The sequence below is a fragment of the Dendrobates tinctorius genome, unplaced genomic scaffold (genome assembly GCF_039654945.1).
Source record: "Dendrobates tinctorius isolate UK_male_01 unplaced genomic scaffold, ASM3965494v1 ptg000028l, whole genome shotgun sequence".
In the NCBI taxonomy this organism is placed as follows: Eukaryota; Metazoa; Chordata; class Amphibia; order Anura; family Dendrobatidae; genus Dendrobates; species Dendrobates tinctorius.
Window position 1 is genome coordinate 29,804,034 of NW_027361696.1, and position 144,179 is coordinate 29,948,212.

Here is a 144,179-nt window from a genome sequence, read left to right on the forward strand (position 1 = left end):
CCCTGCCCAGCCAAGGACTCTGCCACTTCGCTCTGGGGTCAGCTACATGCAATTTTAGTTCCACCAGAGCCCCTTGTCTCTGCTCATGTCCCTTCCCTCTCCACAGACCAACTCCCACTGTCTCTAACTGTCTTGTCATGAGCTCCAACTGCTCTTGTTTCCATGACAACTCTCTTATTTACTCTCTCAGCTGTCTTCTTACTGACTTACTAACCCCCATCTGCTGGCCGGAATATATAATGAAGCCCTCCTTTCTGGCCTGCAGTAGGAATCGTCATGTACACTGTGTTACCTGGCATGAGGACCCCCCTCCTGCATCCAGACATGACATCACCCCTTAGATGGAGGCAATGTCACTATGGCAACCAGAATCTGGGGTGTCACATTCCCCCCCAGTGAAATTCAGTACTCCCGGACTTAGGTAACATAGCAAGAACTGTTAACAACAACAATAAATGAAAATCTACAAAGTCTTAAAAATGTAAAAATTATCAAAACCTAAAAAAAACAATAACACAGTTACTGCAGTGACCAGTCCTTACGCTGCCGTCCAGGAATTGTCTTTGTCCTTGTACCTGTGGTTTGGTTGGTGGGAATCACCTTAGCCCACTTTGTGTGTTGTCCCTGGACGTGGCTACAGGGCACTCTGTAGATAGACCTGGTTTTTCGGCCGCACCGGTGGCTTATTTTCAAGGCCAAGTTGGGGTAACTATTTATAATTAAAGTTCTGACCACACATAGTCCTGTGGCCCAATTGTCCTTCAACTGATTATTACGAATACTTAAAAAGTTCATACAGTAAGTCTCTGTAGGCAATCATGCTTAACAGCTACAACTATACATTCTTATTAACTCATTTACATTATGTATTCTCTATAACAGACAGGGATCTGACCTCTGGTACTATGAGTGGATCTACGCAGTACACATATCTCCGATGACCTGACCTGATCTCTCGTGTCTACAGCTGGTGCAGCGAGTGCACTAGTCACAACGCTATAAGTGGACCTGTTTAGTATTGGTATTCTGCACTGCCTTCTCCTGACTCTCAGGGTATGTGCACACATAGTTTTTTGTCTCTGCGGATTTTGTAGAGAAAACTGCAGGTAAATCCGCAGGACAAAGACCTGCGGTTTATCTGCGGTTTATCTGCGGTTTTTCTGCAGTTTTGCCCTGCGGTTTTACACCTCATAATGGATGAGGTATAAAACTGCAGCGTTTCTGCACCAAACAATTGACATGCTGTGTTTTGAAAACCGCAGCAAAACCGCGCGGAAAAAAACGCAGCATGTGCACAGCTTTTTTTTTATTTCCATAGGAAATAAAGGTACTGTACAACGCAGCAGAATCTGCTGCGTTTCTGCAGAGCCAAAAACGCTGCGGAAACGCAGCAGAAACCGCAAAGTGTGCACATACCCTTAGACTCACCATGAGACTGACAGATTCGCCGCTAGCAGGGGACAGATTTCCGAATTCCGCTGCGGATGTCGCATCTGATACTGGAGCTGTTTCATTAAGAGTCTCTGCTTCATCTGATGCAATAGACTGTTGAAAAGTTAGGACTTCTACTACGATAGCCTGATTCACTTGTCTCCATGTCTGAGGAAATTCTCCAAGGATAGTATGGATCTTCTCTTCCACCTCTACAGTGTGCCGTGGGGTGTCTGGGACTTCCTCTTTGTCTTTCAATTGATCAGGGCACACTTTCACACGATCTCTTGAGACTGCCTCTGAGGTTTCTCCTCCATCCTTTCTGATGAGGCATACCTTGGTGTTATTAAAGTCTGAAAGTTTAACGATCTATGGCTCTGCCTCCCACTCATCATCTAGTTTGTGAACTCGTCTCTTTCTTTTGAGTACTTGTTCTCCTGGTGTCAAGGGAACTGCAGGGGCATGTTGATTGTAATTCCTTTGCTGCCTCTGTCTTGCCTGGGACAAACTTTTCTCCACACATTCTTACACTTTGCAGTATTGTTGCTGCCGCTCCATATCCCAGTCTGCATCTGGTGATGTCGTCTCAGGTGTTAAGACTCCCATGTCCAAATCAATGGGTAACTTGCCAGGTCTTGCCATCATCAGGTAGGCCGAAGTGCAATTGGTGCCGTTTACTGGTATATGATTATATAGATCTACCAGATCTGGCAACTTCTCTGGCCACTGGTTTAGTTCTTCCAGAGGTAAGGTCTTCAATAAGTCAATTACCACCTGGTTCATCTTCTCACACATAAAATACACTAAAGGAACAAGAAAGAGCAATAGGGTCTTATCTGATGATAATAATATAAAAGAATGTAAAATCCACTCACCCGTTAGAGGAGAGATCAGGCATATGAAGATTGTCAGCTGCTGCACGCCCAAATGGTCAGACAAGTGACCACCAAATATATTGCTTCTTATGGAAATTTATTTTTTTGGACTTTTGTGTGCTGCTTGACACAATACACAATCTAGTTATATTAGGAGATCAATCATTTATTCACATTTAATCCCAACGCATTTCAAAGTGGAAAACACTTCTTCTTCAGGGGACGACAAATATTAACAAAATGCTGTTGTTCAGAGGTTAAATACATACCGCCTTTGAAAACTGGCGCCAAAACAGTCACATGTTCATGTCAAAGTTCATACTATGATGACTTAGCTCAAACATGTAGGATTATATGATCATTAAAATAACATCACTTTATAATATTATAGATAAAAACTGGAACAGAAAAAGAAAAGAAAAATAAGAATTAAAAAAAGGGAAAAGAAAAAAAGAAGAAAGAAGAAAAAAAAATGGGGGGAGGAGAACACGAACAACGTTGTAAAAGAAATCCAGCTAAACCCTCAATCCACTGGACCAAGACAGAAACAGATCCCAAAGGAAAAAAATATATGTATATAAACAAGAATAAATGTTGTCAACTAAATCAAAAATAAAGAATTGCATAAATTCACCAAAATTGTGTGTGTCAAATTATTCTCAACTTATAAAAATAAAATGAAAATAAGGTGATCAAATAAAAATATGCGTTAATTACTACCAGATTTTTATCAAATTGTAAGATCGACATATATATTAATTATTGGTACTAGACATTGACCAAATTATCACCACTCAGGTTGTCAGTTTCTCACTGTGGCGTCAGACATAAATCCGACTTGAAGGTAGATCAGCGCTGCAGAAAAAGAAATAGAGCGCTGCAGAAAGAGAAAACAGGTGTTTTCCACTTCGAAACGCGTTGGGATTAAATGTGAATAAATGATTGATCTCCTAATATAACTGGATTGTGTATTGTGTCAAGCAGCGCACAAAAGTCCAAAAAAATAAAGTTCCATAAGAAGCGATATCTTCTCACACATGCCATTTGTCTGTGGATGGTGCGGCGTCCTTCTGATTTTTTTGCAACCATACATGTTACAGAATTCCTGGAACACTTCTGCCTCAAAGCCTGGACCTTGGTCGGTGAGCACTTGTTCAGGGTATCCGTGTGGTCGACAAAAGTGTTGTTGAAATGCCTTGGCTGCTATCTTTGCTGTTTGTTCTTTGACAGGCAAGACTACCAAGAACCTTGAGTAATGGTCAACGATGGTAAGAGAGTAGGTGTAGCCCTTCCTACTCGGAGTTAACTTCACATGACCAAGGCTACCAGTTCAAGCAGCTGCTTCGTGATGATTGGCTGTAATGGGGCTCGCTGGCTGTTACGATCTTTCCTGTGCAGGTTGCATGGGCCACATTCTATATATGTGAAAACTCAGGAGGGCACTACTGAATAAGATATGCGGATCAACCAGCAGTCAGTATAAACACAAACTGAGAAAATGGAGAAAAAGCTACTGACCAAAATGCAGGGATCACTGCAAAATTACAAATTTTATTGGTAACAAAAAGACAACATCCATGTAAAAACATTTAAAAAGTCATACAATGACATGAAACTATCACAAAGGCTTATAATAAAGCCCAAAGAGCTCCCTCCAGTAAGTGGACATACATAAAAAAGCTCTAGAATATATCACATACAATAGCACACCTGCAATGAAGAAATGTTCAGAGATGTAATACTAAACATAATGATCCATTGAATAATCCATCCAAATAGACTATGGTACAATAATGAATGCAAGTAATAACAAATGTAAGCAACTGAGCCATGAGAATAAACACCATAGGGTACTGAGCATAGATGAAAAGTATAGCAATCATGGTGTAGCCAAGAGGCTAAAATGACCAAGATTAAATCCTGCCTGCATAATCCCTATATAATGCCACTTACAAAGGGGGAGCTTGTGGAGTGCCACATTCTCGGCACCACTTCTCAATGGTTCTCATGCCAACCCAGTAGAATCTTTAACGAAGTAGGACCTCCAACTTCTTCCACCAGAAGTATCCTGCTCCATCGTGGTATGCCTCCAAGACCATGGGCGCATCCCGCTTCGGGACTACCACCTGCCAGACCAGTTCGTGTGTGCGCGAGTTGATGTTCCTCTGACACAGCTTACCCTCATAGATGAACAGCTTGCCTCTCTCCTTCCATAACTGCTGTGCTTCCTGTGTGTCATCTGGACCAGGGTATGAATCAGCTTGTGTCAGCAACTCCTTTTCTAGGTGAACAGCTGGGTCACTATCGTGCATCTCTGCCCACTCATGATGGGGTAATGGGTTCAATGTTGCCTCTCATATGATATAGTACTTATTTCTCACCCCTTGGGAGCACTGGGCTGAAACTGGACAGTGGAAGGCTGATAACTCGATTTCTTCGAGTTCTGGATCTTCTCCCCCGCCTCGTGAATTGGGCATCCTGGACAGCGCATCAGCATTAGCGTTCTTATGTCCCACTCGGCACTTGATGGTAAACTCGTAGTTGGACAGCCGGGCCATCCATCGCTGCTCTAGTGCCCCTAGCTTTGCCATTTCAAGGTGGGTTAGCGGATTATTGTCCGTGTAGATGGTGAACTTTGCTGAAGCCAAGTAGTGCTTGAAGTGCTCAGTTACCGCCCAGACTATAGCGAGGAACTCTAGTTTAAAGGAACTGTAGTTGTCAGGGTTCCTCTCAGTGGGAGGAAGCATCCTGCTGGCATAGGTAATCACTCTCTCTCTGCCTTTCTGCACTTGTGACAGCACTGGTCCCAATCCCACGTTGCTGGTGTCAGTGTAAAGTACAAATGGTTGGTCATAGTCAGACTAGGCCAGGACCTCATCTCCCATGAGGGCCAGTTTCAACCTGATGAAGGACTCTTTTATCCTTTTGTTCCACTCGAATGGAAGACTCTTGTTCTTGGTCTTCTTGGATTGGCCCGCTAGAAGATCTTGCAGGGGTGCAGCCATTTTGGTGACGTCCTTGATAGATCTTCGGTAGTAGCCTACTAACCCAAGAAACTGCTTTACTTCATGAATGGTGTTGGGTCTTTGCCAGTCCCATATAACGGTGACTTTGTCAGGGTCTGGTGCCACACCTTCCGCGCTTACCATATTGCCTAGGTACTGCACCTTGGGCTTCAAAAGGTGACATTTGGACGGCTTTACTTTAAAGCCAAAGCTGGACAGGGCTTCGAATACCTCAGCTAGGTGCTTCAAATGGTCTTCGTAGGTTTTGGTGAAGATGATGATGATGATGTCATCCAGGTACAGAATGGTGCCCAAAGCCTAGAGGATGTTTGCTGAAGACCCGTTCAAATTCTCGAGCCACCCAGTAGGCCCCATGCTTTTGGTGCGAAGGGGTGGAGTCAGTGCCTACGTGTAGCTGCTGACACCAATCCTCCTGCTGCCCTTCAGAGCCATTGTCTTCCACCTTGTCGGATGGAAGCAAGGGTTCTGCTGCCTCTATTGAATTGTTACTAACAGTGAACAGCTTAGAAAGGGTGGTGTCATGATCCAGGATGGGGTTTCGCTTTGGCCCATCCTGGTCTGACTGGGGGTTAATTGTTCGGCCTCTCCCTGGCAGAGGGTGGCTATTTAATGCTCACTGGACCTAGGTCCAGTGTCAGTTATACTCCTGCCCTCGGCTGAGTTAGTTGACCTTGTGCGTACGTGTGCCTTGTGCCTGATATCTTGCTTATTTGGTTTTGATCCTGTTCTGTCCCTGTTACGAGTTCTGCCTGTCCCTCTTGTACTGCGCTACCTCTCGTGTATGACTTTCTCCTTGTGACCCGACTTCTCTCTGCTCGTCCCCTTGGTACCGCGTCGCCCTCTTGTGTATGACCTTTGGCTTTGTCTGACCTCCCGTCTGTTTACCCCTCCTGTACCTCGCTGTCCATACTGTGAATGACCTCCGTTTTGCCCGACTCTGAGTTTTCTGTCTTCTCTGAAAGCAGGACGCTAAGCCCCGCCCCCTTGCAGTCACATGACCGTAGGTCCCGTGCCGGCTTGCTAAACTTCATCACTCAGGTCCTGTGCACCTATACTTTCTGGCTATCCTGGTCCCCAGTGGTCCCTACAGTGCGGGTGAGGCGCTGCTCAGCGGAGGCTGTACGCCGGCGCTGTCTGGATCCTGATATTATAACTGACCAATACCATTTTTTTTTCTCTGCTCCCTTTCTCCTGTGTGTGTGATGGATCCTATGCACGCTCTTTCTGAGCAGGTTAAACACCTGACCCAGATGTCTCAGAAACTCCTTGGATAACAATGAGTCCTGGCTCAGTCTCAGAAGCTGATCGCTGACACTGTGCAGGGGGTTTTTTCATCGGGGGCTCGGGATATTACATTAATTTCCCCTGTGTCTCCAGTGAAGTTACCAGATACCTTTTCTGGAGATAAAAAAGATTTCAGCGTTTTCAAGGAGGGCTGTAAGCTTTTTTTTTCCTTAAGACCACACTCTTCTGGGGATGAAAGTCAGAGAGTGGGGGTCATTATGTCTCTGTTAAGCGGAGCCCCCCAAGCTTGGGCTTTCTCCCTTCCGACCACGGCCCCTGAGTGTATGACGGTATGCATTTTTTAAGGTCCTGGGGCATATTTATGATGAGCCTGATCGTATGCGTATGGTTGAGGACATGGTGATGAGTGTGTGCCAGGGGAAGCACTCAGCCGAGTGGTTTTGTACAGAATTCAGACGCTGGGCTGCTGAGGTCTGTTGGAATGATGCCGCCCTCCGGGGTTTGTTCCGTAGAGGCCTGTCTGAATATCTGAAAGATGCCTTGGCTCTCCACCCTCCGCCTGATTCCCTGGAGGAAGCTATGACACAGGCCATCCGAATGGATCGTAGGCTACGGGCAAGGGGAGTGACGCAAAGTGAAAGACCGTTTTTCTCCCAAGGAAGGGGAGCCAGTCCTATATTGGAGATCATGGAGATGGGAACCGTCTCCACATCCACTTCTGCCTTCGTGGATTGCGGATCAGCATTGAACTTTATTGACTCTGATTTGGTATCCAGGTGTAAGTTAGGGACAGTTAGGTTGGAGACTCCTATTCACATTGTGGCCATTGACAAAACACCACTGGTAAAGAATGACATTATGTTTCGTACTGAAGAGTTTCTCCTTAAAGTGAGTTCCTTGCACCAGGAACGTATTTCATGTTTTGTGATGGACAACCTGCCAGCCGGACTGGTGTTGGGGTTCCCCTGGTTACAATTGCATAATCCTGTAATTAATTGGGAATGTCGGGACATTGTTAAATGGGGTCCCTATTGTTATGAGAAATGTCTTGATACTGTGTTTGTGTCATCCGTGAGTCTGGAAGGTATTCCGGAGTGCCTGATAGACTATACAGACGTTTTCTCCGAAAAAGGGGCTGAGGTTTTACCACCACACCGCCCATTTGATTGTGCCATTGACCTGGTTCCAGGTGCTAAATTGCCCAAGGCCCGCTTGTATAACCTTTCGGGTCCAGAACGGGCAGCGATGAAGGAGTATATTTCCGATAGCCTCCGTAAGGGACACATTCGTCCTTCTGTTTCTCCTGTGGCGGCGAGGCTCTTTTTTGTAACTCGATTTTCGTGAGTTAAATAAGATAACTGTGAGGAATACGTATCCCCTGCCACTTATTCCTGATTTATACAACCAATTGTCTGGAGCTAAGTGGTTTTCAAAATTAGATCTAAGAGGAGCGTATAACCTTATCCGAGTATGAGACTCTCTGACTTGTGACCCGACTTCTCTCTGCTCGTCCCCTTGGTACCGCGTCGCCCTCTTGTGTATGACCTTTGGCTTTGTCTGACCTCCCGTCTGTTTACCCCTCCTGTACCTCGCTGTCCGTACTGTGAATGACCTCCGTTTTGCCCGACTCTGAGTTTTCTGTCTTCTCTGAAAGCAGGACGCTAAGCCCCGCCCCCTTGCAGTCACATGACCATAGGTCCCGTGCCAGCTTGCTAAACTTCATCACTCAGGTCCTGTGCACCTATACTTTCTGGCGATCCTGGTCCCCAGGGGTCCCTACAGTGCGGGTGAGTCCCTGCTCAGCGGAGGCTGTACGCCGGCGCTGTCATGATCCTGATAGGTGGCATATCGGGGTAAATGGACCTCTCTCTCCCCACAATTGAAGATGCATATTGGTACTGTCCCCTTGCGGACATCAACTACTCCTTTGGCTGTCAGGACAGTGGGCCTACTATCAGAGTACATGGGTTCTACCAGGGCTTGGCAATCTTGACCCCTGAGGCCTATTGCTGCCAGACACCAAATTAACATTTCACTTCAGTGAGGTACTGCAATGGGGAAAGGATCACATACTCTGACACTGCTGACTTCTCCACCAAACAGCTCTACCTGTTGTCTCTGCATCAGGGCTCTGATCTCCTTTTGCAGGACCCACTGCTGACTGGAGCTGGCGGTCTCAGCTACTTGTTGTAACAAAACAATTTCTCCAAGACAATTTTCAATTACATTAGTGCCTAAAATGATCATAAGATGGCATTCTTGTCTGCCAATATCAACTATAATCAAACCTTACAATTGCAATTCTTCTCGGCCAATCTTGTTGGTCACCTCTTTATATCCCATCTGAGGCAAGGGTTGACCATTTCTGACAAGGATGGCAAGGTCTTTATCTGGGCTGTGAGTAATGTCTGAATCAGCCCAGTACCGCTGAAAGAGGACATATGGCATTGTTGTCACCTGGGAGCCGGTGTCCAGTAAAGCGTTCATCGGGAAGCCATCAATCACAATGGGCAGGACTGGCCGACCTTCTACGTACTTGTCTCTCCACTTTGGTTGGCCTGGTCGTCTTACTCCTGAGGGTTGGCCCTTTGCCCCAGGGGTTAGTTGTTTAAACAACAGAATCTTGCTATGTTGTCCCACCTTGTTGCAGCGGCGACAGATTGGCTGTCCGTCCTCGTCGTGACAATAGCTATCTCTCTCTAGTCGGTGGGATTCTCCTCTTTTGTCGCCAGGGACATCATCTGAACTGGAGGCCAGCTGGATCCTCTTCTTTGGAGCCACTTGTATGGACTGCACAGTTTTTGGGAGTGCAGCCACACTTTTGGTTAGTTCCTTGACCTGGAGACATAGGTCTGCAGCAGAATCATCATCTTGAGCCGGCGTGTCGGTCTGGGAAAAGGATGCTGCCTCCTGCTGGTAATTGCTGGACACCTAGAGGGCTCTCTGCCGCTAAGATTTGGTTTACGCAGCACCCGGATGGCTCTATCCTTAACCCCTTTACCCCCAAGGGTGGTTTGCACATTCATGACCGGGCCAATTTTTACAATTCTGACCACTGTCCCTTTATGAGGTGATAACTTTGGAACGCTTGGATACATCCCGGGGATTTTGACATTGTTTTCTCGTGACATATTGTACTTCATGTTAGTGGTAAAATTTCATTCATATAACTTGCGTTTATCTGTGAAAAAAACGGAAATTTGGAGAAAATTTTGAAAATTTTGAAAATTTCGCAATTTTCCAAATTTAATTTTTATGCCCTTAAATCACAGAGATATGGCACACAAAAAGCTTAATAAGTAACATTTCCCACATGTTCACTTTACATCAGCACAATTTGGGAACCAAAATTTTTTTTTGTTAGGAAGTTATAAGGGTTAAAAGTTGACCAGCGATATCTCATTTTTACAACACCATTTTATTTTTAGGGACCACATAACATTTGTGTCATGGTTTGAACAGAGTTCTTGCCCCACACTCACAGGGTTAAGTGTTCGTGGCCTCTTTCTGGATCTAGGAGGGGTATTTATGCTCACTCTTTACCAGGGTTCTCTGTCAGCTATACTGTTGTTCTGGTGTGTCTGACCCCTAGTGTGCGTGTACTCTGCATTGCTTGTTTGCTTCCCGTGTATGACCCAGCCTGTTCCCTCACTCTGTACTCCGTCTCTCGCTTTGGTACTATTGTCTTCTCCGGTTCTGACCTCCTGGCTTGGCTATCGTTACTCCGTTACAGTCTGTCCCTATTGTACAGTCTATTGCCCATTCTGGTTTTATGACCTATTGCTACGTCCTGACTATCCATTCTGTCTAACCCTTTGGTACTGTATTGCTATCTTGTGCTTTGACCCTGGCTTCATCTGGTTTCTCTCTCTGTCTATGCCCCTTGGTAACATTGTCCTGTAGTTACCTTTCTAGGAGTTTCCCTGCAGCTCCTAGATCTGTGGAGCTTAGGCCACGCCCCCAGCAGTCATGTGCTTCAGGTCCTGATACTCTGAAGCACGCATCATCACCGCTGCTGCCCTGCTCCACAGGTATCTTTGAGCACTGTTTTTGTACTCAGGAGACCCGCACTGGCTCAGTGAGCAAGTGCAGTGCGGGGCTCCTGACATTATAGCTGACCATTTCAGTTTTTTTTCCTCTGAAGAAAAAAAAAAAATGTTATCCTCATTGATCCCATACAAGCTTTGGCTGATCAGGTCAAGCACCTGACCCAAATGTTCCACAAACGTAATGTGGAACAGCGCACGATGGCCCAGACACAGCAACAGTTGGTGGATACTGTGCAGAGGGCTGTCGCTGCAGTGGCTCCTAGTGCTGGGGGTACAGATGTGTCATTGGCATTCCCTGAATCTCTGGTCAAATTGCCAGACCTTTTCTCAGGGGATGAAAAGGAGTTCAGGTCTTTCAGAGAAGGATGCAAGCTTTTTTTTCTCTGAGGCCCCGCTCCTCCGGGGATGAGTTCCAGAGGGTGGGGGTCGTCATTTCCCTACTTCGGGGGGCTCCACAGGCATGGGCTTTCTCTCTCTCTCTTCCTCTGCTCCTGAACGTATGTCTGTGAATTTGTTCTTTGAGGCTCTGGGGCACATTTATGATGAGCCTGATAGAGTGTGTCTGGCAGAGGATATGGTGATGAGTGTGACACAGGGGAGGAACTCTGCTGAACGGTTCTGCTCTGATTTCAGACACTGGGCAGCGGAGGATTCCTGGGATGATGCTGCCCTCTGGATTTTGTTCTGTAGAGGCCTGTCCGAACATTTGAAAGATGCCCTAGCCCTTCATCCTCCACCGGATTCTTTGGAGGACGCTATGATCCAGGCTGTCCGCATGGACCGTAGGCTGCGGGCAAGAGGGGTCATGCTGCAGGAGACCCCTTTATTCTCCAATCTGAAAGACTCTGCATCTAGTCCTGAGCCCATGGAGGTTGGTGCCACGTCAATGGAGGAAAAAGAGAGGAGACACCGAAGAAACAACCAATTGTGCTTTTACTGTGGATCCCCTGGACATTGGAGAAGGAACTGTCCTTCTTGCCCTTCTTCATTGAAGCCGTCAGGAAAACGACTGAGTCTGGGTAACAATCGAGGAGGTTGCCCAGACTCCCAGGTACCCTTTTCCTCACTTACTAAAATTGTGCTTCAGGTGGAACTGGAACTTACAGGCGGTCCAGGTGGGACTACCGCCTTTGTTGACTGTGGTTCTTCTATTAGTCTGATCGATGCCAAAGTTGTGACTTTTCATGAGATAGGGACAGTCAGGTTAAAAGATTCTGTTAAAATCGTGGCAATTGATACTTCTCCTATCACCCAGGAGGGAATTTGTTTCATGACTGATACCTTTTCTCTGAAAGTGGGTTCCACTCACGTTGAAAAATGAAGGTGTTTTGTTATAAATAATCTGCCGGCTGGACTGGTACCGGGTATGCCTTGGCTTCAACGTCACAATCCTACTATTGACTGGGTCACGGGGGAGATCATTCAGTGGGGTTGTATGGCTAACGGTCTATGTTGTAACTTGACAACTCTTGCCACCCCAGTAAAATCTGTGTCAGTGTCGTCTGTCGATATGGAAGGTATTCCGGAGTACCAGAAAGATTTTGAAGATGTATTTTCTGAAAGTGAAGCTGAGGCGCTACCATCACATAAACCCTTTGATTGTGCCATTAATCTAGTCCCTGGAGCCAAGTTACTCAAGGCTCACCTGTTCAATTTGTCCGGGCCCGAACGTCTAGCCATGAAGGAGTACATTACCGAGAGTCTCCGCAAAGGGCATATTAGGCCTTCTGTTTCACCTGTGGCAGCGGGCTTCTTTTTTGTTAAGAAAAAAGATGGTGGTTTGCGGCCGTGCCTCGACTTTCGGGAATTAAACAAAATTACTGTGAAAAATACATACCCTCTCCCCCTAATTCCTGATCTATGTAACCAACTCACTGGGGCCAAGTGGTTCTCTAAACTGGATTTACGTGGGGCATATAACCTTATAAGAGTCCGGGAAGGGGACGAATGGAAAACAGCATTCCTGACGACTGAAGGGCTGTTCGAAAACTTGGTTATGCCCTTTGCTCTCACCATCGCTCCTGCTGTTTTTCAGAATTTTATCAATGCAATTTTCTCTGATTTAATTGGTCGCTTTGTGGTTATCTATTTGGATGACATTCTGGTGTACTCGGTGGACAGTCAATCTCACTTGCACCATTTGCGGATGGTTCTCATGAGACTGAGGGAGAATAATTTGTATGCCAAGTTGGAAAAATGCTCATTTTTCATGCAAGAAGTATCCTTTCTGGGGTTGATTGTGTCAGGGGAGGGGTTCCGCATGGATCCTAAGAAGGTCCAGGCTGTTACGGAGAGGGTGCAGCCTCATGACTTGAAAGGGTTGCAGCGATTTTTGGGCTTTGCCAACTTTTATAGGAAATTTATTAAGGGCTTCTTGCAGGTGGTAAAGCCTCTAACGGACCTCACTCTCAAGGGAGCTGATGTAAAAAATTGGTCTGTAGCTGCAAAAAATTCTTTCATGACATTAAAAAAGTGCTTTTCTTCAGCCCCTGTATTGGTACAACCCGACCCGTTAGGACCTTTTGTCGTGGAGATTGACGCCTCGGAAGTAGGGGTGGGGGCAGTTTTGTCTCAGGGCCCTCCTACCCTTACTAATCTGAAGCCTTGCGCCTTCTCTAAACAATTCTCCTCTGCCGAGAGAAATTACGATATCGGCAATAGAGAGTTGTTGGCGGTAAAGTTGGCTTTTGAAGAATGGAGGCATTTCCTGGAGGGGGCTGTTCTTCCCATTACAGTCACCCCTGATCACAAAAATTTGGCCTATATCGAGTCTGCCAAGAGATTGACCCCCAGACAGGCTCGGTGGGCGCTTTTTTTTTCTCGATTTCAGTTTACCATCACATTCCGCCCGGGATCTAAAAACATCAAGGCTGATGCCATATCCCAAAGCTTTGATTCGGTGTCCCCTCCAGAACCTCCCTCCTCCATTCTTCAGCCAGGAGTAGTCTTCAGCCAGGAGTAGTGGTGGCCGAAATCTCATCTGAGTTACAGAGAGGGATTTTGGAGGCCCAGGCTCGGGCTCCTGGTGGTAAACCCCCGGGCAAATTGTTTGTACAGGAACATTTCTGTCTCGGACTTATGCAGGAATTTCACGATTCTATGTTGAGTGCTCATCCAGGGATTGCAGCTACCCGGGGGGCAATTGGGAGGGATTTCTGGTGGCCCTCTATGGTAACAGATATTAAAAAGTTTGTGACTGCATGTGGGGTGTGCGCTCGTTCTAAAAGTTCTCAAGTCCGGCCAGCCGGGGAATTGGTGCCTTTGCCAATTCCGGATAGACCATGGACACATTTGTCCATGGCTTTTATCACAAATCTTCCTCCTTCCAGGGGCAACTCGGTGATATGGGTGGTGGTGGATAGGTTTTCAAAACAAGCTCACTTTGTACCTCTCCCTGCATTACCATCTGCTGAAACCCTGGCCCGCTTATCTATGCAGCATATAATTTGGTTGCTTGGAGTGCCTATGAATGTGGTGTCAGACAGAGGGGTACAGTTTGTAGCCAGGTTCTGGAGGGCTTTTTGCAAAAAGCTGGGGATTTCGTTGTCCTTCTCCTCTGCCTACCACCCAGAGTCTAATGGACAGATGGAGCGCACGAACCAATCGTTGGAGCAGATTCTGAGATACTTGGCCTCTTCCAGGCAGGAGGACTGGTGTGAGGTATTGCCCATGGCAGAGTTTGCATTCAACGGTCGTGTGAGTCAATCTACTGGGAAGTCTCCCTTTCAGGTCAACTATGGGTTTAACCCACATTTTGGAGAGTTTTCCCACATGGATTCAGGTTGTCCTGGAGCTGAGGGTGCGGCACAACGTCTTAGAATTCTTTGGGAGGTTCAGAGGAATATTACCAAGGCCCAGGAAAACTATAAGCAGTTTTCTGACAGGAGGAGGGGGCCAAGTCCAGCATTTGCAGTATCAAGCTTAAGATACCATCTATAAAGCTGGGCCCCAAGTTTATTGGCCCATACAAAGTTGTGGAGGTTGTTAACCCAGTAGCCTGCCGACTGCAGCTGCCCACCTCCTTTAAAATTTCTGATGTCTTCCACAGGTCCCTGTTAAAGCCTGTGGGGACGGTGAGAGAGGATCCCTCATCAAATGCTCCGCCAGTGCTGGTAGAGGGGCAGCTGGAGTATGAAGTAGGGCGCATTGTTGACTCCCGGTGGGTGCGCCGGAGACTCCAGTATCTGATACACTGGAAGGGGTACTCTCTGGAGGATTGGTCATGGGTTCCGGCCAGTTCAGTGCATGCCGATCGTCTGGTGCGGGCTTTCCACGCCAGATACCCAGACAAGCCTGGGAGTCCAGTGGTCCCCCGTTAAGAGGGGGGTACTGTCATGGTTTGAACAGAGTTCTTGCCCTGCACTCACAGGGTTAAGTGTTCGTGGCCTCTTTCTGGATCTGGGAGGGGTATTTATACTCACTCTTTACCAGGGTTCTCTGTCAGCTATACTGTTGTTCTGGTATGTCTGACCCCTGGTGTGTGTGTACTCTGCGTTGCTTGTTTGCTTCCCGTGTATGACCCGGCCTGTTCCCTCACTCTGTACTCCGTCTCTCGCTTTGGTACTATTGTCTTCTCTGGTTCTGACCTCCTGGCTTGGCTATCGTTACTCCGTTACAATCTGTCCCTATTGTACCATCTATTGCCCGTTCTGGTTTTCTGACCTATTGCTACGTCCTGACTATCCATTCTGTCTAACCCTTTGGTACTGTATTGCTATCTTGTGCTTTGACCCTGGCTTCATCTGGTTTCTGTCTCTGTCTATGCCCCTTGGTAACATTGTCCTGTAGTTACCTTTCTAGGAGTTTCCTAGCAGCTCCTAGATCTGTGGAGCTTAGGCCACGCCCCCAGCAGTCATGTGCTTCAGGTCCTGATACTCTGAAGCACGCATTGTCACCGCTGCTGCCCTACTCCACAGGTAACTTTGAGCCCTTTTTTTTCTACTCAGGAGACCAGCACTGGCTCAGTGAGCAAGTGCAGTGCGGGGCTCCTGACAATTTGAAGTCACTTTAAGGGATCTATATGATAGAAAATACCCAAAGTGACACCATTCTAAAAACTACACCCCGCAAGGTACTCAAAATCAGATTCAAGAAGTTTATTAACCCTTCAGGTGCTTCATAGGAATTTTTTGAATGTTTAAAAAAAATGAACATTTAACTTTTTTTCACATAAAAAAAATTAATTCAGGTCCAATTTTTTTATTTTACCAAGGGTAACAGGAGAAATTGGACTGCTAAAGTTATTGTGCAATTTGTCCTGAGTACGCTGATACCCCACATGTGGTAAACCATTATTTGGGTGCATGGCAGAGCTCAGAAGGGAAGCAGCGCCGCTTGACTTTTTCACTGCAAAATTGGCTGGAATTCAAATTGGACACCATGTCATGTTTGGAGAGCTCCTGATGTGCCTAAACAGTGGAAACCCCCCACACGTGACCCCATTTTGAAAACTAGACCCACCAATGAACTTATCTAGATATGTGGTGAGCACTTTGAACCCCCAAGGGCTTCACAGACATTTATAACGTACAGCCGTACAATTAAAAAATCATATTTTTTCCACAAAAATTATCTTTTCACCCCCAATTTTTATTTTCCCCAAAGGTAACAGGACCCCAAAAGTTATTGTGCAATTTTTCCTGAGTATGCTGATACCCCACATGTGGGGGTAAACCACTATTTGGGCGCATCGCAGAGCTCGGAAGGGAAGCAGCACCATTTGACTTTTTGGCTGGAATTGAGATCGGACGTCATGTCGCGTTTGGAAAGCCCCTGATGTGCCAAAAGAGTGGAAACCCCCCACAAATGACAACATTTTGGAAACTAGACTCCCCCAAGGAACTTATCTTGCTGTGTGGTGAGAACTTTGAGCCCTCAAGGTCTTCACAGAAGTTTATAATGCCCAGGCGTGAAAATAAAAAAATCGTATTTTTTTCACAAACATGATCTTTTAGTCCCCAATTATTTTATTTTCCCAAGGGTAAGAGGAGAAATTGGACCCCAAAAGTTGTTGTCCAATTTGTCCTGAGTATGCTGATGTCCCATATGTGGGAGAAAACTACTGTATAGGCAGATGTCAGGGCTTGGAAGGGAAGTAGTGACGTTTTGGAATGCAGACTTTGATGGAATGGTCTGCGGGTGTCATGTTGCCTTTGGAGAGCCCCTGATGTGCCAAAACTGTGGAAACCCCCCACAAGTGACCCCATGTTGGAAACTAGACACCCCAAGGAACTTATTTAGATGTTTGGTGAGCACTTTGAACCCCCAAGTGCTTCACAGAAGTTTATAGCGTAGAAACATAAAAATAAAAAAAATAATATTTTTTTCCACAAAAATGATATTTTTCCCCCATTTTTTTTATTTTCCCAAGGGTAGCAGGAGAAATTGCACCTCAAAAGTTGTTGTACAATTTGTCCTGAGTAGGCTGATACTCCAAATCTGGGGGTAAACCTCTGTTTGGGTGCATGGCAGAGCTTGGAATGGAAGGAGCACCGTTTGATTTTTTCAACGCAGAATTGGCTGGAATTGAGATCAGACACCATGTTGCGTTTGGAGAGCACGTGATATGCCTAAACAGTGGAAACCCCCCCAATTCTAACTCCAACCCAAACCCCAACACACCCCTAACCATAATCTCAGCCCTTACCCTAGCCCTAACCCTAGCCCTAACGTTAACCCTAGCCCTAACCCTAACCCTAGTGGGAAAATGGAAATACATTTTTTAAATTTTTTTTATTTTTCCCTAACTAAGGGGGTGATAAAGGGGGGTTTGATTTACTATTTATGTCGGGTTTTTATGTTTGGCAGCTGTCGCACGCTAAAAGACGCTTTTTATTGTAAAAATAGTTTTTGCATAACCACATTTTCAAAGCTATAATTTTTCTGTATTTTAGCCCACAGAGTCATGTGAGGTCTTATTTTTTGCGGATGAGTTGACATTTTTATTAGTACCATTTTGGGGCACATGACATTTTTTGATCACTTTTTATTCCGATTTTTGGGTCACAGAATCAACAAAAACCAGCATTTCATGAATTCCTTTTGGGGGTGCGTTTACACCGTTCCGCATCCCGTAAAATTGATAAGGCAGTTTTTTATTCTTCGGGTCGGTTGCAGTTACAGAGATACCTCATTTATGTCATTTTTTAATGTTTTGGCGCTTTTATACAATATAAACCATTTTATATAAAAAATAATTATTTTTGCATCGCTTTATTCTGCGAGCTATAACTTTTTTATTTTTTCGCTGATGATGCTGTGTCATGGCTCATTTTTGGCGGGACAAGATGATGTTTTCAGCGGTACCATGGTTATTTATATCAGTCTTTTTGATCGTGCGTTATTGCACTTTTTGTTCGGCGGTATGATGATAAAGCATTATTTTTTGCTTTGTTTTTTATTTTTATTTTTTAAGGGATTCACTAAAGGGGTTAACTAGTAGGACAGTTTTATAGAGCGGCAATACTAAATATGTGTACTTTTATTGTTTTGGGCTTTTTTATTTCCAAAAAATGAATTTATTAGTAAATTTTTTTTTTAAATTTATTTAGCGATTTTTTTATAAATTATTTTTACACTTTTTTTTTTTTTTTTTTTTACACTTTATTACTTTCTCCCGGGGGGGGGGGGACATCACTGTCTTATGTCAGATCGCTGATCTGACACGTCACACAGCGCTGTGACAGATCAGCGATCAGACAGGCAGTGAAGCAGGCTTCCTCATGGAAGGTGTGGTTGGGGACCTTCCTTCTGCGCTCTCTTTTCATGTCTCTGCTGCTTGTAGCTAAGCTGCGACCCTCTCCTGCGTGATGATTGCTAACCTGTATGGCTGACAGCGTGAGCCTATATCACAGGCACTGTCTTGTTCACTGTTAGCCCCAGGCTCTTGGTCTGCTGCCGTGCCTTCAAGTGTTCAGTGTGGCCAAAGAACTTGCAGTCCCCTGCACTCCAGATTTGGCTGTCAGGGCATAAATCTCTTGCCCAGCCAAGGACTTTGGTGTCCTTTTTTATCAGCGCTTCGCTTTGGGGTCAGCTATACGCAATTTTAGCTCCCCAGAGCCCTTGTCTCTGCTCCTGTACCTTCCCCCTCCACAGACCAACTCCCACCGTCTCTAACTGTCTTGTCATGAGCTCCAACTGCTCCCGTTTCCATAGCAACTCTCTTGTTTACTCTCTCAGCTGTCTTTTTACTGACTCACTATCCCCACCTGCTGGCCAGAATTTATAAGGAAGTTCCCCTTTCTCACCTGCAGTAGGAATCGTCATGTACACTGTGTTACCTGGCATGGGGACCCCCCTCTTGCCTCCAGGCATGACATCACCCCTTAGAGGGAGGCAATGTCACTATGGCAACCGGACTCTGGGGTGCCACAAATATTAGATGCTTCATGGAGTTCACCCAATTTTCATACATAAAAAAATGGTTTTATTTATCAATGCTTCAGTGCGATTTTTTTGGCCTGCAAAAAAAAAGTCGCATGCCTTTTTTTACAGAAAAAATCAACTTCCACTATAAAGTCCATCCATCGCTAGGAATATTGACTTAAAACTTTTTTTTGAGACTTGCCTGGACTCTGTTGCATTTATTTGCAGCATTTTTCTACTGGTGCGTTATATTATCTACATTAATATTTTTGCAATTCAAGAGACAGAAGAGAGATGATGTCTGATGTCATCCAGGTAAATGATACATATTACTAAAGTGATGACATAATAACTCACCAGTTATAAGCTTTGGTTTCAGTCAGTCCTTATTTACTCTTTATAGTCTCCAGATTGGTCTTCTTTTCCCGGACGGGAGCCTTCTTCCTCCCATCCAGGATATGTGCACTGATAGTGAAGAAATATTTGCCCTAACCTGAACTGGAGGACGATCTCAGTAAGGATCTTTTTTTTTTTCCAAGTTAATGATTAAGTTGATATAATTGTTGATCTGGATGATATACTGTATATTATAACTGATGACCACTAATGCCTGGATATTGGGCATGGAGCAAGGAGCAAGGCTGAGCTCCACCAATGTTTTTCAACAGATAAAAGAAGGACCTTGTCATGGTTTTGCTGCACACAATTTATGGATGTATATACTGGAAATAGATAGATTACTTATCCATAAATTGTGCAAACGTTTCCTACAAATGTCTTTTTAATTGTAGAAGTTTCACTTCGCCTTGAATAAAGTCAATCATCTCTATCAGTGGGATATGAACCAGAAGAATCTGGACATTTCCTTCTTTGTAAACCCAATAATATCCACATCTTCATCACACTTCATATTTACTGTTTTATTGTTGTTACATAGATTGGAATCAGAATAATTCTGGATTATAAGACGAGATCACAGAAATAAGTGACAGAATCATCCACATACTGAATATAACAGGGATTCTTCTTAGAGTTACAGGGTTGATGATAAACCAGAACTCGAGGATGTCGTAAAAACATTATCTTCTTTATTTATTCAACATCACACAAGATAAACAAGATAAACCGGAGTCTTTAAGTTTATATTGTCTATTATGTTTCATGTTGCATAAACAAAGAAGGTAATGATTTTACGACGTCATCAAGTGCTAGTTTATTATCAACTCTGCAAAAATTTACCATACCCTGGAACCACAGCCCACACCTTGCTGCAAGGCTGCTTAATGAATGGTGTGGGATTATGTACATAGGAGGATTGAACTGATTAAGTGGTTTCTTCCTATACTTCTTCTTAATTTCCTAAACTGAAAATGGGGAAGACTTGGTGTCAGTAGACCATTCAGAGTGATCAACGACGCTGTAGGCAATATTCATGCCAACTCCATCTAAACTTGCCCAAATATTCATTTCTGATCCACCCTGTCCTAGATGAGTGGCAGAAAGAGGGGTTTTTATAGAAAGTCATTAACATGGTATTGAATAGGTTTTCTAGGGTCTATTCTACTTGGTCTTCTAGGATCTATTCTACTTGGTCTTCTAAGGTCTATTCTACTTGACTTTCTAGGGTCTATTCTACTTGGTCTTCTAGGGCCTAATCTATATGGTGTTCTAGGGTCTATTCTACTTGGTCTACTAGGGTCCATTCTACTTGGTCTTCTAAGGCCTATTCTACTTGGTCTTCTAGGGTCTATTCTACTTCGTCTTTGAGGGTCTATTCTACTTCATGGCTCTTTTACAAATACCCTTATAATGCTCACACATATGATAATATACAGATACATGCTGAAGCTACTAACAAATTAATCTAACATTTCATGGCAATAATCAACAAGGGACTAAACGTTTATGTCCACCGTGTGGACCAGTACTGTAGAACTATAAAGGAGCTGTGGCTATTCTAAGGGAACGGGACAATCTTCTTTCTTCACACACTTAAAATTAGAAAATATATAGCCGTCATCACAGACACATGAAGGAGCAGTGTCACAGATATCAGGGCTATGTCCTTCTTCACAGTTTGGTTGGCAGGTGGATGCATTAGGCTCATAGTGCATGTTAGCTTCACATTTTCCTTCGCAATCTTCAGGCTTGACGCAGCCTGCAGGGGATGGGATAAGCCCGGAATCACATCTACAGCCATAATATTCATGGTAGGTACAGAGTTTCCCCTGGTAGAAAGGACTGCTACAGGTTGTATCACAGCCAGTAATGAGTCCATAATGAGTGTTTGGAGGGCAAACTAGAACCAAAGAAGATGAAAATCTCATGTTAAAGAATTGTTACCAACCACAAAGTCCACTTTAGTCAATTACAATTTTTTTCTGACATTTTTGGCACAAGCACTGCAGGGTGAATATTGGCAACCTCCCACGTTCATATGTAGTGACTAACAACAAATAACTAGAGCTTGTTGGGTCTCCCATGTGATTAGGGTTTACCTCACACGATCAGTATATTTACGGAATGTGTCAATCGGCTTCATCAGGAACTTATTTGGATGGTTGATAATTGGGAAACGCAAGTTCATAAGAAAACTCACTCCAGATTATTGGCCCAACTAAACAGGCTGGTAAAACCATAATTTGTCTAGTGCAACTATTTTGTAAGCCAGCTTTACAATTATTGTTATCCACAGCACATCGTCGTGTGTAAACAGCAGATGAGCTGCCAAGAACAATGACGGTTCATGTGCACAGAACTATTAATGATCATTCTGTGCATATAGAATTCTGGTCAATCGGCAGTCATTTAACAGCCATGATTGTGCCGTGTAAACCAGTCATTAATAAAGGATCCTGATCACAGCCACTTTTTTACAGTCGGCTCATGGCCTCAGAGGAAGTTCTCATGCCACAGTGGCCACTGGAGGAGTTTTGCAGCAGCCCTCCCCTCGCATCATTTCTAGCAGCTTCCTCATTTCTGTCACTTTGCAGCAGGTTTCTCCTTTCTCGTTCTCTATCTTTACAGCAGCTCGTCCCTATTTCTAAGTTTGGGCAGCAGCTCTCCCCTTTCTCTTGTCATTTCTAGCAGCGTTCTCTATATTCTTTATATAGCAGCTCTCTCTTTTCTTAGCTTTGCAGTAGCTTTTCCCTCTCTCTTCCTAATGTTGTGCAGCAGCTCTCCCCTTTCTCCTGCACTCTCCTTTTACAGCAACTCTCCACTTTCTCCTTCTCTACAATTGCAGCAGCTCTTCCAAGTCTCTGGTCATTTTTAGCAGCTCTCTCTCTATGCAGCAGTTTTCTCCTCTCTATTGTTCTCTTTTCCTTTTTCTGCAGAAGCTGTCCCCTGTCATGACTCTGGACAGGATGGTGCTGCCTCCATCCTGGTCAGGTCAGGGTTAATTTTAGTCCACCTCTTTGGTTCTGGGGTGGCCATTTAGCGTTGGCAGTTCCTGGATTGTGTGTCGGTGACACGTCTGTATACTCGGCTTGTGGTTGCTGACCCAGGTTTACGTTGTGCCTCTGTGCTTGTGTGTCTTGCTGTGTATGACTTGGTTCTGTTCCCTGACTGCTGCCTTTGCATTCTGCTTTGTACTGCTCTGTCTCTCCTGGTAATCAGAACTCATGGCTTGTCCCTGTTTACTCTGTGTCTTATCCTTCGGTACATTGCTCCCTCCTGGCTTTGACCCTCGGCTCTCCTTGACTACGTTTTCTGTTTGTGCTCTGCACCCTGTGTGAGTAGAGAACCGTGTGCACTAACTACTAAGGAAGGTGCCGTAGTAGGGTCCCACACCATGAAGTAATAAAAATAAACTAGGCACTCAACTTAAAGTCCCCTGGCTTATTTACCATTGGGGATTTTCCTCTTTTAACGCCCCATACTTTTGTGAAAGTGACAATACTGAGACGTGCCTCACTAAATATCCACAGGATTCCCACGAATCCCTGACACTCCTGTATCGTTTTTAATTATAAAGGCCAAATGCAGCCGAAACGCTTTGCCTTGACTGCACCCTGTGTGGTCAGTGTCCCTGCATTCACATGCGGTGGCTCCGCCCCCTGGTGAAGTGACTGCTCAGTGCCAGGTCCTGAACTGCATTAGTTTAAGGTCCTTGAGCTTGGCATGCCTTGTTTCTGCACTCCCTAGATTTATGCAAGTGCCCCCGATAGGCAGCACCAGTGACATCTTAGGTGTCATGACATCCCCTTTCTCCTTCACTCACATTTTATAGCAGCTCTCCCCTTTCTCTGTTCTCTTTCTGGAGCAGCTCTCCCCTTTTTCCTGTCCTTTTCTTTTGCACCAGCTCTCTCCTTTGTCCTTTATCTTTCAGCAGCTGCTCCTTTGTCCTTTTGCAGTAGCTGTCCCCTTTTTCCTGCCCTTTCCTTTTGCAGTGGCTCACCCTTCTCCTGTCCTTTCCTTTTTTAGCAGCTCTCGCCTTTCTCCTTTGTCCTTTTGCAGTAGCTCTCCCCTTTTTCCTGCCCTTTCCTTTTGCAGTGGCTCACCCTTCTCCTGTCCTTTCCTTTTTTAGCAGCTCTCGCCTTTCTCCTTTGTCCTTTTGCAGTAGCTCTCCCCTTTCTCCTGCCCTTTCCTTTTGCAGTGGCTCACCCCTTTCTCCTTTGTCCTTTTGCAGTAGCTCTCCCCTTTCTCTAGCCCTTTCCTTTTGCAGCAGCTCTCGCCTTTCTCCTTTTGCAGTAGCTCTCCCCTTTCTCCTGCCCTTTCCTTTTTTAGCAGCTCTTGCCTTTCTCCTTTGTCCTTTTGCAGTAGCTCTCCCCTTTCTCTAGCCCTTTCCTTTTGCAGCAGCTCTCTGTAGTGAAACCTCCACCAGGGGGAGCTGGTGAGGGAAGAGAGGTTATACACTAAGAGCAGCAACCCTGAGCAACAGCACAGGTGCCACAGGTAACGAGAGAGAATAGTCAGACGAACCGAGTCAGAAACTAGCAGGAGCAGACGTACCAGAAGGAGCAGCAAAACACGTAGTCAAAATACCAAAGCCGAGAGTCAGAAAGCCAGAACATGAGCACGGGGTCCAAAACGTGAGACGAAATACGTGGTCGGGGTACAAGCCAGGGAGTCAGATGCCAGAGAGGGAACGTAACAGCAGAGACGAATACCAAGAGACGGGGTCAGAAATCAGTCCGGGTCATACACGTGAATATCAGTCAAAGGCAGGAGGATCACCAGGGTACAAGGGTCAGCGGCTCTAAACTGCAAGCTTGAGCTATCACTAACACTGGTCAGCAGGCTTTGAGGGATTTAAATAGCCCAGCTAGCTCCAGAACGAGGCTGAGGAGATTAACCCCCGCATGACCAGTCCGGAGTGAAGACAGCAGAAGATAAACTCCGGACTGGACCATGACACTCTCCCTTTTCTCTTGCCCTTTCCTTTTGCAGAAGCTCTCCTCTTTCTCCTTTGTCCTTTCCTTTTGCACCAGCTCTCCCATTTTCCCTGCCCTTTACTTTTATAGCACCTCTCCCCTTTTCTTGACCTTTCCTTTTACAGCAGCACTCCCCTTTCTCATGCTCTTTCCTTTTGCAGCAGCTCTCCCCTTTTTCCTGCCCTTTTTTCACAGCAGGTCTCCCCTTTCTCTTGTCATTTTAGCAGCTTTCTCCTTTTTTCCTAAACAGCTGTTCTCTCCTCTTTCTTATTCTCTTACTTTGAAACAGCTTTCTGTTCTCTCCTTCATTCTCATGGCAGCAGCTTTCTGCTCTCTATTTATCTCTGATTGCATTTTGAATTTACAGCAGTTTTCTCTTTCCTTCTTTTGCAGTAACCCCTCATAACTTTCTCTCTTTTCAACCCCTCTGCCCTCTCCCATTCTTTTTTGCAGCATCTCTTTTTTCCCCTTTTTTCTCACTCTCTATTTACATACAGTGGGAAAAAAAAGTATTTAGTCAGCCACCAATTGTGCATGTTCTCCCACTTAAAAAGATGAGAGAGGCCTTTAATTGACATCATAGGTAGATCACAAGAGAGACAAAATAAGAAAGCAAATCCAGAAAATCACCTTGTCTCATTTGGCAAGATTTATTTTGCAAATTATGGTGGAAAATAAGTATTTGGTCACCTAAAACCATGCAAGAATTCAGGATCTCACAGAACTGTAACGCCTTCTTTAAGAGGCTCCTCTGTCCTCCACTCATTACCTGTAGTAATGACACCTGTTTGAACTTGTTATCTGTGTAAAAGACACCTGTGCACAACCTCAGTCACACTCCTAACTCCACTACAATGAAGACCAAAGAGCTGGATGATGTAATCACTCAGCGGCCGGCTGTGCCAGAGAGAGGAAGTTGTCAGTGACGGTGATGCTTCAGCTGCGGGGAAACCTGCAGAGAGGTGAGAGAAGTTGTGTGTGTGTTTTCTGTATGTACAGTATGTGTGTTGTATGTGTGTGGAGATGAGTGGTGGTGTGTGTGTGTGCATGCGCAGCACTGTAGGGGAATGTGCAGAGAGGTGAATGGTGTTGTGTATGTCTGTGTGTAGGTGGAGGAGATGGCAATGATGGGGTAATGGGGAAAAGAGAATGATGGGGTGATGGAGAGGGCAATGATGGGGATGGTGGGGGAGGAGGAAATGATGGAAGTGGTGGAATGGGCAAGGATGGGGATTGTGGGGGAGGAGAAGATGATGGACTTAGTGGAATGGGCAAGGATGGGGATAGTGGGGGAGAAGGCAATGATGGAGGTGGTGGGAAGGGCAATAATGGGGTGGAGGGGGACGAAATGATGGAGGTGGTGGAAAGAACAATGATGGGGTGGTGGGGTAGAATGCAATGATGGTGGTGGTGGAAAGGACAATGATGGGGTGGTGGGGGAGAATGCAATGATGGTGGTGGCGGAAAGGACAATGATGGTGGTAGTGGAAAGGGCAATAATGGGGGTGGTGGGAGAGGAGGAAATGATGGAGGTTGTGGAATGGGCAATGATGGGGTGGGGGAGAGGACAATAATGGGATGCGGGGGGAAGGAGGACAATGAGAGGTGTGGGGGATTGGGATGGGAAGAAAACACTTATAATGGACATAGGAACAGGGAGAGGTGGAGGAAGACATTATTATCATTATGTACTAGATGTGGGCCCAATGCTATCACATCGGGAGGGCAGTGACATCACGATGGGGGCAGCTTTGTGGCGCTGGGAGTTGCGCTGGGGGTGGCGGCCCACCCACCTCTGTGCAGTCACAGCCGGCAGGAAAGACGGTGTTTTGCGGCCTGTGCTGGAGATGGTGTGTGGCGCCACCAGAGGGTGGCCGCACCCCATCTCCAGCACAGGCCGCAAGCCGCGGTCTTTCCTGCCGGCTGTGACTGCATGGAGGCGGGTGGGCAGGCAGTGGTGGGTCCGGCAGCGGATCCAGCAGCGGCGGGGGGTCCGGCGGTCGGTCCAGCAGCGGCGGGGGGTCCTGGCGGTGGGTCCGGCGGCGGCGGGGTCCGGCGGCGGGTCCAGCGGTGTGGGGGTTCCGGAGGTGTCCCGCTGGTGGTACTGTGGAAGGGCCTGGTACCACCAGCGGGTGCCATATTGGAATACCTATCACTTGGGTATTCCAATATGGCAGTCGGCGTACTTCCGGGGCGGTGCGGTGGATAGTGGGATTCGAGGACATCCAGACGGAAGTGGATGACAGACAATTTAAGGCAATTATATAAATAGATAACACAGACCCTTAGCATATAGTGTACTCACTAATTCTGTATAACACCATCCTTAGTTACATTGTTTCATCTTTTATTATGTATAACACCGTCCCTTATTACGTACCGTCCTCTCTAGTTATATATGGTGCCGTCCCTTATTATATAGCTTCCTCTGCTGTTATGTACTGTGCTGTCTCTTACATAGTGTATTCTTGTTAATTTTGTTATTCACAGTGCCCTCTTTTATTACATAGTCCCCTCTCTTTTTAGATATAAAATGACTGCTGATGGAGGAGCGACCAGTCCATAAGCTCCTCCATTAAAAAAGAAGCTTTCCCATGCTCCATCAGCCATCATTGCATTATACAGCTAACAAGACAGGATGGTATGTTATAAAAACCAGGACTCTATACCGTATAATCCAATATGTAAGGGACTGTACATAACATGAGAGAGCGCTGTATAATAAGGGATGGTAATATACATAATATAGGAGACCATGTAATATATATACATCTATGTGTGTGTGTGCCTATATATATATATATATATATATATATATATATATACTGTGTATATATATATATATATATATATATATACTGTATATCTAAATATATAGATATATACATACTGCTAAAAAAAAAATAAAGGGAACACATCCTATATATCACTGAATGACAAATTCCAGTTGCCAAAATTTATTCATTACACATGTAATGCATTGAGAGCAATAAAACATAAAAATGATTATTGTAAATTAAAATTAATATGAGGTGTGATTGACTTGGAGTTAGATGGTGTTTAAGTGTTCCCTTTATTTTTTTGGAGCCGTTGAGCAGTGTATACAATATATATATATATATATATATATATATATATATATATATATATATTAGCTTTGCCGCCATGAAAGGAAGGGAGCCCAGACACATTTCTTGCACAGGGGCCCCAAGCTGTCAGTGTCCGCCCCTGACCAGGACTCTCCAGATCTCAACTCCATAGAAAACCTTTGGAGGGATTTGAAAGTCCGTGCTGCCCAGCGACAGGCCCAAAACATCACTGCTCTAGAGGAGATCTGTATGAAGGAATGGGACAACATACCACTAACAGTGTGTGCCAACCTTGTGAAGACTTACAGGAAACGTTTGACCTCTGTCATTGCCAACAAAGGATATATAACAAAATATTGAGATTAACTTTTGCTAATGACCAAATACTTATTTTCCACCATAATTAGAAAAATAAATCTTGCCAAATCAGACAAGGTGATTTTCTGGATTTGTTTTCTCATTTTGATTCTCATAGTTGTGGTCTACCTATGATGTCAATTACAGGCCTCTCTCATCTTTTTAAGTGGGAGAACTTGCACAATTGGTGGCTGACTAAATACTTTTTTCCCACTGTATCTTTTCCTTAACAATTGAAAATTCTGCTCACCTGTTTTCTTTATACTGTAACAGTCGGTCTGCCACTGTAACACTGTAATGAGATTAAAAAGCTTTTATTATTATGATGATTACTATTTTGCAACTATTATTTTTGTCTGTGTAATTATATATATATATATTATTCACGGATCAGATAAATAACAGCTAATGAAGTACAGATGTGAAATAAGACTCACCTGCCATCAAGAAGACTACAGAAAGTGTCAGGAAGCCCATGTCTTCTGTAGATTGGAGACTGCAAGTGACTTGATATAATATCACAATTCTGGGATGGTCGTCTATGTACTGTTGAACAGAGTTCTCCGTTGTGCCATTTATAGGACCAGATCCGTAATATTTGCATACATCATTACATATCTGTTCATTATTACATTGTGCAACATGTCCTTAAATGAAGCAATAATAAAATGTGATGAAACAAGGAAGGATGAGATGTCTCATAATTAATAAATACTAGCTTGGCCCGTGCAAAATTTTCACACATTGGTCATCGGGGGCGCAAGCAATTTCAGAAAAAGCAAGCTGGCCAAATGAAAATGTATTTCATGAGCTGATGAACACAGACAGGTATTTATATATATAAAAAAAAATAAAAAACAAAAAACAAATCTGAACTGAGACAAGTAAGTTAATGTGTATGCACAATGTAAGTGCATATTAACACATGACCATTAACCAGAGAAAACAAAAAACACAAATATCCTGAACTAAAAAGTAAAAAATGTATACTGCAAATAATGCATAAAGGTAATAATAATAATAAGGGTATTTAGTAAACATAATTTTGATCAAAATAATGTACAAGCCATCCCGCCACGTCACGGCAACCCTTGTGGGACAGTCCCTACTCTAGTATTTAAAACCTTTTCACTTGCCAAGTGGCGTGAATGTGAATAAGGGTCGAGCGGCTGAACCACTAGTAAAAGCTTAGGCCAGACTGGATGGCTTTCCCAGCTCAGAAAGAGGGCGGTCACACCCATATATGCACTGAATGCACAATGAAATGAATAAAAAACAAATCTGAACTGAGAAAAGTAAAGGTATTTATATATGTAGAATGGTAATACAATAAATTGTTTTTATAAGTAGAGCCCAGAAAATGTTTTCCGGTTGAGGTGCCACCTGCAGGTCATTGTGTCTTTCTGCAGGTTTATGAAAATTAATGTTTAAACTGTATTTAGTGATAAAATTGTGAATGTGTGGTTTTTTTTTAGCTGCTTTCTTGCTGAAGGGAGCAAGTTTACCTTTCAAATGGTGTATCGTGTGTGCTGGGGCGAAGTATTCAGCGAAAAAGCAGTGCATGTTTACAAATGTGTTGGTAGTGTGCTTTGGGGTACAGTGGTGCCACCTGCAGGTCATTTTTCCTTACTGTAGGTTTATGAAAATTAATGTTTAAACTGTATTTTGTGATCAAATCGTGGATGTGTGGTTTGTTTGGTTATTTTCTTGCTGAAGGGGGCAAGTTTACCTTTCAATTGGTGTATCATTTGTATGTGTGGGTGCAGTATGACCGGAGATACAAAGGAATCACCGAAAAACAGTGTTTAGAAATAATAGCATACATACCTTATTTTATACAAAAGGGCTCAGATTCTTCCAGCTACAAAATAGATGTCCAACTTTGGTCTTAAAGGTAATGTGTCATCAAAAATGTAGTTTTGTAAATCAGGTTTAACATTTTGTTTCCATATCACAGTCTTTAGAATCTTGCAATTTTCACACTGGACACTGGGGCGGGTTTAGACTCTCTCCTCCTGTTTCAGCAAATCCACATGTACATTTGCAGCAAGGAACAGACTCACACCCTTACTTTTGCATTGAAGCATCTATTGAGCATGTGCAAAGGTCATTGTGAAAATTGCAATACTACCTAATTTTGTTGTTAATGTAGATCAATTGTGGGGAAACAAACAAAAGGTTTCATACAATACGTGGAACACATAAACTTGAGTTAATCTCCACAAAGAAACCAAGTGAACTGCACTAGAGCGTTGCTTCAATCACTATTAAATGTGATGAATAATCCTTTTAAACTGATTAAAACAGCACACTTGTGTAAGAAGGTGAGACAAGACGGAGTCAGCGGTGTGCGGTGCCCTTTAAGGCCGGAGCTATCGGGGCTTTCACCACTGCTAGCGGGGGGAGATTTCCCCTGGGAGGGAGAAACCATCTGGTCAGACAGCAGGGGGTGCGGGGTACTTAAGGGGGCCTGAGCATGGGAACGGGTCAGATATGGCGGGAAGGTGACAGGAGACAGTTCACTCCCTCTCCGCAGCTCCTACTGACGACTCCCCTGTTTCCAGACCTCCGTGTGCTAACTTGAAGATTACCCCTGACGCTATTGAGTTACCGTCTGTATCCAAACCACTGAATACCTCTGCTACACCCAAATACTGTTACAACAGCCTAGAGACTACTCTGAGAGACCTCAGGTTGTTGTGGCTAGTGTACGTGCTCACTACCCGTGCCCAGCGCCATTTCTGAGACATTCATGCAACGGACTGTTTCCACGTTCCAGCATACCAGAGACAAAGAGGAATGAATCCTTTGGCACTGTTGGGCGGCAGTATTACTCATTTCTTCAGAGCAGAGCCAGAGACTTTGTGCATCGTTTGAGACACCGACAGGAGATATTACAGCCTTCCTCCTGTCAGAACTTCAACCGATAAGTGTCCCGTTTATCTTCTATATTCTCTTTGCCATTGTCTTTACCTCCTTGCAAGGAATATTACTGTTATCGATTGTTTAGTGAATACTTGTTAACCCCTTCTCAGTCTCTGGTTACTCACTGCATCAAACAAACTGCTTTCTCCTTTACACTTTTCCAATGCGGGGTGCTCAACAGTGAAAGTACATATTCATTCTCATTATCCCAAAGAAAAAAAAATGTGGCACTCGCCATTAGGATTCAATATTTCAAAGTCTTTTTTATTTCATCCATGCAACAAAAGACATTATACAGGATTTGCGGGCTGGGGAGGCATGCAGGGAGCGTGCGAGTTCTTCAATCGGTCATTTTCTGATTAAACGTTGACTTTAAAGACCCTGAATAGTTTGTCTGCTTTGTCGTATGCTATGATTTCTGATGCATTGTATGAGAGTCTATAATAGTCACAACTCCCCTATAATCAGTTGACGCTCTCTAGCATTTCCATACTTTACACTGCATCTATGGATTTCCAACAATTTGTGGTGAATCTAGATAGTGAGAAAACATCACAGGTCGAAGCTTACCCATAGAGATGTGGAGAGAACGTTATAAAATACTGATGACACTGTACAGATAGTGTGTGACAGCTCAGCAGTGAAAAAGATTAGTGTGTGTGGAAAAAAAAATAATATACAGGTTTCATTGATAGGAAAAAGGAGTAGAAGAGTCAGAGCATTTGTAAGGGCAAGGGGGTGCACATAGCTAGCAGCTCGCTTGGTCGATGTGGTGGTAGAGGTGCTGCTGTAATTTAATCACACATATGCACTTTTTCAAAGCAATCGGAGAATTTGAAGGACTATCAATTTGGGGATAATAAATTTGCCGAAATTTGAATTTCCTGCCAAAATTCTGAAAAAGCGAAGAATTCATATTTCACATCAGTATATCTGGGAACAAGCACCAACCCAGCAGAAAATCATTAAATGGAGAGATGTGAAATGATTAGAAACAACTAACTCATTAGCAGCTATACACAGAAATAGATACAGGGTGTATTGAAAGTATTCAGACCCCTTTACATTTTTAACTCTGTGTTTCAATGCAGCAATTTGGTAACTTCAAAATAGTTCATTTCTTTCTCATTAATGTACACTCTGCACCCCATCTTGAAAAACAGAAATGTAGACATTTTTGCAAAGTTATTAAAAAAGAAAAATTGAAATATCACATGGTCAATAAGTATTCATACCCTTTGCTCATACACTTATATATAAGTCACATGGTGTCCTTTTCCTTGTGATCATCCTTGAGATGGTTCTACTCCTTCATTGGAGTCCAGCTGTGTTTAATTAAACTGATAGGACTTGATTTGTAAAGGGACACGCCTGTCTATATAAGACCTCACAGCTCATAGTGCATGTCAGACCAAATGAGAATCATGAGGTCAAAGGAACTGGCCAAGGAGCCCAGAGAAAGAATTGTGGCAAGGCACAGATCTGGCCGGCCAAGGTTACAAAAGAATTTATGCAGTACTCAAGGTTCCTAAGAGCACAGTGGCCTCCATAATCCTTAACCCCTTCACGACCAATGACACCACATAGACGTCATGAAATCCTGTGCCATTATGACCAGTGACGCCTATGTGGCATCATGACTTTAAAGCCCCCCTGCGGGTCGGGTGACCAGGGTCACTGAAAGGTCACCCTACCCGCAGATACATGGGGCTTTGTACTTCACCACAAGGGGTGTTGCTTCGCCTCCACGTGGCTACGATCGCTCTGATTGGCTGTTAAAAGTGAAACAGCCAATCAAAGCAATAGTAATATTTCATCAATGAAAATTGAAAATTGATGAAATATTACAATCCAGCCATGGCCGATGCTGCAGTAGCATCGGACATGGCTGGTGACACCGATCCAACCCCCCACTGCCCCCAGCCACTGAATGACAGCGGTGATGTGACGCCGTTGTCATCATCTGCTCCCCCCGCCTACCCTCCGCTCCCCCCACCTTCCAATTACCTCCCCTCCCACCCCCCGTTACCTACCGAGTGCCGCTATAGCTCCCGGTGTCCCGCGGTCCCGGACCATGGGCGCCGCCATATTAGAAAATGGCAGGCGCATGCTTAGTGCGCCCGCCGGCTGCCTATTCCATTCATTCATTTTGATCACTGTGATAAACTCTCACAGTGATCAAAATAGAATGAAAAGTAAATAAACCCCCCATTTATCACCCCCATAGTCAGGAACAAATAATAAAATAAAGAAATTATTTTTATTTTTATTTTTCCATTAGGGTTAGGGTTAGGGTTAGAATTAGGGTTAGGGTTGGAAATAGGGTTAGGGTGGAATTAGGGTTAGGGTTGGAATTAGGGTTAGGATTAGAATTAGGTTTAGGGTTGGAATTAGGGTTAGGGTTGGAATTAGGGTTAGGGTTGGAATTAGGTTTAAGATTAGGGTTAGGGATGTGTTGGGGTTAGCGTTGGGATTAGAGTTAGGCTTGTGGTTAGGGTTATGGTTAGGGTTAGGATTAGGGTTAGGGGTGTGTTGGGGTTAGGGTTATGGTTAGGGGTGTGTTGGGGTTAGGGTTGGAGTTCGAATTGAGGGGTTTCCACTGTTTAGGCACATCAGGGGGTCTCCAAACGCGACATGGTGCAACCATTGATTCCAGCCAATTTTGAGTTCAAAAAGTCAAACGATGCTCCCTCCCTTCCCAGCCCCGACGTGTGCCCAAACAGTGGTTTACCCCAACATATGGGATATCAGCGTACTCAGGAAAAATTGCACAGCAACGTTGGGGGTCTAATTTCTCCTGATACCCTTGGGAAAATAAAAAATTGGGGGCTAAAAAATTATTTTTGTGGAAAAAACAATATTTTTTTTATTTTCACGTCTCTGCGTTATAAACTTCTGTGAAGCACTCGGGGGTTCAAAGTGCTCACCACACATCTAGATAAGTTACTTGGAAGGTCTAGTTTCCAAAATGGGGTCACTTGTGGGGGTTTTTTACTGTTTAGGCAATCAGGGGCTCTGCAAACGTAACGATGACCGCAGACCATTCCTTCAAAGTCAGCATTTCAAAACATCACTACTTCCATTCCGAGCCCTTACGTGTGCCCAAACAATGGTTCCCCCATATATGGGGTACCAGGGTACTCAGGACAAACTGGACAAGAACTTTTGGGGTCCAATTTATCCTGTTACGCTTGTGAAAAAAAATTGTGGGCTAAAAATCATTTTTTTTTACGCAAAAAAATGATTTTTTATTTTCACGGCTCTGCGTTATAAACTTCTGTGAAGCACTTGGCAAATTCGGATGGCTGGGAAGTCAGTGTGTCTCCCCGACACGCATTTCGGCGATATACTCCTTCGTCATGGGTCTCCGAAACACGCGTCTGGGCGACACGCTGACCGCCCGGCCATCCGAATTTTCGTCCCCTGAGGTAACTCTTATCCAGCGCTGTTAATTCTTATGTGAGTGGGTGTTATCATGTGCTCCCCCCTGGGGGTGGGTATAATGCCTCTCCATATATGTGGTGCCTTATTATCAGTATTGTCTATGAAGTTATGCAGATGTTAATCTAGTGGCCACATTTGCAGTTTGGCTGTGCCGTTTTAATTGTAATCGGCACTTATATATATATACGCACATATATGTATTGGATACCCCCGAGGGAGAGAGGTATATCTTTTATCCTCCTCACCTATAGGTTCACCTTATTCCCTCATATTGCACCGGAGAGTACATCAGGTGGTCTATTTTTATATTCTAAATGGCTGTATTTCAGATGATTAATACTAATATAATACAATATATATATTTTTTGGACTGGCAAGGTTGACTCGTCCTTGAGTATTGCTGCACTTTCATGTTTGTTTGTTGCACATGTTCCACATGCTCCCCGTTTTTGTCATTTCCCCCTAATAAAGGAGTTACTTTTTCTACCTTTGGATCTAGAGTTGAGCGAAACTGGTCGAACAATTTCAAAAGTCGCCGACTTTTGGCAAAGTCGGGTTTCATGAAACGAAACCCGACCCTAGGATGAGGTCGGCCATGAGGTCGGCGACTTACGCGCCAAAGTCGCATTTCAAAAGTTTGTTTAGAGTTCTTTTTCAGTCAATCAGGATCCACGGACACTGTGGGCAACGTGATGACATAGGCAGGGGTCGCCACCATCTTTCAGAAGGGCATGCAAGTGATTGGCTTGCTTTGGTGGGCGTCACAGGGGTCATAAAAGGGCGTGCACGCCGACCGCCATCTTACTTCTGCCGATCTTAGCATAGGGAGAGGTTGCTGATTCTGTAGGGAGAGCGTTAGGCAGGGAAGAAGACAAAAAAACTGCTTCTGCTGCTAGCGATTTTGCCTGTGCAACACACCAGTCACTGTGTGTGCAGTGCAAGGGGAGGCTATATTGTGGTGGATCAGCGGTGTTGGTTGTTAGGCTGCCTTCTAAGGCTTCCTGACAGCTGCATTGCTGTTTCCCCACTGCTCTGCAAACTGTTTTTTTAAAAGCAATCCCAATTTTTTTTTTGTCCTGCTAAGGTACTGAGCGTGCATTTATTCACACCATACAGCGGTGTACGCTCCTCACACAGTACCGTGTAACGGCTGTTATCACAGCCACAGTGAAGCTATATGTGTGTCACTGTGGAAGGATAAGTGGAGGACTTGTTCCGTTCTTACAGACCTACACTCTAGGGAAATTCCTATTCTGCCCAATTCTACAATTCACTTTTTTCACACCTGTGCCATCGAGCCTGTGACATAGCGCTCTGATATTTAGTGGGCCTCACACAATCCAAAAGTGTCCAGTGTCCACAAGTGTCTGCAGAAATTCAAAATCTCCCTTATCCTGTAGTCACTTTTTTCACACCTGCTGCATCGAGCCTGTGACATAGCGCTGTGATATTCAGTGGGCCTCACACAATCCAAGTGTCCAGTGTCCACAAGTGTCTGCAGAAAATCTAAATCTCCCTTATCCTGTAGTCACTTTTTTCACACCTGTGCCATCGAGCCTGTGACATAGCGCTGTGATATTCAGTGGGCCTCACACAATCCAAGTGTCCAGTGTCCACAAGTGTCTGCAGAAATTTAAAATCTCCCTTATCCTGTAGTCACTTTTTTCACACCTGTGCCATCGAGGCTGTGACATAGCGCTGTGATATTCAGTGGGCCTCACACAATCCAAGTGTCCAGTGTCAACAAGTGTCTGCAGAAATTCAAAATCTCCCAGAAATTCAAAATCTCCCTTATCCTGTAGTCACTTTTTTCACACCTGTGCCATCGAGCCTGTGACATAGCACTGTGATATTCAGTGGGCCTCACACAATCCAAGTGTCCAGTGTCCACAAGTGTCTGCAGAAATTCAAAATCTCTCTTATCCTGTAGTCACTTTTTTCACACCTGCTGCATCGAGCCTGTGACATAGCGCTGTGATATTCAGTGGGCCTCACACAATCCAAGTGTCCAGTGTCCACAAGTGTCTGCAGAAAATCTAAATCTCCCTTATCCTGTAGTCACTTTTTTCACACCTGTGCCATCGAGCCTGTGACATAGTGCTGTGATATTCAGTGGGCCTCACACAATCCAAGTGTCCAGTGTCCACAAGTGTCTGCAGAAATTCAAAATCTCCCAGAAATTCAAAATCTCCCTTATCCTGTAGTCACTTTTTTCACACCAGTGCCATCGAGCCTGTGACATAGCGCTGTGATATTCAGTGGGCCTCACACAATCCAAGTGTCCAGTGTCCACAAGTGTCTGCAGAAATTCAAAATCTCCCAGAAATTCAAAATCTCCCTTATCCTGTAGTCACTTTTTTCACACCTGTGCCATCGAGCCTGTGACATAGCGCTGTGATATTCAGTGGGCCTCACACAATCCAAGTGTCCAGTGTCCACAAGTGTCTGCAGAAAATCTAAATCTCCCCTGTCCTATAGACACCTTGTACCTTGTTTTACATTACTATATAGTTTGTAGGATTTTGTCTACATTTCTACCAAAAATGAGGAAGGTTGGTGGAAGAGGCCGTGGAATTGGGCGGAGGTTGGCAGCTGGTAATGATGGTGTTGGTGGTGGATCTGATGCTAGTGGCAAAAGCAAAATAGGACCGAATGCAGGAGGTGTTGAGCCTGCGTCATCGTCTGGCTCCATAAGGCTTCGAAGGCTTAGTTTTCTAGGAGTTGGCAAACCGCTTTTAACACCAAAGCATCAGGAAAAAGTTTTGTCTTACATTGCTGACTCAGCCTCCAGCTCTATCGCCTCCTCTTCTGAAGTTGTAAAAAGTAAAAGCACTGAGTCGTCATTGGAGGCTCATGTTCATGAACCACACCTTTCCTTGTGTCCTTCACCACAACCAAGATTGAAGGATGACGCAGGCCATACTACTGATTACTCCATGGAGCTGTTTTCACATACCATGCCTGGATCATCAAGTGAAATGGTGAATTACCCAGGCCAAGATGAATCTGACATGGAGTGCACTGATGCACAGCCGCTGATAGATGATTCTGCTGGTACATTCACTCAGAGCACTACATTGTCCTCGCAGTGTACAGAGCCAGATTCTGACCCTGATGAGACTCAGGTGCCCCTTCCCGCACACTATACCACCATACATGGTGACACAGAGGAAGGTGCACATGACATTGAAGAGGAGGTGATGGATGACCCAGTTGTTGACCCAGATTGGCATCCATTGGGAGAAGAGGATGCTGCTTCCAATAGCTCAGATGAGGAGCATCCACAGCAGACATCAACATCGCAACAGCTGTTATCTGGCAGGCCCGGAGCACTCCAAAGACAGGGTCCAAAAATCAAAAGAGTTGCTGGACAGCTTGTCCAGAGGGTCAAAACATCACAGCGTGCTAGGCCGCAAAATGTCTGCCAAAGTAGGAAGAGTGCAGTGTGGCACTTTTTTGAACAAAATCCTCATGATCAGGCCAAGGTTATCTGTAAGAAGTGCGCAAAGACCTTTAGCCGAGGGAAAAATCTGAAAAATTTGAATACCAGTTGCATGCTTAGACATTTAACCAGCATGCACTTGCAAGCGTGGACACAACACCAAACCTCAAGTGCCACATGTGCAACTGATCACAAAGAAGGTAGTCAGCAACGCTACATTGTTTCCCCCACTGTAAGCCCACCGGTTAGCACAGCAGCAAATGTTGAGGTGTCGTTGCAAGGCCACAGCAGTCAGGGAATCCCACTGTTATATCAACGAAATACTGAATCTAGGCCATCAGAAAGAACACCAACTCCATCACCATCATCAACCCTCTCTCAGTCCGCCCTGTCCACCGCTACTTCCACCATATGCACCTCTCAAGTCCAGCTCACCCTCCCAGACACTATGAGTAGGTCAAGAAAGTACTCAGTCTCTCATCCGCGTACACTGGGTTTGAACGCCCACATTGCCAAACTAATCTCGTTTGAGATGATGCCCTTTCGGTTGGTGGAAAGCGCAGCTTTCCGCGAACTCATGGCCTATGCAGTACCACGCTATGACCTACCCAGTCGCCACTTCTTCTCTCGCAAAGCCATCCCAGCCCTCCACCATCATGTGAAAGACCGCATTGTCCATGCACTCAAGTAGTCAGTGAGTGGAAAGGTGCACCTCACAACTGATGCATGGTCCAGTCGGCATGGCCAGGGCCGTTACGTGTCCATCACTGCGCACTGGGTTAATGTGGTGGATGCAGGGTCCACAGGGGACAGCGGTGGTGGGACAGTGCTGCCTAACCCACGGTATAGGAAACAGTTGGCTGTAGGCGTTCCACCCTCCTCCTCCTCCTCCAGAAGCGAAAGCTCATCCACAGAGCGCAGTCGTATGAGCACTCCATCTGCAGCTGCCACTGTTGCACACGAGGTGTCCCCCTATCGAGCAGCTAGTGGAAAGCGTCAGCAGGCTGTGTTGCAGATGATGTGTTTGGGCGACAGACACACCGCCGAGGTGCTGGCCGAGTACTTTCAGCGACAAACTGAGTCATGGCTGGGCAGTGTACATCTTGAGGCAGGCAAGGTAGTTAGTGATAACGGCCGTAATTTTGTGGCAGCCATAGCCCTTTCAAAACTCAGCCACATACCTTGCTTGGCTCACACCTTGAACCTGGTGGTGCAGTGCTTCCTCAAAAATTATCCGGAGTTAACAGCCCTGCTCCAGAAGGTGCGAAGACTGTGCGCGCACATCCGCCGGTCGCCTGTACACTCCGTTCGTATGCAGAAGCTGCAGCGATTGCTCCACCTTCCCAACCACCGCCTCATTATCGACATTGCAACAAGGTGGAACTCCACCCTGCACATGGTGGAGCGGCTGTGCGAGCAGAGGCAGGCCATAATGCATTTGTGGGAGGATACACGGCCAGGCACTTTGAGAGCAGACATGGAGTTGACAGGTGTGCAGTGGTCGAAGCTGAAAGACCTCTGTAAAGTCCTTCAGTGTTTTGAGGAATGCACAAGGCTGGTAAGCACAGACGACGCCATCCTAAGCATGAGCATCCCACTTATGCGTCTGCTCATGCAAACTTTGACGCACCTTAAGGAGCAGGCGTCTGCAGCCAATGTTGACGAGGAGGAAGAGGTGGAGGGAATCCTTGATGACATTCAGCCATTGTCTGCTCAGGGACCTCTCCTGGACGAGTTGGAGGAAGAAGAGGAGGAGGAGGATGATGATGGGGATGATTACTTAGGGGAGGAGGATGCATCTCGTGGGGCAAGTGAAAATGTTGGCGTGGCAAGGTCTGGTACAGGGTTTGTGCATGACTGGAGGGATGTGGATTTGCCAGAAAGTGCTCCTCCAACCAGCACTCGCAGTGCATCATTGACACCGGGAACATTGGCCCACATGTCAGATTATGCCTTGCGGATCCTAAAAAGGGACCCCCGCATTGCCAAAATGATGAACGATGACGACTACTGGTTGGCCAGCATCCTGGATCCACGCTATAAAGGCAAATTACAAAACATCATGCCACAGGAGAACCTTGACCTAATATTGGCTAATAAACAAGCAACTCTGGTAAATCGGTTGCTTGAGGCATTCCCAGCACACAGCAGCGGTGATGGTTCTCACACGAGCCGTACGGGCCGGGGGCAGCTTGGCAGAGGTGTTCATGGTGCACACAGCAGAAGTGGCGTTGGAGACAGGGGTTTCATGACAATGTTGTGGACTGATTTTTCAAGTACCGCTCACACAACTGGTAATACAGCATCGATGGAAAGTGACAGGAGACAGCAGTTGTCAACTATGGTTACAAACTATTTTTCCTCCCATATCGATGTTCTCCCACACAGGTCATTCCCCTTTGACTATTGGGCCGCTAAACTGGACACCTGGCCTGAATTGGCACAATATGCCTTACAGGAGCTCGCTTGCCCAGCTGCAAGTGTGCTATCGGAAAGAGTCTTCAGTGCAGCTGGATCAATCCTGACAGAAAAAAGGACCCGTCTGTCAACCCAAAACGTGGATGATCTAACCTTCATTAAAATGAACCATGCATGGGTTTCCAAGGATTTTGTCCCACCTTCCCCTGATGACACATAGGGTGACAGAAAAATGGCTTGCTTTGGTCCACCTCTTCCTGGGACTTGACCTATTTCGCCTTTTGCATCAGCTGAATGTCCAACATCAACATATGCCACTTTCTAAAACTCCCTAACTGTGCTGCCTCCCCCCCCCCATGGCCGGGGTCACCACCTAGCGCACGACACCGTGCGAGTGCCGTTGCCATGGACAGGTGGGTAGGCCAACTCTTGGGTGTGGGCACTGGCACAGGGTCCCTCATAGTGCAATCAAGTGTCTCTGACGGTGGTGGTGCACACCCGCCTTCAGACACACCGCCGTACTATGAGGGGTCCAGTGCCAGTACCGACGCCCACAAGTGGGCCCCCCTTGCTTGGCCAGGGCCCCAGCATTTGCAATCTTTACCTCTCCCTGCTCCTCCGCTGTGTAGTCTGGGCCGTCAAATCCATACTGTGCCTGACACCGTCTGAGCCTGCCTCCTGATGTATAGACATATATTTTGAATGTGTACGCTATCCATACATGTTATCCGGGGATACGGTACCCTTTCTCACCTTTGTGCAATCACTTGCAAGCCATACTGGGCCTAACACCGTCTGAGCCTGCCTCCTGATGTATAGACATATCTTTTGAATGTGTACACTATCCATACATGTTATCCGGGGATACGGTACCCTTTCTCACCTTTGTGCAATCACTTGCAAGCCATACTGGGCCTTACACCGTCTGAGCCTGCCTCCTGATGTATAGACATATCTTTTGAATGTGTACGCCATCCATACATGTTATCCGGGGATACGGTACCCTTTCTCACCTTTGTGCAATCACTTGCAAGCCATACTGGGCCTGACACCGTCTGAGCCTGCCTCCTGATGTATAGACATATCTTTTGAATGTGTACGCTATCCATACATGTTATCCGGGGATACGGTACCCTTTCTCACCTTTGTGCAATCACTTGCAAGCCATACTGGGCCTTACACCGTCTGAGCCTGCCTCCTGATGTATAGACATATCTTTTGAATGTGTACGCTATCCATACATGTTATCCGGGGATACAGTACCCTTTCTCACCTTTGTGCAATCACTTGCAAGCCATACTGGGCCTTACACCGTCTGAGCCTGCCTCCTGATGTATAGACATATCTTTTGAATGTGTACGCTATCCATACATGTTATCCGGGGATACGGTACCCTTTCTCACCTTTGTGCAATCACGTGCAATCCATACTGGGCCTGACACCGTCTGAGCCTGCCTCCTGATGTATAGACATATCTTTTGAATGTGTACGCTATCCATACATGTTATCCGGGGATACGGTACCCTTTCTCACCTTTGTGCAATCACGTGCAAGCCATACTGGGCCTAACACCGTCTGAGCCTGCCTCCTGATGTATAGACATATCTTTTGAATGTGTACGCTATCCATACATGTTATCCGGGGATACGGTACCCTTTCTCACCTTTGTGCAATCACGTGTAACCCATACTGGGCGTGAGAATGGCTGGCGAGCTGTTAAGCAGGCTACAGCACCTGTGGTTTGCACACGTAAGTTTTTATTTTTTTCAGGAATGACGTTTAGGCCTAATTCCGGAACTGCGGTTGACCTGCACTTACTGGGAAATCATTGTTCGCGGGTAATAATTGTAATCACAGATCCCCATCACTAACGTTGTTCAGCGGGTTATCTGCACCTGTAAGCGACAAACGCTGGCCTTTTCAGTGTAGCGCACATGCAGCCACGGACATGTAAGGGCATGACACACCAGTTATTGGCCAATCTCATGTGCCAGAGCCTCACGTGTCCCTCTAGTAAGCTGGACTCGGACCGTGGGGCATGACGGAGTCTCGTTCGTTAACGGAATTAAGCTTGCAATGTGTGCATCTGTTCTGTAGCTGGCATGGTTGAGGTTGCCCGTGTTGAGTCAAATTACGCCGTAGGCTCCACTCCTGGTGGTGCCCTTCTGGACATTCCTTTAAGGTTCAGCTTTGCAACCATACTGCCCACATAAAACAAACACTTTGCCTTCATGAACGCTGTTTGGGGGGTCATGACTCGTGGGAATAACGCCGCCCAATCAGTTAACCTGCTAGAGAGATCCTTCGTTGCTCCCAAGCATGACATCACACTCCCTAGGAGGAAGGTAATGCCACTGTGGCGACCGTACTCCTGGGGGCGACACAAGTGCACTGATGCCCAGCCACTGCTCGATGAATCTGCTGGTACATTGACCCAGACCACTACATTCCCCTCGCACTCTACCCGGCCTGAATCTGACCCTGATGAAACTCAGGTTACCCTTCCCATATACAGTTCCATCTTACACGGTGACAAAGAGGAAGCTGCAGATGAAAGTGCAGGTTCGGCCCACCCGCCATCAGACACACCACCGTACTATCAGGGGCCCTGTGCCAGTGCCGTCGCCAACGAGTGGGCCCCCCCTGCTTGCTCAGGATCACAGCACTTGCAAGGTTGAAATACTGTGCAGTGAGATGGAAGATGGGGACGACGAGGAGTCCAGACTAGTACAGGGATTCCCTAGCGAGGAGACTTATTTCATTGTTTTCAATGTTGGGACAGCAATTTTTGGGGAGCACTATACTCTGGAGAATGATAGATGGGGCCCACCATACACTGGAACATTCCAAAGGTGGACATCAGACACTGGAGCAGCATTTACAGGGCCCATTATACACTAGAGCATTAAAAATGGGGCCCATTATGTTTGGAGCATTATTTGGGCCCATAAGACAGTGGAGCTTCATCCATGGGGACCAACATATACTGTAGCATTATGTGGAGCTCATCATATACTGTTTCAAACATTATATGGGACCAATGATTCTGTATGGAGAAATAGATGGGCCTCGTCATGAGATGTAAAAAGTGAAGTATTTTTCATTGTACTATACCGCTATTTCTCTGCCGTATCGGAGCATGATGAGTTGTGGTATTATGTGTTAAAGGGGCGCTCTTTCGCCCAGGGCACATGAAAACCTGGAGCCAGCCCTACCCCCCCACAACTTTAGCCAAATAACCCCCATTTTTCAGTGCGTAACTTGTATTATGAAGTTAATTAAGGTTGACCAGCTTAAGTAAGAAGAATTGATGCTTTTGGCATTCAAATGAGCACTGTAGGTGTGTTTCCTGTCCTCTCACTGCTGACTTTTAGTCCCCATTGACTTACATTGGGTTTCGTGTTTCGGGACGACCCCGACTTTTCCCTATAATTGGCCGATCTTGCTCGACCCGACTTTTGGAAAAGTCGGGTTTCACGAAACGAAACTCGACCATAAAAAACCAAAAGTCGCTCAACTCTATTTGGATCTATTGGTCGTATATTTATTTGGCTTCCACACCCCTGCTCCACGGAAGGAAAGAAGATGAGATCAAGACTTTATGTGCAACCTTGACTTTGCCATGCTTCACACTATTCTTCCTTATGGAAGAGCCTCAGCGCTTTCATAGCTGGGATCCTAAATGTTTTTTTTTTTTTTATTGTGCATGATTTCTATAGGTCACATTTATTTCTACCTGGAATTACATACTCACATGCAAATTCAGTGAGTACAACAAATACTGTGCGTGTACGGAAAGGGCATCCGACGCAAGAAGAACTGGAAAGGTGAGTCCGTGAGTCACGCTATTATTGAGCCTTTTGTGTGATCCGGGTGACACGTTTATGTTATATTCCCAAACTGGATTATCAAATCCATGTAGTTATTAACGTAGTATTGGACACTGACATCCTTCATGGCTGATCCCCTCTTCTCTGCTCAGCTCATAGCCCTCTCTACCAATATCATTAACCCCTTCATGACCCAGCCTATTTTGACCTTAATGACCTGGCCATTTTTTGCAATTCTGACCAGTGTCCCTTTATGAGGTAATAACTCAGGAATGCTTCAACGCATCCTAGCGATTCCGAGATTGTTTTTTCGTGACATATTGGGCTTCATGTTAGTGGTAATTTGAGGTTGATAATTTTTGCGTTTTTCTGTGAAAAAAATGGAAATTTAGCGAAAATTTTGAAAATTTCACAATTTTCAAATTTTGAATTTTTATTCTGTTAAACCAGAGAGTTATATGACACAAAATAGATAATAAATAACATTTCCCACATGTCTACTTTACATCAGCACAATTTTGGAAACAAAATTTTTTATTGTTAGGAATTTATAAGGGTTAAAAGTTGACCAGCGAGTTCTCATTTTTACAACAAAATTTACAAAACCATTTTTTTTAGGGACCACCTCACATTTGAAGTCACTTTGAGGGGTCTATATGGCAGAAAATACCCAAAAGTGACACCATTCTAAAAACTGCACCCCTCAAGCTACTCAAAACTCCATTCAAGGAGATTATTAACCCTTCAGGTGCTTCACAGGGACTAAAGCAACATGGAAGGAAAAAATGGACATTTTAATTTTTCCAACAAAAACTTTCTTTTAGCATCATTTTTTTCATTTTCACATGGGTAACAGGATAAAATGGATCCTAAAATTTGTTGGGGAATTTCTTCTGAGTACCCCGATACCTCATATGTGGTCATAAACCACTGTTTGGGTGCACGGCAGGGCTCAGAAGGGAAGGAGTGCCATTTGACTTTTTGAATGGAAAATATGCTGGAATATTTATCGGTTACCATGTTGCGTTTGGAGAGTCCCTGTGTGCCTAAACATTGGAGCTCACCCACAAGTGACCCCATTTTGGAAACTAGACCCTCCAAGGAACTTATCTAGATGCATAATGAGCACTTTGAACCCCCAGGTGCTTCACAAATTGATCCTTAAAAAAAAGTACTTTTTTTTCACAAAAATTTTCTTTTAGACTCAGTTTTTTCATTTTCACATGGGCAACAGGGTAAAATGGATCCTAAAATTTGTTGGGCAATTTTTCCTGAGTACACTGATACCTTATATGTGGTCATAAGCCACTGTTTGGGTGCACGGCAGGGCCCGGAAGGGAAGGAGCACCATTTGACTTTTTGAATGAAAAATTAGCTCCAATCGTTAGCGGACACCATGTCGCGTTTGGAGAGCCCCTGTGTGCCTAAACATTGGAGCTCTCCCACAAGTGACCCCATTTTGGAAACTAGACCCCCCAAGGAACTTATCTAGATGTGTAGTGAGCACTTTGAACCCCCAAGTGCTTCACAGAAGATTATAACACAGAGCAGAGAAAATAAAAAAAATTTTTTCCTCAAAAATGATTTTTTAGCACGCTATTTTTTATTTTCACAAGGCTAACAGGAGAAATTGGACCCCAAAAGTTATTGTCCAGTTTGTCCTGCATACGCTGGTACCCCATATGTGGGGGTAAACCACTGTTTGGGCGCACGGTAGGGCTCAGAAGGGAAGGAGCGCCATTTGACTTTTTGAATGAAAAATTAGCTCCATCGTTAGCGGACACCATGTTGTGTTTGGAGAGCCACTGCGTGCCTAAACTTTGGAGCTCCCCCACAAATTCCCCCATTTTGGAAACTAGACCCCCCCAAGGAACTTATCTAGATGGATAGTGAGCACTTTGAACCCTCAGGTGCATCACAGAAGTTTATAACGCAGAGCCGTGAAAATAGAAATATTTTTTTTTCCTCAAAAAATGATTTTTTAGCCCACAATTTTTTATTTTCACAAGGGTAACAGGAGAGATTGGACCCCAAAAGTTGTTGTACAGTTTGTCCTGAGTATGCTGGTACCCCATATGTGGGGGGGAACCACTGTTTGGGCACACGTCGGGGCTCGGAAGGGAAGTAGTGACGTTTTGAAATGTCGACTTGATGGAATGGTCTGCGGGCATCATGTTACGTTTGCAGAGCCCCTGATGCGCCTAAACAGTGGAAACCCCTGACAAGTGACCCCACTTTGGAAACTAGACCACCCAAGGAACTTATCTAGATGTGTGGTGAGCACTTTGAACACCCAAGTTCTTCACAGAAGTTTATAATGCAAAGGCGTGAAAATAAAAAATATTTTTTTTCCTCAAAAAATGATTTTTAAGCCCACAATTTTTTATTTTCACAAGGGTAACAGGAGAGATTGGACCCCAAAAGTTGTTCAGTTTGTCCTGAGTACGCTGGTACCCCATATGTGGGGGGGAACCACTGTTTGGGCACACGTCAGGGCTCGAAAGGGAAGTAGTGAGGTATTGAAATGCCGACTTGATGGAATGGTCTGCGGGCGTCATGTTACGTTTGCAGAGCCCCTGATGTGCCTAAACATTAGAAACCCCCCACAAGTGACACCATTTTGGAAACTAGACCCCCCAAGGAACTTATCTAGATGTGTGGTGAGCACTTCGAACCCCCGAGTGCTTCACAGAAGTTTATAACGCAGAGCCATGAAAATAAAAAATCTTTTTTTTCCACAAAAATAATTATTTTAGCCCCCAATTTTTTATTTTCCCAAGGGTAACAGGGGAAATTAGACCCCAAAAGGTGTTGTGCAATTTTTCCTGAGTATGCTGATACCCCATATGTGTGGGGTAAACCACTGTTTGGGCACATTTTGGGGCTCGGAATGGAGTGAGCGCTGTTTGACTTTTAAAACGCAAAATTGGCTGGAATAAATGGTGGCGCCATGTCGTGTTCGGAGACCCTGTGATGTGCCTAAACAGTGGAAACCCCTCAATTATAACTCCAACCCTAAACCCAACACACCCCTAACCCTAATCCCAACCCTGATAATCCCAACCCTAATTCCAGCCCTAACCCTAATTCCAACCCTAGCCCTAACCCTAATTCTAACCCTAATTCCAACCCTAACCCTAATTCCAGCCCTAACCCTAATTCCAGCCCTAACCCTAATGCCAACCCTAACCCTAATGGAAAAATAAAAATATTTTCTTTATTTTATTATATGTCCCTACCTATGGGGGTGATAAAGGGGGGTTTTATTTACTTTTTTTTTATTTTGATCACTGTGAGAGTTTCTTACAGTGATCAAAATAAATGAATGAATCTGCAGCCGGTGCACTGCGCATGCGCTCTCCATTTTCCAATGGGTGAGGGGGGGGTCGGACATCGGGGGGGAGCGGAAGGAAGGGGGGGCAGATTGTGACAGCAGCAGCCCATCGCTGCTGTCAGTCCGTGGCGGGGGCCAATCGCCCCTGCCAGCCGGTGTGGGGGGGGGTTAAATTAGTGTCTCCAGCCATGTCCGATGCTACTGCAGCATCGGCCATGGCTGGATTGTAATATTTCATCAAATTTCATTGATGAAATATTACTATCGCTCTGATTGGCTGTTTCACTTTCAACAGCCAATCAGAGCGATCGTAGCAACGTGGGGGCTAAGCCACCCCCCCTGTGGTGAAGCATAAAGGGTCCTTTGTGTGCGGGTCGGGTGACCTTTCATTAACCCCGGTCACCCGACCCGCAGGGGGGCTATTTATAGCATGACGCCTACGTTTGGGCACGGCTTTTCATGATGCCTACGTAGGTGTCATGGGTCGTGAAGGGGTTAACTCCTAACACAATCTCTTGCTGGTTCCTGCTCGTGCTCCTCCGACAATTTGATTCCAACCATGTTCCTAACAGCTATTGTGAATGGTGGCTCCTGTGCTATCCACTGTATATAGAAGTGTACAGGAGGAGGAGGAGGTGAGCTGTGACATCACCTGTTGTGAATGGTGGACCCTGTATTAGCTACTCTACATAGAGGTGTTATCAGTCATTGTAGAGGAGGGGAGCTGCAACATCACTTTTTGTGAGCGGTGAATCTTGTGATATCTACTGTATATAGAGGTGTTATCAGTCATTGTACAGTAGGAGGAGGTGAGCTGTGACATCACTTATTGTGAATGGTGGATCCTGTGTTATCTACTGTATATAGAGGTGTTATCAGTCATTATACAGGAGGACGAGGTGAGCTGATTGTGAATGGTGGATCCTGTGTTAACTACTGCATATAGAGGTGTATAAGTCATTGTACAGTAGGAGGAAGAGGTGAGCTGTGACATCACCTATTGTGAATGGTGGATCCTGTGTTATCTACTGTATATAGAGGTGTGATCCGTCATTGTACAGGAGGACGAGGTGATCTGTGACATCCCTTATTGTGAATGGTGGATCCTGTGTTATCTACTGTGTATAGAGGTGTTATCAGTCATTGTACAGGAGGAGGAGGTGAGCTGTGACATCCCTTATTTTGAATGAGGGATCCTGTGTTAACTACTATATATAAAGGTGTTATCAGTCATTGCACATTAGGAGGAGGAAGTGAGCTCTAACACCACCTATTGTGAATGGTGGATCTTGTGTTATCTCCTGTATATAGAGGTGTTATCAACTTATCAGTCATTGTACAGGAAGAGGAGGTGAGCTATGACATCACCTATTGTGAATGGCGGCTGCTGCGTTATCTACTGTATATAAAGGTGTTATCAGTCATTGTGCAATAGGAGGAGGAGGTGAGCTCTGACACTACCTAATGTGAATGGTGGATCCTGTGTTACCTACTGTATATAGAGGTGTTATCTGTCATTCTACAATAGGAGGAGGTGAGCTGTGACATAACCTATTATGAATGCCGGCTCCTGTGTTATCTACTGTATATAGATGTATTACAAGTCATTGTACAGGAAGAGGTGAGCTATGACATCACCTATTGTGAATGGTGGCTGCTGTGTTATCTACTGTATATAAAGGTGCTATCAGTCATTGTGCAATAGGAGGAGGAGGTGAGCTCTGACACTACCTAATGTGAATGGTGGATCCTGTGTTATCTACTGTATATAGAGGCGTTATCTGTCATTGTACAATAGGAGGAGGTGAGCTGTGATATCACCTATTGTGAATGAGGGATCCTGTATTATCTACTGTATATAGAGGTGTTATCAGTCATTGTACAGGAGGAGGAGGTGAGCTGTGACATCACCTATTGTAAATGGAGAATCCTGTATTATCCACTTTGTATAGAGGTGTTATCAGTCATTGTACAGGAGGAGAAAGTGAGCTGTGACATCACCTATTGTGAATGGTGGATACTGTGTTGTCTACTGTATATAAAGGGGTTTTAAGTCATTGTACAGGAGGAGAAGGTGAGCTGTGACATCACCTATTGTGAATGGTGGATCCTGTGTTATCTACTGTATATAGAGGTGTTATCTGTCATTGTACAATAGGAAGAGGAGGTGAGCTGTGATATCACCTATTGTGAATGAGGGATCCTGTATTATCTAGTGTGTATAGAGGTGTTATCAGTCATTATACAGGAAGAGGAGGAAGTGAGCTGTGACATCAGATACTGTGAATGGTGGATCCTGTGTTGTCTACATGGGTAAGTCACTCACGTTAGTGCTATCCCTCACATGGGTAAGCTATGAGATTACTTTCATTCTTGTTAACCATTCTTCCATTAGCATGTTCATACTTACCTTTCTAAATATGCACACATTTTTCTCCTCTCCGAGATTTTGAGCGTTCTAGTTAATTCCTTTCTGCACTTTACGTCATCTGGTGGCATTATGATGTAATAGTAACATAGTAATATAATAACTAGTGATGAGCTAACGTGCTCGCCACTACTTGTTACTCGTACTTGGCGAGCACCGAGCATTTCCGGGATTACTCGGCGGGAACTTGGACTTTAGAGACCCAATCATGATGCAGGGTTTATCTGCCAGGCAATGAAACGCCGCAGCCATCTTTGTTGTGGTCGAGCAGTGATTGGCTGGTCGCACAGCATCATCAGGGGTATAAGCTCCGGATTTAGATAGTGTAGGGAGAGCGGCTGCCGAGATTTGGTCAGATTTTGAGATTTATTAGTCAGTGTGGGGTCTACCATTGTAAACTACTCAAATCCAACTAAACCAACAGTTCTACTAAGGACTAATTCCAGAGTATATAGGTTCCAGTGTTAGGTAGGCAGGGTAGCATACGTTTCTCTATACATATCAATGCAAGGCCTGCAGGCACTGTATGTGTGTATATACATATCATTGCATACATCAAGAGGGTCCATTCCATTGACCGTATATATCTAGCCCCAGATCTAATTGGCTTGGAAAAAAATTGTGGCCAGGGTTAATAGAGATTTTTTTATTGCAAAGCAATCCAGAGCCCTTTTTTTTCTCCATTTGCTTTTTGACACTGCACAATACAGCCAGATCCATTTCCTAGCACAGCATGAAAATCCTGCAATTTTAAAGGGGTCCCAAAAAATCACTTTTTAGTGCTCAGAGAAATATTTAATTTTTATGTGGTACTGTAGAGTAGCTTTTTTTAGTGTCTTAGGCTAGTTTCACACTAGCGTATTCTACATGCAGCGCACAGCGCCGCTAAGCCCCGCCCCCTGCCCGCCCCGTCCAGTCATCTCCTCCTACTATCGCACACGGCCGCATGCGATCTGCGCACCCTATCTTTAGCATACGGTGCGCAGACCGTGCGCTGGCCGTGCGCTAGTAGAATTTTTGCGTGCGCTGCGCACTTTTGAAGGTGCGCCGGTGTGCACCGAACGCACCATGTTGCATTTTGGCGCGCTCGGCGCACCTTCAAAAGTGCGCAGCGCACGCAAAAATCCTACTAGCGCACGGCCAGCGCACGGTCTGCGCACCGTATGCTAAAGATAGGGTGCGCAGATCGCATGCGGCCGTGTGCGATAGTAGGAGATGACCGGATGGGGCGGGCAGGGGGCGGGGCTTAGCGGCACCGTGCGCTGCATGTAAAATACGCTAGTGTGAAACTAGCCTTACACAATTTCTTGACACCATTTTGCTGAACCCCCCAAAAAATACATACAGGCCACATATTTTACAGTGCGGTATATCTGTGACACACCTCATCCATCCATCTGCTAAAAATTTTGGTCATCTTATCCCTAAATTCAATTTTCTTTTGCTGTCTGTCACTGTAGTTATATGCAGCACTATTTAGCCTAAAAAGCAAAATATACAGGCCACATATTTGTCAGTGTGGTATCTCCGTGTCGGCTCATATCTGTGCGTGCTTCAAGTTTGGCCAGTTTAGGCCAGTTTTCCATTTTTGTCCTGTGTGTCACTGTACTTATTTACAGCACTATTTAGCCAAAAAAAGCAAAAAATAAAGGCACACATTTGTCGTAGTGGTATCTCTGGGATAGCTCATAGAATCATAGAATCGTAGAGTTGGAAGGGACCTCCTGGGCCATCTGGTCCAACCCCCTGCTCAAAGCAGGATTCGCTAAATCATCCCAGTCAGATGTCTGTCCAGCCTCTGTTTGAAGACTTCCATTGAAGGAGAACTCACCACTTATTGTGGCAGCCTGTTCCACTCATTGATCACTCTAACTGTCAAAAAGTTTTTTCTAATATCTAATCTGTGTCTCCTCCCATTCAGTTTCATCCCATTGCTTCTAGTCTTTCCTTGTGCAAATGAGAATAAAGTTGATCCTTCTACAATGTGACAGCCCTTTAGATATTTGTAGACAGCTATCAAGTCTCCTCTCAGTCTTCTCTTTTGCAAACTAAACAATCCCAAATCCTGCAACCTTTCCTCATAAGACAGGGTTTGCAGACCGGTCACCATTCTGGTTGCTCTTTTCTGAACTTGCTCCAGTTTGTTGATGTCTTTTTTAAAATGTGGTGCGCAAAACTGGACACAATATTCCAGATGAGGTCTGACCAAAGAGGAGTAGAGGGAAATAATGACTTCACGTGATCTAGACTGTATGCTTCTGTTAATACATCCTAGAATTGCATTTGCTTTTTTTGCTGCTGCATCACACTGTTGACTCATATTCAGTCTGTGATCTATTAGTATACCCAAGTCTTTTTCACATGTGCTCTTGCTTAGGCCTATTCCTCTCATTCTGTATATGCTTTTTTCATTTTTATTGCCCAGATGTAGTACTTTGCATTTTTCCCTGTTAAAAACCATTCTGTTAGTTGCTGCCTACTTCTCCGGTTTATTTATATCTTTTTGAATCCTCTCTCTCTCTTCTCTAGTATTAGCTATCCCTCCTAGCTTTGTGTCATCAGCAAATTTAATCAGTTTACCTTCAATTCCTTCATCTAAATCGTTGATAAAGATGTTGAACAATACAGGGCCCAGGACAGAGCCCTGTGGTACCCCACTTGAGACATTCTTCCAACAGGATGTGCAGCCATTTACGACCACTCTTTGGGTCCGATCACTAAGCCAGTTATGAATCCACCTAACAGTTGCCTTGTCCATTCCATACTTAGTCATTTTTTCAATAAGGATTGTGTGAGATACTTTGTCAAATGCTTTGCTGAAGTCAAGATATACTATATCTACAGCATTTCCTTGATCCACCCAATCAGTGATTCCGTCATAGAAGGAAATTAAGTTAGTCTGACATGACTTACTAGTTACAAACCCATGCTGACTCTGTTTAATCACTTCATTCTTATCCAGGTACTGACATACATGTTGTTTAATAATTTGTTCAAAGATCTTTCCTGGTATAGAAGTCAGACTCACCGGCCTATAGTTGCCTGGGTCCGCCTTCTTCCCCTTTTTGAAGATAGGAACAACATTTGCTCTTCTCCAGTCTTCTGGGACTTCTGTTCTCCAAGAATATTCAAAGATTATGGAGAGGGGTTCAAAAATTTCTTCTGCTATCTCCTTCAGTACTCTGGGGTGTAATTCATCTGGACCTGGAGACTTGAATTCATTTAGGTTAGCTAAGTGTTTCCTCACTATCTTTCTGTTTATAGATATCCTGGATTCTTCTATTCCCTTAATAGGACAGTGAAGAACACAGTTCATATATCTGCGATTCTGCGTGCTAGGTTTGGCCACTTTAGGCCGGTTTTACATTTTTGTCCTGTGTGTCACTGTACTTATTTACAGCACTATTTAGCATTTTTTTAAAAAGGCCACATATTTTACAGTGGGGTATATCTGTGACATGCCTCATACATCCGTGTGCAAAAAACTTTGGCATTTTAGGTCTAAATTTCACTGTCACTCTAGTTATATCCAGCACTCTTTTGCATTAAAAAAAAAACAGGCCACATATTTTACAGTGTGGTATATCTGTGACACTCATGCATCCGTGTGATAAAAATTTGAGTTTTTAGGCAGGTATTCCAGTGTTTTCCTGTCTGTTACTCAAGTTATATACAGCACTATGTTGCATTTTTGTAATAAACAGGCCACATATTTTAAAGTGGGGTCTATCTGTGACACGCCTCATACAGCTGTGTGCTAAAAATTTGGGCATTTTAGGCCTACATATTCTTGTGTTTTTACAGTATGTTACCGTACTTATTGGCCCTAAAAAAACATTTTTTACTACAGTCCAGATAGGTTAAAGTGTGGTTTTCCCGCTTATGTATCACATACAATTTCGCTCTAAATTCAGCCATTTGTAGTGAACGTGTAAAATATTCTAGTCCATTTACAATGGTCAAGGCACGTGGCAAGGGAATGTCTACAGAGGTATGGGCTAAAAGTGAAACCCCAGAAGTGTCACCTGTTCCAGACTCAGATCGATTACTTGGGGCATATTGTTTCCGCCGATGGAGTGAGACCGTCACAAAAGTGATCAGTGATTGGCCGACTCCAGAAGGCATGAAGAATGTACATGCATTCCTAGGACTAACGGGATACTACCGTCGTTTCGTGAAGAACTTTACTCGGGTGGTACAACTGTTGCTCGAACTCCTGAAGGGAGTACCTCCGAATGCCAAGGAGAGATCCATTCGCTGGGAAGTAAGGCAGGAGAAGGTGTTTTGTGAGCTAAAAAGGCACTAACCGAGGCCCCGGTACTGGCTTATGCAGACTTCTCTTTACCGCTCATTGTCCACACTGACAGCAGCTTGCACGGACTTGGAGCGGTGTTGTTGCAGGTGCAGGACGGGAGAGAGAGGGTGAGGGTGATGCTAGTCGGTCCCTCCACAATTCCGAGCGCAACCCAGTCAATTACAGCTCCTTCAATGCTGGACCTGCTGGCGTTGGTGTGGGCTATGACGGAGAGATTCACAGAATACCTGTCTGGCTCGGAGGTACTGGTACGTACCGATAATAACCCGTTGGCACACCAGGAGAATGCTAAACTAGTTGCCTTAAAGCAACCTTGGGTGGCCAGGAAGGCAAAGTTCTAGTATCGGATCACCTACAGGAGAGGAGCAGAGAACACACACGCTGATGCCATGTCTAGCGCAAGACATGCACCACCGGGGAAGAGTAGGGGTGAATTGCTGGAGGGGGAGGAGGTTCCCCGATTTTGAAGGACTGCTGGGACGGTGACGGCCACGCTGGACCAGATACAAACCCTCTGCCATGGAGGAGTATTGGGAAGATCTCGGGATGAGTGGGTCCAATTACAGCAGGAGGATTGTGAACTCGCTTTGTTTAGGCACTGGGTGACAGTGGGGGAGCTGCTTAGTCCAAAGCAGCGAAGTGCTTTGACCCCAGTAGCATTAAAGATCTTATGGTAGTGGGAGCAGCTACAGATGAGAAATGGACTGCTATACCGGAAGGTACAACTCCAGGAAGAACTGGGAGCTTCCTGGCAGGTCGTGATACTAGAGACAGTACTACCTACGCTGGCTACCAAAGCTCACGAGAGGGGGCTCACTTCGTCCTTGAGAAAACATTTCAGTGGTTCCAATGGTTCGTTTACCATCCACGATTGAGAGCGGCAGTCGAAGAGGCTGTTTCCATGTTCCAGCGTACCAAAGACAAAGAGAACTGAATTCTTTGGCACTGTCGGGCAGCAGTATTACTTGTTTCTTCGGAGCAGAACCAGAGACTTTGTGCATCGTTTGAGACGCCTCCGGGAGATATTGCAGCCTTCCTCCTGTCAGAACTTCAACCGATAAGTGTCCCGTTTATCTTCTATATTCTCTTTGCCATTGTCTTTACCTCCTTGCGAGGAGTATTACTGTTATCGATTGTTTAGTAAATACTTGTTAACCCCTTCTCAGTCTCCGGTTACTCACTGCATCAAACGAACTGCTTTCTCCTTTACACTTTTCCAATGCGGGGTGCTCAGCAGTGAAAGTACATGTTCATTCTCATTATCCAAAAGAAAAAAAATGTGGCACTCACCATTTGGATTCAATATTCCAAAGTCTTTTTTATTTTATCCATGCAACAAAAGACATTATACAGGATTTGTGGGCTGGGGAGGCATGCAGGGAGCGTGCGAGTTCTTCAATCGGTCATTTTCTGATTAAATGTTGACTTTAAAGACCCTGAATAGTTCTTTGTCGTATGCTATGATTTCTGATGCATTGTATGAGAGTCTATAAGGCTACTTTCACACATCAGTTTTTTGCCGTCAGGCAGGATCCGGCTTTTTTTAGAAAAAACGGATCCGGCATAAATTTTGGAGAACTGTAGAAACGGATCCGTTTTTTTGCTGGATCCGTCTCTGTTCCTGGCGGCTGGCCAATTGGATCTGAGCATGCGCAGACTTAAAAAAAACGGATCCGGTTGCTGGATCCGTCTTTTTCTGGATCCGGCGCATTCCGGCGCCCATAGACTTTCATTGTAGCAAAAAGCTGGAAGCGCCGGATCCAGCGCTTCCGGCTTTTTCGCCGGAGACAAAAAACGTTACAGTAGACGTTTTTTCAAGACGCCGGAATGAGACAAGTTGCAGGATCCGGCAAAAAACGGATGAAACGCAATGCCATCCGGCGCGATCCGGCGCTAATGCAAGTCAATGGGGAAAAAACGGATCTGGCATTGCATTTTGCCGGATCCGTTTTTTCCAAAAAAAGCCGGATCGCGCCTGAAGGCAAAAAACTGATGTGTGAAAGAGGCCTAATAGTCACAACTCCCCTATAATCAGTTGACGCTCTCTAGCATTTCCATACTTTACACTGCATCTATGGATTTCCAGCTTAGGCCTGTTTCACACTACTAGATGAACCTTCTGATTTATAGCACTTTCTAACCTTTACATGGTAGATCTCAATGTCATGAATAGATATTACATGCTATTTGTTCATTTTCTGATAAACGAAGATTGTAAGATAAATAACAATTTTGACTGCAATTTGTTTGATATTGTATGTAACTTTATTAACTTCAATAAAAAGAACATTGAAAAGAAAAGAAATTGTGTAAGGCAATAAATAAAAATTCTACTCTACCGTACCACATTAAAATGAAAGATTTCTCTGCACACTAAAAATTGATTTTTGGGACCCTTTTAAGATTGCTAGATTTTCATGCTGTGCTAGGAAAAGGATCTGGCTGTATTGTGCAGTGTCAAAAAGCAAATGGAGAAAAAAAAGGGCTCTGGATTGCTTTGCAATAAACTAATCTCTATTTACCTGGCAACAATTTTTTTACCAGCCAATTATACCTGGGGCTAGGTATATACAGTCAATATATGCTATAGGTAGCAGCAGCAGACAGTAATGGAATGGACCCTCTTGATGTATGCAATGATATCTACAGTACCTACAGGCCTTGCACTGATATGTATAGAGCGACGTACATTCCCCTGCCTACCTAACACTGCAACATATATACTCCGGAATTAGTACTTAGAAGGACTGTTGGTTTACCTGGATTTGAGTAGTTTAGGATGGTAGATCCCACACTGACTAATAAATCCCCAAATCTGACCCTATCTCAGGAGCAGCTCTCCCTACACGATCTCAATCCGGAGTCGAATGCGCCGAGCAGCACAGCGTCCAGTCTCTTAAACCCCTGATGATGCTGTGCGGCCAGCCAATCACTGCAAGACCACAGCAAAGATGGCTGCAGCGCTACAGTGCCTGGCAGACAATCCTTGCATGTTGATTGGGTCTTTAAAAACCGCCAAAAATGCAAGGTGGAGACCCGAGTTCCCGGCGACTATTCCCGGAAATGCTCGGCGCTCGGGTGCATAACGATTAGTGGCGAGCATGTTCGCTCATCACTAATGTCAGTGTCTAACACTGTTATTAGCATGTGTATGTAAAATTTGGGACCTGTATGTATTAAAAGAATGTATTGAAGTAAAAACTGGCGTGGGCTCCCGCGCAATTTTTTGCACCAGAGAAGGAAAGCCAGTGACTCAGGGCAGATATTAATAGCCTAGAAAGGGACCATGGTTATTGCCCCCCCCCCGGTTAATAAAAATCTGCCCCTAGCCACCCCAGAAAAAGCGCATCTGTAAGATGCGCCAATTCCGGCACTTAGCCTCTCTCTTCCAAATGCTCTGTAGGGGTGGCAAATGGGGTAATAAGAGGTTAATGTCATCTTTGCATTGTAAGGTTACATTAAACGTGGCTTAGTAATGGAGAGGTGTCAATAAAACACCTATCCATTATTAATCCTGAAGATTGTAAAGGGTTAAATAATCACACACATGCAGAATATTACCCCATATGCCACCGCTACAGGGCAGTGGGAAGAGAGAGGCTAAGTGCCAGAATTGGCGCATCTTACAGATGTGCCTTTTCTGGGGTGGCGGGGGCAGATTTTTTTAGCCAGGGGGGCCATAACCAGGATGTGAGTAATTAATGAAACGAGAGATAATCTCCCACCATGAATATGCAAAGCATATAGAATTACCTGTGATGCTGTGTCGGGACCCACACCGCGTCCCCTGATGCGCGTTTCGGCTTTGCATATTCATGGTGGGAGATTACCTCTCGTTTCATTAATTACTCACATCCTCATAGTGACATGAGTTCGGCTCTCGGTCTGCACATAGACACTTTATTGTAAGCAGCGGTCAGGCGCCATGATGTAATTTTTGGCTGCACACAGACACTTTGTCATTGGCAGCGGTCAGGGGTCTTGTTATTTAACTTTTAGTACACTTTAAATGATTTAGCTGCTTTCTATTAAATTTGTTTACAAATTTGTGCAATATTTTAAAAAGGAAAACCATGAGCATTTATTGATATGAGGTATATATGAGTTTTTATACCGCCTAGCGCTATATGTATAATCATTTTTTTATCTGGCTGACTGTGTTTGTTCCCAACCGTTTCTGATTGATCTGTGAGCACTCATTATATTTATTGTTTTAATATTGGCTAATAAATTGATTTTTTAAGATACAATCATTTTTCAAAATATTCAGGATTGAGAGTCCTCAGTAGTTGATACCTTTTAATGGCCAACTGAAAAGATGGTAACACATTGCAAGCTTTCGAGACTACTCAGGTCTCTTCATCAGGCTAGACTAATACAAAATCTGAAGTCACATATTTATGCACAATACAGCCTAGAAAAAATGCAATAGATGAGACAAGTGACGTGAAGCAGAACTATCAATATGGGAGAGGGAGAAACATAAATAGAAACATTGGACCAGTTCATAGATAAGGAGTCCGGATGTTTTATGGTCCTCTGATTGGGGTCTAGTTCTGTGTTGCCCCGCAAGGTTTTAAAAGGAAATTCCTTAATTGATGTAAAAAGACATAAATCCATGCGACACATTCATTCCAGCACTGAGAGTGTCAAAGTTCGTCATAAATTTGTACTCCCAAACTCGTCTCTCTCTCTGAGATGTGAAGTTACCTTTCAATACCAGTAATTTCATATCCACGTTGCTGTGATCAGGGATACAGAAATGTTTTGCCACAGGTAGATCCATTCTTTTTTCTCTTATTGTGTGACGATGAGCATTCATCCTTGTTCTAAGCTTTTGCCCTGTCTCCCCCACATACAGACCCCCAGTTGGACATTTAGTACAAATAATTAAGTACACCACATTAGATGTAATGCAGGTGAAATTACCTGGGATCTTGTAGTCCTGATGTGAGTTGGGGATCTTTATCTTATCATAGAATCATAGAATCGTAGAGTTGGAAGGGACCTCCTGGGCCATCTGGTCCAACCCCCTGCTCAAAGCAGGATTCGCTAAATCATCCCAGTTAGATGTCTGTCCAGCCTCTGTTTGAAGACTTCCATTGAAGGAGAACTCACCACTTCTCGTGGCAGCCTGTTCCACTCATTGATCACTCTAACTGTCAAAAAGTTTTTTCTAATATCTAATCTGTGTCTCCTCCCATTCAGCTTCATCCCATTGCTTCTAGTCTTTCTTTGTACAAATGAGAATAAAGTTGATCCTTCTACAATGTGACAGCCCTTTAGATATTTGTAGACAGCTATTAAGTCTCCTCTCAGTCTTCTCTTTTGCAAACTAAACATTCCCAAATCCTGCAACCTTTCCTCATAAGACAGGGTTTGCAGACTGGTCACCATTCTGGTCGCTCTTTTCTGAACTTGCTCCAGTTTGTTGATGTCTTTTTTAAAATGTGGTGCCCAAAATTGGACACAATATTCCAGATGAGGTCTGACCAAAGAGGAGTAGAGGGAAATAATTACTTCACGTGATCTAGACTGTATGCTTCTGTTAATACATCCTAGAATTGCATTTGCCTTTTTTGCTGCTGCATCACACTGTTGACTCATATTCAGTCTGTGATCTATTAGTATACCCAAGTCTTTTTCACATGTGCTGTCACTTAGCCCTATTCCTCCCATTCTATATATGCTTTTTTCATTTTTATTGCCCAGATGTAGTACTTTGCATTTCTCCCTGTTAAAAACCATTCTGTTAGTTGCTGCCCACTTCTCCAGTTTATTTAAATCTTTTTGAATCCTCTCTCTCTCTTCTCTAGTATTAGCTATCCCTCCTAGCTTTGTGTCATCAGCAAATTTAATCAGTTTACCCTCAATTCCTTCATCTAAATCGTTGATAAAGATGTTGAACAATACAGGGCCCAGGACAGAGCCCTGTGGTACCCCACTTGAGACATTCTTCCAACTGGATGTGCAGCCATTTACGACCACTCTTTGGGTCCGATCACTAAGCCAGTTATGAATCCACCTAACAGTTGCCTTGTCCATTCCATACTTAGTCATTTTTTCAATAAGGATTGTATGAGAGACTTTGTCAAATGCTTTGCTGAAGTCAAGATATACTATATCTACAGCATTTCCTTGATCCACCCAATCAGTAATACCATCATAGAAGGAAATTAAATTAGTCTGACATGACTTATTAGTTACAAACCCATGCTGACTCTGTTTAATCACTTCATTCTTATCCAGGTATTGACATACATGTTGTTTAATAATTTGTTCAAAGATCTTTCCTGGTATAGAAGTCAGACTCACCGGCCTATAGTTGCCTGGGTCCACCTTCTTCCCCTTTTCTTCCCCTTCTTGTCCGTGGTCATTATAAATGGACAGGTTTTACATTTTTTCTGGTTGCAAGGAAAGGTTCCTGCAGCTGTTGGAGAGGACAGGGAGCTTCTGACAATGATGCTTCTTAAATTTGGGGGCTGCCTAAAACACAGCAGTGGGGGGTCTGGAAAAATGGATTTTAATCGGGCATCTTTTTGTAGTAAAGGTTGTAATTTCCGTGCAGCTCCCCTTAGCACCTCCAGATTTGGGTTGTAGGTGACGACTAGAGGCACTCGGTTATTTTCTTCTTTAGCTTTGTAATGTAGCAGGTGATTCCTTGACAATCTGGTGGCTCTTGTAATTTGGTTTTCAATTGTTCTTGGATGGTAACCCTGATTCAAAAAGGTCTTTTTGAGGCGACCAAGGTGTTTGTCTCTATTCATGGGGTTGGAACATATATCATATATCACATATATCACATAATCATTTTTCATACATTCTTGATATCCGTTTAGGATATGGTTGTTTTACTGAAATATATAAATCTAACTGTCCTGCATGGGTTTACTATATGTAAACCTTGTCTCCTATCCTTTCGGCTTCTGATTTTTCAGAAGCTAACAAATGAATTAATGGCTATTCTACCACATGTCTCTCTGTGAAATATAAAAAAACATATATGTATATATGTAACTGATATATATATATATACCTATTCTACAAGTATACATGTATTCTATCTTTGATATTATAACATGTCAGTGTGATTTTACTGTATAGCCGCATATGAATTGCCGGCTTTTCAAAGGACACGGTGTGTATTTCTCGCAAGTCACACTGATAGTCTGTGTGGTATCCGTTTTTTTCTCGCACCCATAAACTTGCATTGGCGAGTCTCGGACGACAAACGGTGCAAATCGCAGCATGCTGCAATTTCAATCGCACGTTTTAATAAACGAATGATGGAAGCTGCCCCACAGATTAACATTTGGAAAAAAAAAGTAAAATAATTCAGCTCACCCCTTATGGTCGTCCTCCTGCATTTGGGATTGGGAGAGTATGAGTGTGACTGTGAGTGTGTGAATGTGAGTGTGTGTTAGTGGAAGAGTGTGAGTGTATGATTGTGAGTGTGTGAGTGTGACTGTGTGAATGTGAGTGTGTGTTAGTGGAAGAGTGTGAGTGTATGAGTGTGACTGTGAGTGTGTGTGGGAGTGTGTGAGATTGTGAGTGAATTTTACTCCTGGTTGCATAACTGCAAGCAATACTATGAGCATGACCACAACCATAAAAACACGTGCAAGACAACCAGGTACGTTTGCTTTGTGTGCTATCACTCAATAATAAACGGTGAAAGCAAACTAGCCAAGGTGGGAGCACGCTTAGGCGAGTTTCACACTAGCGTATGGAGGAGCTGCGGAGGGATGCCGACTTCCGCCGTGAAGCTCTGCCCATGGCCGCACCTCCTCTGGTCAGCTTCTCCCCACGTCAGCATGCGGCCTGTGTACCCTATCTTTAGCATTAGATATGCAGGCTGTGCCGATGTATGCGGATGCCTCCGCATGCGTCGTTTTGACGGTGCGGCGACCGCACCAAAATGCAAACTAGCCAAGGTGGGAGCACGCTTAGGCGAGTTTCACACTAGCGTATGGAGGAGCTGCGGAGGGATGCCGTGAAGCTCTGCCCATGGCCGCACCTCCTCTGGTCAGCTTCGCCCCACGTCAGCATGCGGCCTGTGTACCCTATCTTTAGCATTAGATACGCAGGCTGTGCCAATGTATGCGGATGCCTCCGCATGCGTCGTTTTGACGGTGCGGCGACCGCACCAAAATGCAACATGTTGCGTTCGGCGCAGGTCACCGCACCGCCATTTCTAGGCTGTCTAAAGCAATATGGTGTGGTATAGAGGGGTATAAGTTTATGATGTCACAGGTTAACCACGAAAAACATTTTTCCCATTTCATATTTTGAAAACTTTGCACCAAGGTATTTTTGTCTCGTATAAAACCTGGCATTTCCTTCACCAAAGGTTGCAGAAAAAAGTCAATCCATTCCCGTACTTTTTCTCCCATAGACCCAATACCTGATTTAATTGGTCTGAAAGGGGGGGAAGGGAAACACCTTTATGGATTTTAGGCAGGAAGTGATAGATTGGCATAACTGGTGAATTTACTACCATGATAATCAAATGATTTTTGAACAAAAATTCCTTCCCTCAAATCCTCCTGCAACAATCTGTCTAATTTAGCTTTTAACTTTATAGAAAGCAGTCTGGTCCTTGGCTAGGGGGATATAAGTTGTTCTGTCTCCAACATTTAATTCATAATCCCTGATTATCTGCTTGTTAATGTTTACAGTGTTTTCTGGCTCCATAACCGTAGTGTTATTGTGTGTTTTACTTTCACTATGCTATTTCCCTCCATTTGCAATGCATCCTGGTAGCCTTTTACAAAGGATTATAGTTAGTTCAGTCCCCATTTTCCCTCAGGAAGCATCTAATTTCTCTTCTTCCCTTGTGACAGCATCGCTGGTATGTATTTATGCTTCCTGTATCCAATTCCTGTCTCATAATAGCCTGCTTAACCCCTTCACCCCCAAGGGTGGTTTGCACGTTCATGACCGGGCCAATTTTTACAATTCTGACCACTGTACCTTTATGAGGTCATAACTCTGGAACGCTTCTATGGATCCCGGTGATTCTGACATTGTTTTCTCGTGACATACTGTACTTCATGTTAGTGGTAAAATTTCATTCAAATAACTTGCGTTTATTTGTGAAAAAAATGGAAATTTGGCAATAATTTTGAAAATTTCGCAATTTTCCAACTTTGAATTTTTATGCCCTTAAATCACAGAGATACGGCACACAAAAAACTTGATAACTAACATTTCCCACATGTTTACTTTACATCAGCACAATTTTGGAACCAAAATTTTTTTTTGTTAGGAAGTTATAAGGGTTAAAAGTTGACCAGCGATTTCTCATTTTTACAACACCATTTTATTTTTAGGACCACATCACATTTGAAGCCACTTTGAGGGGTCTATATGATAGAAAATACCCAAAAGTGACACCATTCTAAAAACTGCACCCCTTAAGGTGCTCAAAACCACATTCAAGAAGTTTATTAACCCTTTAGGTGCGTCACAGGAATTTTTTTGAATATTTAAAAAAAAATGAACATCCAACTTTTTTTCACAAAAAAAATACTTCAGGTTCAATTTTTTTTTATTTTACCAAGGGTAACAGGAGAAATTGGACTGCAAAAGTTATTGTGCAATTTGTCCTGAGTACGCTGATACCTGATTTGTGGGGGGGAACGACTGTTTCGGCGCATGGCAGAGCTCAGAATGGAAGGAGCGCCGTTTGACTTTTTCAATGCAAAATTGGCTGGAATTCAGATCGGACGCCATGTCACGTTTGGAGAGTCCCTGATGTACCTAAACAGTCGAAACCCCCTACAAGTGACCCCATTTTGGAAACTAGACCCCCCCAAGGAACTTATCTAGATATGTGGTGAGAACTTTGAACCCACAAGGGCTTTACAGAAGTTTATAACGTACAGCGGTACAATTAAAAAATCATATTTTTTCCACAAAAATGATCTTTTCACCCCAATTTTTGTTTTCCCAAGGGTAACAGGACCCTAAAAGTTATTGTGCAATTTGTCCTGAGTATGCTGATACCCCACATGTGGGGGTAAACCACTATTTGGGCGCATGGCAGAGCTCGGAAGGGAAGCAGCGCCATTTGACGTTTTTGGCTGGAATTGAGATCGGACACCATGTCGCGATTGGAAAACCCCTGATGTACCTAAACAGTGGAAACCCCCCACAAATGACACCATTTTGGAAACTAGACCCCCCAAGGAACTTATCTAGATGTGTGGTGAGCATTTTGAACCCCCCAGTGCTTCACAGAAGTTTATAACGCCCGGGCGTGAAAATAAAAAATTCGTATTTTTTCCACAAACATGATCTTTTAGTCACCATTTTTTTTATTTTCCCAAGGGTAACAGGAGAAATTGGACCCCAAAAGTTGTTGTCCAATTTGTCCTGAGTATGCTGATAAAAATAGTTTTTGCATCACCACATATTGAGAGCTATAATTTTTCCGTATTTTGACCGACCGAGTCATGTGAGGTCTTATTTTTTGCGGGACGAGTTGACGTTTTTATTGGTACCATTTTCGGGCACGTGACATTTTTTGATCGCTTTTTATTCCGATTTTTGGGACGCAGAATGAACAAAAACCAGTGTTTCATGAATTTCTTTTGGGGGAGTGCGTTTACACCGTTCCGCGTGCGGTAAAATTGCTAAAGCGGTTTTATTCTTCGGGTCAGTACGGTTACAGCGATACCTCATTTAGGTCTTTTTTTATGTTTGGTCGGTTTTATGCAATGAAAACTATTTTATATAAAAATTAATTATTTTTGCATCGCTTTATTCTGCGAGCTATAACTTTTTTATTTTTTTGCTGATGATGCTGTGTGGTGGCTCGTTTTTTGCGGGACAAGATGACGTTTTCAGCGGTACCATGGATATTTATATGCGTCTTTTTGATCGCGCGTTATTGCACTTTTTGTTTGGCGGTATAATAAATCATTATTTTTTGCTTCGTTTTTTATTTTTATTTTTTAAGGGGTTCGCTAAAGGGGTTAACTAATGGGACAGTGACCGCCCCTGACACATAGTGCCGGGTGTCAGCTGTGATAATCAGCTGACACACGGCCGCGATCAGCGGCGCTCACCACGTGGGCGCCGCTGATCGCGCTAGACGTACTATCCCGTCCATGGGCATAGGGGCCCGGGTCCCATGGACGGGATAGTACGTCTGATGTCAGGAAGGGGTTAAATAGTTCTCCCCTGGTTAGCTATCAGTGCAGATGATGTACTAAGTATATATGAATCCCTGATGAACCCAGTATTGATTGCATGCATATATGTTTTTGTTTGTAGTTTCACCGCATCAATATACCATCACATTCAATAAAGCACAGATTCAACTACAGTCTCCTTATTGGACCCCATTATAGCGGTTTAGCTGCCTGTTTAGCTGCCTGTATAGCTACAGGAATTCTGCTTCATTTAGTGAGGAAAGGACATAAGTGCTAGTATCTTGCAAGATTCTATAATTTTCCTTAAAATATAAGGATGATATCAACACTACTGTTCCCCCACCCTTATCTGCCTTTCTAATAACCAGGTCATCATTGGTTCGGTCCGATGGGCGATGCAGGTCCGGGTCCGGTGTCTCCTATCTTCATGCGATGACGTCCTCCTCTTTGCTTCTGTCGCGACCTACTTCGCCTGCCCTGTTGAGGGCAGAGCCAAGTACTGCAGTGCGCAGGCACCAGGAAAGGTCAGAGATTTCATATACTATGAAAATCCACATATTTCCTGGTTAAATTAGCTGAATTAATACATAGAAGGATTTTATGGGTTATCAAACAGAAAGGCTGAATAACATCAAATGAATCCTTTATTTTACTAATACCTAAATTAAGACAATGAGATAAACAGTGAGATACAGAATGAGGCCGGGCTCACACATACAAGAAACACGGCTGAGTCTCGCATGTTAATCCAGGCACTGCCGCCAGCACTCAGGAGCAAAGGGTGCCGCTGCATAGCAATACATGGAGCCGCACGCTCCGCTCCCGAGTGCCGACGGCAGTGCTGGGTATTAACATGCGAGACTCGGCTGTATTCCGCTCATGTCTGATCCCGGCCTAATACTTAAGACTCATGGAAAAAGATTTGGACAAATCACAAGACAAGTTAAGTAAATGTCACAGGTGTTTGTGTGTGATCCTGGGTATGTCAGATCTGATTGTACAACGGGATCTGCTGCTGAATATATTACATATTCAGGACACGTAGTGTCCAGAAAATCAAGAGTTAAAAGTTGTAGCAAAATATGCTCCAAAAATGCTTGTGCCTACAGCAGGGGAAATAATGTTTGCTTACAACCTTGTGCAAGACTTGTGACTTTCTACACCTGTGGCTTAGCTAGAGATAAGTGGACACATTCAGGAGACTGTTATTTGTTATTCAACATTTCAAAAAGTTGCTGCTTATGCATATAGATTCTAACCAATAAGAAAGAGACAAATGTACTTGAATATTTACTGTATTCTAGGAGTATAAAACGTCTGGCAGTGCATTCAAAAGTCAGACAACGACTTGACTTTGCGTTGTCTCCTTGCTGGACGACAAAATATAAATATATCATATTGTTAATCGTGGAATTTGTCGAAACCTCACCTGATTTCCTAAGACGTATCAGTGAGTTACTATATTTTTCACCTGTGACTTGTTAGGATTTGTAAGAATAATAAGCAATGAGCTATCTCAGAAAACAAACAATAAGTTCCGTAAAATGCAGAGGACTTCACTTTTTCCAGAAACAGCGCCACTCCATTTAATGTATGTGTCAGGCTGGTTTCACATTTGCGTTTTTTTTTGCGGTAATTTAGCGCTAAATAGCGCATGCGTTTTTTTTCCTATACTTTGCATGGGATGCGCTTATGTGCGCATACACATGCGTTTGTACGCGTTTTACCGCGCATGCGTTTTTTTGCGGTATGCGCTCGGGCGCACAAAATGCAACCTGTTGCATTTTTTGTGCGTCCGATTTGCCTCAAAAAAACGCATGCGCGCGCAATGCGTTTTTTTACAACAAGACACCCAATATAAGTCTATGGGTGCGCATATGTGCGCATTGGCATGCTTATGTATGCGTTTTTTTGCACATGCGTTTTTTTTTGTTAACCATGGAATTTAGGGGTTTGGGTTATAGTTAAGGGGTTTAGGGTTAGGGTTGGGGTTAGGGTCAGGGTTAGTTAGGGTTTAGGGTTTGGGTTAGGGTTAAGTATGGTTTGGTTAAGGGTTAGGGTCAGGGTTAGGGTCAGGGTTAGTTAGGGTTTAGGGTTTGGGTTAGGGTTAAGTATGGTTTGGTTAAGGGTTAGGGTCAGGGTTAGGGTCAGGGTTAGTTAGGGTTTGGGTTAGGGTTAAGTATGGTTTGGTTAAGGGTTAGGGTTAGTTAGGGTTTGGGTTAGGGTTAAGTATGGTTTGGTTAAGGGTTATGGTCAGGGTTAGGGTCAGGGTTAGGGTCAGGGTTAGTTAGGGTTTAGGGTTTGGGTTAAGTATGGTTTGGTTAAGGGTTAGGGTCAGGGTTAGGGTTAGTTAGGGTTTGGGTTAGGGTTAAGTATGGTTTGGTTAAGGGTTAGGGTCAGGGTTAGTTAGGGTTTGGGTTAGGGTTAAGTATGGTTTGGTTAAGGGTTAGGGTCAGGGTTAGGGTCAGGGTTAGGGTTAGTTAGGGTTTGGGTTAGGGTTAAGTATGGTTTGGTTAAGGGTTAGGGTCAGGGTTAGGGTTAGGGTTAGTAAAGTCATGGTTTGGGTTAGTGTGAGGGGCCACCTAATGTTGGAAAAAACGCAAACGCGGTAAAAACGCACTAAAAACGCATACAAACGCATAAAAACGCTGCGTTTTTTTCATGCATGCTCATAAAAATGCTTGAAAAAAACGCAGCAGTTGTATGCTTTTGTATGCGTTTTTTCAATGCGTTTTTTTGCGGGAAAAACGCGCTGCAAAAAAAAGCAAGTGTGAAACTAGCCTTAGGTATTGCACCTCTGGCATTGAGTTACATAAATCAATATTGGGTTTATTATATCATTGTCCTTCGCAGAAAAAAATATTAAACTGACACAAATAAAAGAATTTTAATATTTTGCTAAATTTCTATCATCTGAACAATAAGCTGTTTCAGAATAAAACATATACGGCTTCAATAAAGCATCATGTGTCCGATTCATACGGTTCAGGCTGCAAGAATCTTCTCTCACGTTTCATTGATTAGTTGAAATAATGTTTTTATGCATTTGCTTTAACAGCTGCTGATTGGTATAAAGAGCTGATTATATAATGCATGCAGTTGATATTTTTCAGACTAAGTAATTGCCGATGGCTCTGCTGAGACTTCTTCTACTGGTGATACTTGGTATGACAGAATTTTCATTTTCTTTGTGCCCACTGCCCACCTTTTCCATTTCAGGCTGAAATACATACAGTCATAGCCCAAAAGTGTTGGCATCCTTGAAATTGTTCCAGAAAATGAAATTTTTCTCCCAGAAAAAATACCATAATTACAAGTTTTGCTATACACTATTTCCTTTAGGTGTATTGGAACAACAAAAAAAATTTAAACAAACGGCAAATTGGACATTATTTCACAAAAAAATCCTTAAATAGGACAAACAAAATTGTTGGCACCCTCAACTTAATATTTGTTTGCACTATATAGAATAAATAACTGCAATCAATCGCTTTCTATAACCATCAACAAGCTTCTTACACCTCTCAACTGGAATTATGGATGACTCTTCTTTCACAAACTCTTCCAGGTCTCTCGTATGTGAAGGTGCCTTCTCCCAACAGAAATTGTACGATCTCTCTACATGTGATTAATGGGATTTAGATCTGGAATCTTTGCTGTCACTTCAGAACTCTCCAGCACTTTGTTTCCATCCATTTCTGGGGCCTTCTTATAGTATGTTTGGGGTCACTGTCCTGCTGGAGACCCATGACCTAGGAAGCAAACACAGCTTTCTGACATGGGACACTACATTGCCACCCAAAATCCTTTTTTTTTAATTAAAGTAATTTTTATTGAAATTTTTAATACAAAAAGGAAAAACAAAGAAGAAAACAACAACCTGCAATAGAGGTACATACACCTCTAACCCCGCTCCCCCCTTCCTCCCAGTTTACAACCCCAATGCAAACAATATTTTAATGGTAAAATGGTATAGCTGATTACATATAGTGCCGCTCTGAAAATTGTTACAACAGTACAAAGGAAGATAACAACAGGTTAGTATAAGTCTCAATTAAAGAGCTACATATCTGAAGTCTCCTTATTGTAAGCCAAATCAAATTATAATGTAATCATCTCTGTCAGAGTCAAATCTTGTTCCACCTTTATATCATCGTATCAGGATAGACCCAACCTGAACCTGGTCAGCTCTCTCGACGCAAGACCAGAATGATCAATCCAACATGCCCATATTTTTTCAAATTTGGAAATAGATTCTCTCTTGCGATATATACCTCTTTCCAAATTAACTAACCAGTTAATTTTAATTACATATTCTGCAATTGAGGGGTTTGGTGGGAGATCCAATACTGGGCTATCAATTTTCTGGCCATAAAAAGCATTCTAGATACAGCTAACTTCCCGACCTCTTCTATTGGCAAGTCTTCTATATATCCTAGGATGCATACAAAGGGGGTTCTTCTCAGCTCAACCGAATATACTCTATTAATTATCCCTATTACTCCTCTCCAGAACGCTTAAAGATTTGGACACGACCATAACATGTGCAGTAGGGTGGCTGTGTTTGTTCGACACCTTGGACAAAGAGGAGCGGGCCTAACTCCAATATCGAACAAAAACTTGGGAGTGCGATAAACTTGATAAATTACGTATAAATGTGACAAACGATTTGCTTCTCCCAGCGAGAGTCCGGGAACTCTTTCTAATATTTCTGACCATAAATTGTCCTCAATAGGACCAATATCTTGCTCCCACCTCTCCTTCGCACGTACAGGATGATTCAGAAGCACCAAATGCAGTATGTCCCTACAGTATATAAATGAGAAATCATCCCAGCTGTTCCTGTGGATTTTTCAATACGCCGTATAATCTTATTCTGTGGCATAGGTTTTCCTGCAATGTAAATACTTGTAAAATTCAGAATTCTGGATCCCAAATTCCATACGCAAATAAGTAAAATCTCTAATTCTATCTCCCTCCAATATATGTTCAATTCTACGTATCCCTCTTCGGGCCCAGCTCTCAAAACCCTCCAAGCGGCTGAGATTAGAAAGGGTAGGGGTATTCCATATAGAAGTATGTTGAGACACCCCTTTGCCCAAGAGATAAATGAATCCCCCAGCCCAAATGTATGTAGTACAGCCCAGAGAAATTCCCACTCAACAGAATCAAATGCCTTGGCTGCATCAAGAGAGCAGACCACCCTGTCTCCCGAGTTGTCGGCCGGTAATTGTAAATTAAGATATAACCATCGAATATTTGATCTGGAGGGCATAAATCCAGATTGATCTGTATGGATTAGGGAAGATATCACTCTGGTGGCTAATACTTTGGCAATAATTTTAACATCTGTAGGCATCAGGCATTAGGCAATAAAGGATCTTTGTCTGGTTTAAGGATAACTACAACTAGAGCCTCCTGCATTGATGGGGGTAGAGAACCAGTCCCAGCCACCCCCTGAAAGGTCTTAAGGAGCTGGGGAAGTAAAACATCTCCAAACTTTTTATAAATCTCCGCAGGTATGCCATCTGAACCCGGTGATTTATTATTGGGCATAGATACAACCGCATCTTATAATTCTTCCAAGTGTAATGGGCTATTTAAGTAAATCCTGTCCGTGTCTGAAAGTGTGGGCAATGAAATACCATCCATGTAAGACATTATTTGTTCTTTGTTAGATTGTAACAATTTAGATTATAAAATTCAGAGAAAATTGTTAAGATTTTGTCAGGACAATTAACCAATACTCCATTTTGATCCCTGAGTGCTCCAATAAATGAATTCCCCCTCTGTGCCCTAGAAATTACTGCTAAGAGGTGGCCTGCCTTCTCCCCTTCTTCAAAAAATCTGTGCTGTGAAAATAATATTTTGGTATTAGCTCTTTCTTTAATGTGAGAGTCATACCCCTTTTGTGCCTCCTTCTGGGGCGCCCGCCTGGGCAGTGGGGTACTCGGTACCAGGCCGGTATCTCAGAGGGAAGTGTCACAGTAGCGGTGACCCGGTCCGTGGCCCTGGGCGTCCATGTAAAAGGGGTGAAACGTGTGGCTGATTAAAGTTTATAAGTGGATGATACGTGACGCCACCTGTGGTGCTTGGCAATGAAGGGGTTAAGCCGACACTGCAGGCAGATCCTCTGGGACAGAAGGTATAAGGCAGCAAGATCTAATAGCTCCCCACAGGTAGAGCTGTAGTCCCAGGGCAGTAGAAATAGGTGTTGAGGAAGAGGGTGCAGTGTTAGGCACAGAGATGTAGCAGTGCTGAAGGGGTTGCAGGAAGAAGGCAATGACACAACAGGGTGCAATTTCCTTTACCTTTACTTTGCTTTGCAAGTGCAGTACAGGATCCAGATTACAGATGGAACAGAGGCTGGCCAGCCTGGAAGCAACTTAGGAATCTCTCTATGCAGATGGGTTGTGTAGTCTCCTTTCTAGCGCTTATTTGAGGTACATACAGTACTGAGTTACACTGAAGTTCCTCTTGCTTGCTCTCTTTTGGAACTCCCTCATATGGCATTTTACCATGATATATACAGTCATATGTTAAAGTTTGGGCACCCCTATTAATGTTAACCTTTTTTCTTTATAACAATTTTGGTTTTTGCAACAGCTATTTCAGTTTCATATATCTAATAACTGATGGACTCAGTTATATTTCTGGATTCATATGAGGTTTATTGTACTAACAGAAAATGTGCAATCTGCATTTAAACAAAATTTGACCGGTGCAAAAGTATGGGCACCCTTATCATTTTCTTGATTTGAACACTCCTAACTACTTTTTACTGACTTCCTGAAGCACTAAATTGGTTTTGTAACCTCATTGAGCTTTGAACTTCATAGCCAGGTATATCAAATCATGAGAAAAGGTATTTAAGGTGGCCACTTGCATGTAGTTCTCCTATTTGATTCTCCTATGAAGAGTGGCATCATGGGCTCCTCAAAACAACTCTCAAATGATCTGAAAACAAAGATTATTCAACATAGATTTCAGGGGAAGGATACAAAAAGTTGTCTCAGAGATTTAACCTGTCAGTTTCCACTGTGAGGAACATAGTAAGGAAATGGAAGAACACAGGTACAGTTCTTGTTAAGCCCAGAAGTGGCAGGCCAAGAAAAATATCAGAAATGCAGAGAAGAAGAATGGTGAGAACAGTCAAGGACAATCCACAGACCACCTCCAAAGACCTGCAGCATCATCTTGCTGCAGATGGTGTCACTGTGCATCGGTCAACAATACAGCGCACTTTGCACAAGGAGAAGCTGTACGGGAGAGTGATGCGAAAGAAGCCATTTCTGTAAGCACGCCACAAACAGAGTCGCCTGAGGTATGCAAAAGCACATTTGGACAAGCCAGTTACATTTTGGAAGAAGGTCCTGTGGACTGATGAAACAAAGATAGAGTTGTTTGGTCATACAAAAAGGCGTTATGCATGGAGGCTAAAAAACACAGCATTCCAAGAAAAACACTTGCTACCCACATTAAAATTTGGTGGAGGTTCCATCATGCTTTGGGGCTGTGTGGCCAATGCCGGCACCGGGAATCTTGTTAAAGTTGAGGGTCGCATGGATTCAACTAAGTATCAGCAGATTCTTGACAATAATATGCAAGAATCAGTGACGAAGTTGAAGTTACGCAGGGGATGGATATTTCAGCAAGACAATGATCCAAAACACCGCTCCAAATCTACTCAGGCATTCATGCAGAGGAACAATTACAATGTTCTGGAATGGCCATCCCAGTCCCCAGACCTGAATATCATTGAACATCTGTGGGATGATTTGAAGCGGGCTGTCCATGCTCGGCGACAATCAAACTTAACTGAACTGGAATTGTTTTGTAAACAGGAATGGTCACAAATACCTTCATCCAGGATCCAGGAACTCATTAATAGCTACAGGAAGTGACTAGAGGCTGTTATTTTTGCAAAAGGAGGATCTACGAAATATTAATGTCACTTTTATGTTGAGGTGCCCATACTTTTGCACCGGTCAAATTTTGTTTAAATGCAGATTGCACATTTTCTGTTAGTACAATAAACCTCATTTGAATCCAGAAATATAACTGAGTCCATCAGTTATTAGATATATGAAACTGAAATAGCTGTTGCAAAAGCCAAAATTGTTATAAAGAAAAAAGGTTAACATTAATAGGGGTGCCCAAACTTTAACATATGACTGTACGTTTTATAGGGTGGTGTTTTTTGCTGGACCATGTCACAGTGCGTTGTAGTTTTACCGGTGCATCTGGATTTTTACCATCTGCTCTCTGTTTATGGTTATCACTAGAGTTGAGCGAAACGGGTCGAACAATTTCAAAAGTCGCCGACTTTTGGCAAAGTCGGGTTTCATGAAACGAAACCCGACCTTAGGATGAGGTCGGCCACGAGGTCGGCGACTTACGCGCCAAAGTCGCGTTTCAAAAGTTTGTTTAGCGCTCTTTTTCAGCCAATCAGGATCCACGGACACTGTGGGCAACGTGATGACATAGGCAGGGGTCGCCACCATCTTTCAGAAGGGCATGCAAGTGATTGGCTTGCTTTGGTGGGCGTCACAGGGGTTATAAAAGGGCGTGCACGCCGACCGCCATCTTACTTCTGCCGATCTTAGCATAGGGAGAGGTTGCTGATTCTGTAGGGAGAGCGTTAGGCAGGGAAGAAGAAAAAAAAACTGCTTCTGCTGCTAGCGATTTTGCCTGTGCAACACACCAGTCACTGTGTGTGCAGTGCAAGGGGTGGCTATATTGTGGTGGATCAGCGGTGTTGGTTGTTAGGCTGCCTTCTAAGGCTTCCTGACAGCTGCATTGCTGTTTCCCCACTGCTCTGCAAACTGCTTTTTTAAAAGCAATCCCAATTTTTTTTTTGTCCTGCTAAGGTACTGAGCGTGCATTTATTTACACCATACAGCGGTGTACGCTCCTCACACAGTACCGTGTAACGGCTGTTATCACAGCCACAGTGAAGCTATCTGTGTGTCACTGTGGAGGACTTGTTCCGTTCTTACAGACCTACACTCTAGGGAGATTCCTATTCTGCCCAATTCTACAATTCACTTTTTTCACACCTGTGCCATCGAGCCTGTGACATAGCGCTCTGATATTCAGTGGGCCTCACACAATCCAAAAGTGTCCAGTGTCCACAAGTGTCTGCAGAAATTCAAAATCTCCCTTATCCTGTAGTCACTTTTTTCACACCTGCTGCATCGAGCCTGTGACATAGCACTCTGATATTCATTGGACCTCACACAATCCAAAAGTGTCCAGTGTCTGCAGAAATTCAAAATCTCCCTTATCCTGTAGTCACTTTTTTCACACCTGCTGCATCGAGCCTGTGGCTTAGCGCTCTGATATTCATTGGGCCTCAAACAATCCAAAAGTGTCCAGTGTCCACAAGTGTCTGCAGAAATTCAAAATCTCCCTTATCCTGTAGTCATTTTTTTCACACCTGTGCCATCGAGCCTGTGACATAGCGCTGTGATATCCAGTGGGCCTCACACAATCCAAGTGTCCAGTGTCCACAAGTGTCTGCAGAAATGCAAAATCTCCCTTATCCTGTAGACACTTTTTTCACACCTGCTGCATCGAGCCTGTGACATAGCGCTGTGATATTCAGTGGGCCTCACACAATCCAAGTGTCCAGTGTCCACAAGTGTGTGCAGAAATTCAAAATCTCCCCTATCCTGTAGTCACTTTTTTCACACCTGCTGCATCGAGCCTGTGACATAGCGCTGTGATATTCAGTGGGCCTCACACAATCCAAGTGTCCAGTGTCCACAAGTGTCTGCAGAAATGCAAAATCTCCCTTATACTGTAGACACTTTTTTCACACCTGCTGCATCGAGCCTGTGACATAGCGCTGTGATATTCAGTGGGCCTCACACAATCCAAGTGTCCAGTGTCCACAAGTGTCTGCAGAAATTCAAAATCTCCCCTATCCTGTAGTCACTTTTTTCACACCTGCTGCATCGAACCTGTGACATAGCGCTGTGATATTCAGTGGGCCTCACACAATCCAAGTGTCCAGTGTCCACAAGTGTCTGCAGAAAATCTAAATCTCCCTTATCCTGTAGTCACTTTTTTCACACCTGTGCCATCGAGCCTGTGACATAGCGCTGTGATATTGAGTGGGCCTCACACAATCCAAGTGTCCAGTGTCCACAAGTGTCTACAGAAATTCAAAATCTCACAGAAATTCAAAATCTCCCTTATCCTGTAGTCACTTTTTTCACACCTGTGCCATCGAGCCTGTGACATAGCGCTCTGATATTCAGTGGGCCTCACACAATCCAAAAGTGTCCAGTGTCCACTAGTGTGTGCAGAAAATCTAAATCTCCCCTGTCCTATAGACACCTTGTACCTTGTTTTACATTACTATATAGTTTGTTGGATTTTGTCTACATTTCTACCAAAAATGAGGAAGGCTGGTGGAAGAGGCCGTGGAATTGGGCGGGGGTTGGCAGCTGGTAATGATGGTGTTGGTGGTGGATGTGATGGTAGTGGCAAAAGAAAAATAGGACCGAATGCAGGAGGTGTTGAGCCTGCGTCTGGCTCCATAAGGCTTCGAAGGCTTAGTTTTCTAGGAGTTGGCAAACCGCTTTTAACGCCAGAGCATCAGGAAAAAGTTTTGTCTTACATTGCTGACTCAGCCTCCAGCTCTATCGCCTCCTCTTCTGAAGTTGTAAAAAGTAAAAGCACTGAGTCGTCATTGGAGGCTCATGTTCATGAACCACACCTTTCCTTGTGTCCTTCACCACAACCAAGATTGAAGGATGACGCAGGCCATACTACTGATTACTCCATGGAGCTGTTTTCACATACCATGCCTGGATTATCAAGTGAAATGGTGAATTACCCAGGCCAAGATGAATCTGACATGGAGTGCACTGATGCACAGCCGCTGATAGATCAAATTATCAAATTTTTTTAATCAAATTTATTATTATCGCCAAGTACATATTACATATATACAAGGAATTCTTTGTGGCAAAGAGGCAACATAATATATAACAACAGATACAACAAGTAACATCTAACAAGACAGATACAGTATATAGTCTACACATGACGATTTAATTGTTGATTTTGATTGATGATTCTGCTGGTACATTCACTCAGAGCACTACATTGTCCTCGCAGTGTACAGAGCCAGATTCTGACCCTGATGAGACTCAGGTGCCCCTTCCCGCACACTATACCACCATACACGGTGACACAGAGGAAGGTGCACATGACATTGAAGAGGAGGTGATGGATGACCCAGTTGTTGACCCAGATTGACATCCATTGGAGGAAGAGGGTGCTGCTTCCAATAGCTCAGATGAGGAGCATCCACAGCAGACATCAACATCACAACAGCTGTTATCTGGCAGGCCTGGAGCACTCCAAAGACAGGTTCCAAAAATCAAAAGAGTTGCTGGACAGCTTGTCCAGAGGGTCAAAAGATCACAGCGTGCTAGGCCGCAAAATGTCTGCCAAAGTAGGAAGAGTGCAGTGTGGCACTTTTTTGAACAAAATCCTCATGATCAGGCCAAGGTTATCTGTAAGAAGTGCGCAAAGACCTTTAGCCGAGGGAAAAATCTGAAAAATTTGAATACCAGTTGCATGCTTAGACATTTAACCAGCATGCACTTGCAAGCGTGGACACAACACCAAACCTCAAGTGCCACATGTGCAACTGATCACAAAGAAGGTAGTCAGCAACGCTACATTGTTTCCCCCACTGTAAGCCCACCGGTTAGCACAGCAGCAAATGTTGAGGTGTCGTTGCAAGGCCACAGCAGTCAGGGAATCCCACTGTTATATCAACGAAATACTGAATCTAGGCCATCAGAAAGAACACCAACTCCATCACCATCATCAACCCTCTCTCAGTCCGCCCTGTCCACCGCTACTTCTACCATATGCAGCTCTCAAGTCCAGCTCACCCTCCCAGACAGTATGAGTAGGTCAAGAAAGTACTCAGTCTCTCATCCGCGTACACTGGGTTTGAACGCCCACATTGCCAAACTAATCTCGTTTGAGATGATGCCCTATCGGTTGGTGGAAAGCGCAGCTTTCCGCAAACTCATGGCCTATGCAGTACCACGCTATGACCTACCCAGTCGCCACTTCTTCTCTCGCAAAGCCATCCCAGCCCTCCACCATCATGTGAAAGACCACATTGTCCATGCACTCAAGCAGTCAGTGAGTGGAAAGGTGCACCTCACAACTGATGCATGGTCCAGTCGGCATGGCCAGGGCCGTTACGTGTCCATCACTGCGCACTGGGTTAATGTGGTGGATGCAGGGTCTACAGGGGACAGCGGTGGTGGGACAGTGCTGCCTAGCCCACGGTATAGGAAACAGTTGGCTGTAGGCGTTCCACCCTCCTCCTCCTCCTCCAGAAGCGAAAGCTCGTCCACAGAGCGCAGTCGTACGAGCACTCCATCTGCAGCTGCCACTGTTGCACACGAGGTGTCCCCCTATCGAGCAGCTAGTGGAAAGCGTCAGCAGGCTGTGTTGCAGATGATGTGTTTGGGCGACAGACACACCGCCGAGGTGCTGGCCGAGTACTTGAAGCGACAAACTGAGTCATGGCTGGGCAGTGTACATTTTGAGGCAGGCAAGGTAGTTAGTGATAACGGCCGTAATTTTGTGGCAGCCATAGCCCTTTCAAAACTCAGCCACATACCTTGCTTGGCTCACACCTTGAACCTGGTGGTGCAGTGCTTCCTCAAAAATTATCCGGAGTTAACGGCCCTGCTCCATAAGGTGCGAAGACTGTGCACGCACATCCGCCGGTCGCCTGTACACTCCGTTCGTATGCAGAAGCTGCAGCGATTGCTCCACCTTCCCAACCACCGCCTCATTATCGACATTGCAACAAGGTGGAACTCCACCCTGCACATGGTGGAGCGGCTGTGCGAGCAGAGGCAGGCCATAATGCATTTGTGGGAGGATACACGGCCAGGCACTTTGAGAGCAGACATGGAGTTGACAGGTGTGCAGTGGTCGAAGCTGAAAGACCTCTGTAAAGTCCTTCAGTGTTTTGAGGAATGCACAAGGCTGGTAAGCGCAGACGACGCCATCCTAAGCATGAGCATCCCACTTATGCGTCTGCTCATGCAAACTTTGACGCACCTTAAGGAGCAGGCGTCTGCAGCCAATGTTGACGAGGAGGAAGAGGTGGAGGGAATCCTTGATGACATTCAGCCATTGTCTGCTCAGGGACCTCTCCTGGACGAGTTGGAGGAAGAAGAGGAGGAGGAGGATGATGATGGGGATGAATACTTAGGAGAGGAGGATGCATCTCGTGGGGCAAGTGAAAATGTTGGCGTGGCAAGGTCTGGTACAGGGTTTGTGCGTGACTGGAGGGATGTGGATTTGCCAGAAAGTGCTCCTCCAACCAGCACTCGCAGTGCATCATTGACACCGGGAACATTGGCCCACATGTCAGATTATGCCTTGCGGATCCTAAAAAGGGACCCCCGCATTGCCAAAATGATGAACGATGACGACTACTGGTTGGCCAGCATCCTGGATCCACGCTATAAAGGCAAAGTACAAAACATCCTGCCACAGGAGAACCTTGACCTAATATTGGCTAATAAACAAGCAACTCTGGTAAATCGGTTGCTTGAGGCTTTCCCAGCACACAGCAGCGGTGATGGTTCTCACACGAGCCATACGGGCCGGGGGCAGCTTGGCAGAGGTGTTCATGGTGCACACAGAAGAAGTGGCGTTGGAGACAGGGGTTTCATGACAATGTTGTGGACTGATTTTTCAAGTACCGCTCACACAACTGGTAATACAGCATCGATGGAAAGTGACAGGAGACAGCAGTTGTCAACTATGGTTACAAACTACTTTTCCTCCCATATCGATGTTCTCCCACACAGGTCATTCCCCTTTGACTATTGGGCTGCTAAACTGGACACCTGGCCTGAATTGGCACAATATGCCTTACAGGAGCTCGCTTGCCCAGCTGCAAGTGTGCTATCGGAAAGAGTCTTCAGTGCAGCTGGATCAATCCTGACAGAAAAAAGGACCCGTCTGTCAACCCAAAATGTGGATGATCTAACCTTCATTAAAATGAACCATGCATGGGTTTCCAAGGATTTTGTCCCACCTTCCCCTGATGACACATAGGGTGACAGAAAAATGGCTTGCTTTGGTCCACCTCTTCCTGGGACTTGACCTATTTCGCCTTTTGCATCAGCTGAATGTCCAACATCAGCATATGCCACTTTCTAAAACTCCCTAACTGTGCTGCCTCCCCCCCCATGGCCGGGGTCACCACCTAGCGCACGACACCGTGCGAGTGCCGTTGCCCTGGACAGGTGGGTAGGCCGACTCTTGGGCACGGGCACTGGCACAGGGTCCCTCATAGTGCAATCAAGTGTCTCTGACGGTGGTGGTGCACACCCGCCGTCAGACACACCGCCGTACTATGAGGGGCCCAGTGCCAGTACCGATTCCCACAAGTGGGCCCCCCTTGCTTGGGCAGGGCCCCAGCATTTGCAATCTTTACCTCTCCCTGCTCCTCCGCTGTGTAGTCTGGGCCGTCAAATCCATACTGTGCCTGACACCGTCTGAGCCTGCCTCCTGGTGTATTGACATATATTTTGAATGTGTACGCTATCCATACGTTATCCGGGGATACGGTACCCTTTCTCACCTTTGTGCAATCACGTGCAATCCATACTGGGCCTAACACCGTCTGAGCCTGCCTCCTGATGTATAGACATATTTTGAATGTGTACGCTATCCATACATGTTATCCGGGGATACGGTACCCTTTCTCACCTTTGTGCAATCACGTGCAATCCATACTGGGCCTAACACCGTCTGAGCCTGCCTCCTGATGTATAGACATATATTTTGAATGTGTACGCTATCCATACATGTTATCCGGGGATACGGTACCCTTTCTCACCTTTGTGCAATTACGTGCAAGCCATACTGGGCCTAACACCGTGTGAGCCTGCCTCCTGATGTATAGACATATATTTTGAATGTGTACGCTATCCATACATGTTATCCGGGGATACGGTACCCTTTCTCACCTTTGTGCAATCACGTGCAAGCCATACTGGGCCTAACACCGTCTGAGCCTGCCTCCTGATGTATAGACATATATTTTGAATGTGTACGCTATCCATACATGTTATCCGGGGATACGGTACCCTTTCTCACCTTTGTGCAATCACGTGTAACCCATACTGGGCGTGAGAACGGCTGGCGAGCTGTTAAGCAAGCTACAGCACCTGTGGTTTGCACACGTAAGTTTTTCATTTTTTTCAGGAATGACGGTTAGGCCTAATTCCGGAACTGCGGTTGACCTGCACTTACTGGGAAATCATCGTTCGCGAGTAATAATTGTAATCAGTGATCCCCATCACTAACGTTGTTCAGCGGGTTATCTGCACCTGTAAGCGACAAACGCTGGCCTTTTCAGTGTAGCGCACATGCAGCCACGGACATGTAAGGGCATGACACACCAGTTATTGGCCAATCTCATGTGCCAGAGCCTCACGTGTCCCTCTAGTAAGCCAGACTCGGACCGCGGGGCATGACGGAGTATCGTTCGTTAACGGAATTAAGCTTGCAATGTGTGCATCTGTTCTGTAGCTGGCATGGTTGAGGTTGCCCGTGTTGAGTCAAATTTCGCCGTAGCCTCCACTCCTGGTGGTGCCCTTCTGGACATTCCTTTAAGGTTCAGCTTTGCAACCATACTGCCCACGTAAAACAAACACTTTGCCTTCATGAACGCTGTTTGGAGGGTCATGAATCGTGGGAATAACGCCGCCCAATCAGTTAACCTGCTAGAGAGATCCTTCGTTGCTCCCAAGCATGACATCACACTCCCTAGGAGGAAGGTAATGCCACTGTGGCGACCGTACTCCTGGGGGCGACACAAGTGCACTGATGCCCAGCCACTGCTCAATGAATCTGCTGGTACATTGACCCAGACCACTACATTCCCCTCGCACGCTACCCGGCCTGAATCTGACCCTGATGAAACTCAGGTTACCCTTCCCATATACAGTTCCATCTTACACGGTGACAAAGAGGAAGCTGCAGATGAAAGTGCAGGTTCGGCCCACCCGCCATCAGACACACCACTGTACTATCAGGGGCCCTGTGCCAGTGCCGTCGCCAACGAGTGGGCCCCCCCTGCTTGCTCAGGATCACAGCACTTGCAAGGTTGAAATACTGTGCCGTGAGATGGAAGATGGGGACGACGAGGAGTCCAGACTAGTACAGGGATTCCCTAGCGAGGAGACTTATTTGATTGTTTTCAATGTTGGGACAGCAATTTTTGGGGAGCACTATACTCTGGAGAATGATAGATGGGGCCCACCATACACTGGAACATTCCAAAGGTGGACATCAGACACTGGAGCAGCATTTACAGGGCCCATTATACACTAGAGCATTAGAAATGGGGCCCATTATGTTTGGAGCATTATTTGGGCCCATAAGACAGTGGAGCTTCATCCATGGGGACCAACATATACTGTAGCATTATGTGGAGCTCATCATATACTGTTTCAAACATTATATGGGACCAATGATTCTGTATGGAGAAATAGATGGGCCTCGTCATGAGATGTAAAAAGTGAAGTATTTTTCATTGTACTATACCGCTATTTCTCTGCCGTATCGGAGCATGATGAGTTGTGGTATTATGTGTTAAAGGGGCGCTCTTTCACCCAGGGCACATGAAAACCTGGAGCCAGCCCTACCCCCCCACAACTTTAGCCAAATAACCCCCATTTTTCAGTGCGTAACTTGTATTATGAAGTTAATTAAGGTTGACCAGCTTAAGTAAGAAGAATTGATGCCTTTGGCATTCAAATGAGCACTGTAGGTGTGTTTCCTGTCCTCCTCTCACTGCCGACTTTTATTCCCCATTGACTTACATTGCACAACATAGAAAAAGATTTTCCAGCGTCTCCAGGAGATAAAATAACAATTGCTTTATTGAAAATATAAAATCTTCTTACCATCAAGTAAAAACAACATAAAGAGGCATATGGAGGGGAGCACTTTCCTACGCGTTTCACCCTGAATTCCATGCATTCCATGATTAAGCCCTTTCAGGATGAAACGCGTAGGAAAGTGCTCCCCCCATATGCCTCTTTATGTTGTTTTTACTTGATGGTAAGAAGATTTTATATTTTCAATAAAGCAATTGTTATTTTATCTCCTGGAGACGCTGGAAAATCTTTTTCTATGTTGTGCATGCACTATACACCCGGGTCAGGGTGTTTCCGTGCGTCGGAGGTGTGATTAGGAGTGAAGAGGGGTGAGCAGAAAATTTCCTTTTGTGCATTGACTTACATTGGGTTTCGTGTTTCGGGACGACCCCGACTTTTCCCTATAATCGGCCGATCTTGCTCGACCCGACTTTTGGAAAAGTCGGGTTTCACGGAACGAAACTCGACCATAAAAAACCAAAAGTCGCTCAACTCTAGTTATCACATGAAGTAAATAATTGTAGTCCTTTTTGTATTTAATAAAATATCTTTATATCTAATGAAAATATGCAGATTTGTGGTTATGGGTTATAGGCTCCATTGTTGTTTGTGTATTTCTCAGTATGGCAGACAGCTGTAGCCTTCTTCTTCTGGCTCACACGTTGCTGTTGTGCCTCTGAGTCTTATGTGGGAACAGCGCATTTACAGCTTCCTATTCCTCCGGTCATCCAATTTATGCATCCTCCTTTTCCTCTTTAGGACTTGTTCTCCTGGTGACAAGGGGACTGCTGGTGCATGTTGATTGTAGTTCTTTTCTTGTTTTTGTCTCGCCTGAGCTAGACTCTTTTCTACGCACTCTTGTACTCTACGGTACTGTTGCTGCCGCTCTGTATCCCAGTCAGCATCTGGTGATGTCACTTCAGGTGTTAGGACTCCCATATCCAAATCAATAGGCAGCTTGCCAGGCCTCGCTCTCATTAGGTAGGCTGGAGTGCAGTTGGTGGAATTCACAGGAATGTGATTGTTGAGGTCTACCAGATCTGGCAACTTCTCTGGCCATATTCCTCTCCTCCAAAGGCAAGGTCTTCAGTAGATCGATCACCACCTGATTCATCTTTTCACACATGCCATTGGTCTGTGGATGGTACAACCGTACAAGTTACAGAATTCCTGGAACACTTCCGCCTCAAAGGCTGGACCTTGATCTGTGAGCACTCGCTTTGATCCTTGACAGGCACGACTACCAGGAATCTCGAGTAGTGGTCAACGATGGTAAGAGCATAAACGTAGCCTGAATGGCTTGGAACCAGCTTCACATGGTCCAGGGCGACCAACTCAAGTGGTTGTTTGGTTATTATTGGCTGCAAAGGAGCTCGCTGGCTGTTATGGTCCTTCCTGCGCAGGTTGCATTGTCCACAGTGGACTCCCGGCACCAATTTTCAATGGCCTTCCTCATACCAGCCCAGTAGAATCTCTCCCGGAGCAAGGCCTCCAACTTCTTCCATCCGAAGTGTCCAGCTCTATTGTGGTATGCCTCCAAGACCATTGATGCCTCTCTCTTTGGGACTACCTCTTGCCAGACCAACTCATGAGTGCGGGCATTGATACTCCTCCTACACAGCTTTCCCTCATAGATGAAAAGCCTGCCTCTTTCCTTCCACAACTGCTGGGTTTCTTCAGGAGCATCTGGATCTGGGCGTGAGTCAGCTTGTGACAGTAGCTCCTTTAGCAGGCGGACTGCGGGGTCGCCATCCTGGTTTCTGCCCAGTCATGATGAGGCAATGGATTTAGGGTGGCCTCTTTCACGATAGATCATCTGTTTCTCACTCCTTGGGCACGTTGGGCCGCAATTGGCCGGTGGAAGGCAGGTAATACTATTTCTTCGAGTGCCTCATGGTCTTCTCCTGCATCTGGCAGATTGGGCATTCTGGACAGCGCATCAGCATTGGCATTCTTGTGCCCCGCTCGGTACTTGATGGTAAATTCATAGTTAGACAGCCGGGCCATCCATCGCTGCTCCAGTGCGCCTAGCTTTGCAGTCTCCAAGTGAGTCAACGGGTTGTTGTCCGTGAAGATGGTAAACTTGGCTGAAGCTAGGTAATGCTTGAATCATTCAGTCACAGCCCAGACTATGGTGAGGAACTCCAGTTTGAAGGAACTGTAGTTGTCAGGGTTAATTTCAGTGGGACAAAGCTTCTTGCTTGTGTAGGAGATCACTCTTTCTTTGCCATTCTGTACCTGTGAAAGTACTGCTCCCAGTCCCACGTTGCTGGCATCAGTATACAAAACAAATGATTGGTCATAATCTGGGTAGGCCAGAACTTCATCTCCTGTGAGAGCCATCTTCAGTCGAGTGAAGGACCTCTCCAATTCCTCATTCCATTCAAATGTAGGACTCTTCTTCCTTGCTTTCTTGGGCTGGCCCACCAGAAGATTTTGCATAGGCGTGGCTATCTCAGTGAAGCCTTTGATGAACCTTCGGTAGTAGCCTACGAACCTGAGGAATTGACGCACTTCATGGAGGTTGCTGGGCTTCTGCCAGTCTCGGATGACAGTGACTTTGTCAGGATCCGGTGCCACTTCTTCTGCACTCACCACATGACTGAGGTACTGTACCTTGGGCTTCAGGAGGTGGCATTTGGATGGCTTCACCTTCAGGCTAAAGTTGGACAATGCTTCAAACACCTCAGCCAGGTGTTTCAGATGGTCTTCATAAGTCTTGGAGAAAACAATGACATCATCAAGGTACAACAGGACTGTCTCAAAGTTCTTGTGTCCAAGACAGCACTCCATTAGCCAATGAAATGTCCCTGGGGCGGTGCAGGGCCCGAACGGCATGTAGTTGAACTCGCAGAGACCCATTGGTGTGGTAAACGCTGTTTTCTCCTTGTCTGCCTCTGCCACGCGAACCTGCCAATATCCACTAGTGAGATCTTAGGTGGAAAAATAGTTAGCAGTTTTAAGTGCTGCTAATGACTCTTCAATTCCGGTTAATGGGTAGGCATCCTTATGTGTAATGCTGTTAATTTTGCTGTAATCAACACACATTCTCATGGTACCGTCTTTCTTTTTCACAAAGACTATTGGAGCTGCCCAGGGGCTACAACTGTCTCTGATCACCCCAGCCTCCTTCATTTTCCGCAGCATACTTTTGGCACATTGATATTGTGTTGGGGGTATAGGCCGGTACCTTTCTTTAATGGGTGGATGATCTCCAGTGGGGATATGGTGTTGAACCCCTTTTGCCTTCCCAAAGTCTAGAGGGTGTTTACTGAATACCCGCTCATACTCATGAGTCACTCGGTAAACCCCATTCTTTTGGTATGAAGGGGTGGAGTCAGTTCCCACCTGCAGCTGCTGACACCACTCCTCCAGCTGCTTTACAGAGCCATTGTCCTCCACCTGGTCGGATGAGACCAAGGGCTCTGCATCACATATTGCGTTGTTACTGACGGTAAGCAGCTTAGCAACTGTGGCATACCGAGGTATTGTGGCCTCCTCTTCCCCACAATTCAAGAGGCGTACAGGTACTCTCCCTTTTCGGACATCGACTACCCCTCTGGCTGTCAGGACAGTGGGCCGGCTATCAGAGTACACTGGCTCTACCAATGCTTGGTAATCTTTTCCTCTGAGGCCTATGGCTGCCCGACACCAAATTAACATTTCACATCTGGGGGGTATCGCAATGGGGAAAGGATCACTCACTCTGACGCTGCCAATTTCTCCGCCAGACAGTTCTACTTGCTGTCTTTGCATCAGGGCCTTGATCTCCTTCTGCACGACTCGTTGTTCACTGGAACCAGCAGTCTCAGCCACCTGTTGCAACAAACCAATAACCTCGGCAAGACAATTTTCAATCACATTAGTACCTAAGGTCATCATTGGGTTACATTCTCGTCGATCAATGTCTACAACTATCAGACCTTGAGATTTTAACTCTACTCGCCCCACTTTAATGGTAATCTCTTTACATCCTACTTGCGGCAAAGACTGACCATTGCTGGCAACTACTGTGAGTTCATCACTTGGGCCGCGAGTAAGTTCAGAGTCAGCCCAATACCGCTTGTAAAAGGATTTATGGCATAGTTGTCACCTTAGAGCCACTGTCCAGAAAAGCATTCATGGGGATGCTGTCAATCACTACTGGGAGGACCGGTCGCCCTCCAACATACTTGGCTCGCCAGTTCTTTGGGCCTTGTGGTCGGCCCCCTGCCCCAGGGGTTGCTCGTTTAAATGACAAGATCTTGAGATGTGGCCTGCCTTGCAGCAGCGACGACAGATGGGACGTCCATTATGGTCATAGTGATCGTTGTCTCTCCCTCGGCGTGGCGGGATCCTCTTCTTCCGTAGCCACGGGACATCCTCTGGACTGGAGGCCAGCTGGATCTTCTCCACAGGGCTGGGAGAGAAAGATGCTGCTTCTTGGTGGTATGTGATCGCTGGGCGCCTAGGGGGCACTGGAATGCTGACATTTGGTTCATGCAGCACCCGGATAGCCCTGTCTTTGAAGTTTGCAAAGTCTAGGTCAGGGTTTTGTAGGGCTATGATGCGCAGCTGTGCTCTGTGGGTACTGGATAGGAGTCCTTCAATAAACTGCTCCTTTAACAGTCTGTCTCTATCTTTCACACTGTCAGGGTCAATCTGCTTTATGGCTCGCAGCGCCTCCTGCAGGATAAGAGCATAGCACTGTCCTGCACTCTCTGCCTACACCCAAAGAATCTCATTTTTATTTCAGCTGCAGTGCGGGCATCAAAGGTGCTTCTTAGCTTAGCCAGGATCTTTTTAACAGTCTCTTTGTCAGTGTCCTGCCAGGCTTTTACTTCCCTTTGTGCTGCACCAGTTAGCTGCCCAATAAGGATGTTCACTTTTTGGTTTTCAGACAGAGGATACACCTCAAATAAACTGCACAGTCTCTCTTTAAATTCACTCAGGGTATGTGACTCCCTTGAGTACTGCGGTAATCAGGCCGCTCCTGGTATATAGGGCATGGACAGCGGCATTATGGGGACTGCTGCGGTGGGCGCTGATTCTTGCGGTGCTCTGGAGGCAGCGCTGGCTGCTGGATTCTGCGGTGCCATTGGAGCCACATCTGCGCTGGCCCCTGCATCTTGCAGTGCTGTGGGGGGTGGCGTCCACCGCTGCATCTGCTCTTGTCTCAGACATTCTCCTCCCCCCTAGTTAATGTTTGGCCAGGCCCTGGGTTGCGCTGGCTTACCGGCTGCCACTCTGCAGGCTGGATGATTGGGTGACACAGGCCTCTGCCCCTCACTTCCCGCGCGCTGGCCTCTTCCCACGCAGCACTTCACTTTTTTGTGCTTTTAGTCTGGCTCCACCCACGACGGCCCGCTTCTTTGGCTTCCCGCGCGCGCCAAGCAGCGGGGTAATGGTGGCAATTGCGCAAATAGTCTATGGCACACAACACAGTCTCTGGCACACAGGACCCGGGGGCACCGGGCTCCATAAATCCTGTTCGTGATGCCAAAATGGGTCACCCGCCAGAGCAGTGGGGTACTTGGTAACAGGCCGGTATCTCAGAGGGAAGTGTCACAGTAGCAGTGACCCGGTCCGTGGCCCTGGGCGTCCATGTAAAAGGGGTGAAGCATGGCTGATTAAAGTTTATAAGTGGATGATACGTGACGCCACCTGTGGTGCTCGACAATGAAGGGGTTAAGCCGACGCTGCAGGCAGATCCTCTGGGACAGGTGGTATAAGGCAGCAAGATGTAATAGCTCCCCACAGGTAGAGCTGTAGTCCCAGGGCAGTAGAAGTACGTGTTCAGGATTAGGGTGCAGTGTTGGGCACAGAGATGTAGCAGTGCTGAAGGGGTTGCAAGAAGAAGGCAATGACACAATAGGGTGCAATTTCCTTTACTTTGCAAGTGCAGTCCAGGATCCAGATTACAGATGGAACAGAGGCTGGCCAGCCTGGAAGCAACTTAGGAATCTCTCTATGCAGATGGGTTGTGTAGTCTCCTTTCTAGCGCTTATTTGAGGTACATACAGTACTGAGTTACACTGAAGTTCCTCTTGCTTGCTCTCTTTTGGAACTCCCTCGTATGGCAGACAGCTGTAGCCTTCTTCTTCTGGCTCACACGTTGCTGTTGTGCCTCCGAGTCTTATGTGGAAACAGAGCATTTACAGCTTCCTAATCCTCTGGTTTCTGCTGCAGGAACATCAGTATCCATACAACCTTGGAGACCGGACTCCAGATCATGCGCTACAGCTAGAAGTGAGCCCGAACTCTGCTCAATCTTCCAGCTCCTCTCCTCATGTCCACACACGTTTCCCTCCTTACACGAACTAACTAATTTCCCCTTCCTGGCCTCCAGAGAGCAGCCCTTCTCCCAGTTTTGGTTCAGAGCTCCCTCTGCTGGCCCGGAGTGGGAACTGTGCTGTGTGTTGTATTTAACTGATAGCGAGACCCTTCATTGCTTCCAAGCATGACATCACACTCCCTAGGAGGAAGGTAATGCCACTGTGGCGACCATACTCCTGGGGGCGCCACACTTCCACTCCAACAAATCTCGTAATTTCCCTGTAGATATGTATTTATGCTCTGCCGCCTGGACACGTTCCCTAAGAAATACTCCAAACTGAATAGATTTAGTCTTGGACCTGCTGACCCCCTGAACTAAAGTCCCCCTCAAACAGGCTTTCATAGCATCCCATATCATATTAAGCGATACTTCACCAATATCATTTTCACGAAAATAATGTTTGAGGGCAAGCGAGGTCGGCTCTATGTCTACAATCTGTAACCAAAAAGGGTTGAATGACCACAAATTACGAGAAAGACTCAAACCTGGTAGGAGGTTAAGACTAGTTAGTATGGGAGAGTGATCAGATAGTATTCTGGGTAAGTATGCAATTATGTCCATCATGTGCAATATTTCTTCCGAACCCAGGACCAAGTCTATTCTAGATAGAGTATTATGCGTTTTAGAATAGCACGAGAACTGCTTTGACTCTCCACAGATCTAACAATGAGAGCTCTGCCACCATCTCCCCAAATCTAGAAATAGGGTGATGTAGGCTTGCATCCGCATTGTGCTTATCCAGATATGGGTGAACGATGTTATTAAAATCCCCCATGCACATCACCAGAACCCCTGGGGTCCTTCCAATAATACCAGCTATAATATTCATGACAGTATTATTAAAAGGGGGAGGAATATGTACTATTATCAATAACAATTCCGTATTAAAAACTTTACAGTGAATACATACATATCTACCGTCTTGATTTATTGTAGATGCAATCAATATAAAAGGGATAGACCTATGGACCAAAATAACCTCCTAGAATAACTCGAATATGTTGAGTGATATCCAGAGCTCATCCATGCACGAGTCAAGAATGATATTTTATCTTGTTCCAGATGAGTCTCCTGTAGGCACACTATTGCAGGAAAATGGGGTCTAATATAATCCATAACTGCCACCCTTTTAGTAGCATCCCCCAGACCGCGAACATTCCATGAAAGAAAGTTGACTTTACCCATCATTACAGTGAGACAGATAAATGGAATAAACAAATATGACTATCAGGTGGATTCCACCTGTTCTGGCATCTGAGAGCAGCACTAAGATCAGCAGCACATAAAAGTTATGAAAAAGAAAAACCTCAGTTAGAACAGCCACTACCATACCCCTTCCCACCCTTACCCACCCTGCAAACTGCAACCGCAACATGACAAAAAAGTCAATGTAAGAGCACCAGTTCATCCTGAAGCCAAAGAATGAAGCCAAGCCTACAGCTCTGAAAACGGAAAATGAAGTAATATGAAATTTAAAGAGATCCACCGGGACTGAATAATGGATAACAAAGTGGACAATCCACTGGGTCATAGTGGTTATGTTATAGTGACGATGGCCGAACTAATGATCCTAGATGACACATGCCATAACAAATATATTTCAGCATCGCTGTTCTTGTCTAAGCCGTTGCTGATTTGTGTCCAGCCAATGTGAAGCATCTTTACGATTTTCAAAACAGAATGTTTCATTCCAAGCTACGACTCTGAGCCTAGCCGGATACAGCATAGAGTATGAAACTTGGAGGTTCCTCAGGCGCCTTTTCACATTCGTAAATTGAGCTCTCCATTTGGATATTTCAACGGAGTAATCAGGAAAAAATGATATTCTGTGGCCATCTACCATTATAGAATCTTTATTTCTGGCCGCCCACAGGTCTTTGTAGTGGAGTAATTTCATTAAAACTGGCCTTGGGGGAGCTCCCGGTGGAAGGGGTCTGGTAGGAACCCTATGGGCTCGTTCCACAGCATAAAGTGGGGACAGGACCTCAGCATCAAAAATTTGGTGAATCCATTTCTCAAAGAATTCAGTGGGATTAGTTCCTTCTGTTATCTCCGGCACTCCAATAACTCTTACATTATTTCTTCTTAGTCTGTTTTCCAAGTCATCAACAGAGCTGACAGCTGCTGCTCGTGTCTGAGGGAAACTTGCGATATCTGTGGTACTTTATCCTCAAGGTCAGTAATCCTCCCTTCTGATGCTGCCATGCGATCATTAACTTCCTGGAGGCCCTGCCTCATGCCAGAGATTTCCTCTTTAATTTGACCTATTTGAGTACTGATGGATGACATGGCAGTGCCATAATGATTTGCGGCAGTTAGGATGTCCTCCAGTGTAGGCTCTGTACTCTGTTGGAATGTGGCTGAGATTGCAGGATTGTCCTGTGTACAGGAATGCAGTGGATGGGAGCTAGCACTACTCCCCCCATTCTCTCTAATGGCATCTTAGGAGTTAACCTGAGTGGAGTCAGATTTCTCCTGCAGCTGTTTATATGGGGCCTGGAAGCTCTTCTCTGATCCCCTGGCTACTCTGCCAGCCTCTCCACTGCATGTAAGGCTGCAGCCCTGCCTGCTTGGATACCTGTAGTAGACTCTGCAGCGCCAGCTTGGAAGGCTTCTGGTTTTCCCGCCGCTGCCACCTTTGACTTTTTATTTGCTCCTCCGTCCACAAAACCGTCTTCTGTGGGTACCAATGCAAGCAGGATAATCTTGGAAGTTATGAGGCTGTAAATCAACGCTGTTATGGCCCAGTGGAGTTAAGGATAAGCTATAGTTCCCAGAGCGCTCCCTCCCTATGTCTGCTCTCATCCTCAGCCAGGCCACGCCCCCATAAGCGTGCCACCTAAAATCCTTTGTTAATCTTCAGATTTCATCATGCCTTACACACAGTCAAGGTCCCCAGTGCCAGAAGCAGCAAAGCAACCCCAAAACATCTGTGAACCTCCACCATATTTGACTGTATGTACTGTGTTTTTTTATTTGTATTCCTCATTCTGCTTTTGTAAACAGTATAATGCTGTGATTTACCAAAAACCTGTATTTTCTTCTCATCTGTTCACAAGATACTTTCCCATAAGGATTTTGGCTTACTCACGTACATTTTGGCAAACTTCATTCTAGCTTTTTAATGTCTGTGTCAGTAGTAGGGTCCTCCAGGATCTCCTGGTATAGCGTTTCATTTAATTCACATGTGGACAGATAGTTTGTGCTGACACTGATGCCCCATGAGTCTGCAGAACTTGCATTTCTTTGGAACTTAGTTGGACCTGCTTATCCAAAATTCAGACTTTCCTGCGTTGTAACCTTTCATCAATTGTTATCTGACGTCCACGTCCAGGGAGATTAGCTACAGTGCCATGGGTTATAAGCTTCTTGATTATTTTGTGCACCATGGAAAAAGGAACATCAAGATCTCTGGTGATGGACTTGTAAACTTGAGATTGTTGATATTTTTCAACAATATTGATTCTCAAGTTTTCAGACAGTTCTCTTCTCCTCTTTATGTTCTCAATGCTTAGTGTGGCACACATAGACACACAATGGAAACATTGAGTCAACTTCTCCCCATTTTATCTGGTTTCAGGTGTGATTTTCATATTGGCCATACCTGTTACTTGCCACTGGTGAGTTTCAATGGGTATCACATGCTTAAAACAAAGTTATTTACCTACAATTTAAGAAAGGTGCTAACAATTTTGTCTGGATCATTTTTGTGATTTTGTGAGAAATTATGTTCAACTTGCCTTTTTTTCTCTGTTTTTGTGCTGCTCCAATACACACAAAGGAAATAAACTTGAGTATAACAAAACATGTGTCATTGCAATAATTTTATGGGAAATACTTCATTTTCTTGAACAATTTCCAGGATGCTAACACTTTTGGCCATGAATGTATAACAACTACTTGGTGTCCACAAATTGGCACATATAGCATAGACATCTCATTACATAGTATCAACAAATCAAGTGGTGCCTCATTTTTACTGCAAAACAATGCTTTGTACTAAGGAGGAGTAACACCCCTGAAGAGATGTCTGCAGGTGGATGATGGACTTAGATAATGTCCCTTGATATTCCAAGGCTTGTTAAAGGGTCAGACATTAATTTTAAGGGAAGAAGCCAATTTTGAGCTAACAATTTATATTCTAATACTGGCATTTATTTCTAGATTGTGTAATATATTAAACATGTGCCCCACTTTACAAACTCGAGTCCTTGGTGCAGATTATGACACCACCAACAATTGAATTGTCCCTTTATATGGATGTCTTCTATTTTCATACTGTGATCCAAAAAGTTTATGAGTAACTTAGAAAATATCAGTGACCTCAGCTGGGTGACAGTGAGCATGAAAAAAGTAAAACAAAAAAAAAAAAACCCTAATCTGTAACTTTTGCATTTCCACAGTTCTGCCATGTCTGAGCCAGAGACCACCAATATGTTCAGGTAAGGAGAATTTATTCAGGAAATAATGCATGAACTTGGGGAACACACATACCATGCACATACACTGCATACTGCACACACAGACCTAAATAAATATACGTATATAGATACACACAGATATACACCATGCTCACTTACATGCACTCCTTACAAATATGTATATACACACACATGTACATAGACACATAGAATATATGCTTTACATACATACACACACACACACACATATAAATGTAAAAAAAAACTTCCTTCTTACCCCCAATGGGGTTGGGCTTTGCTGTCCTTTCTCATCCTCAGGTCATCTACCAGAGGCCTGGGAGTTTGAGGTTTCTGCACAGGATCTTAGTTGTTCTCAGCATTGCGCTTTTCTGGACAGAGAGCTCAGATGTTGCTCTTGGGATCTGTGGTAGTCATTCTTCCAACTTAGGGGGTCAGTGCTCCAAGTGCTCCTATCACCACTGGAATCACTGCTGCCTTCACCTTCCACATCTTCTCGAGTTCTCCTTTGAGGCCATGGTATTTCTCCAGCTACTCATATTCCTTCTTTCTGATGTTGCTGTCACTTGGCACTGCCACATCTATTATCATTGCTGTCTTCTGATCCTTGTCTACTATGACAATGTCTAGTTGGTTAGCCCTCACCTGCTTATCCATCTGGATCTTGAAGTCCCACAGGATTTTAGCCCTTTCATTCTTCACCACTTTTACTGGGGTCTCCCACCTGGACTTAGGGGGACTTAGCCCATATGCTGTGCAGATGTTCCTGCATACAATTCCCGCTATGTGGTTGTGGCGTTCAGTATACGCTGTTCCTGTTTGCATTTTGCATCCTGCCACTATGTGTTGGATGGTTTCTGAGGTTTCGTTGCATAGTCTGCACCTTGAGTCTTGTCTTTTGTGGTAGATTCCTGCTTCTATGGATCTTGTCCTTAGTGCTTGCTCTTGTGCCGCTATGATTAATGCCTCTGTGCTGTCTCAGAGTCCAGCTTTCTCCAGCCATTGCTAGGGTTTTTCTGTGTCAGCCACCTCCATTATCTGTTGATGGTACATCCTATGCAGCGTCTTGTCATGCCATGGCGCGTCATGTTCCTGTTCCTCCTTCCAGATCTGTTGTTGCTGCTGCATCTCATCTTTTGGTGCCATTTTTCAAATGTATTCCTGGATACACCTTGTTTCATCCGTGATGGTGGATTGGATGCTTATCAAGCCATGACCACCCTCCATTCTGGTGGTATACAATCTTTGGGTGCTAAACTTAGAGTGGAGACCTCCATGCATTGTGAGGAGCATCTGTGTCTTCACATCTGCAGCTTCCATCTCTTCTTTTGTCCAGCACACTATGCCGGCAGGGTATCTGATAACTGGTAGGGCATATGTATTGATGGCGCAAATTTTATTCTTCCCAATGAACTAGCTCTTCAAGACCTGTCTTACCCTTTGATGGTATTTGGATGTTGCTGCTTTCCTTGCCTCCTCATCGTGGTTACCGTATCCCTATGGGATGCTGAGGTACTTGTAGCATGTGTGTATATCTGCTATGTGCCCTGCTGGTAATTCCACTCCATAGGTCTTGACTATCTTGCCTCTCTTTATTACCAATTGGCCGCACTTCTCCAGTCCGTAGGACATCCCGAAGTCTTCACTGTAGATCCTCGTCAGGTGGATCAGTGAATTGATGTCTGGTTTGTTTTTCGCATACAGCTTGAGGTCATCCATGTAGAGGAGGTGGCTGATGGTGCTTCCACTCTTGAACTTGTATCAATAGCCATACTCTGTAATTATCTGACTGAGGGGGTTCAAGCCTAGGCAGAACAGCAATGGGGACAGTTCATCACCTTGGTATATGCTGCATTTGATGGTCACTTGTGCTAGTTGTCTTGAGTTGACTTTCAATGGTGTTCTCCATAGCCCCATTGAGTTTCTGAATGCAGATGGGTTACTTTCAATCTTCCATTGAAAGGCCTGGCACTAGAGGAAAGGGAATGGCCAGTCCCACCTAGCTCTTGCAGTCATTCCTAAAACCTGGCCCTAAAATCCGTGCCCATTAAGGAATCTCTCAGTACTATATGTGCTCTCTGGGTTTCAAATCATTGAGGCTAGGCACCTCGGTGACACATTATCTCTAACCAGGACTTATCCAGCCATACAACATATTTTTATCTCTACAGAAACACAGTTATATTGAACATGCATAAGGGTATAAACACCTCAACAATATTGGTTGTCTCCATAAACCAAATTTTATGCTGAAGCACAATAGGGAAGATATGTTTTTATTTAACTGGAAAATGTCACGTGGACCCATCCTGTGTGACGCGACTCGCAGGCCGGTAACTATAAACAACAAGACGCGGCACGTGGTACAGTCCTGTGTGACACGGCCCGCAGGCCAGTAACTAAAACAACAAGACAAGGGGAAGGGAAAACAGTTACAATGGTGGGCCCTGCGATAGGGAAAGGGGACGTGGAGACCTCCTGCACTCCCCTGAGTCAGTGTCCCTAACACTCCTGACGTTCCCTATGCTGGTTCCGCACCGGGTGCCGCTCAGGATACCTGTCACCCTAGCACACCCTACACCTATCCCTTGCTAGGGAGCTGGGTGGCACAGACACTGGACCCACCGCTGTACTAATACACACGAAGAGAAAACACAAACAGGGAAACACCACTTAGCTTTACTCTGTTGCACTTGCTCCTGGCAACAGAGTCCACCACCAGAATACAGCTCTCCTCCTGAAACGCTGCCACCAAGCTCTGTCAGAGCTGCAAGGAAATCCCCTATGACTCCTTCCACACAAGGGCTAAGCCAGTGCTGCAAGGAACGTTCTCCAGCTCCTTTCTCCACCAAGGATGGTTGAAATGAATACTATCACCAACGGTGATTGCAACACCTGTGACTCTTTTATAGCAGAGCCAGCAATCACACCTGCATTATAAACATGTGCAATTAACTAAAGAAACAGAGTGCAATGACGCTCACCACCACTGGGGAGCAAATTTAGAACAAAAGACACCACAGTGCGATAATCCTAATGGCCACTGGGGGCAAAAATCAAACCTAAGCACAGAAAAAAAAGTTTACCTGTGCTTTATATCAGTCCTGATCTAGCATGGATCATGACAGAAAATTATTGTAGGAAAATTGTGAAGAGTAGCTCATACGGTGTAAGAATAAACAAACAAAAGAAAAGAAGTTGAAATTATAAAAAAAAGTCACAAAGACTGTAAAGTAGAAATCTTTGCAGTGCTTATTTTGCAACTTTTTTAGTTTCCTCTTTTCTCAAAACTTGTGATGGCAAATTTGACCCTTTTTCTAACTCTACAGGTCTTTATTGCTTACCGCACAGTACTCTCAGAAATGGATATTGTGATGAAATCTGTGAAGCTCCCAAGCAGCCGTGTCTTGAAAAGAGAACTCAGAACTGCTTTTGTGACAGTGGATTTGTCCGAGATCCCAATTCGGGTCAATGTATTTTGAAGGATCAATGTCCATATTAAATATCTGACACAATAAAGGGCACAGCTGTGTCCTGAGATACAATTATTATCTGTTTCTGTGATCTCACACTTTTCTAGAAAAGTAAATTAGAATTAAATGGGAATGAAAACAAAAATTAAAAATTAAATCTTCTCTGATCATAAAACTCGCACCCCCCCCCAAAAAAAAAAATCTTATTGAAATCATTCATTGTTCATCGAGGTAATCGGCAGCCTGTTAACCCTGAAGATTAACGTGAAATGAGTGTGATTATGATCTTTTGTTTGTGATAATCCTTCATGGTAGATGAACCTTTGTGCTCCTAGCTGTCTATTACAGAAAAATAATGTGGCCGAATTTCTGCTGTAGCGAGTTACCTTACAGCCAGGTACAGGAAAAATGGAATGGAGGTACCACTACACCAAAACTAGTTGAGACATTTAAGGTGCTTAACAACTATGGACTAAGAAAAATAAACCTGGATCTCAGAATGTGGTGACACAAAAATGATTTTTATCGCATAAAACATGTTTTTTTATTCAATCAAACCAAATAAATGGAAATGAGTGAATCAACTTGATGAGAAACAAGTTGGCATTGATTTTTTGGGAATTAATTGAACTTGACAAATTTTAACAATTTGCGATCACATTAGCATGAATCCCATCAATTGTCCATTGCCATTTTATACATTGCATGACGTTGGTATTGTCAAGTTGCTCCCAGCCGGGGGAGGCGGGACCCACCCACAACCCCGCACCCCCCACCCAAACACAAATTAATCCCATACGCCGCAACATAAAACCAAAGACCAAAGGTTTCTTTTGGAATTTATATGGCCACAGCAGCCTTTTAGTAAACAAACAACATTAACAATAAAGTATTATAAATAACATAGATACAGTAACTTGACCCCGGAGGAGGAGTCCTTGAAGCCACAAGATCTAGGTGAATCGTCCCCAAAATGCTGTGGACAGAACCCCACATATTACTCCCAGCCGTTACCCCACAGGCTCGGGAGCACCAACCACCGACACGTCTGTCCACTAGGCAACTAGGGGATCCGCACTCTTTACGGAACTCCCCATCCACCTTTCACCAGATCACCACCACCAACTTATAAACAGAGGAGACCCTATACAGTGAATCTCCAAAAACCAAATTTCCAAACGACTCCAAGGACTCCCCCCCCTTTCAAAAACGCACAGCCACACCCCCGTTTCTTACCACAAAGGAAGACACCGCCCTGTTAACTTTAATCCTGGCCTTGTTGACCTTTACCAGGGACCTCATGGAACGCCACCTCCTGCGTGGAACTATTTCAGACCACACAATGGTGACCCCCCGATATAACAACCACAACCGCAAACAATCCTGCTTGATGTCCTTTATAAGTTCCCGAAAAGGCCTAACCGCCAAATCATTGCCCCCCACATGAAGAACAAGAATGTCCGGTGCGCGATCCAACTGGGCACACACGTGAATTTCCTGTAAAACCCTCCGCCATTCCATCCCCCGGAAGCCGAGCCACCGCACCACCGCCGTGCTCCTGGGGAAGCCCAGTTGTCTGCCTTCATGTCGAACATCAGCTCTCAAAGCTCCCCAATGAACGAAGGAGTGCCCAAAAATCCAAACCAGCAAAGGTTCGACACCTGAAACAAAAAAGGATGAGTGCTAACAACACAAATGACGACTAAGGCCTAACTTAACTCCGATATCGGTCAGACTTCCAACCACCAATGCGCCGTATAGCAGCCGGATCCAAACCCCCCACTGCCGCTTCCGTCGCCGCCCCTATCCTGAAAGAATGAGGAGCAAAGCGAGAGTCATCCAGGCCCAGCCACCGAACGGACTTCTTAAAAACGGCATCAAACTGATATCTGGACAAACTACCGCCGTCAAGATGACACAAGAGAGACCCAGACAAGCTGGGATGCAAGTCCCAAAAATTCCTCAAGCACTGAACAGGGCACATTGCAGAACCAGGCACCTTCCCCAACACCACCCGGCGACCTCTTCCCGACTGATCCGTCTTGGAACGTCGCAACCAAAATTCAACCCCTCCCGAAGTCAATACAACATCCCTGGCCAATAACCCCCCTGCCAATTTCTTACTGGAAGAAACAAGTTCACCAACACGTAAAGCCCCAAAAAATGCAAACGAAAAAGCCAAGCGAAACAACAAGACCTCGTAACGCGTAGAACATACGGACTCCAGCGTGAGATCCAATTGCTCCAATAAATTGAAGGATACCGGCCTCCTCAAATCCCCCTTGCTTCGGCCCCGACGAAAACCCTTCGCCGCCTGTTTGACTAAAAACGTCTTTGTCAAATCTTGACAACCACGCAAGTGAAAACCAAAGGACAGGCCGACCAAAATGCGAGAAACTTTTGCACACGACCAACCCTCGACGGAGCCGCGCCCCAACAAGGCCAACAACATCCCTTCTTGATCCTGCCCAAAACCATCGACCAGACCAGCTGCAACAACTTCCTCCCACATCCGCCACACTGCCTGGTAAGCCTCCCAAGTTTTAGGCGCCAAGGAAGCTTCGATCAGCGACTCTGCGGCCCGTAAGCCAGGTTCCACAATTCCTCGGGGCAAGCTAAACCCTCGACCTCCGCTTCTGGCGCCAACGAGCGGAAACGATCCCACTGCGAACGAGAGAGAGAGTCAGCTATGTCGTTCTTGGCTCCAGGAACATGAGACGCAGTCACATGTGCATTCAAGGACAAGCATAGCAAAACCAACTGTTGCAACACTCGAACGACTGGAGGCGACGACGCGGTAAGACCGTTAATCGCACTCACAACGCCCATGTTGTCACAATTGAAACGGACGCGCCGATCGCGAAACTCGGACCCCCACAAATGAACGGCCACAAGGATCGGAAAAATCTCCAACAACGTAATGTTACGCACCAAACCGATCGCAAACCACTCATCGGGCCAACGAGACGCGCACCACTGTCCTCTGAAGTAAGCACCGAAGCCTACACCGCCAGCAGCATCCGTGAACAATTCCAAGACATCATTCCCAACGACGTCTGACATCACCAAAGAGCGGCCATTGTAGCCGACCAAAAAAGACTCCCATACCGCCAAATCAGCCCTGAGATCCGACGACAATCTGATGAAATGATGGGGGGCCTGAATCCCTGCAGTAGCGCTGGCCAGCCTACGTGAAAAAACTCGCCCCATCGGCATCACCCGACACGCAAAATTCAACTTCCCCAGCACTGACTGGAGGTCACGCAACGATATCTTCTTCAAATGACGCGCACGAACCACTTCCGCCCGCAAATCCACCAACTTATCCTCAGGTAGCCTGAACTCCCACGCAACAGTATCAATCACAATCCCCAGAAAACGCAGGCACGTAGCGGGGCCCTCCGTTTTACCGGGCGCCAACGGCACGCCAAATCGCTCAGCAACCCATTCAATAGCCTGGAGAATTCTCTGACAACGCAATGAATCTGCGGGAACGACGCACAGAAAATCATCCAAATAATGGATAACTGAGTCCCAACCGGATACCTCCCGAACGACCCACTCCAGAAAAGAACTAAATGCCTCAAAATATGCGCAGGACAATGAGCAACCCATTGGCAAGCACCTGTCCACGAAAAACTTGCCGTCCCAAAAACAACCCAGCTGCCTCATGCTGTTCGGATGAACCGGTAATAAGCGAAACGCAGCTTCAATGTCTGTCTTAGCCAGAAGCGCCCCCCGACCACAGCTCCGCACCCACCGAGCAGCCTCATCAAACGACGAGTAGACCACTGAACAAATCTCCGGATCAATCCCATCATTGACCGACCTCCCACGAGGAAACGACAAGTGCTGAATAAGACGAAATTTATTCGGCTCCTTCTTCGGAACGATGCCCAGAGGGGAAACCACCAGATCCGGAAACGGGGGAGCCTCGAAAGGGCCCGCCATGCGGCCCAAAGAAACCTCCTTTTCAATTTTTTTCTGAAACAACTGAAGCATGAACCAGCGCAGAACGTAAATATTTTAGAACTAGCGGAATAACGAAAGGAGGCTGAGGAATAACGAACCCATCCTTAAAACCTGCGTGTAACAATGCAGCCTTCTCCCTGTCCGTGTATCTATTTAGATAAGGGACCATCCTTTCCAGATTCACCGGAGTCTCCCCCTTTTGAATTACCGCCCCCAGTTCCTGACTTTCCTTTCTTAAAACACTTAGATGCTCCCTGTGAAGCCCCGTTACAGGTAGAGCAGAGATGTTTGAATTTGCAGTTCGCCCCAAACCTGCCCATCATTGAACTGCCAGCAAACCCCCACCTTGTGATTTCCGGACTGCCCCTGTCCGCTTCCACTCGTGGCACTGGCGTTTCCGCTACTCTGGCTGGTGCTGCCAGCCCCCCCATGAAAGGAGCTCCCAAACTTGTTTTGCGCTATGACCCGCATCCACAACCCAATATCCTTCTGGTCCCAACGAATGGCTGGCCGAACGGCCTTCCTCTGCCGGAATTGCTCGTCGTACCGAAGCCACGCCTGACCCCCATAAACTCTGTAAGCTTCCCCGATCGCATCCAGGTAACAAAACAATGCCGAGCAATTGTCAGGGGCCTTTTCTCTGATAACGCTCGCAAAAATGGCAAACGCCTGCTGCCAATTCACGAACGTCTGAGGAATGAGTCGCCACCTACGCTTCTCCTCCTCCTCCTTCTTGCTGTCCTCTTTCTTACTCTTGTCCAAGTTAAATTTTTCGAGGGGCAACAACGAAAAAATTTCCACGTATTCGTCCTTCCAAATACGCTCCTTTACCTCCTTCTTTAAATGAGCCCCCAGAGGGCCTTCAAAACAAACGTATACCTCCCCATGAGCCCTGTCATCTAAGTGCACCCGACCCTCCGGCTCCTTTTCCGTTTGCACAGACACTGACACCTGGTCTCGTGCACGCCCGGACGGCTCCAACCCGCTCGGCCACACCTGCCCCCCGGACTGTGACCCCACCCAAGCCGCCAACGGAGATGTCGCAAGAAAACCCCGCTCCAAGCGCGACAACAAATTCCGCACATCCCCTAACATGTTAACTACACCCCCTCCAACCCCAGTACCATCCGCCGGGGAACCCACACCCGCCAAAGAGGAAGACAAAACAGTAGACACAGAGGCATACTCACCGGGCTGCGAGGGGGCTGTGGGCCCTCCAGCCGAACGACCAGGATCCGCGGATGAATGTCCACCTGTTCTTGTAGCGAAGCTGGCGCCGCTGGACTGGCGCTGACGCTGAGGACTCTCTCCCGGAGGATCAGGGGTGCAGGACCCGAAACCCGGGGTGGATCCCACTAGCCAATCTCCTGGCGACCACGCTGCCTGGGTCGCCGCGTCATGGGTCCTGGATCCCCTACCATCTGACCCTGCTGTAACGGCCCCCGGTGATGACGCATGTGCCCCCAGAGCGCGCCACCTGCCGCCGTCTGATGGGGTGGAAGCCACAGGCCCTGCCGCTCTGCAGGCTGCTGCATCCCTGCTGCAGGACCTCCTGTCATGCCGCCCCGCGTGAGAGGCAGACCACGGTGCGGGCACCCCCCCGCCGCAGTCCCCCGACCCCCCAAAAGTCCCCCTCCCGGTGAGGGGTGAGGTGCTGGGCCCTGCCGCCTGGCAGGCCGCCGTCCCGGGGCTGCCCGACTGCGAACCGGAGGAGAGAGCAGGCTGTGACGCTGGAGCGCCGTCACCACAGCCCCCCGATGCCTGTGTGGAGCTGCGCCGCCCGGCGTGTGTCCGCCCCGCCCCCTGCAGAGAGCGAGCCGTCGGGCTGGGCACCGCCGCAGGGCCTCGCCGGGCTTGCGGATTCCTCCCAAGCCGGGGCCCGCTATTGTGGGGAGCGCGCGGCGCACGGCTTGGAGGGTCCCGGGAGGGGCTCCTACGCCATCGGGAGGCCCGGGGAGCCGAGTCAGGGGAGAGCCGCTCGGGAGGCCTCACCCTTCTGGTCCGTAGCTCTCTCCTCCCCGGCTGTGTCGCCTGCACGGTGGTCCCAGGCGAGATAGAGGCCAGCTGCGCCGCCAAACAGCCAGGAGGCTGCGACATGGACGCCTGCCGGAGACACTCCAAGGCCCGATCCACGGCCGACATAGTGGCTGGTGACAAGCTGCAGGTAAGAGCGGGAACAGAGAGGGAGGAAGGCCCACTGCACCCCCTTTTAAATGTGCAACGCCCCCCATTCCCCGAAGACGCTCCCCCCACCCTCACCTTCCAACCCCCCGTCATGTTTGGCCTCCGCCCACGCCTCTTCTGTAGGGGAGGGGGAGGCTCAGCTCCGGCCATTGCTGAAGATTAGATCAGCCAGAGAAGGACCACATGACTTCAGGCTTCACCATATTACCATGTAACCATCACATCACATTGTATAATGCAGTCAATCATGAGGGACTGTCATAGCCTGTATAGAAAACAAAGCACGAAATGCAGCAGCCGTTTTACTGCCTCAGTTGCCAATTGCCATTCTATACCTTGCAGAAGATTAGATCAGCCAGGGAAGGACCACATGGCCTGAGGCTTCACCGTAGTACCATGTAACCATAATATCACATTTATAGTGCAGCCAATCATGAGGGACTGTCAAAGCCTGTATAAAAACCAAAGCAAGAAATGGAGCAGACGTTTTATCTCCTCAATTAATCATGGCTATTTTACACATTGCAGAACATCACATCAGCCAGAGAAGGACCAAAAAACTTCAGGCTTCACCATAATACCATGCAACTGTGGCTCCATCAGGAGCATGGCCGCCACAGTGGCTTTGCCTTTCTCCAGGGAGGGTAATGCCAGGCTTGGAGGCAATGACGGGTCCCTCTCGCAGTCAATCTATGCATGCAACACAGTTCCACTCCAGGCCAGCAGGGGGAGTTCTGAACCGGAATTAAGGGGAGGAGTGCTCGCTGAGGGCCAAGAGGAAGGAGTGGTGAGTTAGTCTGCGGAGGGTGAAGTGTGCAGACGTGTGGAAGGAGCGCTGAGATAGAGCTGAGAGGAAAAGCTCATCTCCCTGGTCTCCACGGCTGTATGGATGGACACTGATGGTCCTACGACACCAGAGGAGTAGCAGGCTGTAAATGCAATACTCCCATCTAAGACTTGAGGGAACAACAGCAACACGGATAGTGAGCCGGGACTTAGGAGTGAGGAGTCCCTGGAACAGGCTACAGTTGTCTGCCGTACAAGTAGAGTTCTTAGGAACATCTGACAGGAGGAACTTCAGTGTAACTCAGTACTGGAGATCCCTTAAGTAAGCGCTAGGAAGGAGACTGCACAGCCCATCTGTTGAGAGAGAATCCCTGAGTTGCTTCCAGGCTAGCCTGCTCCGTTACCATCTGTAATCAGGACCCTGGACTGCGGTTATCAAGTAAAGGTACAGAAATTGCACCCCGCTGTGTCTTGTCTGCTTCCTACCTTTCCGGCACCGCTACATCCCCGTGCCAACCACATCTACACTGCCCTGGGACTACAGCTTCACCTGTGGGGAGCTTTTACATCTCTGCTGCACCATACCATCAGTCCCAGCGGATCTGCATGCAGCGTCGGCTTAACACCTCCCTTGCCGAACACCACGGGTGGCGTCATGAACTATTCATCTAACTATATTCCACCATTCCCATTTTCCCCATTACTTGGGCACCCAGGGCCACAGTCTGGGTCACTGCTGCTGTGACACATCCCACTGATACCGGCCCGGTACCGACCCAACTTGGCGTCACAAACAGGATTACGGAGCCCAGTACCCCCGGGTCCTGTGTGCCATAGACTGTGTTGGTGTAAAAGACTGAGTGTGAAATTGGCGCCAATTTCCGCCATTGCCGCACTGCTTGACGCGCGCGGGAACCAAAAGAGGCGGGCCTTCGTGGGCGGAGCCTAGCACAGAGCGCGAAGAAGTGTAGTGCCGCGCGGGAAGAGAGGACAGTGCGCGAGAAGGGGAGGAGCTGAGGCCTACAGCCCAGAGCGTCGGGCCTGCGAAGCGGCCGCCGGCGAGCTCATACAACCCCCGGCCCTGGCTAACGTTAACTAGGGGGGAAGAGAATGTCCTCGCCACACAGCAGTGCAGCAGCGGACGCGGTTGCCGATCCCGCAGCACCGCAAGGAGGAGCGCCCGCCGCAGCGGTTTCCTTAATGCCGCTGTCCATGCCCTACATACTGGGAGCGGCCTGGGTACCTCAGTACTCGGATGAGTCACACACCCTGAGTGAATTTAAAGAGAGACAAGGTGATGCAGAGGCGGACGTCGCCGCCAACCCCGCAGCACCGCAAGGAGGAGCGCCTGCTGCGGTGGTCCCCATCATGCCGCTGTCTATGCCCTACATACCGGGAGCGGCCTGGCAAACGCAGTACTCGGGTGAGTCACACACCCTGAGTGAATTTAAAGAGAGACTGTGCAGTTTGTTTAAAGTATACCCTCTGTCTGAAAGCGAGAAAGTGAATATCCTGAATGGACAGCTAACGGGTGCAGAGAGAGGTGAAAGCCAGGCAGGACACTGATAAAGAGACTGTTGCAAAGATCCTGGCCAAGCTGAGAAGCACCTTTGACACCGGCACTGCAGCTGAAATCAAGATGAGGTTCTTTGGCTGTAAACAGAAGGCACAGGACAGTATAAGGGACTATGCTCTCAACCTGCAGGAGGCGCTGCGAGCAGTTAAGCAAGTTCATCCTGACAGTGTAAAGGAGGAAGATAAACTGTTAAAGGAGCAGTTCATTGAAGGACTTCTATCCAGTACACACAGAGGACAATTGAGCATCATAACCCTGCAAGACCCTGATCTGGACTTTGCTGATTTTAAGGACAGGGTTATACGGGTTCTGCAGGAACCCACTGACAGCTGTCCAGCGCCCCTGAGGCGCCCAGCGATCACCTACCACCCGGAAGCAACGTCTTTCCCTTCCATCCCTGTGGAGGCTGATGCACAGACTCTGGATAAAGATCCAACTGAAGAGCTGTGTCTTCAGGTCCAGGAGTTGACCAAAGGAATGGCTGCGCTTACTAAAAATGTGCAGTCTCTGCAAGTGTCCTCTAAAGAAAAGATCCAGCTTGCTTCCAGTCAAGAGGATGTCCCATGGCTCTGGAGGAGGAGAACCCCGCCACTTCGAGGAAGGAACAACAATCGCTATGACCAGGACGGACGTCCCATCTGTCGTCGCTGATATAAGGCAGGTCATCTTGCAAGATTCTGTCCTTTAAACGAGCAATCCCAGGGGTTAGAGGCCCAACCCCCAGGAATAGGATCCCCAGGCCCAAAGAACTGGAGAGCTAAGTATGTTGGAGGGAGACCAATCCTTCCGGTGGTGATTGACGGTATCCCCATGAACGCTTTGCTGGACACTGGCTCTCAGGTGACCACTACGTCGTACATTCTTTACAAGAGGTATTGAGCTGATTCTGAACTTACCCGTGGCCCAACTGATGAACTGACAGTAGTTGCCAGTAATGGTCAGTCTTTGCCTTTTTGGATGTAAAGAGATTACTGTTAAAGGGGGTTGGGTAGAGCTAAAATCTCAAGGTATGATAGTTGTTCATTAGAGATGAGCGACTTTGCCTTTTTTCGGGTCGAGTTGGGTTTCGCGAAACCCGACTTTCGCAAAAGTCGGGTCGAACGAAATCGGCCGACTATAGGGAAAAGTCGGGGGTCCGACTGAAACACGAAAACCCAATGTAAGTCAATGGGGAAGAAAAGTCGGCAGTGAGAGGAGGACAGGAAACACGCTTACAGTGCCCATTTGAATGCCAAAAGCATAAATTCTTATTACTGAAGCTTGTCACCCTTTATTTACTTCATAATACAAGTTACGCACTGAAAAATGGGGGTTATTTGGCTAAAGTTGTGGGGGGGTAGGGCTGGCTCCAGGTTTTCATGTGCCCTGGGCGAAAAAGCGCCCCTTTAACACATAATACCACAACTCATGCTGCTCCGATACGGCAGAGAAATAGTGGTATACTACAAAGAAAAATACTTCACTTTTTACATCTCATGACGAGGCCCATATATTTCTCCATACAGAATCATTGGTCCCATATAATGTTTGAAACAGTATATGATGAGCTCCACATAATGCTACAGTATATGTTGGTCCCCATGGATGAAGCTCCACTGTCTTATGGGCCCAAATAATGCTCCAAACATAATGGGCCCCATTTCTAATGCTCTAGTGTACAGTGCCTACAAGTAGTATTCAACCCCCTGCAGATTTAGCAGGTTTACACATTCGGAATCAACTTGGCATTGTGACATTTGGACTGTAGATCAGCCTGGAAGTGTGAAATGCACTGCCGCAAAAAATAATGTTATTTCTTTGTTTAATTTTTTTTTTAAATTGTGAAAAGTTTATTCAGAGGGTCATTTATTATTCAACCCCTCAAACCACCAGAATTCTGTTTGGTTCCCCTAAAGTATTAAGAAGTATTTCAGGCACAAAGAACATTGAGCTTCACATGTTTGGATTAATTATCTCTTTTTCCAGCCTTTTCTGACTATTTAAGACCCTCCCCAAACTTGTGAACAGCACTCATACATGGTCAACATGGGAAAGACAAAGGAGCATTCCAAGGCCATCAGAGACAAGATTGTGGAGGGTCACAAGGCTGGCAAGGGGTACAAAACCCTTTCCAAGGAGTTGGGCCTACCTGTCTCCACTGTTGGGAGCATCATCCGGAAGTGGAAGGCTTATGGAACTACTGTTAGCCTTCCACGGCCTGGACAGCCTTTGAAAGTTTCCTCCCGTGCCGAGGCCAGGCTTGTCCGAAGAGTCAAGGCTAACCCAAGGACAACAAGGAAGGAGCTCCGGGAAGATCTCATGGCAGTGGGGACATTGGTTTCAGTCAATACCATAAGTAACGTACTCCACCGCAATGGTCTCCGTTCCAGATGAGCCCGTAAGGTACCTTTACTTTCAAAGCGTCATGTCAAGGCTCGTCTACAGTTTGCTCATGATCACTTGGAGGACTCTGAGACAGACTGGTTCAAGGTTCTCTGGTCTGATGAGACCAAGATCGAGATCTTTGGTGCCAACCACACACGTGACGTTTGGAGACTGGATGGCACTGCATACGACCCCAAGAATACCATCCCTACAGTCAAGCATGGTGGTGGCAGCATCATGCTGTGGGGCTGTTTTTCTCAGCCAAGGGGCCTGGCCATCTGGTCCGCATCCATGGGAAGATGGATAGCACGGCCTACCTGGAGATTTTGGCCAAGAACCTCCGCTCCTCCATCAAGGATCTTAAGATGGGTCGTCATTTCATCTTCCAACAAGACAACGACCCAAAGCACAGCCAAGAAAACCAAGGCCTGGTTCAAGAGGCAAAAAATCAAGGTGTTGGAGTGGCCTAGTCAGTCTCCTGACCTTAACCCAATTGAAAACTTGTGGAAGGAGCTCAAGATTAAAGTCCACATGAGACACCCAAAGAACCTAGATAACTTGGAGAAGATCTGCATGGAGGAGTGGGCCAAGATAACTCCAGAGACCTGTGCCGGCCTGATCAGGTCTTACAAAAGACGATTATTAGCTGTAATTGCAAACAAGGGTTATTCCACAAAATATTAAACCTAGGGGTTGAATAATAATTGACCCACACTTGTATGTTTAAAATTTATTAAAATTTAACTGAGCAACATAACTTTTTGGTTTGTAAGATTTATGCATCTGTTAATAAATCCTGCTCTTGTGTGAAGTTTGAAGGCTCTAACTTATTTGCATCTTATCAAACCTGCTAAATCTGCAGGGGGTTGAATACTACTTGTAGGCACTGTATAATGGGCCCTGTAAATGCTGCTCCAGTGTCTGATGTCCACCTTTGGAATGTTCCAGTGTATGGTGGGCCCCATCTATCATTCTCCAGAGTATAGTGCTCCCCAAAAATTGCTGTCCCAGCATTGAAAACAATGAAATAAGTCTCCTCGCTAGGGAATCCCTGTACTAGTCTGGACTCCTCGTCGTCCCCATCTTCCATCTCACTGCACAGTATTTCAACCTTGCAAGTGCTGTGATCCTGAGCAAGCAGGGGGGGCCCACTCGTTGGCGACGGCACTGGCACAGGGCCCCTGATAGTACGGTGGTGTGTCTGATGGCGGGTGGGCCGAACCTGCACTTTCACCTGCAGCTTCCTCTTTGTCACCGTGTAAGATGGAACAGTATATGGGAAGGGTAACCTGAGTTTCATCAGGGTCAGATTCAGGCCGTGTAGCGTGCGAGGGGAATGTAGTGGTCTGGGTCAATGTACCAGCAGATTCATCGAGCAGTGGCTGGGCATTAGTGCACTTGTGTCGCCCCCAGGAGTACGGTCGCCACAGTGGCATTACCTTCCTCCTAGGGAGTGTGATATCATACTTGGGAGCAACGAAGGATCTCTCTAGCAGGTTAACTGATTGGGCGGCGTTATTCCCACGAGTCACGACCCTCCAAATAGCGTTCATGAAGGCAAAGTGTTTGTTTTACGTGGGCAGTATGGTTGCAAAGCTGAACCTTAAAGGAATGTCCAGAAGGGCACCACCAGGAGTGGAGCCTGCAGCGTAATTTGACTCAACACGGGCAACCTCAACCATGCCAGCTACAGAACAGATGCACACATTGCAAGCTTAATTCCGTTAACGAATGAGACTCCGTCATACCCCGCGGTCCGAGTCTGGCTTACTAGAGGGACACACGAGGCTCTGGCACGTGAGATTGGCCAATAACTGGTGTGTCATGCCCTTACATGTCCGTGGCTGCATGTGCGCTACACTGAAAGGGCCAGCGTTTGTCGCTTAGGCTAGTTTCACATTAGCGCTTTTGAGCGCAGCGACGGCCTGCGCACGGCCGCCGCTAAGCCCCGCCCCTGACGCGTCTCCGCCGGTAGCTCCGCCTACCGGTGCATGACGCTGCATGCGTCCCCTATCTTTATCACTGGGGGCGCAGGCCGTGCGCAGTATGCGTTTGGCGGCGCATGCGCCTTTTTGACCGTGCGCCGAGCGCAACCAAACTGCAGCAGGTTGCGTTTGGCGCAGGTTGGCGCACCGTCAAAAAGGCGCATGCGCCGCCAAACTCATACCGCGCACGGCCTGCGCCCCCAGTGATAAAGATAGGGGACGCAGGACGCATGCAGCGTCATGCGCCGGTAGGCGGAGCTACCGGCGGAGGCGCGGCAGGGACGGGGCTTAGCGGCGGCCGTGCGCAGGCCGTTGCTGCACTCAAAAGCGCTAATGTGAAACTAGCCTTACAGGTGCAGATAACCCGCTGAACACCGTTAGTGATGGGGATCTGGGATTACAATTATTACCCGCGAACGATGATTTCCCAGTAAGTGCAGGTCAACCGCAGTTCCGGAATTAGGCCTAACCGTCATTCCTGAAAAAATGAAAAACTTACGTGTGCAAACCACAGGTGCTGTAGCTTGCTTAACAGCTCGCCAACCGTTCTCAGGCCCAGTATGGATTACACGTGATTGCACAAAGGTGAGAAAGGGTACCGTATCACCGGATAACATGTATGGATAGCATAGTGTACACATTCAAAATATATGTCTATAGATCAGGAGGCAGGCTCAGACGGTGTCAGGCCCAGTATGGATTACACGTGATTGCACAAAGGTGAGAAAGGGTACCGTATCACCGGATAACATGTATGGATAGCATAGTGTACACATTCAAAATATATGTCTATAGATCAGGAGGCAGGTTCAGACGGTGTCAGGCCCAGTATGGATTTGACGGCCCAGACTACACAGCGGAGGAGCAGGGAGAGGTAAACATTGCAAATGCTGGGGCTCTGCTCAAGCAAGGGGGGCCCACTCGTGGGCATCGGTACTGGCACTGGGCCCCTCATAGTACGGCGGTGTGTCTGACGGCGGGTGTGCACCACCACCGTCAGAGACACCTGAATGCACTATGAGGGACCCTGTGCCAGTGCCCGCGCCCAAGAGTCGGCCTACCCACCTGTCCAGGGCAACGGCACTCGCACGGTTTTGTGCGCTAGGTGGTAACCCCGGCCATGGGGGGGGGGGGGCAGCACAGTTAGGGAGTTTTAGAAAGCGGCATATGTTGATGTTGAACATTCAGCTGATGCAAAATGCGAAATTGTTCAAGTCCCAGGAAGAGGAGGACCAAAGCAAGCCATTTTTCTGTCAACCTATGTGTCATCAGAGGACGGTGGGACAGAATCCTTGGAAACCCATGCGTGGTTCATTTTAATGAAGGTTAGATCATCCACATTTTGGATCGACAGACGGGTCCTTTTTTCTGTCAGGATTGATCCAGCAGCACTGAAGACTCTTTCCGATAGCACCAGGGTCGGACTGGGGTGTCTAGGGCCCACTAAGGGAATTAATTTTAGGGGCCCACCTACAGTAATGTACAACTCAACATTTAGGCTTTGAGACCGCAGAATTACACCATGGATTCTTTTGCCGTATATCCCACGCCAAATCTGCATCATTTCAGCATCCTAATTCTACTAAAAGCTGCACCGTTGTTCATATGCTGCAGATCTTTCCGCACTACGATTCATTTAATCCTTTAGGGCCGCAGGCCTGTTTTCACCTTAATGCCCAGGCCATTTTTTGCAAATCTGACCTGTGTTACTTTGAAGTTAAAAAGTAACCCCATTTTGGAATCTACACCCCAAAGGATTAACGTAGGGGGTATAGTGATCACTTTTGTCCCAACAAGAGTTCCATGGTAGATGCTACACAGCCCAGCCAATCGAAGCGTTTGTATCTGCAGGGGGGGCTAAAATTCCCCCGGAGCAGCCAGGCAGTGTTGCTGCCTGCCGGTCTTAGCGGCGAAAGCCTCCCGGTACCCGTGCGATTAGCTGCCCCAATAGGCAGCACAGGTCCCCAATAGGCAGCATTGGTCCCTATAGGCAGCACAGGTTCCCAATAGGCAGCACAACTCCCCAATAGGCAGCACAGGTCCCCAATAGGTAGCACAGGTCCCCAATAGGCAGCACAGGTCCCCAATAGGTAGCACAGGTCCCCAATAGGCAGCATTGGTCCCAAATAGGGAGCAAAGGTCCCCAATAGGCAGCACAGGTCCCCAATAGGCAGCACAGGTCCCCAATAGGCAGCATTGTTCCCCAATAGGCAGCATTGGTCCCAAATAGGGAGCACAGGTCCCCAATAGGCAGCACAGGTCCCAATAGGCAGCACAGATCCCCAATAGGTAGCATTGTACCCAATAGGCAGCACAGGTCCCCAATAGGCAGCACAGGTCCCAATAGGCAGCACAGGTCCCCAATAGGCAGCATTGTTCCCTATAGGCAGCATTGTTCCCTATAGGCAGCATTGGTCCCCAATAGGCAGCACAGGTCCCCAATAGGCAGCATTGTTCCCTATAGGCAGCATTGGTCCCCAATAGGCAGCACAGGTCCCCAATAGACAGCACAGGTCCCTAGTAGGCAGCACAGGTCCCCAATAGGCAGGCACAGGTCCCTAGTAGGCAGCACAGGTCCCTAATAAGCAGCACAGGTCCCCAAAAGGCAGGCACAGGTCCCTAGTAGGCAGCACAGGTCCCCAATACGCAGCACATACAGACAGTAACTCACTGACCCGGCGTTGGCCTGTGTACCAGATACCAGGGAGAACCCGCTGAATCCCACCCCTGGGCAGGGCCGGCTCCAGGTTTTTGAGGGCCCCGGGCGAAAAAGTCTCAGTTGGCCCCCCCTTAACACATACCACGACTCATGCCATGTGACATCCGTGGTGACGGCCAAAAACGGACTTGTCTCCATGTGGATCACACGGACACGCATGTGATTCACACGGACACTCGCTCTGTGGCAAAACACGTTCATGTGATGGAGGCTACTGATTAGTAGTGTACGCATGAAAGAAAGAAGAGAGAGAGAGAAAGAACAGAGAAAGAAAGAGAAAGAATGGAAGGAAGAACAGAGAAAGATACAGAGAGAGAAAGAAAGAACATAGAAAGAACGAACAGAGAAAGAAAGAAAGAAAGAAAGAAAGAAAAGAGCAGAGAAAAAGAAAGGAAGAACACAGAGAAAGAAAAGAACGGAGAGAAAGAGAAAGAAAGGGGGTAAAGAAAGAAAGAACAGATAGAGAAAGAAAGAGGGGAAAGAAAGAACAGAGAGAAAGAAGAAAGAAAGAAAAAGAACAAAGAGAAAGAAAGAGTGGACAGAAAAAAAGAACAAAGAGAGAAAGAAAGAAAGAAAGAAAGAAAGAAAGAAAGAAAGAAAGAAAGAAAGAAAGAACGGAGAGAGAAAAAGAGTTGACAGAAAAAAAGAACAGAGAGAGAGAAAAAGAAGGAGGGGAAAGAAAGAACAGAGAGGTAGAGAGAAAAAGAAAGAGGGGAAAGAACAGAGAGGAAGAGGGGAAAGAAAGGACAGAGAAAGAAAGAGGAAAGAGAGAACAGACAGAGAGAAAGAACAGAGACAGAAAGAAAGAACAGAGAGCGAAAGAACAGAGAGAGAGAAAAAAAAGATTAGAGAGAAAGAACAGAGAGAGAAAGAAACAGAGAAAGAAAAATTCTATAAAGATACTATAGCAGCCCAGCTCCAATTGTAGTGCCTACCTGAGCCTCCTGGTGCAGGACAGATCATGATCCGCTCACATGGCCGACATCCCCGATTCCAAGGCAATCTCGCTGTCCGCTGTCAGAGGAGGACACGGTGATGGATCTGAAGCATTCCCTGAAGTGCCTCCATGGTTCCGTCACAATCTCCTACTGAAATGACCTAATTTCTGATCAGCTTCCAGCACGTCACTTCCGGCAGAACGTTACGTGCAAGTTTTAAATTGCTCCTTGGGGGTCCGCTGTGTACTCCTGTGTCCCGCGGGGAAAGTATGCTCCCGGCTGGGGCAGTCTCTCTCTCAAAATCGGGACTGTCTCGCTGGATCCGGGACAGTTGGGACTCGGGAGGTATAAATGCTCCCCACCATACACGCACGGCTCCACTTTGTATGCCTCGTACACACACGGCTCCGCTCCGTACACCTTGTACACACGCAGCTTCACTCCGTACACCCCCGGCTCTGCTCCGCTCCATAAACACATGGCTCAGCTCCGTACACACACGGCTCCGTTCCGTACATCTCATACACACACGGCTCTGCTCCATAAACCTCGTACACACGGCTTCGCTCCGTACACCTCGTACACACACGGCTCTGCTCCATACACCTCGTACACACACGGCTTCGCTCCGTACACCTCGTACACACACGGCTCTGCTCTGTACAACTCGTACACACACGGCTCTGCTCCGTACAACTTGTAAACCCCTCGTGACCCCACCCAAGAACACACACGGCTCTGCTACATCCACCTTGTTAAACCCCTCCCTGACCCCACACAAGTACACACACGGCTCTACTACATCCACCTTGTAAAACCCCTCCCTGACCTCACACAAGTACACACACGGCTCTGCTACATCCACCTTGTAAACCCCTCCTGACCCCTCACTAGTACACACACGGCTCTGCTACATCCACCTTGTTAAACCCCTCCCTGACCCCACACAAGTACGCACACGGCTCTGCTACATCCACCTTATAAAACCCCTCCCTGACCCCACACAAGTACACACACGGCTCTGCTACATCCACCTTGTTAACCCCTCCTGACCCCACACAAGTACACACACGGCTCTGCTACATCCACCTTGTAAACCCCTTCTGACCCCACACAAGTACACACACGGCTCTGCTCCATCCACCTTGTAAAACCCCTCCCTGACCCCACACAAGTACACACACGGCTCTGCTACATCCACCTTGTTAAACCCCTCCTGACCCCACACAAGTACACACACGGCTCTGCTACATCCTTCTTGTAAAACTCCTCCCTGACCCCACACAATACACACACGGCTCTGCTACATCCACCTTGTTAAACCCCTCCCTGACCCAACACAAGTACACACATGGCTCTGCTACATCCACCTTGTTAAACCCCTCCCTGACCAGACACAAGTACACACACGGCTCTGCTACATCCACCTTGTAAAACCCCTCCTGACCCCACACAAGTACACACACGGCAATGCTACATCCACCTTGTACAACCCCTCCTGACCCCACACAAGTACACACACGGCTCTGCTACATCCACCTTGTAAAACCCCTCCCTGACCTCACACAAGTACACACACGGCTCTGCTACATCCACCTTGTAAACCCCTCCTGACCCCACACAAGTACACACACGGCTCTGCTACATCCATCTTGTTAAACCCCTCCCTGACCCCACACAAGTACACACACGGCTCTGCTACATCCACCTTGTAAACCCCTCCCGGACCCCACACAAGTACACACACGGCTCTGCTACATCCACCTTGTAAAACTCCTCCCTGACCCCACACAAGTACACACACGGCTCTGCTACATCCACCTTGTTAAACCCCTCCCTGACCCCACACAAGTACACACATGGCTCTGCTACATCCACCTTGTAAAACCCCTCCCTGACCCCCACACAAGTACACACACGGCACTGCTACATCCACCTTGTAAAACCCCTCCCTAACCTCACACAAGTACACACAAGGCTCTGCTACATCCACCTTGTAAACCCCTCCTGACCCCACACAAGTACACACACGGCTCTGCTACATCTACCTTGTACAACCCCTCCTGACCCCACACAAGTACACACACGGCTCTGCTACATCCACCTTGTTAAACCCCTCCCTGACCCCACACAAGTACACACACGGCTCTGCTACATCCACCTTGTTAAACCCCTCCTGACCCCACACAAGTACACACACGGCTCTGCTACATCCACCTTGTTAAACCCCTCCCTGACCCCACATAAGTACAAACACGGCTCTGCTACATCCACCTTGTTAAACCTCTCCCTGACCCCACACAAGTACACACACGGCTCTGCTACATCTACCTTGTACAACCCCTCCTGACCCCACACAAGTACACACACGGCTCTGCTACATCTACCTTGTACAACCCCTCCTGACCCCACACAAGTACACACACGGCTCTGCTACATCCACCTTGTTAAACCCCTCCCTGACCCCACACAAGTACACACACGGCTCTGCTACATCCACCTTGTTAAACCCCTCCTGACCCCACACAAGTACACACACGGCTCTGCTACATCCACCTTGTTAAACCACTCCCTGACCCCACATAAGTACAAACACGGCTCTGCTACATCCACCTTGTTAAACCCCTCCCTGACCCCACACAAGTACACACACGGCTCTGCTACATCCACCTTGTAAACCCCTCCTGACCCCACACAAGTACACACACGGCTCTGCTACATCCACTTTGTAAACCCCTCCTGACCCCACACAAGTACACACACGGCTCTGCTACATCCACTTTGTAAACCCCTCCTGACCCCACACAAGTACACGCACGGCTCTGCTACATCCACCTTGTTAAACCCCTCCCTGATCCCACACAAGTACATACACGGCTCTGCTACATCCACCTTGTAAACCCCTCCTGACCCCACACAAGTACACACACGGCTCTGCTACATCCACCTTGTAAACCCCTCCTGACCCCACACAAGTACACACACGGCTCTGCTACATCCACCTTGTAAACCCCTCCTGACCCCACACAAGTACACACACGGCTCTGCTACATCCACCTTGTAAAACCCCTCCCTGACCACACACAAGTACACACACGGCTCTGCTACATCCACCTTGTAAAACCCCTCCCTGACCCCACACAAGTACACACACGGCTCTGCTACATCCACCTTGTTAAACCCCTCCCTGACCCCACACAAGTACACACACGGCTCTGCTACATCCACCTTGTTAAACCCCTCCCTGACCCCACACAAGTACACACACGGCTCTGCTACATCCACCTTGTAAACCCCTCCCTGACCTCACACAAGTACACACACGGCTCTGCTACATCTACCTTGTACAACCCCTCCTGACCCCACACAAGTACACACACAGCTCTGCTACATCCACCTTGTAAAACCCCTCCCTGACCCCACACAAGTACACACACGGCTCTGCTACATCCACCGTGTTAAACCCCTCCCTGACCCCACACAAGTACACACACAGCTCTGCTACATCCACCTTGTTAAACCCCTCCCTGACCCCACACAAGTACACACACGGCTCTGCTACATCCACCTTGTTAAACCCCTCCCTGACCCCACACAAGTACACACACGGCTCTGCTACATCCACCTTGTAAACCCCTCCTGAACCCACACAAGTACACACACAGCTCTGCTACATCCACCTTGTAAACCCCTCCTGACCCCACACAAGTACACACACGGCTCTGCTACATCCACCTTGTTAAACCCCTCCCTGAGCCCACACAAGTACACACACGGCTCTGCTACATCCACCTTGTTAAACCCCTCCCTGACCCCACACAAGTACACACACGGCTCTGCTACATCCACCTTGTAAACCCCTCCTGACCCCACACAAGTACACACGGCTCTGCTACATACACCTTGTAAACCCCTCCCTGAGCCCACACAAGTACACACACGGCTCTGCTACATCCACCTTGTTAAACCCCTCCCTGACCCCACACAAGTACACACACTGCTCTGCTACATCCACCTTGTAAACCCCTCCTGACCCCACACAAGTACACACGGCTCTGCTACATACACCTTGTAAACCCCTCCTGACCCCACACAAGTACACACACGGCTCTGCTACATCCACCTTGTAAAACCCCTCCCTGACCACACACAAGTACACACACGGCTCTGCTACATCCACCTTGTAAAACCCCTCCCTGACCCCACACAAGTACACACATGGCTCTGCTACATCCACCTTGTTAAACCCCTCCCTGACCCCACACAAGTACACACACGGCTCTGCTACATCCACCTTGTTAAACCCCTCCCTGACCCCACACAAGTACACACACGGCTCTGCTACATCCACCTTGTAAACCCCTCCCTGACCTCACACAAGTACACACACGGCTCTGCTACATCTACCTTGTACAACCCCTCCTGACCCCACACAAGTACACACACAGCTCTGCTACATCCACCTTGTAAAACCCCTCCCTGACCCCACACAAGTACACACACGGCTCTGCTACATCCACCTTGTTAAACCCCTCCCTGACCCCACACAAGTACACACACAGCTCTGCTACATCCACCTTGTTAAACCCCTCCCTGACCCCACACAAGTACACACACGGCTCTGCTACATCCACCTTGTTAAACCCCTCCCTGACCCCACACAAGTACACACACGGCTCTGCTACATCCACCTTGTAAACCCCTCCTGAACCCACACAAGTACACACACGGCTCTGCTACATCCACCTTGTAAACCCCTCCTGACCCCACACAAGTACACACACGGCTCTGCTACATCCACCTTGTTAAACCCCTCCCTGAGCCCACACAAGTACACACACGGCTCTGCTACATCCACCTTGTTAAACCCCTCCTGACCCCACACAAGTACACACACGGCTCTGCTACATCCACCTTGTTAAACACCTCCCTGACCCCACTGTCCCACACATAAATGTTACCTCATCCATCCAGACCAGCACCATAATGAAAAGCGGCCAGCAGAGCAGAGTCCTGCAGCCACCCTGGTCATGTGACCCGACTCCTCCCCTCCTGTGACCTCATCACAGGTCCTGTGCTGGCACCGCACACAAGATTACAGTGGAAGGAAGCGATGATCATTGCTGGCTGTAAGGGGCTGCGTCACTGCGTGGGTCCCTCGCGGAGGGCGCAGGATGGGGTCAGTACATGGGGGGCGTGGCGGCGGCCGGCGGGTATCCCAGACAGCCTGAGTGGGCCCTCCCATCTCGCCAGGGCCCCAGCACTTGCCCGGGTGCTGACGCCGGCCCTGCCCCTGGGTACCAGCGACCAGTGAGTGACAGTGACATTCGGGGGCGGGGCCCACCGAGGGATCCAAGAGTACCTTTGTGGGCCAGTCCGAGCCTGCTTCAGACACATCACACAAGCACAGAACACACATCAGACACATCACACAAGCACAGCACACATCAGACACATCACACAAGAACAAAGCACACATCAGACACATCACACAAGCACAGAGCACACATCAGACACATCACACAAGCACAGAGCACACATCAGACACATCACACAAACACAGAGCAAACATCAGACACATCACACAAGAACATAGCATACATCAGACACATCACCCTAGCACAGAGCACACATCAGACACATCACACAAGCACAGAACACATCAGACACATCACACAAGCACAGAGCACACATCAGACACATCACACAAGCACAGAGCACACATCAGACACATCACACAAGCACATAGCACACATCAGACACATCACACAAGTACAGAGCACACATCAGACACATCACCCTAGCACAGAGCACACATCAGACACATCACACAAGCACAGAACACATCAGACACATCACACAAGCACAGAGCACACATCAGACACATCACACAAGCACAGAACACATCAGACACATCACACAAGCACAGAGCACACATCAGACACATCACACAATCACAGAGCACACATCAGACACATCACACAAGCACAGAACACACATCAGACACATCACACAAGCACAGAACACACACCAGACACATCACACAAGCACAGAACACACATCAGACACATCACACAAGCAGAGTGCAAACATCAGACACATCACACAAGGACAGAGTACACATTACACATCAGACACATCACGCAAGCACAGAGTACACATCACCCAAGCACAGAGCACACATCAGACACATCACACAAGCATAGAGCACACATCAGACACATCACTCAAGGACAGGGTACACATCAGACACATCACACAAGGACAGAGTACACATCAGACACATCACACAAGTACATAGCACACATCAGACACCTCATACAAGTACAAAGCACATATCAGACACATCACACAAGCATAGAGCACACATCAGACACATCACACAAGCACAGAGCACACATCAGACACATCACACAAGCACAGAGCACACATCAGACACATCACACAAGCACAGAGCACACATCAGACACATCACACACATCAGACACATCACACAAGCACAGTGCGCACATCAGACACATCACACAAGCACAGAGCACACATGAGACACATTACACAAGCACAGAGCACACATCAGACACATCACACAAGCACAGAGCACACATCAGACACATCACACAAGCACAGAGCACACATCAGACACATCACACAAGCACAGAGCACACATCAGACACATCACACAAGCACAGAGCACACATCAGACACATCACACAAGCACAGAGCACACATCAGACACATCACACACATCAGACACATCACACAAGCACAGTGCGCACATCAGACACATCACACAAGCACAGAGCACACATGAGACACATTACACAAGCACAGAGCACACATCAGACACATCACACAAGCACAGTGCGCACATCAGACTCATCACAAATGCACAGTGCGCACATCAGACTCATCACATAAGCACAGAACACACATCAGACACATCACACATGCACAGTGCACACATCAGACACATCACACAAGCACAGAACACACATTAGACACATCACCCAAGCACAGAACACACATCAGACACATCACACATGCACAGAACACACATCAGACACATCACACAAGCACATAGCACACATCAGACACATCACAAATGCACAGTGCGCACATCAGACACATCACAAATGCACAGTGCGCACATCAGACTCATCACACATGCACAGTGCACACATCAGACACATCACACAAGCACAGAACACACATTAGACACATCACACAAGCACAGAACACACATTAGACACATCACCCAAGCACAGAACACACATCAGACACATCACACATGCACAGTGCGCACATCAGACACATCACACAAGCACAGAACACACATCAGACACATCACACAAGCACAGAACACACATCAGACACATCACACAAGCACAGAACACACATCAGACACATCACACAAGCACAGTGCAAACATCAGACACATCACACAAGGACAGAGTACACATTACACATCAGACACATCACCCAAGCACATAGCACACATCAGACACATCACACAAGCATAGAGCACACATCAGACACATCACTCAAGGACAGAACACACATCAGACACATCACACAAGGACAGAGTACACATCAGACACATCACACAAGTACATAGCACACATCAGACACATCACACAAGTACAAAGCACATATCAGACACATCACACAAGCATAGGGCACACATCAGACACATCACACAAGCACAGTGCACACATCAGACACATCTGACACATCTCACAAGCACAGACCACACATCAGGCACATCACACAAGCACAGTGCACACATCAGGCACATCACACAAGTACAGAGCACACATCAGACACATCACACAAGCACAGAGCACACATCAGACACATCACACAAGCACAGAGCACACATTAGACACATCACACAAGTACAGAGCACACAACAGACACATCACACAAGCACAAAACGCACATCAGACACATTACCCAAGCACAGAGCACACATCAGACACATCACACAAGGACAGAGTACACATCAGACACATTACCCAAGCACAGAGCACACATCAGACACATTACACAAGCACAGTGTACACATCAGACACATCTGACACATCTCTCAAGCACAGAGCACACATCAGACACATCACACAAGCACAGACCACACATCAGGCACATTACACAAGCACAGTGCACACATCAGGCACATCACACAAGTACAGTGCACACATCAGACACATCACACAAGCACAGACCACACATCAGGCACATCACACAAGCACAGAGCACACATCAGACACATCACATAAGCACAGAGCACACATCAGACACATCACACAAGCACAGTCCACACATCAGACACTTCACACAAGCACAGAGCACACATCAGACACATCACACAAGCACAGAGCACACATCAGACACATCACACAAGCACAGAGCACACATCAGGCACATCACACAAGCACAGTCCACACATCAGGCACATCACACAAGCACAGAGCACACATCAGACACATCACATAAGCACAGAGCACACATCAGACACATCACACAAGCACAGAGCACACATCAGACACATCTCACAAGCACAGAGCACAAATCAGACACATCACACAAGCACAGACCACACATCAGGCACATCACACAAGCACAGAGCACACATCAGACACATCACATAAGCACAGAGCACACATCAGACACATCACACAAGCACAGTCCACACATCAGACACTTCACACAAGCACAGAGCACACATCAGACACATCACACAAGCACAGAGCACACATCAGACACATCACACAAGCACAGAGCACACATCAGGCACATCACACAAGCACAGTGCACATATGAGACACATCACACAAGCACAGAACACAAATCAGACACATCACACAAGCACAGAACACAAATCAGACACATCACACAAGTACAGAGCAAATATCAGACACATCACACAAGCACAGAACACACATCAGACACATCACACAAGCATAGAGCACACATCAGACACATCACACAAGTACAAAGCACACATCAGACACATCACACAAGCGCAGAACAGACATGAGACACATCACACAAGCACAGAGCACACATCACACAAGCACATAGCACACATCATTCACATTACACAAGCACAGAGCACACATCAGACACATCACACAAGGACAGAGTACACATCAGACACATCACACAAGCACATAGCACACATCATACACATTACACAAGCACAGTGCACACATCAGACACATCACTCAAGCACATAGCACACATCAGACACATCACTCAAGCACATAGCACACATCAGACACATCACACAAGCATAGAGCACATATCAGACACATCACACAAGCACAGTGCACACATCAGACACATCACACAAGCACAGTGCACACATCAGACACTTCACACTAGTACAGAGCACACATCAGACACATCACACAAGTACAGACCACACATCAGACACATCACACAAGCACAGAGCACACATCAGACACATCACACAAGCACAGTGCACACATCAGACACAACACACAAGCACACAGCACACATCAGACACATCACACAAGCACAGTGCACACATCTGACACATCTCACAAGGACAGAGCACACATCAGACACATCACACAAGCACAGAGCACACATCAGACACATCACACAAGCACAGAGCACACATCAGACACATCACACAAGCACAGAGCACACATCAGACACATCACACAAGCACAGTGCACACATCAGACACCTCACACAAGCACAGTGCACACATCAGACACATCACAAAAGGACAGAGTACACATCAGACATATCACACAAGCACAAAACACACATCAGACACATTACCCCAGCACAGAGCACACATCAGACACATCACACAAGCACAGAGCACACATCAGACACATTACACAAGCAAAGAGCGCACAGACACATCACACAAGCACAGAGCGCACATCAGACACATCACACAAGTACAGAGCACACATCAGACACATCACACAAGCATAGAGCACACATCAGACACATCACACAAGCACAGTGCACACATGAGACACATCACACAAGCACAGAGCACACATCAGACACATCACACAAGCACAGAGCACACATCAGACACATCACAGAAGCACAGTGCGCACATCAGACACATCACACAAGCACAGAGCACACATCAGACACATCACACAAGCACAGAGCACACATCAGACACATTACACAAGCAAAGAGCGCACATCAGACACATCACACAAGCACAGAGCGCACATCAGACACATCACACAAGTACAGAGCGCACATCAGTCACATCACACAAGCACAGAGCACACATGAGACACATCACACAAGCACAGAGCACACATCAGACACATCACACAAGCACAGAGCACACATCAGACACATCACACAAGCACAGTGCGCACATCAGACACATTACACAAGCACAGAGCACACATCAGACACATCAAACAAGCACAGATTACACATCAGACACATCACCCAAGCACATAGCACACATCAGACACATCACACAAGCATAGCGCACACATCAGACACATCACACAAGCACAGAACACACATCAGACACATCACACAAATACAGAGCACACATCAGACACATGACACAAGAACAGAGCACACATCAGACACATGACACAAGAACAGAGCACACATCAGACACATTACACAAGCAAAGAGCGCACATCAGACACATCACACAAGCACAGAGCGCACATCAGACACATCACACAAGTACAGAGCGCACATCAGTCACATCACACAAGCACAGAGCACACATGAAACACATCACACAAGCACAGAGCACACATCAGACGCATCACACAAGCACAGAGCACACCAGACACATCACACAAGCACAGTGCGCACATCAGACACATCACACAAGCACAGAGCACACATCAGACACATCAAACAAGCACAGATTACACATCAGACACATCACCCAAGCACATAGCACACATCAGACACATCACACAAGCATAGCGCACACATCAGACACATCACACAAGCACAGAACACACATCAGACACATCACACAAATACAGAGCACACATCAGACACATGACACAAGAACAGAGCACACATCAGACATATCACACAAGCACAGAACACACATCAGGCACATCACACAAGCACAGTGCACACATCAGACACATCACACAAGCACAGAACACACATCAGACACATCACACAAGCACAGAGCTCACATCAGACACATCACACAAGCGCAGCACACATATCAGTCACATCACACAAATACAGAGCACACATCAGACACATCACACAAGCACAGAGCACACATCAGACACATCACACAAGCACAGAGCACACATCACACACATCACACAAGCACAGAGCACACATCAGGCACATCACACAAGCACAGTGCACACATCAGACACATTTTTTCAAGCACAGAACACACATCAGACACATCACACAAGCACAGACCACACATCAGGCACATCAAACAAGCACAGTGCACACATCACACAAGCACAGAACACACATCAGGCACATCACACAAGCACAGTGCACACATCAGACACATCAAACAAGCACAGAGCACACATCACACAAGCACAGAGCACACATGAGACACATCACACAAGCACAGAGCACACATCAGACACATCACACAAGCACAGAAGACACATCAGACACATTACACAACGACAGAGCACACATCAGACACATGACACAAGCATAGAGCACACATCAGACACATTACACAAGCACAGAGCACACATCACACAAGCACAGAGCACACATTAGACACATCACACAAGCACAGAGCACACATCAGACACATCACACAAGCACAGAGCACACATCAGACACATCACACAAGGACAGAGCACACATCAAACACATTACACAAGCACAGAGCACACATCAGACACATCACACAAGTACAAAGCACACATCAGACACATCACACAAGCATAGATCACACATCAGACACATCACACAAGCACAGTGCACACATCAGACATATCACACAAGTATAGAGCACACATCAGACACATCACACAAGCACAAAACACACATCAGACACATCACACAAGTACAAAGCACACATCAGACACATCACATAAGCATAGATCACACATCAGACACATTACACAAGCACATAGCACACATCATACACATCACACAAGTACAAAGCACACATCAGACACATCACACAAGCATAGATCACACATCAGACACATCACACAAGCACAGTGCACACATCAGACATATCACACAAGTACAGAGCACACATCAGACACATCACACAAGCACAAAACACACATCAGACACATCACACAAGCACAGAGCACACATCAGACACATCACACAAGGACAGAGCACACATCAGACACATTACACAAGCACAGAGCACACATCAGACACATCACACAAGTACAAAGCACACATCAGACACATCACACAAGCATAGATCACACATCAGACACATCACACAAGCACAGTGCACACATCAGACATATCACACAAGTACAGAGCACACATCAGACACATCACACAAGCACAAAACACACATCAGACACATCACACAAGTACAAAGCACACATCAGACACATCACACAAGCATAGATCACACATCAGACACATTACACAAGCACATAGCACACATCATACACATCACACAAGTACAAAGCACACATCAGACACATCACACAAGCACAGAGCACACATCAGACACATCACACAAGCACAGAGCACACATCAGACACATCACACAAGCACAGTGCGCACACCAGACAAGGACAGAGTACACATCAAACACATCACACAAGCACAGTGCACACATCAGACACATCAGACAAGAACAGAGTACACATCAAATACATCAACCAAGCACATAGCACACATCAGGCACATCACACAAGCACAGAGCACACATCAGGCACAGAACACACAGCAGACACATCACACATGCACAGTGCGCACATCAGACACATCACACAACCACAGTGCGAACATCAGACACATCACACAAGGACAGAGTACACATCAGACACATCACACAAGTACAGAGCACACATCAGACACATCACACAAGCACAGTGCGCACATCTGACACATCTCACAAGGACAGAGCACACATCAGACAAATCACACAAGCACAGAGCACACATCAGACACATCACACAAGAACAGAGCACACATCAGACACATCACACAAGAACAGAGCACACATCAGTCACATCACACAAGAACAGAGTACACATCAGACACATCACACAAGCGCAGAACACACATCAGACACATCACACATGCACAGAGCACACATCAGACACATCACACAAGCACAGTGCACACATCAGACACATCTCACAAGCACATAGCACACATCACACAAGCACATAGCACACATCAAACACATCACACAAGGACAGAGCAAACATCAGCCACATCACACAAGCACAGTGCACACATCAGACACATCACACAAGCACAGAGCACACATCACACAAGCACATAGCACACATCATAAACATTACACAAGTACAGAGCACACATCATACACATTACACAAGCAAAGAGCACACATCATACACATCACACAAGCACAGTGCACACATCAGACACATCACTCAAGCACATAGCACACATCAGACACATCACACAAGCATAGAGCACACATCAGACATCACACAAGCACAGAGCACACATCAGACACATCACGCAAGCACAGATCGCACATCAAACACATCACACAAGCACAGTGCACACATCAGACACATCACACAAGCACAGAACACAAATCAGACACATCACACAAGCACAGAGCACACATCAGACACATCACACAAGCACAGTGCACACATCAGACATATCACACAAGTACAGAGCACACATCAGACACATCACACAAGCACAAAACACACATCAGACACATCACACAAGTACAAAGCACACATCAGACACATCACACAAGCATAGATCACACATCAGACACATTACACAAGCACATAGCACACATCATACACATCACACAAGTACAAAGCACACATCAGACACATCACACAAGCACAGAGCACACATCAGACACATCACACAAGCACAGAGCACACATCAGACACATCACACAAGCACAGTGCGCACACCAGACAAGGACAGAGTACACATCAAACACATCACACAAGCACAGTGCACACATCAGACACATCAGACAAGAACAGAGTACACATCAAATACATCAACCAAGCACATAGCACACATCAGGCACATCACACAAGCACAGAGCACACATCAGGCACAGAACACACAGCAGACACATCACACATGCACAGTGCGCACATCAGACACATCACACAACCACAGTGCGAACATCAGACACATCACACAAGGACAGAGTACACATCAGACACATCACACAAGTACAGAGCACACATCAGACACATCACACAAGCACAGTGCGCACATCTGACACATCTCACAAGGACAGAGCACACATCAGACAAATCACACAAGCACAGAGCACACATCAGACACATCACACAAGAACAGAGCACACATCAGACACATCACACAAGAACAGAGCACACATCAGTCACATCACACAAGAACAGAGTACACATCAGACACATCACACAAGCGCAGAACACACATCAGACACATCACACATGCACAGAGCACACATCAGACACATCACACAAGCACAGTGCACACATCAGACACATCTCACAAGCACATAGCACACATCACACAAGCACATAGCACACATCAAACACATCACACAAGGACAGAGCAAACATCAGCCACATCACACAAGCACAGTGCACACATCAGACACATCACACAAGCACAGAGCACACATCACACAAGCACATAGCACACATCATAAACATTACACAAGTACAGAGCACACATCATACACATTACACAAGCAAAGAGCACACATCATACACATCACACAAGCACAGTGCACACATCAGACACATCACTCAAGCACATAGCACACATCAGACACATCACACAAGCATAGAGCACACATCAGACATCACACAAGCACAGAGCACACATCAGACACATCACGCAAGCACAGATCGCACATCAAACACATCACACAAGCACAGTGCACACATCAGACACATCACACAAGCACAGAACACAAATCAGACACATCACACAAGCACAGAGCACACATCAGACACATCACACAAGCACAGTGCACACATCAGACACAACACACAAGCACACAGCACACATCAGACACATCACACAAGCACAGTGCACACATCTGACACATCTCACAAGGACAGAGCACACATCAGACACATTACCCAAGCACAGAGCACACATCAGACACATCACACAAGGACAGAATACACATCAGACACATTACCCAAGCACGGAGCACACATCAGACACATCACACAAGCACAGAGCACACATCAGGCACATCACACAAGCACAGTGCACACATCAGGCACATCACACAAGTACAGTGCACACATCAGACACATCTGACACATCTCACAAGCACAGAGCACAAATCAGGAACATCACACAAGCACAGCGCACACATCAGACACATCACATAAGCACAGAGCACACATCAGACACATCACACAAGCACAGTCCACACATCAGACACTTCACACAAGCAGAGAGCACACATTAGACACATCACACAAGCACAGAGCACACATCAGACACATCAAACAAGCACAGAGCACACAGCAGACACATCACACAAGCACAGAGCACACATCAGACACATCACACAAGCACAGTGCACATATGAGACACATCACACAAGCAGAGAGCACACATCAGACACATCACACAAGCACAGAGCACACATCAGACACATCAAACAAGCACAGAGCACACAGCAGACACATCACACAAGCACAGAGCACACATCAGACACATCACACAAGCACAGTGCACATATGAGACACATCACACAAGGACAGAGTACCCATCAGACACATCACCCAAGCACATAGCACACATCAGACACATTACACAAGCACAGAACACACATCAGCCACATCACACAAGCACAGTGCACACATCAGACACATCACACAAGCACAGAGCACACATCACACAAGCACATAGCACACATCATACACATTACACAAGCACAGAGCACACATCAGACACATCACACAAGGACAGAGTACACATCAGTCACATCACACAAGCATATAGCACACATCATACACATTACACAAGCAAAGTGGACACATCATACACATTACACAAGCACAGAGCACACATCAGACACATCACACAAGCACAGTGCACACATCAGACACATCACTCAAGCACATAGCACACATCAGACATATCACACAAGCATAGAGCACACATCAGACATCACACAAGCACAGTGCACACATCAAACACATCACGCAAGTACAGAGCACACATCAGACACATCACACAAGTACAGATCGCACATCAGACACATCACACAAGCACAGTGCAAACATCAGACACATCACACAAGCACAGAACACACATCAGACACATCACACAAGCACAGTGCACACATCAGACACTTCACACTAGTACAGAGCACACATCAGACACATCACACAAGTACAGACCACACATCAGACACATCACACAAGCACAGAGCACACATCAGACACATCACACAAGCACAGTGCACATATCAGACACAACACAAAAGCACACAGCACACATCAGACACATCACACAAGCACAGTGCACACATCTGACACATCTCACAAGGACAGAGTACACATCAGACACATTACCCAAGCACAGAGCACAAATCAGACACATCACACAAGCACAGAGCACACATCAGACACATCACACAAGCACATAGCACACATCAAACACATTACACAAGCACAGAGCACACATCAGACACATCACACAAGCACATAGCACACATCAAACACATTACACAAGCACAGAGCACACATCAGACACATTACACAAGCACAGAGCACACATCAGACACATCACACAATCACATAGCACACATCAGACACATCACACAAGCACATAGCACACATCAGACACATTACACAAGCACAGAGCACACATCAGACACATCACACAATCACATAGCACACATCAGACACATCACACAAGCACATAGCACACATCAGACACATTACACAAGCACAGAGCACACATCAGACACATCACACAAGCACAGTGCAAACATCAGACACATTACACAAGCACAGTGCAAACATCAGACACATCACACAAGCACAGAACACACATCAGACACATCACACAAGCACAGTGCACACATCAGACACTTCACACTAGTACAGAGCACACATCAGACACATCACACAAGTACAGACCACACATCAGACACATCACACAAGCACAGAGCACACATCAGACACATCACACAAGCACAGTGCACACATCAGACACAACACACAAGCACACAGCACACATCAGACACATCACACAAGCACAGTGCACACATCTGACACATCTCACAAGGACAGAGCACACATCAGACACATCACACAAGCACAGAGCACACATAAGACACATCACACAAGCACAGAGTACACATCAGACACATCACACAAGCACAGAGCACACATCAGACACATCACACAAGCACAGAACACACATCAGACACATCACACAAGCACAGAACACACATCAGACACATCACACAAGCACAGAGCACACATCAGACACATCACACAAGAACAGAGCACACATCAGACACATCACACAAGGACAGAGCACACATCAGACACATCACACAAGCGCAGAACACACATCAGACACATCACACAAGCACAGAGCACACATCAGACACATTACACAAGCACAGAGAACACATCAGACACATCACACAAGCACAGAGAACACATCAGACACATCACACAAGCACAGAGCACACATCAGACACATCACACAAGCAGAGAGCACACATCTGACACATCACACAAGCACAGACCACACATCAGACACATCACACAAGCACAGACCACATATCAGACACATCACACAAGCACAGTGCACACATCAGACACATCACACAAGCACAGAACACACATCAGACACATCTCACAAGCACAGAGCACACACCAGACACATCACACAAGCACAGAGCACACATCATACACATTACACAAGCACAGAGCACACATCAGACACATCACACAAGCACATAGCACACATCAGACACATCATAAAGCACAGAACACACATCAGACACATCACACAATCACAGAGCACACATCAGACACATCACACAAGCACAGAACACACATCCGACACATCACACAAGCACATAGCACACATCACACAAGCACAGAGCACACATCAGACACATTACACAAGCACAGTGCACACATCAGACACATCACACAAGGACAGAGTACACATCAGACATCTTACCCAAGCACATAGCACACATCACACACATCATACAAGCACAGAGCACACATCAGACACATCACACAAGCACAGAACACACATCCGACACATCACACAAGCACAGAACACACATCAGACACATCACACAAGTGCAGAGCACATATCAGACACATCACACAAGCACAGAGCACACATCAGACACATCACACAAGCACAGCGCACATCAGACACATCACACAAGCACAGAGCGCACATCAGACACATCACACAAGCACAGAGCGCACATGAGACACATCACACAAGCACAGAGCACACATCAGACACATCACACAAGTACAGAACACACATCAAACACATCACACAATCACAGAGCACACATCAGACACATCACCCAAGCACAGAGCACACATCAGACACATTACACAAGCACAGAGCACACATCAGACACATTACACAAGCACAGAGCACACATCAGGCACATCACACAAGCAGAGAGCACACATCATGCACATCACACAAGCACAGTGCACACATCAGACACATCACACAAGCACAGAACACACATCAGACACATCACACAAGCAGAGAGCACACATCATGCACATCACCCAAGCACAGAGCACACATCAGACACATCACACAAGCAGAGAGCACACATCAGGCACATCACACAAGCAGAGAGCACACATCATGCACATCACACAAGCAGAGAGCACACATCATGCACATCACACAAGCACAGTGCACACATCAGACACATCACACAAGCACAGAACACACATCAGACACATCACCCAAGCACAGAGCACACATCATGCACATCACCCAAGCACAGAGCACACATCAGACACATCACACAAGCAGAGAGCACACATCAGGCACATCACACAAGCAGAGAGCACACATCATGCACATCACACAAGCAGAGAGCACACATCATGCACATCACACAAGCACAGTGCACACATCAGACACATCACACAATCACAGAGCACACATCAGACACATCACCCAAGCACAGAGCACACATCAAACACATCACACAAGCAGAGAGCACACATCAGGCACATCACACAAGCAGAGAGCACACATCATGCACATCACACAAGCACAGTGCACACATCAGACACATCACACAAGCACAGAACACACATCAGACACATCACACAAGCACAGAACACACATCAGACACATCTCACAAGCACAGAGCACACATCAGACACGTCAAACAAGCGCAGAACGCACATCAGACACATCACACAAGCACAGTGCACACATCAGACACATCACACAAGCACAGAGCACACATCAGACACTTCTCACAAGCACAGAACGCACATCAGACACATCACACAAGCACAGTGCACATATCAGACACATCACACAAGCAGAGAGCACACATCAGACTCATCACACAAGCACAGAGCACACATCAGACACATCACACAAGCAGAGAGCACACATCAGACACATCACACAAGCACATAGCACACATCAGACACATCACACAAGCACAGACCACACATCACACAAGCACAGAACACTTATCAGACACATCACACAAGCACAGAGCACACATGAGGCACAACACACAAGCACAGTGCACACATCAGACACATCACACAAGCACAGAACACACATCAGACACATCACACAAGCACAGAGCACACATCACACAAGCACAGAGCACACATCAGACACATCACACAAGCAGAGAGCACACATCAGACTCATCACACAAGCACAGAGCACACATCAGACACATCACACAAGCACATAGCACACATCAGACACATCACACAAGCACAGACCACACATCACACAAGCACAGACCACTTATCAGACACATCACACAAGTACAGAGCACACATGAGGCACAACACACAAGCACAGTGCACACATCAGACACATCACACAAGCACAGAACACACATCAGACACATCACACAAGCACAGAGCACACATCAGATACATCACACAAGCACAGAGCACACATCAGACACATCACACAAGCACAGAGTACACATCAGACACATCACACAAGCACAGAGCACACATCAGACACATCACACAAGAACAGAGCACACATCAGACACATCACACAAGAACAGAGCACACATCAGACACATCACACAAGAACAGAGCACACATCAGACACATCACACAAGCGCAGAACACACATCAGACACATCACACAAGCACACTGCACACATCAGACACATCACACAAGCACAGAGCACACATCAAACACATCACACAAGGACAGAGCACACATCAGCCACATCACACAAGCACAGAGCACACATCAGACATATCACACAAGCACAGAACACACATCAGACACATCTCACAAGCACAGAGCACACATCAGACACATCACATAAGCGCAGAACGCACATCAGACACATCACACAAGCACAGAGCACACATCAGACACATCACACAAGCACAGTGCACATATCAGACACATCACACAAGCACAGAACACACATCAGACACATCTCACAAGCACAGAGCACACATCAGACACATCACACAAGCGCAGAACGCACATCAGACACATCACACAAGCACAGAGCGCACATCAGACACATCAAACAATCACAGAGCACACATCAGACACATCACACAAGCACATAGCACACATCTGACACATTACACAAGCAAAGAGAGCACATCAGACACATTACACAAGCACATAGCACACATCAGACACATTACACAAGCACAGAGCACACATCAGACACATTACACAAGCAAAGAGAGCACATCAGACACATTACACAAGCACATAGCACACATCAGACACATTACACAAGCACAGAGCACACATCACACAAGCACAGAGCACACATCAGACACATCACACAAGCAGAGAGCACACATCAGACACATCACACAAGCACATAGCACACAACACACAAGCACAGACCACACATCAGACACATCACACAAGCACAGAGCACAAATCAGACACATCACACAAGCACAGAGCACACATCAGACACATTACACTAGCACATAGCACACATCCGACACATCACTTTAGCACATAGCACACATCAGACACATTACACTAGCACAGAGCACACATGAGACACATCACACAAGCATAGAGCACACATCAGACACATCACACAAGCACATAGCACACATCAGACACATTACACAAGCAAAGAGAGCACATCAGACACATTACACAAGTACAAAGCACACATCAGACACATTACACAAGCACAGAGCACACATCAGACACATCACACAAACAGAGAGCACACATCAGACACATCACACAAGCAGAGAGCACACATCAGACACATCACACAAGCACAGAGCACACATCAGACACATCACACAAGCAGAGAGCACACATCAGACACATCACACAAGCACATAGCACACATCACACAAGCACAGACCACACATCAGACACATCACACAAGCACAGAGCACAAATCAGACACATCACACAAGCACAGAGCACACATCAGACACATCACACAAGCACAGAGCACACATCACGCACTTCACACTAGCACAGTGCACACATCAGACATATCACACAAGCACAGAACACACATCAGACACATCTCACAAGCACAGAGCACACATCAGACACATCACACAAGCGCAGAACGCACATCAGACACATCACACAAGCACAGTGCACACATCAGACACATCACACAAGCACAGAGCACACATCAGACAAGCACAGAGCGCACATCAGACACCTCACACAAGCACAGAGCGCACATCAGACACATCACACAAGCACAGTGCACACATCAGACACATCACACAAGCACAGTGCACACATCAGACACATCTCACAAGCACAGAGCACACATCAGACACATCACACAAGCACAGAGCGCACATCAGACACCTCACACAAGCACAGAGCGCACATCAGACACATCACACAAGCACAGTGCACACATCAGACACATCACACAAGCACATAGCACACATCAGACACATCACACAAGCACAGAGCACACATCAGACACATTACACAAGCACAGAGCACATATCAGACACATCAAACAAGGACAGTACACATCAGACATCTCACCCAAGCACATAGCACACATCAGACACATCACACAAGCACAGAGCACACATCAGACACATCACACAAGCACAGAGCACATATCAGACACATCAAACAAGCACAGAACACACATCAGACACATCACACAAGCACATAGCACACATCAGACACATCACACAAGCACATAGCACACATCATACACATTACACAAGCACAGAGCACACATCAGACACATCACACAAGGATAGAGTACACATCAGACACATCACACAAGCATATAGCACACATCATACACATTACACAAGCAAAGAGCACACATGATACACATCACACAAGCACAGTGCACACATCAGACATATCACTCAAGCACATAGCACACATCAGACACATCACACAAGCACAGAGCACACATCAGACACATCAAACAAGCACAGAACACACATCAGACACATCACACAAGCACATAGCACACATCAGACACATCACACAAGCACATAGCACACATCATACACATTACACAAGCACAGAGCACACATCAGACACATCACACAAGGATAGAGTACACATCAGACACATCACACAAGCATATAGCACACATCATACACATTACACAAGCAAAGAGCACACATCATACACATCACACAAGCACAGTGCACACATCAGACACATCACACAAGTACAGAGCACACATCAGACACATCACACAAGTACAGAGCGCACATCATACACATCACACAAGGGCAGAGCACACATCAGACACATCACAGAAGCACAGAGCGCACATCATACACATCACACAAGGGCAGAGTACACATCAGACACATTACCCAAGCACAGAGCACACATCAGACACATCACACAAGCACAGTGAACACATCAGACATATCACACAAGCACAGAACGCACATCAGACACATCACACAAGCACAGTGCACACATCAGACATATCACACAAGCACAGAACACACTTCAGACACATTACACAAGCACAGAGCACACATCAGACACATCACACAAGCACAGAGCACACAACTGACACATCACACAAGCACATAGCACACATCAGACACATTACACAAGCACATAGCGCACATCAGACACATCACACAAGGACAGAGTACACATCAGACACATTACCCAAGCACAGAGCACACATCAGACACATCACACAAGCACAGAGCACACATCAGACACATTACACAAGCACAGAGCACACATCAGACACATTACACAAGCACATAGCACACATCAGACACATTACACAAGCAAAGAGAGCACATCAGACACATTACACAAGCACATAGCACACATCAGACACATTACACAAGCACAGAGCACACATCACACAAGCACAGAGCACACATCAGACACATCACACAAGCACATAGCACACATCAGACACATCACACAAGCAGAGAGCACACATCAGACACATCACACAAGCACATAGCACACATCACACAAGCACAGACCACACATCAGACACATCACACAAGCACAGAGCACAAATCAGGCACATCACACAAGCACAGTGCACATATCAGACACATCACACAAGCACAGAACACACGTCAGACACATCTCACAAGCACAGAGCACACATCAGAAACATCACACAAGCGCAGAACGCACATCAGACACATCACACAAGCACAGAGCACACATCAGACACATCACACAAGCACAGAGCGCACATCAGACACATCACACAAGCACAGAGCACACATCAGACACATCACACAATCACAAAGCACACATCAGACATATCACACAAGCACATAGCACACATCAGACACATTACACAAGCACATAGCACACATCAGACACATTACACAAGCACAGAGCACACATCAGACACATCACACAAGAACAGAGCACACATCAGACACATCACCCAAGCACAGAGCACACATCAGGCACATCACACAAGCACAGAACACACATCAGACACATCATAGGAGCACAGCCCACACATCAGACACATCACCCAAGCACAGAACACACATCAGACACATCACACAAGCACAGAGCACACATCAGACATATCACACAAGCGCAGAACACACATCAGACACATCACCCAAGTACACAGCACACATCAGACACATCACACAAGCACAGAGTACACATCAGACACATCACACAAGCACAGAGCACACATCAGACACATCACACAAGCACAGTGAACACATCAGACACATCACACAAGCACAGAAGACACATCAGACACATCACACAAGTACAGAGCACACATCAGACACATCACACAAGCACAGAGCACACATCAGACACATCACACAAGCACAGTGAACACATCAGACATATAACACAAGCACAGAACACACATCAGACACTTCACACAAGCACAGTGCACACATCAGACATATCACACTAGCACAGAACACACATCAGACACATTACCCAAGCACAGAGCACACATCAGACACATCACACAATCACAGAGCACACATCAGACACATCACACAAGCAAAGAGAGCACATCAGACACATTACACAAGCACATAGCACACATCAGACACATTACACAAGCACAGAGCACACATCACACAAGCACAGAGCACACATCAGACACATCACACAAGCACATAGCACACATCAGACACATTACACAAGCAAAGAGAGCACATCAGTCACATTACACAAGCACATAGCACACATCAGACACATTACACAAGCACAGAGCACACATCACACAAGCACAGAGCACACATCAGACACATCACACAAGCAGAGAGCACACATCAGACACATCACACAAGCACATAGCACACGCCACACAAGCACAGACCACACATCAGACACATCACACAAGCACAGAGCACAAATCAGACACATCACACAAGCACAGAGCACACATCAGGCACATCACACAAGCACAGTGCACATATCAGACACATCACACAAGCACAGAACACACATCAGACACATCTCACAAGCACAGAGCACACATCAGACACATCACACAAGCACAGAGCACAAATCAGACACATCACACAAGCACAGAGCACACATCAGGCACATCACACAAGCACAGTGCACATATCAGACACATCACACAAGCACAGAACACACATCAGACACATCACACAAGCAGAGAGCACACATCAGACACATCACACAAGCACATAGCACACGCCACACAAGCACAGACCACACATCAGACACATCACACAAGCACAGAGCACAAATCAGACACATCACACAAGCACAGAGCACACATCAGGCACATCACACAAGCACAGTGCACATATCAGACACATCACACAAGCACAGAACACACATCAGACACATCTCACAAGCACAGAGCACACATCAGACACATCACACAAGCGCAGAACGCACATCAGACACATCACACAAGCACAGAGCACACATCAGACACATCACACAAGCACAGAGCGCACATCAGACACATCACACAAGCACAGAGCACACATCAGACACATCACACAATCACAGAGCACACATCAGACACATCACACAAGCACATAGCACACATCAGACACATTACACAAGCAAAGAGAGCACATCAGACACATTACACAAGCACATAGCACACATCAGACACATTACACAAGCACAGAGCACACATCAGACACATCACACAAGCACAGAACACACATCAGACACATCACACAAGCAGAGAGCACACATCAGACACATCACACAAGCACAGTGCACACATCTGACACATCTCACAAGGACAGAGCACACATCAGACACATCACACAAGCACAGAGCACACATCAGACACATCACACAAGCACAGAGCACACATCAGACACATCACACAAGCACAGAGCACACATCAGACACATCACACAAGTACACAGCACACATCAGACACATCACACAAGCACAGTGCACACATCAAACACATCACACAAGAACAGAGCACACATCAGACACATCACACAAGAACAGAGCACACATCAGACACATCACACAAGCGCAGAACATACATCAGACACATCACACATGCACAGAGCACACATCAGACACATCACACAAGCACAGTGCACACATCAGACACATCACACAAGCACAGAGCACAAATCAGACACATCACACAAGCACAGAGCGCACATCAGAGACATCACACAATCACAGAGCACACATCAGACACATCACACAAGCACAGAGCACACATCAGACACATTACACAAGCACAGTGCAAACATCAGACACATCACACAAGGACAGAGTACACATCAGACACATCACCCAAGCACATAGCACACATCAGACACATCACACAAGCACAGAGCACATATCAGACACATCACACAAGCACAGAACACACATCAGACACATCACACAAGTACAGAGCACACATCAGACACATCACACAAGCACAGCGCACACATCAGACACATCACACAAGCACAGAGCACACATCAGACACATTACACAAGCACAGTGCACACATCAGACACATCACACAAGTACCGAACACACATCATACACATCACTCAAGCACAGAGCACAAATCAGACACATTACCCAAGCACAGAGCACACATCAGACACATCACACAAGGACAGAGTACACATCAGACACATTACACAAGCACAGAGCACACATCAGACACATCACACAAGGACATAGTACACATCACACAAGCACATAGCACACACCATACACATCACACAAGCACATAGCACACATCAGACACATCACTCAAGCACATAGCAAACATCAGACACATTACCCTAGCACAGAGCACACATCAGACACATCACACAAGCATAGAGCACACATCAGACACATCACACAAACACAGAGCACACATCAGACACATCACCAAGCACAAAGCACACATCAGACACATCACACAAGTACAAAGCACACACCAGACACATCACACAAGCACAGAGCACACATCAGACACATCACACAAGCACAGAGCACACATCAGACACATCACCCAAGCACATAGCACACATCAGACACATTACCCTAGCACAGAGCACACATCAGACACATCACACAAGTCCAGAGCACACATCAGACACATCACACAAGAACAGAGCACACATCAGACACATCACACAAGCACAGAACACACATCAGACACATCACCAAGCACAAAGCACACATCAGACACATCACACAAGCATAGAGCACACATCAGACACATCACAGAAGTACAAAGCACACATCAGACACATTACACAAGCACATAGCACACATCAGACACATCACACATGCATAGAGCACACATCAGACACATCACACAAACACAGAGCACACATCAGACACATCACACAAGCACATAGCACACATCAGACACATCACACAAGCACAGACCACACATCAGACACATCACAGAAGTACAAAGCACACATCAGACACATCACACAAGCACATAGCACACATCAGACACATCACACATGCATAGAGCACACATCAGACACATCACACAAACACAGAGCACACATCAGACACATCACACAAGCACATAGCACACATCAGACACATCACACAAGCACAGAACACACATCAGACACATCACAAGCACAGAACACAAATCAGACACATCACACAAGTGCAGAGCACACATCAGACACATCACACAAGAACAGAGCACATATCAGACACATCATATAAGTACAGAGCACACATCACACAAGTACAGAACACACATCATACACATCACACAAGCACAGAGCACACATCAGACACATTACACAAGCACAGAGCACACATCAGACACATCACACAAGGACATAGTACACATCAGACACATCACACAAGCACATAGCACACATCAGACACATCACACAAGCACATAGCACACATCAGACACATCACACAAGCACAGAGCACATATCAGACACATCACACAAGCACAGAACACACATCAGACACATCACACAAGCAAAGAGCACACATCAGACACATCACACAAGTACAGAGAACACATCAGACACATCACTCAAGCACATAGCAAACATCAGACACATTACCCTAGCACAGAGCACACATCAGACACATCACACAAGCATAGAGCACACATCAGACACATCACACAAACACAGAGCACACATCAGACACATCACCAAGCACAAAGCACACATCAGACACATCACACAAGTACAAAGCAAACACCAGACACATCACACAAGCACAGAGCACACATCAGACACATCACACAAGCACAGAGCACACATCAGACACATCACACAAACACAGAGCACACATCAGACACATCACACAAGAACAGAGCACACATCAGACACATCACCCAAGCACATAGCACACATCAGACACATTACCCTAGCACAGAGCACACATCAGACACATCACACAAGTCCAGAGCACACATCAGACACATCGCACAAGAACAGAGCACACATCAGACACATCACACAAGCACAGAACACACATCAGACACATCACCAAGCACAAAGCACACATCAGACACATCACACAAGCATAGAGCACACATCAGACACATCACAGAAGTACAAAGCACACATCAGACACATTACACAAGCACAGAGCACACATCAGACACATCACACAAGCACAGAGCACACATCAGACACATCACACATGCATAGAGCACACATCAGACACATCACACAAACACAGAGCACACATCAGACACATCACACAAGCACATAGCACACATCAGACACATCACACAAGCACAGAACACACATCAGACACATCACAAGCACAGAACACACATCAGACACATCACACAAGTGCAGAGCACACATCAGACACATCACACAAGAACAGAGCACATATCAGACACATCACATAAGTACAGAGCACACATCACACAAGTACCGAACACACATCATACACATCACACAAGCACAGAGCGCACATCAGACACATCACACAAGCACAGAGCACACATCAGACACATCACACAAGCATAGAGCACACATCAGACACATCACACAAGCATAGAGCACACATCAGACACATTATACAAGCACAGTGCACACATCACACAAGGACAGAGTACACATCAGACACATCACCCAAGCACAGAGCACATATCAGACACATCACACAAGCACAGAGCACACATCAGACACATCACACAAGGACATAGTACATATCAGACACATCACACAAGCACAGAGCACACATCAGACACATCACACAAGCATAGAGCACACATCAGACACATCACACAAGCATAGAGCACACATCAGACACATTACACAAGCAGAGTGCACACATCACACAAGGACAGAGTACACATCAGACACATCACCCAAGCACAGAGCACATATCAGACACATCACACAAGCACAGAGCACACATCAGACACATCACACAAGGACATAGTACACATCACACAAGCACAGAGCACACATCAGACACATCTCACAAGCACAGAGCACACATCAGACACATCACACAAGCACAGAGCACACATCAGACACATCACACAAGCACACAGCACACATCAGACACATCACACAAGCACAGAGCACACATCAGACACATCACACAAGCACAGAGCACACATCAGACACATCACACAAGCCCAGAAAACACATCAGACACATCACACAGGCACAGAGCACACATCAGACACATCACACAAGCCCAGAACACACATCAGACACATCACACAGGCACAGAGCACACATCAGGCACATCACACAAGCGCAGAACACACATCAGACACATCACACAAGCCCAGAACACACATCAGACACATCACACAAGCACAGAGCACACATCAGGCACATCACACAAGCACAGAACACACATCAGACACATCACACAAGCCCAGAAAACACATCAGACACATCACACAGGCACAGAGCACACATCAGACACATCACACAAGCACAGAGCACACATCAGACACATCACACAAGCACAGAGCACACATCAGACACATCACACAAGCACAGAGCACACATCAGACACATCACACAAGGACAGAGCACACATCAGACACATCACACAAGCAGAGAGCACACATCAGACACATCACACAAGCACAGAGCACACATCAGACACATCACACAAGCAGAGAGCACACATCGGACACATCACACAAGCACATAGCACACATCAGACACATTACACAAGCAAAGAGCACACATCAGACACATCACACAAGGACATAGTACACATCACACAAGCACATAGCACACACCATACACATCACACAAGCACATAGCACACATCAGACACATCACTCAAGCACAGAGCAAACATCAGACACATCACACAAGCACAGAGCACACATCAGACACATCACACAAACACAGAGCACACATCAGACACATCACACAAGAACAGAGCACACATCAGACACATCACACAAGCACAGAGCACAAATCAGACACATCACACAAGCACAGAACACACATCAGACATATAACACAAGCACAGAACACACATCAGACACATCACACAAGCACAGTGCACACATCAGACATTTCACACAAGCACAGAACACACATCAGACACATTACCCAAGCACAGAGCACACATCAGACACATCACACAAGCACTGAGCACACATCAGACACATCACACAAGCACAGTGAACACATCAGACATATCACACAAGCACAGAACACACATCAGACACATCACACAAGCACAGAACACACATCAGACATATAACACAAGCACAGAACACACATCAGACACATCACACAAGCACAGTGCACACATCAGACACATTACACAAGCACAGAGCGCACATCAGACACATCACACAAGGACAGAGAACACATCAGACACATTACCCAAGCACAGAGCACACATCAGACACATCACACAAGCACAGTGCACACATCAGACATATCACACAAGCACAGAACACACATCAGACACATTACCCAAGCACAGAGCACACATCAGACACATCACACAAGCACAGAGCACACATCAAACAAGCATATAGCACACATCAGACACATTACACAAGCACAGAGCGCACATCAGACAC

General features: G+C 46.2%; 1 protein-coding gene and 1 long non-coding RNA gene across 2 annotated transcripts; one reads left to right on the top strand and one right to left on the bottom strand.

Annotated features, from left to right (window-relative positions):
* Window positions 1–19,895: 19,895 nt before the first annotated feature.
* LOC141085254 (zonadhesin-like) lies at window positions 19,896–113,734 on the bottom strand. The gene is made up of 4 exons (XM_073570523.1): window positions 112,811–113,734; window positions 28,249–28,458; window positions 28,062–28,103; window positions 19,896–21,289 (listed from the first exon to the last, which is right to left on the bottom strand). Exons 1-4 carry the CDS (start codon window positions 112,836–112,838, stop codon window positions 20,943–20,945), a joined length of 627 nt encoding a protein of 208 aa, XP_073426624.1. The 5' UTR covers window positions 112,839–113,734; the 3' UTR covers window positions 19,896–20,942.
* Window positions 92,573–96,361, top strand: LOC141084872 (uncharacterized). The gene is made up of 2 exons (XR_012231152.1): window positions 92,573–92,819; window positions 96,146–96,361. It is a non-coding gene; the product is annotated as an uncharacterized lncRNA (long non-coding RNA).
* Window positions 113,735–144,179: the final 30,445 nt, after the last annotated feature.

Coding starts and splice junctions, on each gene's coding strand:
- LOC141085254 (XM_073570523.1), bottom strand. CDS start 112,838: ATGATCTGTCCTGCACCAGGAGGCTCAG. Junction 28,459..112,810: donor TCCTGCACCAGGAGGCTCAG/GTAGGCACTACA, acceptor GCTTCATTTAAG/GACATGTTGCACAATGTAAT. Junction 28,104..28,248: donor TGTAGTCTTCTTGATGGCAG/GTGAGTCTTATT, acceptor ATCTCATTACAG/TGTTACAGTGGCAGACCGAC.